The 122,331-nt window shown below is 56.9% G+C and overlaps 4 protein-coding genes and 1 non-coding gene across 11 annotated transcripts in view; 1 reads left to right on the plus strand and 4 right to left on the minus strand.

The window, feature by feature from the left end:
• Window positions 1-9,454, minus strand: part of PKN3 (protein kinase N3) — a 10,302-nt gene extending 848 nt beyond the window's left edge. For 2 of the 5 annotated variants that reach the window (XM_062207433.1, XM_062207430.1), the window contains exons 1-20: window positions 9,396-9,446; window positions 6,991-7,231; window positions 6,727-6,872; window positions 6,052-6,163; window positions 5,853-5,980; window positions 5,465-5,648; window positions 4,493-4,636; window positions 4,301-4,410; window positions 4,044-4,187; window positions 3,767-3,842; window positions 3,512-3,680; window positions 3,289-3,391; window positions 3,114-3,181; window positions 2,775-2,838; window positions 2,588-2,679; window positions 1,734-1,910; window positions 891-953; window positions 658-734; window positions 176-318; window positions 1-93 (exon numbers count right to left, since the gene is read on the minus strand). The exon at window positions 1-93 is cut by the window's left edge and continues 15 nt beyond it. In XM_062207433.1, the coding sequence (XP_062063417.1) occupies window positions 1-93; window positions 176-318; window positions 658-734; window positions 891-953; window positions 1,734-1,910; window positions 2,588-2,679; window positions 2,775-2,838; window positions 3,114-3,181; window positions 3,289-3,391; window positions 3,512-3,680; window positions 3,767-3,842; window positions 4,044-4,187; window positions 4,301-4,410; window positions 4,493-4,636; window positions 5,465-5,648; window positions 5,853-5,980; window positions 6,052-6,163; window positions 6,727-6,872; window positions 6,991-7,231; window positions 9,396-9,419 (2,358 nt within the window). In that variant the 5' untranslated portion in view covers window positions 9,420-9,446. Of the gene's footprint in view, window positions 94-175; window positions 319-657; window positions 735-890; window positions 954-1,733; window positions 1,911-2,587; window positions 2,680-2,774; window positions 2,839-3,113; window positions 3,182-3,288; window positions 3,392-3,511; window positions 3,681-3,766; window positions 3,843-4,043; window positions 4,188-4,300; window positions 4,411-4,492; window positions 4,637-5,464; window positions 5,649-5,852; window positions 5,981-6,051; window positions 6,164-6,726; window positions 6,873-6,990; window positions 7,235-8,492; window positions 8,850-9,395 lie in introns of those variants that run through there. The other 3 variants (XM_062207429.1, XM_062207432.1, XM_062207431.1) reach the window with 3 other exon arrangements.
• Window positions 9,455-13,884: 4,430 nt separating this feature from the next.
• SET (SET nuclear proto-oncogene) lies at window positions 13,885-20,250 on the minus strand. The gene is made up of 8 exons (XM_062207436.1): window positions 20,115-20,250; window positions 18,646-18,703; window positions 17,897-18,039; window positions 17,475-17,578; window positions 17,260-17,373; window positions 16,299-16,469; window positions 16,077-16,223; window positions 13,885-15,506 (listed from the first exon to the last, which is right to left on the minus strand). The coding sequence occupies exons 1-8, from the start codon at window positions 20,185-20,187 to the stop codon at window positions 15,483-15,485; spliced, it is 834 nt and encodes a 277-aa protein (XP_062063420.1). The 5' UTR covers window positions 20,188-20,250; the 3' UTR covers window positions 13,885-15,482.
• Window positions 20,251-41,026: 20,776 nt separating this feature from the next.
• Window positions 41,027-57,092, plus strand: DYNC2I2 (dynein 2 intermediate chain 2). The gene is made up of 9 exons (XM_062207441.1): window positions 41,027-41,212; window positions 48,083-48,331; window positions 54,496-54,605; window positions 54,907-55,064; window positions 55,430-55,539; window positions 55,718-55,885; window positions 55,994-56,226; window positions 56,404-56,561; window positions 56,801-57,092. The coding sequence occupies exons 1-9, from the start codon at window positions 41,027-41,029 to the stop codon at window positions 57,037-57,039; spliced, it is 1,611 nt and encodes a 536-aa protein (XP_062063425.1). The 3' UTR covers window positions 57,040-57,092.
• Window positions 57,074-121,683, minus strand: SPTAN1 (spectrin alpha, non-erythrocytic 1). 3 transcript variants are annotated; one of them, XM_062207438.1, is made up of 56 exons: window positions 121,599-121,683; window positions 109,423-109,662; window positions 109,062-109,187; window positions 105,834-105,974; window positions 105,361-105,507; window positions 102,303-102,436; window positions 102,005-102,149; window positions 101,773-101,927; window positions 100,726-100,861; window positions 98,480-98,581; window positions 97,416-97,553; window positions 96,791-96,901; window positions 95,924-96,001; window positions 95,628-95,783; window positions 95,217-95,421; window positions 94,588-94,769; window positions 94,010-94,253; window positions 93,685-93,807; window positions 92,701-92,918; window positions 91,951-92,043; window positions 90,591-90,725; window positions 89,077-89,225; window positions 87,937-87,996; window positions 86,639-86,837; window positions 83,103-83,207; window positions 82,666-82,689; window positions 81,796-81,831; window positions 79,093-79,140; window positions 78,380-78,471; window positions 77,957-78,101; window positions 77,698-77,879; window positions 76,755-76,854; window positions 76,424-76,621; window positions 76,202-76,348; window positions 75,399-75,502; window positions 75,103-75,265; window positions 72,790-72,921; window positions 72,413-72,550; window positions 71,501-71,605; window positions 68,614-68,822; window positions 67,648-67,768; window positions 67,332-67,453; window positions 67,001-67,133; window positions 66,026-66,124; window positions 63,401-63,560; window positions 62,430-62,506; window positions 61,868-62,077; window positions 61,272-61,568; window positions 61,029-61,141; window positions 60,688-60,705; window positions 58,689-58,743; window positions 58,214-58,410; window positions 58,077-58,130; window positions 57,843-57,989; window positions 57,607-57,754; window positions 57,074-57,484 (listed from the first exon to the last, which is right to left on the minus strand). In XM_062207438.1, exons 2-56 carry the CDS (start codon window positions 109,657-109,659, stop codon window positions 57,359-57,361), a joined length of 7,419 nt encoding a protein of 2,472 aa, XP_062063422.1. In that variant the 5' UTR covers window positions 109,660-109,662; window positions 121,599-121,683; the 3' UTR covers window positions 57,074-57,358. The 3 variants fall into 3 exon arrangements, with proteins under 3 accessions (XP_062063422.1, XP_062063424.1, XP_062063423.1); XM_062207440.1 differs by lacking the exons at window positions 87,937-87,996; window positions 121,599-121,683; XM_062207439.1 differs by lacking the exons at window positions 60,688-60,705; window positions 121,599-121,683.
• On the minus strand, window positions 111,069-111,172 carry LOC133772154 (U6 spliceosomal RNA). Its single transcript, XR_009867754.1, has one exon. It is a non-coding gene; the product is annotated as a U6 spliceosomal RNA (small nuclear RNA).
• Window positions 121,684-122,331: the final 648 nt, after the last annotated feature.

Genomic DNA, 122,331 nt, shown 5'->3' on the forward strand with positions numbered 1-122,331 from the left:
CAGGCTTTGGGTTGAAAGAAAGTGGGGGTACGGGGCATCCGCGTTGACGATGCAGTCAAACACCTCCTCCTCCGTGTCCCCCGGGAACGGGCACTGTGGACACGGGGCTCAGCAGGGTGCCTGGGCCACCCCAACCACAGGCCCCGGCAGGCCACCCCCACCCCCCGGCACTCACCTCCCCCACCAGCATCTCGTAGAGCAGCACGCCCAGCCCCCACCAGTCCACAGCCCGCGTGTAGGCCTCTCGGGTCAGCACCTCCGGGGCCAGGAACTCCGGGGTGCCACAGAAGGTGCTAGTCCGGTCCCCAAAGCCGATGCCTGCAAGCAATACCCCACCAAAGGCTGCCTGGTCCCAGAACCCTCTGCGCCAAGCCCGGCCACGTCCACTAGGAAGTGGAACCGTCTATGAGGAAGCTGTCTCAGCCACGCTTGTGTGCCAAGGTCACACGGAGGGCGGAACGGAGTGCCCTCTCCCAGCCCTGTCTGCGGGCTCTCGCTCTGGCCAAGGGTGCAGTGCAGGCTAGGAAGAAGAGCTGATGGGCCAGCTGCCCGCTCCAGGGAAGGCCAAGGCGGGGAAGCAGGGCTCGGGGTGGGGTGGGGGTGGGGGACGCCGGTCGGCCTGGGCTGGGCGGACACGGCGGAGGACGCGGCCCCCACCTTCCTTGCACAGCCCAAAGTCTGCAATCTTCAGGAAGCCCTGGGCATCCAGCAGGAGGTTATCCAACTTCAGATCCCTGAGGGCAAGGAAGGGGCAGATCACCGGGGGGGGGGGGGGGGGGGGGGGGCGCTGGGAGGGGCTGCAGCCTGGGAGGAGCACCTGCCGCAGGGCAGCCCCCCCTCCACTCCCACCACCCCACCCCACCCCCGGCTCCCTGGGACAACTGGTATACCTGTAAATGATCTTCTTTTCATGCAAGAACTGCAGCCCCAGGACCACACAGGCCAAGTAGAAGCTGAAGGAGTGGGCAAGCTCAGGCCCAGGTCAGGCCCCAGGGAGGACCCAGGATGTCCTGAGCAGAGTCAGGTGCGGGCGAGAGACTGGGACACGCATCAGGCCTGGGTCTGGGGGGCCTCTCCAGACAGTGGTCCCAAGGTTGGGTGCACACAGAGCCCACCCTCCCCTGGGCTCAACTGTGCCAAGCATTCTGCACACCTTACTCTCCCAGCATCCCCTGGCACCCAACTCATCCTGCCTGTGGTTCTAGTGAGGATCTGAGAGCCCGGGTAAGGGGGCTACCCAGGGTCACCTGGCTCATGGCAGAGCCGCTGTGCCAACCAGGACTTCGGAGCTGCAGAGGGCGAACAATGACTCTAGCTGCAGCCCCTGTGCTAACCCCTCACTCCTCTCCTCTCCGCCACGATCCAGTGAAAGCTACCACAAGCCCAATTACCAGCTCCATAAACTGAGGTCCAGGATCACAAAACCTGTGAGTGGGGCCCAGCACTGTGGTGCAGCTGGTTAAGCCACCTAGGACCCCGGCATCCCACATGAACGCCAGTTCAAGTCCCGGCAGCTCCACTTCGGATCCAGCTCCCGGCTAATACACCTCTCTCTAACTCTTTCAAATAAGTAAATGCTTGAAAAAAACAAATGCTACCAGAGTTGGTGCCAGGGTTTGAACCAAGGCCTGTCTTTGCCGCTGGGGACCCTGGAGGAAGCAGGATGGGGGCTGCCAGCGAGAGGGGACCAGGGGAGGTGGCTGCGAGACGCAGTGGCAGGGGCGGGAACGCACCGGGCCTGGGGCTCCGGGAAGACGTCCTCGTGGATCTGCATCATGAGGTCACCCCCGGGCACAAACTCCGTCACAAAGCAGGCGTGGCTGGAGGTCTGGAAGCAGGCGAGGAGGGAGAGCAGGAAGGGGTGCCCTGAGCGGCCCACGGCTTCCAGGATCCGCTTCTCGCAGTACAGGCTGGCGGGGAAGGCAGCGGCTCAGAGGAGAGAGACCTCGGCGGTGCCCCGCCGCTCACACAGCAGCCCTGGCTCCCTGGGGCTTCAGCAGGCCGTGAGAGCTCTCCATAACCTGGAGCTCACAGGGGTCACTGGGCCTGCACCCCACTTTACAGAAGAGCGAGCTGAGGTTCAGAGAATGGGGGCCCTGCCCAAGGGCACCCCGTTCACGGCTGCAGGCGCTGAGAACGGGACCCAGGCGCAGGTGCGCAGCCTACCGGTCAGCACACCGAGTCGCGTGCCCACGCCCCGTCGTGCAGCACCTGGGTTCATCCCTGGCCCCTGGCTCCCGACTCCAGTTTCCAGCTCAGGCAGAACCCAAAGGCAGTGGTGACAGTTCAGAAAATTGGGTTCTTGTCACTCAGGCGGGGCACTTGGATTGAGGTCCCAGCTTCCTGCTTTGACCTCATAGCCCAGCCCCGGCCTTGGTGAGCATTTGGGGAATGAACCCGCAGGTGGGAGTGTGAACTCTCTCACACACACACACACACACACGCACACAGGCACACACAGAAGACAGAAACAAGTCCTGGGCTGAGCGCGCAGGATCACCATTGCACAGCCCCAGGAGCCTGGGTGCCAGCGACCCTGGGTCCCCCCAAGGCCAGGGTCCCGGGAGCCTGCAGCCCCACTGCACACCTCTCCATCTCGTCTCGGCTGAGAACCTCCTGCTTCTTCAGCGCTTTGATGGCGTAGTACTTCCCCGTGCCCTTGAACTGCACCAGGAGGACCTGAGGGCCACAGAGGGGTGGGCTGCAGGTGGGCAGTGTGGAGAGCCTTCCCTTTGCCTCTCTACCCCAGGGGTCCTCCCACCCGCACCCCTCACCTTCCCAAAGTGTCCCCGGCCCAGCACAGCCAAGCAGCGGAAGTCCTGAAGCCGGGGGGTCTTCCTGCAAGATTGAACACAGGAAGCCCCCACCCCAGGTCAAAGTCTGGGCCTCCACCCAGGGCCACTCCAAACCTTCCATGCCCAGCCCTGGGAGGCCCTGCGCATCAAGGGGCTCACGGCAGAGCCCTGCAGGGTGCAGGCTTCTGGACAGGAATTCCCAGGAGTCTGGCATACAGCTGGCGCTCAATAATGTCAGTTTGGCAAGTAAGAGCTGGAGAGCGAGCCAGCGTAGGCACTCACCAGGGAGTGGTGGTGAACAGACACACTCGCTTATACCTGGTGGGGAAGGCCGGCTGGGCGGCCGCGAGTCCAGGCCTGGGCTCCATGTGCGGGCGTTTGGTGCACTGCAAGGCAGAGGGGGGTCAGGCAGGGCAGGGCTGAGCTGTGTTCCTGCCCTCCCGCCAGGCTTGCCACCCCCCCACAGAGCCCCCCAGGCCTGCCCGCCCCTCACCGGAGTCTCCTCGGGGGTCCGCTCCTGGGGCAGGTAGAGCCGAGGGGGCTTGGGCGGGGGCCGCATCTCTTCTCCCAAGGGGATCTTCTTGGGCAGGAAGTTACTGCGAGGAGGAAGCAGCAGGCACAGCAGGAGGGGGTGGGGGGTGGACAGCCGGTCACACAGACGGAGCCGGGGATGGAGAGACAGCCCCCGGCTGGCCCTGGGGAGAGGCGGCGCCTACCTGGGTGACACAGGCTCCGAGGGGCCCCGTGGTGTTGTCGGGGTCTGGGGCCCCCCTTTTGGGGGGCTGATGGTGCTGGGCGAGCTGCAGGGGGGCAGCAGGCTCATGACCAGGCGTCCCCAGGCCGCCATGCTGAGGTTCATCTGGGACGCCCTCAGGAAGTCCTGCCCTGGGGGGAGAGGGCGGCTCAGTGCCAGGGCCCCCCCCATGCCCCAGCCCCACCCATCCACGCACAGCCCTGGCCCCCCCCCCCACCTCTCCGTTTGGAGAAAATGCATTTCTGTCTCTGTAGCCGGGGCCTCCTCTCCACGACTGGGTCACAGAACGTCACCTGCAGGGACAGGGACAGGACTGGAGACGCCCGCCCTTCCCGCCGGCCACAGCGCCTCCCCGCCCTCCGACCCCAGCCCCGATGCGGGAGCCCCATTCTCATGAGTCCCGCGGGGAAACCCAGGCCCCGGGGCGGGGAGCCCTCCCCCGGCCAGCCCTCGGTCTCCAGTTTCCCTGATACACTTGGGGGCTCTCAGGGCACCTGGGCGAAGAGCCGCCCCTGCGGCACCAGGCTGAGGGTCAGCTGGTGACAGGCGTTGTCCAGGAAGTCCTCGAGCCGCAGGAAGACCACACCACACAGCTGCCGCCAGTCCCGCCAGTGCACACCGATCTCCAGCTCGCGGGCCTGCGTCGGGGAGGCCAGGCTGAAGGGGGCGGGGTGGGGCGGGGCAGGTGGCCCCGGAGGGCCTTCCAGCCCGTGGCCCACCATTACCCAGACTGCACCACGGCCAGCCTTACGCGCTCCAGGGCGGTGACAAAAGTCTGGTCCCAGGACTGCTTGGCCACCTGTCCCCAGCCCGTCTGGCCCACCACGCGGTTGTCCACCTTCAGCACCGCCAGCACCTCGCCTGCAGGGCAGGGCCGGGGACTCAGGACGGGCTCAAGACGGCTCCCCCCACTGCTGCCCCTCACAGCTCCTCCCCGACTCACTAGTCAGGCTGCCTCCGCCACGCTGCTTGGCCCTGGCCCGAAGCCAGCTCTCCGAGGGGCTGCCAGCCAGCGCGGCCGCTGGAGATCGCCCAGGCACGGTGGTCAGCAGCTGTTCACAGCCCAGGAGGCGCACGTGCAGGGTCCCTGTGCAGAATCCGTGGACGGCTTGTCAGGTGCCTTCTTCCCACTGCCCCCACGGTGCCCTGGACGCCAGGGATGTGGCTGCCCAAGGCCCTAGGTCCCCACAGCAGGCTCTGGCAGCCACTGGGCATCCTCGAGACAGCCCAACAGCCCTCCTTCCTACACCAGGGGGCGGGGTCACAGGCAGAGGAGCTGGGCCCAGGCCGGGGCCAGGCTGCTGGGAGCCACAGGTGCACCGAGCTTCTGCACCAGGGCATGAGATCTTGGGTGCCGAGGAGGAAGCCTGCCTCCATCCCACTTAGCCCTGGCCTCAGATTCCAATCTGAACAGTGAGGGTAAACCCAGCTCTTCCCCCACCCTCGTGGGTACAAACTGTGCTCGCTAACGCACAGCTTGGGAGGCAGCAGGTGATGGGTGGCTAAGTAACTGGGTCCCTGCCACCCACAGGGGAGACCCGGATTGAGTTCCTGGCTCCTGGCTTTGGCATGGCCCAGTCCTGGTTATTGTAGGCTTCTGGGGAGCGAACCAAGGGTTGAAGACTCCTCTATCTCTCTCTGCCTTTTAAGTAAGTACAACCAAATAATTAAATAATTTTGAAAGTAATAACAGCTACCGTGTCCGAGTACTGACTACATCACCCCTAAGAGGCAGGGGCTCTCAGCACCACCATTCCACAGATGGACAAACAGGCCCAGAGAAGGGCTGCCGCTTGCCCAGGATCCTACACCCAGTGGGTGCTGGGGCCAGGATTGGAACCCTCCCCCGCAGCTCCTTCCTGCCATAGCCCCCAAAGAGAAGGGGAGCTCCGTAGCGGGAGGGACCCCCGGCTACCTGTCAGGGCGGTGGGCTTCCCAAGTGTCCCTGAAGGCTGGGGGTTCCCAAGCAGCGCAGCCTGCAGCTCCCGGGCCACCTGGCTGCGCAGAGGGTGGGCGGGGGGCAGGCCCTCCAGCAGCCGCTCCAAGGCCAGCCGCAGGAGGTCCAGTTTCTGGGAGGACTCCTGCAGCTGGTCCTGGGCCTGCAAAGGAGACACGGGCAGGGGCAGGCCATGGGGCACGGGGTGGGGAGCACTGGCCCGCGCCACCCGGAGCCACCCCGCCTGAGCTCTCCACCAAATGTGCCCCTTGTTTCCTCTGCCAGCCTGCATGGCCCGTCCAGCGGTGACTCCCGCCGCTGCACATGGAGACAGGCAGACCCCCGGGGGGAGGGGACACGGCCTGACCTCAGCCAGCGCCTTGCGGTCCTGCGTCCTCCGGCCGTCGAGCAACTTGACCACGTTCTTGGCGCCCTCAGCCACAGCAGCCTCGATGCGCAGTCGATGCTGCAGCTCCTCGGCCAGCAGCTCAGGGCCTGGCGGGGGAGGGCGGTCAGCAGCCCCGCCCCACCCCGCCCAGCTCCCGTCCCCGCCTCCCCAGCCTCACCTGGCTCAGGGGCCCCGTTGGCCTCCAGGCTGCTGATCTTCATGCGCAGCAGGGCCACCTTCAGCTGGCTGTCCCGCAGCATCTGCTGGGCAGCGGCCAGAAGCTTCCTCTCCTACGGGGACGTGACCCGTGCCCATGAGACCGCCCCCATCCTACCAGAGTCAAAGCCATGTCCCTAACCACCACCTATAGGGAGAACAGACACTGGAGCCAAGCCTCCCTTCTCAGACCACATAGCGGGCGGAGCTTCCTCCATCAGACCTGCAAGGGCTAAGATCAAGCCTCCTCCCTCACATCAGGACCAGGGCTAGCTTCTTCCATCAGACCAGGGCCAGGGTCAAGCTTGTTTCCATTAGATCAGAGCCAAGGAAGGCTAAGCCTCCCCTATCAGATCAGACAGGGGTCAAGCCCCTCCCCCATCAGATCCTTCCTGTCAGAGGAGCACTGGGCCAGGTTCCCTCCATCAAGCTGGGAGTCAAGGCTGGGACCAGCTGGGACACCACAGGACCAGTGTTGGGGTCTTCTCTGATGGACCAGGCGTGAGGGCCACGCCTTCCCACCCGACTGGGACCTGAGGGTGCATGTCCCCATGCGTCCCTGTTCCGGGGTCAGTGGCTGGGATGCACCTCCCCTGACATCCGCGGCCAAGCCTCTCCCCTCCCCCCGGGGCCTTACCTTGGGGGTGCCGCTGGCACACGTGTGGGTCATGTTCTCGGCCCCCTGTTTCACCTTAAGCTCCACCTGCAGCTGCCTCCGCAGAGCCTCCAGGTGCCGGGCTCGTGGCTGCTCTGCCCGTGGCCAGGGGCCCGGGGCCACAGGCTCTGTGTGCAGGGAGGGTGAGGCACACGGACCCGTCACCCAGAGCCTGGCCCTCTCCTCCCTCCCTCCCCTCCTGGGCCAATCAGCAGGGGCTACGGGAGAAGGCGACCCCCCACTCACCGGCTGGGGCCGGGCTGGGCCCTGGCAACAGGACGCAGGCGTGGAGCTCCCGCAGCTCGCCATGCAGCTGCTCCAGGCGGCGGTTGGAGGCCCGCAGCAGCCGCTGCACATGGCCCAGGTGGCGGCGGTCCGTGGCCACGCGCCGCAGGTTCTCCACGCCCTCCTTGATTTTCAGCTCCTTCTGGATGGCCCGGCGGATGGCCTCCTTCTCCTCCTCCAGGGGCCGCTGACCGGACCCAGGCTGCTGTGGGCAGAGAAGGGTGAGGCCTGGTGGTCCTCCACGGGCGCAGGGCAAGGAGCAGTCGGCGCCCAGGACCCACAGCGGGGGCTTGGGGCAGACAGCGCCCAGGACACACACGGGGGACGAGAAGCAGTCGGCGCCCAGGACCCACAGCGGGGGCTTGGGGCAGACAGCGCCCAGGACACACACGGGGGACGAGAAGCAGATGGCACCAGGACCAACATGGGGGGCTTGGGACACATCTCTGCCTCTGGCACTCAGCACCCAGACAAAACATTTATCTCAGGGGCCGGTGCTGTGGCGTAGCGGTAAAGCCTCCACCTGCAGTGCCGGCATCCCATATGGGCACTGGTTCAAGTCCCCACTGCTCCTCTTCTGATCCAGCTCCCTGCTATGGCCTGGGAGAGCAGCAGCAGGTGGCCCAAGTGCTGGGAGCCTTGCATGTATGAGGCAGACCTGGAGGAAGCTCCAGGCCCCTGGCTTTGAATTGGCCCAGCTCCGGCCATTGTGGCCATCTAGGGAGTGAACCAGCAGACGGAAGACCTCCCCGCCCTGCCTTGCTGTAACTCTGCCTTTCAAATAAATAAATAAATCTTTTTAAAAAAAAAAAAATTAATCTGAGAGACAGGGAGCTCCCATCTCCTGGTTCACTCCCCAAGTGCTGCCAAGGCAGGAGCTGGGAACTCCATCCAGGTCTCTCCACGGGTGGGCACGAGCAGGAAGCTGGAACCCTGGAACCGGGAGCTGCAGGCGGGCGTGGACCCTGGGCCGTGGGGTGGGGGTGCCCCCACCAGTGTCTTAACTGCCGGCCCAGAACACACTCTTGCTAAGAACTCTCTGAAGACACGGGGCAGCCGTTCACCGCTCTCACAGCCCGGCGTGCTGGGTCTGTAGATGCGGGAACAGATACAGAGAAGCTAAGAACCGGGCCCACACCCCCAACACAGAGAGGAGGCCGCGGTCTTGGCCCGCCAGCCACACTGCGGCCTCCAAGTCTGGAATCAAAGCAGAACCTGGACTCTGGGAGCCAGAAGACGCCACACGGAGAAGGCAGCCGGGGCCTTCCAACACCCCAAGGCCACAGGCGGCGGGACAGCAGCGCTGAGGGGGGCCCCGGAGATGTCCGGGGGGAAGCAAAAAGCTCCTTCGCCCCAGGATGGAGCCACGGAGAGGAAAACCTCCCCAGGCCTACGCTCAAGCCAACTGGTGCCAAAGCCCGCGGTGGCCACAGTAGCCACCGCCCCCCACCACCACCACTTACCTCTCTGCCGGCCATCGCCGGAGCCCAGTGTTGGGGCTGCCCTGCCCTGCCTCGGGGACCCCCACCCCAGGCCTCCTCAGGGCCCACTGGCCAGGCCGTCAGCGGGCAGGGCGAGGCTCAGGAAATCCTTTTGACCGCCCCAGGCAGAAGGGCCGGAGCCAAAGCCCTGAGTAAACAAAGAGCCCTTGGAGCTGGGGGCCCGGCCGCCGGGGTCCTGAGTCACCGGGCCGCGGCAGGGCGGAGGCTGGGAGGAAATCGGAAAATGTGTACACGCCGCGCCTGGAACGGCAGAGGCTCCCCGGCGCAGTGGGTGGAAGGGGCCGGCCACCTGCAGGCTGCCGGGGTGGGCGCGGTGGAGGCACCAGGCAGCCCCCGGGCTGGAGTCCTCCTCCCCGCGCTACCCCGCCCCACGCGCTCCAGGCTGGGACACCCCCGTCCCTCCTCCACGACCACGCAGCGCCCGCGCCAGCTCGCCCCGGGGCGCTCTGTGTTTCCGAAGGTTCCCGCCCTGGCCCAGAGCTAGGCCCTCCCGGTGGTGCCCCTGGGCCCTGGGAGGCGCCGCCTGGGGCACACACCGGCCTCTGCTGCCCTGCGCCAGCCTGCACCGGCCGTGCGCTCCCAGCGAATTCCCACTGGCCTTAGGGTCCCGCCTGCAGGAGCTGCCTCCAGGCAAGTCAGGGGCGCACTGACCCGCCTGGGGCTTTGCGTCACCCACCCTGGGGACGTTCCCAGCGCTCGGGTCTGCCCAGCCTAGGAGTCGCGGGAGCCGGGGCGGAGGGTCGGGCCGCCGGTGTAGAGCCGGGGGCTGGAGACGCGCCGGCGACTGGGGCGCCCGGGGCGGTGAGCGAGGCAGCCCCGCACCCCCGTCCGCGCGCGCAGCCCAGCTTCCCGCGCGCCATTCACCTGCCGCGGCGCCCCCTCCTCCATGGCGCCGCTCCGAACGCTGGGCCCCTCCTCCCCGCCACTCCGGTGCCGGAAGCCCCAGCCCCTCCGCCAGGACTTTCAAACTTGAAACTTCCCGGGAAGCGGCGCCGGAGATGCGGGATCGGGCGCCCCCTCCCGAGACCGGCTGGGCCGCCCGGCGCCTGGGGACCCGCGCCGCCCCTCGGCCGCACCGGACTCGCGCCCCGCATCCCGTGCCTTCATGAGGTTCGAGGCCCCAGCTCTGAAATTCCGCGGGGCTCTGGACCCCGCGCCCCCGGGCTGCAGGCCGCGCTCCGTGTGACACAGACCCCGCGCCCCGGGGCCGGACCCAGGCTCTCCAGCTTCGCCCCGGGCCGAGAGGCGCCCCCTGGCGGCTGCTCAGCGGCGTAGCGCGTGCGCTCGGGGCTGCGACCGCCACTGGGCGCCCCCCACCCCCGCTAAGGCTCCAGGCCAGTTCTGTCTGGGATGTCCTTGGTGTGAAATGGGCTAACCCCAAAGCAGTCACCCCATGGAGTGGTTGGCTCTGTCTAGACATCAGCCACTACAAGAACACGGACGTCTTAGGAAGCAGAGCTCCCCTGGAATGATGGCAATGGCAGCTGAATGAACCCAGCGTCCCTCAGGCCCCCACCTACCTGAGCTCGCAGGTGCAGTCGCTGGGCTTTGTCCCCAAGCCCGTCTCTCCGGGAGACACGCTGGTGCAACTCCCACCGTCTCAGGAAAGTAGCCCTAACGAGGGACCCTGGGTCTTTCTCCGTGAAAGGGCCGGCTGTTTGGTCACTTCCCGGCACTCCAGCTTCCCTGGATTGTGCCATGACCTCACTGGACGGCGCCTCGTTCAAGGGGTCAGAAGTGAGGGCACGCCGGCGCCGCGGCTCACTAGGCTAATCCTCCGCCTTGCGGCGCTGGCACACCGGGTTCTAGTCCCGGTCGGGGCACCGATCCTGTCCCGGTTGCCCCTCTTCCAGGCCAGCTCTCTGCTGTGGCCAGGGAGTGCAGTGGAGGATGGCCCAGGTACTTGGGCCCTGCACCCCATGGGAGACCAGGAGAAGCCCCTGGCTCCTGCCATCGGATCAGCGTGGTGCGCCGGCCGCAGCGCGCTACCGCGGTGGCCATTGGAGGGTGAACCAACGGCAAAAGGAAGACCTTTCTCTCTCTCTCTCTCACTGTCCACTCTGCCTGTCAAAAAAAAAAAAGTGAGGGCAGCTCAAACACCGTCGCTGATCTCCCGACTGGCCGCCTGACCGCTGTGCCATGCCAGCCCCCCAGTTTTTGAGGGCTGGACATCTAACACAAGCACTTGGCACATACTAGGTTTTTGTTTTTTTTTTTTTTTTTAAAGATTTTACTTGAAAGGCAGAGGCAAGAAACAGAGGTCTTCCATGCACTGGTGCACTCCCCCTAACGGCCAGGGCTGCGCCGATCCGAAGCCAGGAGCCAGCTTCCTCCAGGTCTCCCACGTGGGTGCAGGGGCCCACGGACTTGGGCCATCCCCTACTGCTTTCCCATGCCATAGCAGAGAGCTGGATCAGCAGCAGAGCAGCCGGAACTCGAACCAGCGCCCAGATGCCAGTGCCACAGGGGGCAGCTTTACCTGCTACGCCACAGCGTCGACCCCTTAAATGGGGTCATCAGCTGTCGTGAGCTGTGTTACCCACCATTTAAAAGTTAAAAAAAAAAAAAAAAAAGCCAGCAGTTTTTCAGTGTAAAGTTCATCAGAAACACATGAATCTAACCAGCAAGACCCTCCCGCTTGGAGTCCGCAGTGGCGCAGAGAGCCAGCCTTGCCAAGCAGCACTTCAATGTCGGCTGGCGGTGCGGCACACAGCCTAAGGTCATGCCTGCGACGAGGACATCCCCTATGGGTGCTGGCTCAAGTCCTGGTTGCCTCGATCCCAGTCCAGCTCCCTACCCCCAAGTGCTTGGGTCCCTGCACCTGTCTGGGAGACCTGGAGTTCCCGGCTCCTGGCTTTGGTGAGTCCAGCCCAGGAGGTTTTGTAGCTGTTTTGGGTGTGAACCAGCAGATGGAAGCTCTCTCCCTGTCACTCTTCCTTCAAATATATCTCCATATTTGAACTGACGGGTGAAGGCTAGGTCCCAATGAGTCATCGGAAATCACTTTCCTGGGAAGGCCTCCCTTCATCTCCCCGCAGCCAGAGCTGAATTCACTGTCCAAGTCTGCTGAGGTGTTTCACCACCCCACACCAGCAGGGGCAGGAATGTCTGCCCTGCCAAGGCAACTGCAGGCAGGAGAGGTCGAGGAAGGAAGGTATCTTCCATCTGCTGGCCTAGTGCTTGAATGGCTGCAGTCACTGGGCCGAACCAGGCAGGAGCCAGTCTCCCACACGGGCCATCCTCCCCAGCCTTGCCCGGGCTGTTAGCAGGGAGTATCTGGGATTCACACCAGCACCCACATGGGATGCCAGTGTTGCAGGCGGCAGCTTTTCCCACTATTCCACAACAGCTGGTAATTTTGTATGGCCTGGGAATATAAATATCCAAATGACCCTTGGCAGAAAAAAGGGCTCAGAGTTAGCAGAACCCACCTAGCGCCTGGACTGGGAGAGCAAGCCCTGGGCTGCTGAAGTCTGAGCAGCCTGCCACGGTGTCTGTTGGGACCATCGGGAGATGGGCCTCTCCTGAGCTCAGGTTCGCGTCCAACACCCACTGAGTCATGAACAGTGCAGGCCCACTCTCCAGCTAACTGCCATCACTGGATGTCAGGCTAGAGGAAGCCAGAACTCCCTGTCAGGCTGTATTAAGGAAACACCTCCCCCTCCCCGCACACCTACCTTTTCTTCACAGTATTTGTCCTTTTTTCCTTGTATATATGTACATATACACATACATACACACCCGCTTTGTGGGGACCACTTCCAATCCATCTTCCTGCTTGGTGGAAGATGGCCCAAGTCCCGAGGGCCCTGCAGCAACGTGGGAGACTGGGAATAAACTCCTGGCTTCAGCCTGGCCCAGCTCCGGTCATTGCGGCCATTTGGGGAGTGAACCAGCAGATGGCAGACCTCTAGTTCTGCCTTTCAAATAAAGAATAAACTTACCCTCTTTACACAACTGGAATAGCTGTTCACAGACCTCAAAGAACTTCTCCCCAGGAAACCCCAAGTTTTCAGCCTTCACAGCAGAACTGTTTTTGTAATACTCAGACCCCTAAGCAAAATCTACCACCACAGAAAGGCAGAAGCCCATTTCCTGGACTGAAAACAGCAGTGACTGTCAAGCCCAGAACCCCCCAAAAATCCAAGAACCAAAACTCCATTTGTGTCAGAGCCAAGCAGCTAACACCAGATGTGACGCACACTTGCCAGCCAATCAAGCTCACTCCAACTGTCCCACCAGCCAGCTGAAGGCTCCAGGGCCCGCTGGGAGGCGACTGTGGGGCTGGGGGCTGGTGGGTTAAGGCTGCCGCCATTTTGCTTGCTCACTTTGCTAACTTAAAAGGCAGACTGACAGAGATCTTCCATTGCCAGGTTCACTCCAAGGCCAAACAGCCAGGTCTGGGCCAGACTAAAAGCCAGGAACTGGGAACTCCAACCAGGTCTCCTAGGTGGGTACAGGGGCTGCTTCCCCCAGTGCCACTGGCAGAGCTGGCAAACCCGACGTCCCAAGAAGTGGCTCCACTAAGCCACACTGTGGGTCCTGGAAGCACCTGGACATTACTGGCCTGGGGTCCAGACTACATCTTCCTGCTGAAGCACACCCCAGCCAGCAGTTGTAAAGGCTCAAGTAGCTTCCTACCTCTCACAGGAGACCGAGTTAGCTCCAGGATTCCAGCTTTGGTCAGGCCCAGGCCTGGGCCCAGCCAGAGCCATCACGGGCAAGTGGCTCGCAGTTACGTTTCTCAACTGAAACTCCAAAATCAGTGACCTAGACCTAAAACCCAACAGCATGAGGATCTCACCAGCACCCAAGACACCACCAGACGTGACCCCCCCCCCAAAAAAAAAAAATCATTGCAGGCTTACCTATTGAGGAACTTTTTCCTTAATTCCAATTAAAATCTTACATTCCAATTAAAATGAATTTCATACTGCCCAGCTTATACCGTTTTTTCTTAAACAGGCATAGTTAGACAGTGAGACAGAGAAAGGTCTTCCTTCTGTTGGTTCACCCACCAAAAGGCTGCTACGGCCGGCACTGCGCCAATCCGAAGCCAGGAGTCAGGTTCTCCTGGTCTCCCATGCAGGTGCAGTGCCCAAGGACCCAGGCCACAGCAGAGAGCTGGACTGGAAGAGGGGCAACTGGGACAGAATCCAGCGCCCCGACTGGGACTAGAACCCGGGGTGCCGGTTCCGCAGGCGGATGATTAGCCTAGTGAGCCATGGCGCCAGCCCCAGCTTATACCTTTTTCTACAGGTTATCTGCACTGTAATTTGCACAATTGGTTTTCCCTTTCTCTAGTCTCTGAAACCAAAGACAAAACAATGAGAATGACCCATCCACAAAAATCTTGATGTTCCTTTATTGGAGCACAGTGAGGGATTCCCTCCAGACCTGGGCACAACGCACACTCCCCATCCCGACGAGTCTCACACTTCGCCTACTGATACATCCAAAGCTTTGGATTTGCCCAGGGTACTCAATAATTCATCTGTGAAAAAAGTGGCATTTAACTTCAGCCCACTCACAGCCTTCAAAAGCTTATCCACTTGGGGAGCTTCTCAAAGACGCTCTGTACAAGGGCAGTGGGCATCCTCCCACCAGGACAGAGGCAATACCCCAGCCTCAACGGGGACCGTTCTGCTGACAGGCTCTGCCCTGGGCCATACTGAAGCGCCAGTGAAGACCCGACAGCGACTGTCTCATGTCTCCCTTGGCGTCAAGAGCACCAGGTCTGTGGTGGCAGCCGCTAATATATTCAAGTAAATAAAAGTCCATTTTAAAAAAACTGCCAATTTGGTAGAAGTCAACAGTACAACATACTCAGAACTCAGCTGAGCAAGATGCTCTCCAGACGACGTGATGTTAAGAAACCAAAGGCAAGTTGTGCCCATGGTTCCCAGGTATGGGGAGACAGTAATACATCAATTCAAACCCCTGTACTGAATCCACATAGCCCTGAGGTCATCCCGCAAAGTGCATATCAAAAAATACGCAATTAGGGTGATAAAAGTTTGACAGTAACATTACTTACAAGTCAAACTCAGCTCGTCTGCTCTGAGAGAAAACCATCAAACCCTCTGTGTACACATTTAGTTTTATTGTAACAAAGCAACTTGTACACTTTCAACGTTTAAAACTGAGCATCTTTCTTTTCCAGTGAAACAAAAAGAAAATTTAAAAATAAACAGGAACAAAATTACAATAGAGAATGTCAATTCCAAATAAGATCCTACAGGTTCTGCTGATTCTCCCATCGAGTGGCAGGGCTCAAGTCATCATTAGGAGAGAATTTTATTTAAAAGTGTCATCTTCACTGCAGGGATGTCCGTTCAACATCACAAGTAAACATGCCAAAGGAGAAGCCATGTTGTCAAATGCCCACCTAACCCACCCAAACATCTCAAACCCACCCTTTGCTGACCTTCTATAACCCCATTTTTTTAAGGTTTTTTTTTTCTTTTTTTTAAACAAGAGAAAGTAGACAGATACATGTTGGTAAATGCTAACTGTCCGTATTCACATAGAGACACAGTGTAATCTCTGAGCCCAATATACAGAGAAAGGAGGAGAAAAGCTAGAGTTCTATGCACTACTACACAGGGGCCTGGCACCCTCCAGCTTCCAGCAGAGCCAGGAGCAGGAGGGTTTCTTTTTCCCGCAGAGCACGGTGGTGTTGATTCCATACAGTTTTTGTCGAGACAAGAGGGATAAAATGAATTTGGAACAGAAAGGGGTAGAGATTCTTTTCCCATTGTATTTTGCTTCAGGTATTTTCCCCACAATAAGGTGAGAACCATGGTGTAGAGAAAAGAGACCTCAAAAACAGGGAGACTGAGCACAAGAGGGAAAAAATAAAAAGACGGCAATTTGCTCCCAGGGACTGGAGAAAAATTTAAAAAAAACAAACAAAAAAAAAGTAAAGTTGGAATCCATCAGTGTTTTCTATTAGTCATCTTCTCCTTCATCCTCCTGAAAGAAAAAGTGGGAGTTAATCTTCAGGGTTAATTCTAAGGTCCCCTGCTAGCTTTGACAGGAAAAACAACAGACCCCCCAGAATGCAATGACCACGTGCCATGAGAACCCATTTTCTCCATCTCTGTCACCCACCTACACTGACTCCAGACAGAAGAGACCAGTGGAGCTGCTTTACATAAACCACTCCCTGCCCTAAGCAAATTACTGGACCCATTTCTGACCAAATAACCCCAAACAAAGCCTATCTCTTCTAATTCGACTTTTTAACAAATCCTGCCCAAAACGTGCAAAGCTCTCGTATTTGAGTGATGGTTTACAATTCAGATGCTATACGCACTGTCACTTCAAAAACTGGCTAGGGAAAGACAAGGAGACAATGCTAGTGCAATCATTAGTACAGTGAGCTTATCAAGCACTTCCTGGATTCCCAGACAACTGTCTTTGAAGTCGTGTTCACAAATCCCCAGTATCAGTTCTGGGACAGTTTCATACTAAATACATAATGCACAAAATAGCGAATTCTTTGAAGATTATCTTTCGGGATTTAGTCAAAATTTTTTTTACCTCCCCTTCTTCCCCTTCATCATCATCTTCGTCTTCCTCCCCTTCATCCTCGTCGCCTTCCTCATCAATGTCTTCCAAGCCTTCTTCTTCTTCATCATCATCATCATCTTCTTCTCCTTCCCCTTCTTCATCATCCATATCAGGAACCTGACAAACAGAGTTACCGTAAGTCCTCCCTTTGAGACACGCACAGCCCTGACTAAGTGGACAGCCCCAACTCACCAAGTAGTACTGCAATGGATTCGGCCAGATATCGTCCTTGATCACCTCTCCTAACTCGTCCGCACCTGCGTCAGAGTGGTCAGTAAACCAGGTGAAGAAGCTCTCTGGCTCCTCGTGCTGCCTCTTCCTGCTGGCTTTGTTCTGCGTTTGACTTGAACGTTTCGTCAAATCCTAAATTAAAATGGAAGGAACTTTTAATAAGCTCTTCACATCTAAACTTCTCTATAATTAAAAAAAATATTTTAACCCAAAACAGAACAGTCATCAGTACAGTAACAGCTGCATTATTGATAAGAACAATCACAAACACACAGCAATTATCACACACAAGCTGACAGTGCTGTTGCGATGCTTTTCCCAAAGGGAAGCTACCAGCCAAGTTTATCTAAAATTAGTTCCGCCTTAACAACCACTAAGCATGTTTTACGTATCTTACTCCTTAAATGCGCACATAAAGATTTTGCAAAGTATCAAGACATTCGGTAAGCTCCACCACCAATGTAGAAACCCAAAGAGCTTGTAGTTCAAATCTTAAGGCCGTAGTGTAATTCTAACGAGAGCTCTAAGCCATTGTATTTGGATTTGATATACTAGAGCATCTTCTATTTTCTTTTTTTTTTTAACTTTTATTTAATGAATATAAATTTCCAGTGTACAGCTTATGGATTACAATGGCTTCCCCCTCCCATAACTTCCCTCCCACCCGCAACCCTCCCCTCTCCAGCTCCCTCTCCCCTTCCATTTGCATCAAGATTCATTTTCAATTCTCTTTATATACAGAAGATCAACATAGAAACACAAAGTGAAACATACTGTTTGAGAACTAGTTATAGCATTAAATCACAATGTATTTTCAGCTTCTGTGTGTACTAGACCACCAAAGCACCAGGTACTGGTAAGTGGTTCAACTAAACCAATGCACAAACGTGATCATTTTTGTCCGACAGTTCCTCGAGCATACCTTTCCAGATTTCCATTTGATTTCGGTGGACTTTGAAGATGGATCACCACTCTCATTCAGATGAAATTCTTTGGAGAGAACTTTATTTTCAAAGTAAGGATTTTCATCAAAATACTAAAACAAATGATTAGAAGAACAGAAATGAACACAAACGGCTCTTCTAGCCAAAGTTCAAGTTAATTTCCATACTGTTAAGCAGGATTCTTGATACTTACAAAATCTATTCTGTAACCTGATTTAATATCTTCAAATTCTGTCACTTCCACTCTGGTCAGATAATGCAGCGCCTCTTCATCCTCCTCCCCAAGCAGTGCAGACACTAAACCAGCAATTTACACACCAGCGTAAGTTCACAAACTTAACAACCTCAGTGACCCCCTTTCTAATTTTTCTAAACTAAAGAAAGTCAAAGTACTCGGTGTGGGAGCTGTCACCATTTTTATCAAGCAGTTAAACTGAATTCCTAGTTAGAATGGAGCATCTCCGAACTACACAGCACCTGCACCCTCTCGTCCCCTCTCAGGAAGTCACCAGAGTCCACCCAGCAAGTTGGGCCAAGTCCTCGGCAGGGCCTCGCCACGCTAACAACCCCCACCCTACATCCTCTGACGGTGCTCTGCCCACAGCACAAACATACCTTGCGGATGGTTGACAAATGTTGTTACCCAAAAATTTGGGATTTTGGCGATCAGTTCTGACCTCTTCTGAAAAAATGGTTGGCGGAGTTTGTTATATTTCTGTTCTACTTTCAAAATCTCCTCACTGGCTTGTTCATTAAGTCTGAAGCAAATGGAAAAGACATGTTGACAATGACAGTATTTAACAAACACAAGATTTGGTCAAGACTACAGAACCGAAGGTTTATTAGCCTTAGGACTGTACAGAGCACCTACTTACACAGCCAATTCAACTGGTTTATAGCTGAAGCCAGCACTCAACAGGGCAGTTCTGACAGCACCCAAACTGAGCATCCTGGTAACACTGTATAAATTCACTTCACCTTCTCCACCTTATTTCCAGGCAAACTTCAACTGTGTCCCTCAAGTAGTTTCTCAACAAAGTCACTTAGTAAGTAACAAAATTCTAAGACTAGTTAGAGCAACACTGATGCCATTAACACTAGCCTACTAGACATCCTACACTAACTCGATTTGTAGCCTTTAATAATCTAGCAAACCCATCTTTGCAGGGCAAATGGAATTTCACTGAAAACTCTGTCACTGTACAAATATTTCACAGGAAAAATAACACTGGATCTGGATAGTATTTGTAACCAACACAGAGTTAGCTCCCTTTAGCCAGTGGATACACATTTATTTTACCAATGATTACCAGGCCATTAGATTCCTCAGAAAACTTCTCCAATGCAACCCATGGAAATATTACCTGTCTATTTCATTCTGTACTTCATCAATATGTTCAATTGCTTCTTGTTGTTCTTTTTCTGCAAGAAAAAGAAGCGTAAGACTCAACACTAATTGACAGATAAGTTTAACAAGCACTGGTTTTGATATTAACACCGATGTGACGTTTCAATAGATATTTTTAAAAAAGTGCCTACTACAAGGCACGCTCTCCACGTGTTCACGCATGTAGCTGACACATAACTTTCACTAAAACACCATTCACCAATCATGCTACTCGCTGGCTACACCCAACAACGTTACTGTTCCATCCCCTCAGAAAGTTCAGGTACGGAAATCAGGGACCAACGCTGAAGTTTCCACTACGGAGGCGGAGAGGAAGCCTTTATTCAAAGCCCGTGTTTACTATGCCCACACTGCACAGAGCAGCTGCCGGAGAGCGTGGAGAGGAAGCGGGCCAGCACCACGCGCCAGGCCGCCGCCACCACCTCCCAAGCACCCCACAGCCCCTGCCTGAAGTCGGAGGTCCAGCGGGACACCAGCTACAAAGTACACGAGCTACGCCCCCCGGCCAGGGAGGGCACGCGGCAGCCCCTCGCCACCGGGAACATTCCACTCGGCCTCGCCTTCCTCTTCGAACAAGAACCACGAGACTCGAACCTGACCTTCCCAGTCCTCCACCCCAATTCAGGCGGGCTGACCTCAGCTCGGCCCCACGCGACGTCGGCGCGCGATCGCTACGGGGCCAGGAAACTCGGAGGAGCAAGGGGGGAAGGGGGTGTGCTCCGGCTCGGCTGCCCTTTTGTCCGGGGAGCTCCGCAGACCCCACAAAGAGAGGTGGGCGTGAAGGGGCCCGAGCGCGCGGGCCACTTCCGGTGGCCCTGCCGAGAGCGCCTCTCCCGGAGCAGCCCGGGCTCCTGGGCGGCCGCTTCCGAGCCCCGCGGCGCGGCGGCGGCCGGCCCACGTGGGGAGCGCGCCCGGGCCGGCCCGGGCATCCTCCCGGCCGGCCCAGGCCCCGGCCGCGTGCTCCCGGCGCCCCCACCCCGCCCCCGCCGCGAGGCGCAGGCCCCCGCCGGGCCCGGCCTCCGGGCGGGGGGCGCCGGGGGCGCCGCCGCGGGCCGGGCGGGAAGGCGGGCGGCGCGGGGAGGCCGGGCGCGGGGCCGCGTCCGGCCGCACCATGTGGCGGCGGCGGCTGATGGGAGCGAGGCATCATGGCGGAGCACAATAAAGAGCGGCTTCTCGGGAGGGAGGGAGGGGGAGGAGAGCGAGGGAGGGGGGAGAGGGAGGGGGGGTCTCCTCCGCCCGCGCCGAGCAGGCCGCAGCGCCCCCGCCGCCGCGGCGCCACCCAGGCCCCCGGCCCCGCCGCGCGCAAGAAAGGGCGCCGGGCCCGCGCGCCCCCGCCGGCGCCCCCCGCGCCCAGCCGGCGGCCTGCGGGCCGGGGCGGGCGCCGAAGATGGCGGCGCGGCCGGCCCCCGCCTCGCCGCTCCTCACCTGAGGTCTCGTCGGCCCCGTCGTGGTTGGAGTTGAGCTCCTTCTTGCTGACTTTGGCCGCCGGCGCCGACATGGTGCTGCTCCGCGGTCGGGGGGCGGGGGGCGCGGAGGGAAGGCGCGGGGGGCGGGCGGGCGGCTTCCCCTCACGCCACACGCGCGGGCGCTCGTCGCTCCGGCCGCCTCCTCCCGGCGCGGCTCGCTCGCCCTCCCCCTCGCTCGCTCGCGCTGCCCTCGCGGCCTGCCGACGCGGGAGGGGCTGGGGCGGCGCGCCGGGCCCCGGCCGGGGCTCCTGCTCGCGGAGGGGAGGCGGCGGCGGCGGCGGGCGACTCGGCTCCCTCACTCGCGCTCCGCGCTCCAGCTCGCTGCTCGCTCTCCCCGAGCCGCCTCCTCCTCCACCTCCTCCTCACGGCGAGGGGCGGGCGCCAGGGCGCAGGCGCGCCAGGCCCCGCGCGCACGCCCCGCCCCCGGCCGGAGAGGCTCGCGCCGCCTCGCCATTGGCCGGCGCGCCGGGGCGAGGGGGCGGAGCCGCCGCGGGGAGACACAGGGCCTCGGCGAAGAGGCGGGAGGAAGGAACGCGGCGACGTCCGGGCCGGCCCCCAGCGCCGCGCTCCCCTCCCCCCGCCTTTCCCCTTCCCAGGCCCGACCCGGGACATTGGCGCGCGGCGGGCGCGCGGCGGCCCGAGGGGCGGGGCCTCGCGCGGCGGCGCGTCACGTGGTGGCGGAGCGGCTTCCCTTCTCCGCGGGCTGCGCGCTCGCGGGCCCCCGGCGGCGCAGGCCTCGCCGGAGCCGGGGCTGCAGCCCGGGACGTGCGCCAGCCCGGGGGCCGCTCTTGGCGGGAGTCTGCGCGCGGCGGCGCCCTCGTCCGGGCCTCCCGACGGGAAAGCCGGCGTGTGGGGGGCGCCCGCGCCCCTCTCCGGCCGGGCCGGCTTTTCTGAGGAAGTGACAGCCCGGTCCGCCGTGACGCTGGTGGGTCCGCGGGGGGCGGGCGGCGACCCCCGCGCGGGCGCCGCGGACCGGGCTGCCCGGTGCGTGTGGAGCCGGAGCGCGGGGGCCGGCTGGCCCCCTCCCCGCACCCCCAAGGGCCTGCGGCTCCGGAAGCTCGGGTGGCGTCCGTGTCACGAGTGGCCGAGGAAACGCGCTGGGGGGAAGCACAGACGACTCGCTGGAACTTTCCCGAACTCGGCGGTTCAGGAAGCGCCCCGTGCCTCTCTCGCCGTGGACGCCTTTCTGAAGGAAGTCATTGGCATCTGGGATAAACTGCTCATGTCTGACAGCCAGCTCCCGAGGAAAAAGAGAGGGAAACGCAAAACCCTGGTGCGCAGCACTGGCCGACGTTGGCGACGCGAAAGCCGGGCCGGCTCGCGGCCACCTCCGTGGTGGCACTGAGCGGAGTCGCAGAGAAACGGGACGGATGGCCCTGCCACGCCACGGCGTCGCCCTCGCTGACTCCCCCCCAGTACCAGCAGCCTGTGCCCTCGTCACGCCCGCGAAGGCCGGAGGACCTGCCACGCCACGGCGTCGCCCTCGCTGACTCCCCCCCAGTACCAGCAGCCTGTGCCCTCGTCACGCCCGCGAAGGCCGGAGGACCTGCCACGCCACGGCGTCGCCCTCGCTGACTCTCCCCCAGTACCAGCAGCCTGTGCCCTCGTCACGCCCGCGAAGGCCGGCGGATGGCCTTGCCCTGCAGGAATCTTTCCACTTTGTCAACGCGAGCGGCACAAACCCACGCACAAAACCACGCGCGCCCTTACGGAGGGGATGGGACTCCGACTTTGTTGTTTTTTTTAAGTCGCAGTTGGTTCATGGCCGCACCGTGCTCAGGGATGCGCACAAAGCCTGCGCCCCACGACGGCACTGGGGACCCCCGGCCCCTGCAGCGCTCGGATTAGCCAGCGGGCTGCCCACCCTCCCAGCAGCCTGTAGCGCTGTCCTGTCCCTCAGCCCTCGGGGACGCACATCAGGGAGAGAAACAGAAAGCAAGGGGGCGAGAGTTTCAGGAAACGGGGGCGGCCCGGGCACCCCGAGAGAGCACCTGCCTGCTCCAAGTACTGGGGTCTCCCCCGCGGGCTCCCACCAGCAGCTGCCGCTGGCTCCTGACCCTCTCCCCTCCCCAGCCTCCTTCGAAGAGGGATGAACGAGGGGAACCCAGAGAGGAGCCTGGGAAATCCCAGCGGCCCGGCCTTGACCATGCGCCCCATGCCTCTGCGCCTCCTTTTTCCCCTCTGATAAGTGGGGTACCCGCTGCTAGCCGCTGTCGGCGACCAGCTGCACGGGCAGGTGCTAGGGTACAGGAGGGCTCAGGCTGCACCTCAGCCCTTCGGCTCTGCCAGTGAGTGCTCCCAGGGAGCTGCATGGGAGGAGACGAGCCACGTGTGCCGCTCTGTGTTTCCCAGCACAGAGTATGCACCACTGGCCAGCTTCAGGGCTCTGCTGAGACTGGAGCCCCACGGCAGGCCTGAGAGAGAGCTCTGTTAAACCCTGGCAGGGAAGAGGACTTGCGCGACAAGACCGGTCTCAGCCCCTGCCCCTGCCCACGCTGGGAGGTCTCTACGTCCCATACGGTGAGAGGCTGAGACTCCGCAGGAGGCCGGAGACGAGCCCAGTGCTCCTGCCCCACTCCGCGAGTGGGGCTGGCCCGCCACCCACTCGGTGGCTCCTGCCTGCTCTCCTGCCCTGCCTACCCAAACCCCCGCCATCTCCCCACCCTACCAGAGAGACCCCAGGCACCACCACAGTCAACTTTGTGTCCTGTTCCGAGCTCTTTGTCAGCAAAATACAGTCCTCAGCTCCAAGTTTACTGGTCTAGTGGGGGCGGGGGTGAGATGACTCGACGCCAGTGGGGCATTAGGGGACCTGTGATGGCCTGGAGCAGAAGCTCAAAGGACAAGACCTCAAGAGACCTTGGAGAGGGGGCTCCCCGGGGGCAGGGTAGGCACAGGGAGTTAGAGGGAAATAGTCCCGGCCTGGAGCAAGCAGGCATCCGGGCCCAAGATGAGAGGACAGAGCAGGAGCTGAGAAGTGGTTCAGGGTGTGAGGGAAGCCTCCAGGTGCCTGTCCAGAACCTGGAGAGGTCGGAGGTACCAGGTGCGCGAGACCCGGAAGTCCAGTCCCTACCTGGACCTGGGAGTGAGTCACGTGACTGGCTTGGCTTGGATAGATGGGAGGAGGAGGAGGTGGCAGTTCAGGTCAGAGCTGTGGGTCACTGGCGTTAGCGAGAGACACAGGTGAGCAGGTCGGAGCGGTTAAGATAGAGCCACTGGGACCCGGGATTTGGCCGGATTTGCACGAGGAAGAGCCCTCGAGCTGCCTGCTGCTGCCCCTTGCCCAGCCACGGAGCCCGAGGAGGGAGCTCGCGGCGGGGATGCGCGCCCATGTGCTCTGGGTCCCTCACTTCCGCCCCTCTGGCTCTCCCTTCCCATAAGCCAAATCCACTCAACTCCACGTGTGAAACCCGACAGGGAGCTTGGGGTCCCATCTCAAGAATGGTTGGTTGGGAGAGAAAAACACGGAGCCAATCCTCGTAAATAAAAAAAAAAAAAGTTGCCGCATGGACATACCTGCCGTCAACAAACCCCGAGAGGCCAATGTGTCCGCCGGCCTCGGGCCAGGAGCTGCTCTTGGCTTCTTCGTTTGAGGAAGGAGCGCAGACGGGCGTTTGGGGGCCATGCTTCCAGGAAACGCTGACCCCAGCGCAGGGAGGAGGAAGCCGTGAGGACTGCGACTTCCCCAGTTCCCGGGAATTTAAATCTGCCCGGGAGCGGCCTGGAGGGGATATTTACATGACAATGGGACACACACCCCTCGCCCCCTCCCCCAGGCTCTTCCCTTCCCACCCCCCTCCAACCAGCAGTCACTTTTTCTTGCTTTCTGCATCTCTCCTGTCGCACTGTCGGCGTTGGGGGGGGGGGCAGGTTTCCCTAACCTGCTCAGTGTTTTCAGAATCCTGGTCTCCAGAGGTGCCCGCAGCCCATCCCCCATGGGTCCCAAATCCTTTAGGCAGCCCTGCCCTCATCAGACATGGGTCTTCTTTACTTCCCCCAGCATCCAGATTGCAGTAAGAACTGTTGCTTACCCTCAGCCTAGAACATTCTTCAGTCACCCCACCCCCCTCGCACGTCTGGCCAACTCCTTCCCCACCTCCAGGTCTCAGGGCTCCCAAAAGGCAGGGGAGTGTTGAAAAGGATGCCCAGTGGAGAATGACAGAGGAGGAGGGGAAAGCAGGTAGCCTTTTGAGAGCCTTTGGCTTCCCATTTGTTTCAGAAAGGATGGAGGTTATGAGTTAGAAGAACCTTCCAAAGGTGCCTTGTCCAGGGTTCACAAAACCCAGTGCCTCTCGGGACCTGCCAGTCATAAGCAGAGTCTTTTTTTTTTTCCTTTTTGACAGGCAGAGTGGATAGTGAGAGAGAGAGAGAGAGAGAAAGGTCTTCCTTTTTGCCATTGGTTCACCCTCCAATGGCCGCTGCGCCCAGCGCATCTCGCTGATCCGAAGCCAGGAGCCAGGTGCTTCTCCTGGTCTCCCATGCGGGTGCAGGGCCCAAGGACTTGGGCCATCCTCCACTGCCTTCCCAGGCCATAGCAGAAAGCTGGCCTGGAAGAGGGGCAACCGGGATAGAATCCGGTGCCCCAACCGGGACTAGAACCCGGTGTGCCGGCGCAGCAAGGTGGAGGATTAGCCTGTTAAGCCACGGCGCTGGCCGGGACCTGCCAATCATAACAAGGAGTAGGGCACCCGGTGAGTTCACCACAACTCCTGGGAGGTTGATCGGTACAACCAGCGCGGAAAACTGTGCCGGGCAAGGCACGGGCCCACTCGGCTCCCCGGGGATTTGATTCCTGGCCGTGTCACCAGCAGCACTGCTACGGCCAGGTGCAGGTGAGAGTGTCACGCGCAGCGAGGTCCATCACAGCCAACACCTGGAAACACTGTCCCAGCAGGCGGCGCGCTGTGGGAGCTGGATGAGGGCACGTTATGACGCAGTGACGGTACGTGGACAGCAGCTGCGGAGTGCTGTGGACGGAGCCCACAAGCACGGTGTTCAGGCACAGAATGGCAGACGTTCTGTGATGGCAGTTTCATCGTGTGAAGTACGAGAGCAGGCAGAACTGCTGTCTGCTGTTAGATTTCCAGAGGGGCGACCTTTGCCTTGGGTGTGGCAGGGTTGTCACTGGAAGGGGACACTGGGGCCCCTGGGGTCCTGGTGATGGCCCAGGGCTTGCTACGCGAGCATATTTGATGTGGGAACCCTGTGGTTGCCAGGCCTTTGGTTTTTCTTCTTTCTTCTGTAAAGATTTGTATGTATTTACATGAAAGACAGACAGAAAGGGAGAGAAATGGGAGAGAGATCTGCTGGTTCACTCCCCAGATAGCCCAGGTGGGTGGCAGGAACTCGAGTACTGAAGCCGTCAGCTGCTGTTGCTTCTCAGGTGATGTGGAGGTGGATTAGAATCAGAGGAGAAGGCCGGCGCCGTGGCTCAACAGGCTAATCCTCTGCCTTGTGGCGCCGGCACACCGGGTTCTAGTCCCGATCGGGGCGCTGGATTCTGTCCCGGTTGCCCCTCTTCCAGGCCAGCCCTCTGCTGTGGCCAGGGAGTGCAGTGGAGGATGGCCCTGCACCCCATGGGAGACCAGGATAAGCACCTGGCTCCTGCCATCGGATCAGCGCGGTGCGCCGGCCCAGCGCGCCTACCGCGGCGGCCATTGGAGGGTGAACCAAGGGCAAAAGGAAGACCTGTCTCTCACTGTCCACTCTGCCTGTCAAGAAAAAAAAAAGTATTTTTCCTGTTTAACTGACACATAATGCTTGTACATTCTTATGGGATACAGTGTGACACTTTGATACGCCTATACATTGTAAGGGTCAGATCAGGGTCATTGGCAAAACCATCACCTGGATCACCTGGAACGTGTATAATTATATTCTTTGTGATGGGAATATTCACCATCTCCTCTGCTCCTTATTTTGAAATTTACAATTAAATGTTCCTACCTGTAGTTACCCTCCAGTGCTGTAGAACACCAGACGCCAGTTCCCTTCTCCACCCGCAACGCTGTGCCATTAACCATCTTCCTTTGTACCCTGCCTCCCCCACCCCAGCTTTGATTTTTCTAACAGTAAAATAGAGATACAATTTTTATATGAAACCTCTGGGTGTTTAGAAGTTGGCAACTCATTCAACTTTTCAAAAATACACTTGATAGATCACACAAAACGTATCATCCTCCCACTGTCACCCAGGGGCGTGGCTTTGCAGCCTCTGAGACAGTCCCTGTCTTCATATTATGCACCATTAGTCACCTTTTAGTGAGATTAATCTGAGGCATAAATCAATGACGTCATGCTGATAAAAGCCGAGGTCTCCCAGGTGAATAAAAGGCAGAGGCCCCCCACCGTCCCCTCCAGCCCGCGCGTTCCTGGGGCGCTCCTGAGGGCCCCTGCTCACTCAAGGCATTTGACAGTCATGAGTGTCTTGGTTTTAGGCTGTGCCCCAGGTGGTGGGGGAGAACAACTGAGTGTTGATGAAGTCACCTCATCACGAGGAGGCGCGCCTGGCGTGAAGCCCAAGTGTCGGGAGTTACATCTGTAAGACGGGTAATAATTCGAGGGTACCCCATAAACTTGGTGGGAGGGATGGAAGTCTGGTGTGCGGCAGCAGTTAACGTGCTGCTGGGGACCCCGCCATCCGGTATCAGAGCGCCTGGGTCTGCTTCCCCTCCCAGCTTCCTGCCAGAACAGGACGTTTCTGAAAAGGAAAGGCTAACCGGGAAGTGCTCAGAGGAGCTGTGTCAGACAAATGCACACCACACCGGGGCACTCCAGACGCCACCTTCCCTGCGCCCTGGCTTGCGTGCCTGCACCCGAGTGGGAAGAGGCACCCTCTTTGCTGGTGGCGGCTTCAGTGGATGCGGCTCCTCTGGTCAGCAGTTTAGCCATCCGAGCAGCTATTAAAAGAACAAAAGCACACAGGGACGACTCAGAAGTTCCCCTTCAAGGAATTTACCCTCGGCAGTGGCCACACAGCTGTCAGATGACACGTGAACAAGGCCTCTCTCAGGACAACTCGGTTTGTAAAAGCGAAAGGAAACAACCTAATGACTTCTCTAGGCTGCTGGGGAACAAAGGCTACATCCATACCTTGGAATGCTCTGCAGTCATAAAAACCCAGGGGACTAGAGCTAGGGGAAGCGGGAAAAGCAAAGTCCAGAGCCCCTGGTTAGTCTGTTACCCTTGGTGTGAAAGGGGAGCAGATAGGGGCTTGCGCCATGGCATAGTAGGTTAATCCTCCGCCTGCGGCACCGGCATTCCATATGGTCGCAGGTTCTAGTCCTGGCTCTCTGCTATATCCTGGGAAAGCAGTAGAAGATGGCCCAAGTCCTTGGGCCCCTGCACCCACCTGGGAGACCCAGAAGAAACTCCTGGATCCTGGCTTCGGATCAGCTCAGCTCTGGCCATTGCAGTCATTTGGGGAGTGAACCAGCGGACGGAAGACCTCTCTCTCTGTCTCTCCTTCTCACTCTCTGTAACTCTACCTCTCAAATAAATAAGTAAATAAAATCTTTAACAACAACAAAAAGATACACATTCACTGATTTGTGTGTGTGTGTGTGTGCGCGCACGTGTTAAGGAAACAGATCTCAGGGTTCTCTCTGGAGGGGGACTGAGCTGCCAGAGGACTGGCTGGGAGGGAGATCTGATTTTTTTTTCTCTCAACCATGTTATACATTTTGAATTGTTTAAACACATTTTTATTTATCCATTTTCATTTTACTTGAAGGACAGAGACACAGAGATCTTGCTGGTTCTCTCTCCATTTGCTCACAACAGATATGGCTGGGCCAGACTGAAGCCAGGAGTCCAGAGCCCGTCCTAGGTCTCCCACGTGGGTAGCCCCAACCCAAGTAGCTGAGCCATCATTTGCTGCCTCCCAGGGTGTACATCAGCAGGACACAGGATGGGAAGAGGAGCCAGGGTTCAAACCATGCACTCGGATACAGGGTGCAGCTGTCCTTGGTGGCTTCTTAGCTGCTGTGCCAAATACCCTCCCCCATGTCTTGAATTAAGAACTTTGTGACTATATCGACATTAAAAGACAAAAGGGGCAGGGGAGGTCATTCTATCACCCTGTGCTTCCTGTGCCTGGGAAGGCAGCAAAAGATGGCCCAACTGGTCCCTGCCACCCACCTGACAGACCCGGATGGAGTTCCTGACTCCTGGCTCCTGGCTTCGGTCTTGCCCAGCCCTGGCTGTTGCAACTGTTTGGGGAGTGAACCAGAAGATGGAAAATTCTCTCTCTCTGTCTTTCTGCCATTCAAATAAATAAATCTTTTTTTTTTTTTTTTTACAGGCTGAGTTAGTGAGAGAGAGAGAGACAGAGAGAAAGGTCTTCCTTCCATTGGTTCACCCCACAAATGGCCGCTACAGCCGGCGCGCTGCGCTGATCCGAAGCCAGGAGCCAGGTGCTTCCTCCTGGTCTCCCATGTGGGTGCAGGGCCCAAGCACTTGGGCCATCCTCCACTACCTTCCCGGGCCACAGCAGAGAGCTGGACTGGAAGAGGAGCAACCAGGACAGAACTGGCGCTCCAACCAGGACTAGAACCTGGGGTGCTTGCACTACAGGCGGATGATTAGCCTAGTGAGCCGCGGTGCCGGCCTCAAATAAATAAATCTTAAGGGAAAAAAAAAAAAAAGAGAGAGAGAAAAGGGGTGGGGCACTTGGCACAGTACAGCAATGCTGTGTGGGCCCCCTGCATCCTGTGTGGGAATGCCTGGGTCCCAGTCAGGGCTCCACTTCAGATTCCAGCTCCCTGCCTGTGGGGACCCCGGGAGGCAGTAGTGATGGCTGAAGAACTTGTCCTTGTCACCCAGGTGGGAGAGCCACATGGAGTGCTCAGCTGCAGGCATCTGGGCAGTGACTTAGCAGATGGAAGAGATCTTTCTCCTTCCCTTTCTGCTTTTCAAATAAAATAAAAATAAGTGATAAACTAAAAATGTGTAACCAGCAAGATCACCATTATTTAAAACAAAAAAGACCCAAGAATGGGCGTTGGAACGCCCTCACTCCTCATCAGAGCGCCTGGGTCAGGTCACAGCTCCGGCTCCTGACTGCTGCTTTTTTGCTAATGCAGACCCTGGGAGGAAGCAGACGATGGTTCCAGGAGCTGCGTTCCTGCCATCTGTGTGGGAGGCCTGGGTTGAGTTCTAAGGCTCCAAGCTTCAGTCCGGCCCAGCCTCTGCTGTTGAGGACATTAGGAGAATGGACCAGCAGATGGGTGCTCTGTTTCTCTCTCCTCTTTCCCTCTCCCTCTCCTATAAGGAATTGAAATACTTTTACATCTTAAAACAGACACACACACAAAGACTACCTGAGCTCCAGGGCTCAGAATGGCTGCCACCCAGCACAGCACGGGCTCGGCACATGTCAGCTTCAGTTCCAGTGTGCGAGACGGCCCCTCGCCTTTCCTCTCCAGCTTCCTAAACGTTGGCTTCCTGGATTCCTAGGGTGTTACTAGGCAACTGTAGCAACTCCACCTAGGTGCTCTGATCCCAAACAGGCTGCAAGGGGCGGGGCAAAGAGATTGGCCTCCTCAGCCCCACCTAAAGCTTGGCAGGCACGGAGATGGCCAGATGTTCCGTAACCCTAGGGCCCAGCTCCCTCTGGGAACAAGAACTTTCCAAAACATAGTATTGTGTAGCTGTGTGCACATGAGACTTTACCAATTCCTGAGCACTTCACATAGCTTTAGCCTCTGTAGCCTGATCGTTTTGAACTCTTTTCCAAAATCGTAGTATCTTCTTTATCTACAGGCAAGAGGACCAACACCAAATGAAGCATCGATGCTCAGAGGTCACTTGCCCTGGCACCAGAGGGCCAGAATAGCAGAGTCGGGACTTGAACCGCGGCCTCCTTGATTTCACTCTGCTAACCTGACACACACTGGCTGCTCAGGCAGGCTGACAGCTAACCCAGCCCCGAGTCTCCCAGACCCTGTTCCCTTTTTTATTTTATTGTATTTATTTGAAAGACAGAGTGAGAGAGAGAAAAGAAAAGATAGATACAGAGAAAGAGAGAAAGATATATATATATATATATATATATATATATATATATATATAATATCTCTTCCATCTGCTGGTTCACTCCCCAAATGGCTGCAATGGCTGGAGCTGAGCTGGTCCTAAGCCAGGAGCTGGGAACTTCTTCCAGGTCTCCCATGTGGATGCAGGGGCCCAAACACTTGGGTCATCCTCTACTGCCTTCCCGGGCCATTAGCAGGGAGCTGGATGGGAGGAAGAACAGCCTGGACTTGAACCAGCACCCATATGGGTACAGGCAACGGCTTTACCTCCTATACCATAGGGCCAACCATTCAGCCTCTGCTTTCTCACATGCGTTAGCAGGGATCTGGACCAGAAGTGGAGCAGCCAGGACTTGAACTGGCACTCTGATAACAGGATGATGGCACTGGAGGCCACAACTTAACCCTCTGGGCCACAATACTGGCCTGCAAAGCTCATCCTGAGATCCCTGGTCCAGAAGGCGAGCTCTGGCAGGGCGCTGGGCAAGCCAGAGATCACTGTTTTATTGCACACAAGGTGCTCTGGCTCCTTAAAAATATGTATGGTTAGGGCCAGCGCTGTGGTGTAGCGGGTAAAGCTGCCACCCGCAGTGCCGGCATCCCATATGGACAACAGTTTGAGTCCCGGCTGCTCCACTTCTGATCCAGGCTGTCTGCTAATGGCCTGGGAAAGCAGTAGAAGATGACCCAATCCTTGGGCCCCTGCACCGGCGTGGGAGACCTGGAGGAAGCTCTTGGCTCCTGGCTTTGTCTGGCCCAGCCCTGGCTGTTGCTGATAGGGAGTGAACCAGTGGATGGAAGATCTCTCTTTCTGGAAGAGGCTCCTGGCTCCTGGCTTTGGGTCGGCACAGCTCAGGCCGTTGTGCCCATCTGGGGAGTGAACCAGTGGATAGAAGATTTCTCTCTCTGTCTCTGCCTCTGCCTCTCTGTAACTCTGCCTTTCAAATAAAATAAATACATTATGGTAACGGGGTGGTGTTTGGTCTCATCTTTGAGACCCTAGTTTGTGTGTAGAGGTTTATAGGCTCAATGATCATCTCCAACTTATTAATATTATTAAAGATTTATTCATTTATTTGAAAGGAAGAAAGAGAGAGCGCGAGCGAGCGAGCGAGCCTCTGGTGCCCATATGGGATGGTAGCACTTAGGTGGCAGCCTTACCTGCTACGTCACAGCACCAACCCCATGAAGAAAGTATTCTAAACTTGACTGTGGTTACAGTTCATGATTCTTGGACAGTCTAAAAATCATAGAATTGTACACTTTAAATGGGTGAATTACATAGTATATGAAGTGTATCTCAATAAAGCTATGGGAGTAAAAAGGAAAGGAGACGAGGACTGCACGTTGGCCTTGTGGTTAGGATGCCCATCCCAGCTGGCATGCCAGGGTTTGAGCGGGGCATTGTGCTGCCATGGGTCAAGCAACAATGTGGGTGGTGGTTCAAGGCCCAGCTGCTCCACTTCTGATCCAGGCTGTCTGCTAATGGCCTGGGAGAGCAGCAGAAGGTGGCCCAAGACAGAGGAGAGAGGTCGATCTTCCACCCACTGATTCACTCCCCCAGTGACCACAACTGCCAGGGCTGGGCCAAGTGCAGCCAGGAGCCAGGAGCTCCATCTGGGTCTCCCATGTGGGTGCAGGGGCCCAAGCATTTGGGCCATCTTCTGCTGCTTTCCCAGACCATAGCAGAGAGCTGGATCGGAAGTGGAGCAGCTGGGACTAGAACTGGTGCCCATATGGGATGCCGGCACTGCAGGCCAAGGCTTTAACCCATTTTGCCACAGTCCTGGCCCCACATAAATATTTAAAAAAAAATTTTTTTTTAAAGATTTAATTATTTTACTTGAAAGTCAGAGTTGCAGAGAGAGAGTCTTCCATCTGCTGGTTCACTCCACAAATGACCACAACGGCCGGAGCTGCGCCGATCTGACGCCAGGAGCCAGGAGCTTCCTCCGGGTCTCCCACGTGTGTGTAGGGGCCCAAGGACTTGGGCCATCTTCTGCTGCTTTCCCAGGCCACAGCAAAGAGCTGGATCAGAAGTAGAGCAGCTGGGTCTCGAACCAGCGCCCATACGGGATGCCAGTACTGCTGGCCAAGGTGTTAACCCGCTGCACCGCAGCGCTGGGCCCCCCTTTTTTAAAAATTAACTCAAGGGGGCCCGACGCTGTGGCTCACTTGGTTAATCCTCCGCCTGTGGCGCCGGCATCCCATATGGGCGCCGGGTTCTGGTCCTGGTTGCTCCTCTTCCAGTCCAGCTCTCTGCTGTCGCCTGGGAAGGCAGTGGAGGGTGGCCCAGGAGCTTGGGCCTCTGCATCCGCATGGGAGACCAGGAGGAAGTGCCTGGCTCCTGGCTTCGGATCAGCGTGGCTCTGGCCATGACGGCCATTTGTGGGGTGAACCAACGGAGGGAAGATCTTTCTCTGTCTCTCTCTCTCTCACTGTCTAGCTCTGTCAAATAAATAAATAAATAATAATAATAATAATTAACTGGAACATAAATCATGGCCGCAACCCATTTTGTAGATATATATATATATATGTATAGTAATAATTTATTTTGTCTCTGCATAAAAATGTTTTAAGGTTTTATTTATTTGAGAGGCAGAGTTACAGAGCGAGGGGGAGACAGAGAGAGGTCTTCTATCCACTGGCTCACTCCAAAATGGCCGCAATGGCCAAAGCTAAGCTAATCAGAAGCCAGGAGCCAGGAGCTTCCTCAGGGTCTCCCACGTGGGTGCAGGGGCCCAAGGACCTGGGCCATCTTCCACTGCTTTCCCAGGCCACAGCAGAGAGCTGGATTGGAAGAGGAGCAGCTGGGACTTGAACAGTGCCCATATGGGATGCCGGTGCCACAGGGAGTCTTAGTCTACTAAGTCACAGTGCTGGCCCCTACAAAAATTATTTTTTAAAAGATTTATTTATTTATCAAAAGGCAGAGCAACACAGAGAGAGAGAGAGAGAGGAAGAGAGAGAGATCTTCCATCGACTGGTTCACTCTGCAAATATTCACAACAGCTAAAACTGAAGCTACAAGTCAGAAACGTCTTCCACGTCTCCCAAACTAGCTGAGTTACTATCAGATGGAATTGAACCATAGCCTCAGAATAAATACATCATAACTTTTTTTTTTTTTAGCTGCGGCGCCGGCCCTTTTTTTTTTTTTTTTTTTTTTGACAGGCAGAGTGGATAGTGAGAGAGAGAGAGACAGAAAGGTCTTCCTGGCCGGCGCCGTGGCTCAACAGGCTAATCCTCCGCCTTGCGGCGCCGGCACACCGGGTTCTAGTCCCGGTCGGGGCACCGATCCTGTCCCGGTTGCCCCTCTTCCAGGCCAGCTCTCTGCTGTGGCCAGGGAGTGCAGTGGAGGATGGCCCAAGTGTTTGGGCCCTGCACCCCATGGGAGACCAGGATAAGCACCTGGCTCCTGCCATCGGAACAGCGCGGTGCGCCGGCCGCAGCGCGCTACCGCGGCGGCCATTAGAGGGTGAACCAACGGCAAAGGAAGACCTTTCTCTCTGTCTCTCTCTCTCTCACTGTCCACTCTGCCTGTCAAAAAAAAAAAAAAAAAAAAAAAAAAAAAGAAAGGTCTTCCTTTTTGCCGCTGGTTCACCCCCCAATGGCCGCTGCGGCCAGCGCTCCTAGCTGATCTGTAGCCAGGAGCCAGGTGCTTTTCCTGGTCTCCCATGCAGGTGCAGGGCCCAAGCACTTGGGCCACAGCAGAGAGCTGGACTGGAAGAGGAGCAACCGGGACAGAATCTGGCGCCCTGACCGGGACTAGAACCTGGTGTGCCGGCGCCGCAGGCGGAGGATTAGCCTAGTGAACCGTGGCGCCGGCCACTTCATAACTTTATAATGGGACTGTAGCACCTGGGGCTTGGGACCAAGAATGTCTGGTAGTTTTACCTCCATTAACCATTTGTGGGGGCTTACCAAGCCCCCAGCACAAAGAGCATACACAAAATGGTCACCTCGGTAGCCAGGCCCAGCCCTAGTTGTAGCTGCTGGGGCGTGAACCAGCAGATGGAAGATGTCTCTTTCTGGATCTGTATCTCCCTCTCTGTAACTCTTTCAAAGAAATAAATCTTTTAAAACACTTTTAAAAGAAGATAGAAGATAATTTTGCATCTCAGTTAGAAATAAACAGGAGCCAGTGCCCAGCAGAGCTGGAAGACAAAGAATCCAGCAGAGTAGGGTGCAGCTCAGAGCGGGGACAGGGAGGATGTGCGATCACACAGCAGACCGCACAGAAAAGCCAGACTTCAAATATACAATTTATTTACTTGAACGGCCGGAATGACAGAGAGAGATTCATTCCCCAGATACCAGCAACAGCTCAAACAGGAGCCTGGAATTCTGTGTCTCCGCAGGGTGGTGGGGCCGCCTCCCACTGCCTCCCAGGTGCGTAGTAGGAACCGGACTGGAAGCAGGGAGGGACGTTGCAAGCAGCTGCTTTAACTTGCCGGCCACAGCACCTGCCCCTCCCATCCATGATCCTACTAACCCTTCATTAACGGCGCTGGCATGGAGCTCGGGCGGCAGATCCCAAAAGCCTGCCCTGGCTTGGTGCCGGGAGGGTGGGCAGTTGCTGGGGCTGGGGCTCCTCCTGCAGTCACCTCCAGAGCCCAGCGGAATCTTTGCCCCTGGGCCCCAGCTGGGAGAGCTTCAGCCATTGTCCCTCCCTTCCTGGCTGCCCCCACAGAGCGGTTTAATGAGTTTATTGAGGCTCCTTTTGTCTTCGGTCCACCTTTGACTGGGGCCTTTCCGGAGGGGGTGGACTGGGGCCTCAGGGGAGGGCTTGGATGGGGAGGGAAGGGAGACAGAGAGGAATCTTGGCCCTGGAGGGGTGGAGTTGACTTCTCAAATGTTGCCCCTTCCGAGGGTCCTTCCTTGGCTGCACAGTTCCCAGATGCCCCCCCCACCTGTTCTCCGGTTCCATTTCCTCTGTAGGAGTCACTCACCCCCCACCTCCCACCCTACCCCGCCCTCCACCCCCAGGGCGGTGAACACCACCTGGCAGCAGCTACTTCCTGGGAGCACTTTTCCCTCTGTAGTTACTGATCTGTTTAGCACAACGTCAGGTGTCTGGGTGGGGGTGGGGCGGCATTTGGGGCGATGACTGAGATACCGCTAGGGTACCTGCATCCCATATTAGAGTTCCTGGGTTCCAGGCCCAGCGCCACTTCTGACTCCAATTTCTGCTAAAGCCCAGGCTGGGAGGCAGCAGGTGATGGTCCAAGTAAGGTCACCCCTGGGGAACCTGGAATGAGTTCCACGCTCCTGGCTTTAGCCTGGCTCAGCCGTGGCTGTGGAGAGCATTTGGGGAGCGAACCAGTGAATGGAAGATCTCTCTCTGTGTCTTTTTGCTTTCCCAATAAATGAAAGTAAATAAATAATTTTAGAAATTCTCTGTTCAGAGCAGGCCGGCGCTGGCGTTTCACGGGGGAACGCGTGTTTGAGTCCTGGATGCCTCTGTCCAGATGCATTAGCGGGAAGCTGGACTGCTGGGCCCGAAGTAGAGCATCTGGGACTCGAACCAGCGGACGTGGGATGTGGGCGTCACAAGTGGTGGGTTAACCTGCTGTACCACAATACTCACCTCCTTCCATACACTTTAAATCCGTTCTAAATTACTTTTTATTTTAAAAATATTTTATTTATTTATTTGAAAGGCAGAGAGAGGGGGAGAGACAAAAAGAGAAAGAGCTTCCATCCTCTGCTTCATTCCCTAAATGGCCAAAATGGTCAGGGCCAGACCAGTGAAAGCCGGGAGCCAGGAACTCCATCCTGGGCTCCCACGTGTGTGCAGGAGCCCAGGTCCGTGGGCGATGACAGGGCCTCTACTGCTTTCCTGCTGGAGCCGGCATTCATATGTGATGCTGGCATCCCAGGCAGCTGCTTAACTTGCTGTGCCTCAACACTGGCTACACAGGTCACTGTAAGAAGAAATTATTTACTGGGGCTTCTAGCATTGTGGAGTAGCAGGCAAAGCCTGCACTTGTCATGCCGGCATCCCACATGGACACTGGCTTGAGTGTCAGTTGCTCCACTTCCAATCGAGCTCCCTGCTAATGCACCTGGGAAAGCAACAGAGGATGGCCCAAGTGCTGGGACACCTGCACCCAGGTAGGAGACCAGAAGGAGCTCCCGGCTCCAGGCTTTGGTCTGGCCAGCCCAGGCCATTATGGCCATTTGGGGAGTGAACCAGCAGATGAAAGATCTCTCTCTCTCTCTCTCTCTCTCTCTCTCTTTTTGTCTCTCACTCTTTATCTCTGCTCTTGAAACAAATAAAATGAATTTTAAAAAGTATTTACTTGAGAGGCGGAGAGATAAGAGATGGGCGTTGAGGGTGTGGAGGAGATGGAGCTGACATTCACTGGTTCACTCCCGGATGCTCCCAGGGCTGGGGTTGAGGTTGCCATGGGAACTCAATCCAGGTCTACAGCTGCTGTCTCCCGGGTCTTCCTCAGCAGGAAACTGCAGTCAGAGTGGCACCAGGAGTCAAACCCAGACACTCCAACGTGGAGCACGAGCATTTTTTTTTTTAAGATTTATTTATTTGAAAGATATCTTCCATCTACTGGTTCACTCCTCAAATGGCTGAATGCTTGCTGGCAGGCCCAGGCCTGGGGTGAAGCCAGGAGCTAGGAATTCCATTCAGCGGGAGCCCAAGCATGGGGGCTGTCGTCTGCTGCTCTCCCAGGCCTGTGAGCAGGCAGCTGGTTCAGAAGTGGAGCAGCTGGGACCAGACCTGGTGCTCAGACATAGTGGCTTAACCTGCTCTGCCACATGCCGGCCCCTAAATTATTATTATTTTATTTAAAATATTTATTTATTTATTTATTCAAAAGTTAGAGTTACACACAGAGAGAGAAGGAAAGGCAGAGAGAGAGAGGTTTTCCATCCACCCGCTGGTTCACTCCCCAATTGACTGCAACAGCCGGAGCTGTGCTGATCTGAAGCCAGGAGCCAGGAGCCAGGAGCTTCTTCCTGGTCTCCCATGCGGGTGCAGGGGCCCAAGCACTTGGGCCATCTTCTATTGCTTTCCCAGGCCACAGCAGAGAGCTGGATTGGGAGTGGAGCAGCTGGGACTCGAACCAGTGCCCGTATGGGATGCTGGCACCGCAGACGGTGGGTTCATCCACTATGCCACATCTCTGGTTCCCCCCAGATTATTTACAACACCTAATGGAATGTAAGTGCTCTGTAAGTAAGTGTTCTACTGTATTGCTTAGGGAATAATGACTGAAAGACTACATGCTTAGTAATTATTATCACTAGTACTTATTACCATTATTTTTTTATTTTTATTTTTATTTTTTTATTTTTGACAGGCAGAGTGGACAGTGAGAGAGAGACAGAGAGAAAGGTCTTCCTTTGCCGTTGGTTCACCCTCTAATGGCCGCCGCGGTAGCGCGCTGCGGCCGGCGCACCGCGCTGTTCCGATGGCAGGAGCCAGGTGCTTATCCTGGTCTCCCATGGGGTGCAGAGCCCAAACACTTGGGCCATCCTCCACTGCACTCCCTGGCCACAGCAGAGAGCTGGCCTGGAAGAGGGGCAACCGGGACAGGATCGGTGCCCCGACCGGGACTAGAACCCGGTGTGCCGGCGCCGCAAGGCGGAGGATTAGCCTGTTGAGCCACGGCGCCGGCCATTATTACCATTATTTTAAAATATTTATTTATTTATTTAAAATGAAGAGTGGGGGCCAGCATTGTGGTGCCCACTCATTTAAGACCCGGCTGCTCCACTTCTGATCCAACTCCCTGCTAATGCCCAGGATTCAAACAAGACTCTACAATAGGGAAGGCAAATGTCCCAAATGGGAATTCAACCCATTGCACCAACTGCCTATCCCCTAAACCTAAAACTTTTTGATACCACAAGTGCAAAATTCAAACCCTCAGAGTCCAAACACAGGTGCACTAAAAATATTGCATAAAGGGGGCAGGTGCTATGGTGCAGTTGGAGTCCCAGCTACTTTGCTTCCTTTGCTTTTTTTTTTTTTTTAAGATTTATTTATTTATTTGAAAGGATGACAGAGAAATAGAGACAGAAACACAGAGAGAAAAGGATCTCCATCCACTGGTTCACAACCCAAATGGTTGCAACAGCTGAGGCTGGGTCAGGTGGAAGCCAGGAGCCAGGAGCTCTTCCTGGGTCTCTTAGCACATTAGCAGGGCGCTGGATCAGAACCAGAGCAGCTGGGATTCAAAGAGGAACTCAGGCGATGCTGGTGTTAAAAGGGTGGTGCCACAACACTGGCCTCAGCACTCCGCTTTTGATCCAACTTCTGCTAAGGCACTTGGGAAGGCAGGGAATGATGGCCCAAGTACCTTGGGTCCTTGTCATGCACATGGGAGGCACAGATTGGGTTCCTGGCTCCTGGCTCCAGTGTGGCCCAGCCCTGGCTATTGCAGCCATTTGGTATTTTGAATAAATACTCTAAAAAACGTGTGTAAGTTCACCCTCAGGCTATGTGTATAAGGTGTTTAGGAAGCAGACATGAATTTCGTGTTCATGTCCAGACTTGGCTCCCCTCGTCAGAATGTCTCATTAGGGACATGCAAATATTCCAAAACCTGAAAAAAAAGTGTCAACTCTGAAGCACTTTTGGTTTCAAGGATGGGAAACTAGGGAAGCTCCACCTGTGGTCCCAGTCTCAGCCCCAAGCCCAAGAACGGCTTCAGATCCTATAGCTTTGAGCTTCCTTTTCAGTGTTGTTTAGGAATCCTTAGTGAGGCCTGCAAGTTCTCCCAGTGTTTAAGACAGCCTCACAAGGAGAACCTTGTCTAATTCCGGTACATAGTTCAGCGTGAGCAGTGGGGTGGGGCTACGAAACCCTCACCCAGCGGGAGGGACCAGAGACATTGCTACAGGTCCCACCCAAGACTTAGGGGTTTACCTCGTGGTTAAAGCGTCCTGGTAAAATGGTAGCTCGGCTTTGGAGTCACAGCATGGAGAACCCAAAGGTATGCAACTCCCAGATGTCAATCACAAATGCCAATATGGGCCGGTGCTGTGGCATTGCGAGTTAAGCCACCGCCTGCAGTGCTGGCATCCCATATGAGTGCTTGGTTCGAGTCCCGGCTGCTCCACTTCTGATCCGGCTCTCTGCTGTGGCCTGGGAAAGCAGTGGAAGATGGCCCAGGTCCTTGGGCCCCTGCATCTGTGTGGGAGACTCAGAAGAAGTTCCTGGCTCCTGGCTTCGGATCAGCACAGCTCCAGCCATTGAGGCCATTTGGGGAGTGAACCACCATATAAAAGACCTGTCTCTCTGCCTCTCCTTCTCACTCTAACTCTGCCTTTCAAATAAATAAATAAATAAATCTTTAAAAAAAAAAAATCATGAGCATCCCAGAGACATCATCGGCCAACACCCTTCATCCTTAAGACATAAAAAGCCGATCCCAGAATAAAGGTTGCCACGTGCTCTCTCCACTGGCCCACTCCGTTTTTGTGAAGTATTTTTAAGTATTTATACACTTTTGCTTTGCTACCCCTACTTTTGTGTCTCTCCACTATAATCCATGAACTCCCTTGGCGAAAGGGAGCTGAGGCAAGCCGGCCGAAGCGGTGACAGCTCCTTTCCAGGCAGTCATTCCTGTTGCACTCACGTTTCCCAGCGTTGTTAATCGAATTGGTCCTGGTGGCCTTGGCAGGAAGGGGTTGTAAGGCGGACTCTGTAAGCGGGTGGCCCGGACGGCACCCAGGCTGCAGCCATTTCTGAGCCAAGAGGAACCTCTGGCCCGTGCATTCCTGCCGAGAGCCTCAGGACCTGGCTTTGGGGTCTCAGTGGCCTGGGTCAGTTACGCCCCCTCCTCCACCCTCATGGACATACAATAAAAACAGCTGCTTCCTCGGGGGAGGATTTCATACGATAAACACGTCTGGCAGGCACTCATTAATTGGTAGCTGCTTGTGTCCGCAGTTTTATTTATTTAATTTATTTTTTGTTTGACAGGTAGAGTTACAGACAGTGAGAGACTGCTCTTCCTTCCGTTGGTTCACCCCCCAAACGGCCGCCACGCCGCGGCCAATCCAAAGCCAGGAGCCAGGTGCTTCCTCCTGGTCTCCCATGCAGGTGCAGGCCCCAAGGACTTGGGCCATCCTCCACTGCCCTCCCGGCCACAGCAGAGAGCTGGACTGGAAGAGGGGCAGCCGGGACTAGAACCGGCGCCCATATGGAATGCCGGGGCTGCAGGCGGAGGATTAGCCAAGTGAGCCACGGCGCCGGCGCCCTCAGTTTTGATTTAAAAAGCACTTTTCTGTATCCGCCTCCGCGGGGCCTCGCGATTCTTCAACCTGTGGTGCGCATGCCACGTTTGTCCTCACCATTGTGTTGAGGCAGAAACTAGGATCGGAGGGGCACACCGGACTCCGAGCTGCCTGCCAACTCCAGGGCGCCCTAAGGCTCTGACGAGAGCACCCAACCCTCAGAAGCCTTTGCGCCCGAAGCCCCAGGACTTGGCCGCCCACCGCGGCCTCAGCTCCCGGCCCGCGCCTCTGCGTGCGGCTGCTCGGCGCCATCTTTGAGCCTGGCACCCGTGCTGCCCTTCCGCCCTTCCTGTCGGTCAGGAGTAACCACGCCTAACCCGAGTATGCACTTTCTGGGTAGGGGTGAGGTGTAAAGGGACTACCTAAAACTGGTCACGCTTTTCGCCCTCGTCGAAAAGCATCATTCTTTTTCTCTTGGCTCTTAGACGAGGCGCTGTGACCCATTCAAAAATGGCGCCGTCAGGCTCAAATCCCAGGCTTCAGCTCGCGGAGACCCGCGCGAGGCGGGGGAGGTGAAGGTCGCGCCGGAGTGCGCCGGCGCGAGGGGGGGGGCGGAGCCGTCTCTATGGCAACCCGCGCGCTGCCCGGGCCGCTGTGGCGGGCGGGAGGTGAGGGTGTCGCGGCGCTGGCTACCGGCGGGGCTCCGAGCGCCGAGAGGCCCGGGCGGTCGGGGCCGCTTAAGGATGAGACCTTGGGCGTGGCGTCCGTGCCCTCGCAGTGGAGGGGCGTCCAGGGCATCCGCGGGGAGACGGTGAGGGTGCGGGCCCCGGGCGGGCGGGGTTCTGAGGCCAGGCCGTTGTGTTTTTGCACTTTATTATTTATTTATTTATCTGAGAGAAAGAGAGAGGGAGAGGTCTTCTGTCCGCTCGTTCGCCCCCCGAATGGCCGCAGCGGGGGCCAGGCCGAAGCCAGGAGCCGGGGGCTTCCTCCGCGTCTCCTGGGGCCATCACCCCTGCCCTCCCGGCCACAGCAGAGCCGGACGGGAAGAGGGGCAGCCGGGACCAGAACCCGCGCCCATTGCGGGCCTAGTGAGCCGCGGCGCGGCCCCTTACCTGTGCAGAGAGACCAAGATCTCCCGCCCCTCAGGGGCCCGCTACCGCTGGGGCCGGGCGGGGCTCCCTCGGGGTCTCCCGCGGGGTGACAGGCCCCCAGATGCTGGAGCCGCACCTGCTGCCCCCCCCCACCGGTGTTCACAGAAATTGGAGTTGGAAGCCAAGGCTGGACCTGCACCCGGCGCTGCCCGTGTGGGGAGTGGGCTCCCACCTGGCCTCCTGGGCCGGGCCCCCGCGAGCCCGTTTGCACCTGGGGGTTCTGGGCCCGGACCCTGAGGGCTGGGGGGTGGGGGCGCTTCCCCTGCCCGCTCGCCCTGGCTCACTGGGCCAGTGTAGTCGCAGTGTGGCGAGGGCCCCAGGACCGCGCGAAGTTGCTTTCTCCCAGTGAACTTTTTTTCTCTTCGTAACTGATTTATGTCTGAAGTTTAGAAAAATCTAGACGAGCAAAAGGGTAATAGAAGTCCCCGCAGGAGTGGGGATTTGGCCTGACGGTTAGGACTCCGGCGTCCTCCGCCCGGGGCTGAGCCGTGGCTTCGTGGCTCGGCTCCGTTCTCCGCCACTGTGCACCTGCGGCAGCGGTGGTGGCTCGGGTGGGTGGACCTCCGCCGCCCGCTGGGAGACCTGGTTGAGCGCAGGCTGTGCCCGCCTGGGGGAGCACGAGTGTGCGTCTCCCCTCAGATGAAAATTACTGAGCCTTGGCTGGTGGTTTTGTCCTTGCGGCTGGGCCGGCCTGGGCTCCTTCCTCCCCAGCTTTTATTTATTTATTTTTTTAAAAGAGACAGACGGAGGCGGGCTGGGGCAGGCAGAGCTCTTCCATCCGCTGGTTCACTCCCCAAATGGCCGCAGTGGCCAGGGCTGGGCCAGGCCGAAGCCAGAAGCTTCCTCTGGGTCTACCACACTGGTGCAGGGGCCCAAGCACTTGGGCCATCTTCTGCTGCTTTCCCAGGCCACAGCAGAGAGCTGGATCAGAAGTGGAGCAGCCGGGACTAGAACTGGTGCCCACACGGGATGACAGAGCTGCAGGCGGCGGCTTTACCCTCTGTGCCACAGCGCCGGCCCCATCTGGAGAAATTCTGATTACGGTGCAGCTCACAGCCTGTCTCTGTGGACATTCTGAAGCCTGCTGCTCTGGCCTTTGACTTGGTGAATGCCCGTTCTTCACGAGCCTCAGATGTTCATCTGGGTCCTGTCCTCATAGAGGGCTTCCATCCGCTGGTTCACTCCCCAGACGGCAGCAACGGCCGGAGCTGGGCTGATCTGGAGCCTGGAGCCAGGAGCCAGGAGCTTCTTCTGCATCTATCTTGGCTATCTTGGCCCATCTTCCGCTGCTTCCCCAGGTGCCTTAGCAGGGAGCTGGATCGGAAATAGAGTAGCCGGGACCTGTTTTCTATTAGACCTGCTGCCTGCCCCGGGCCAGGTGCACCTTCAGCAGGTTCTGTGCCTGTGGCACCCCCTGCTGGCGTGCGTGCGTCTGGCCTCTCAGAGCTCTTCAAGAATGCAAGCTCTGCTCTCGGGCGGGGTGGGCAGAGGCGGCCTGCTGGCCGTGGGCGGTAGCCAGGTCAGCCCTCTGTGCTTGGCTGACTCTGGCCTTGGAGGAGCTGTTTCCTGCCCTGGTTTACTGCACAGGCAACCTGGAGTAAACAGGAGACGGCCTGCTGCTGGCTCACTGTTCCCCGTGCCCCTGGAGGCCTCACGGGACCCGCGCGGTGGACGCTGTGTGTGGCCATGCCGCCCCCTGGCCCCTGCACTTGGGCAGCAGCACGGGCCTCATACCTGAGTGCGGTTCCGAGGCTCCGTGCTGGCGAAGGGACGCTGCCTGGGGCTGGGGTCTCTGCGCCGGTCAGGCCGACTCCTCTCGCTCCCCAGGTGTGCACGAGGGACTCCTGGGAAAGGAGAGGGAGGGGAGGGCTGGGGTGCAGGGGGCCCGAGGAGAGGAGAGATTCTGGGGGGAGGAGCAGGCGACTTCTGAGCCACAGGTCTTTGGGGGCGCTCCTCACGCAGCGTTGCTCCCAGTGAGCAGGGGTGATGCCGGGAGCAGCTGGCTGGAGAGGAATGGGCAGGCTTTTTTTTTTTTTTTTTAATTTTTGACAGGCAGAGTGGACAGTAGAGGGAGACAGAGAGAAAGGTCTTCCTTTTTGCCATTGGTTCACCCTCCAATGGCCGCCGCGGTAGGCGTGCTGCGGCCGGCGCACCGCGCTGTTCCGAAGCCAGGAGGTAGGTGCTTCTCCTGGTCTCCCATGGGGTGCAGGGCCCAAGCACTTGGGCCATCCTCCACTGCACTCCCTGGCCACAGCAGAGAGCTGGCCTGGAAGAGGGGCAACCGGGACAGGATCGGTGCCCCGACCGGGACTAGAACCCGGTGTGCCGGCGCCGCAAGGCGGAGGATTAGCCTGTTAAGCCACGGCGCCGGCCTTTTTTTTTTTCTTTTTAAAGATTTATTTGAAAGAGTTACAAAGAGAGGTAGAGAGAGAGAGAGGTCTTCCATCCGCTGGTTCACTCCCCAGATGGCCGCAGCGGCTGGAGCTGGGCCAATCTGAAGCCAGGAGCGTCCTCCAGGTCTCCCACCTGGGTGCAGGGGCCCAAGGACTTGGACCATCTTCCACTGCTTTCCCAGGCCCGTTTGCAGGGAGCTGGATGGGAAGTGGAGCCGGCAGAATGGGCACTGCATGCCGGAGCTTTAACCTGCTGTGCCACAGCGCCAGCCCCCGGGCAGGCTTTTAACATTTTAAAAAACTGAGGTCGGCCAGCGCCGAGGCTCACTAGGCTAATCCTCCGCCTTGTGGCGCCGGCATACTGGGTTCTAGTCCCGGTCGGGGCACCGATCCTGTCCCGGTTGCCTCTCTTCCAGGCCAGCTCTCTGCTGTGGCCAGGGAGTGCAGTGGAGGATGGCCCAAGTGCTTGGGCCCTGCACCCCATGGGAGACCAGGAGAAGCACCTGGCTCCTGCCATTGGATCGGCGCGGTGCGCCGGCTGCAGTGCGCCTACTGCGGCGGCCATTGGAGGGTGAACCAATGGCAAAAGGAAGACCTTTCTCTCTGTCTCTCTCTCACTGTCCACTCTGCCTGTCAAAAAAAAAAAAAAAAAAAAAAAAACTGAGGTCATGGCTGGCGCTGCGGCTCAATAGGCTAATCCTCCGCCTGCGGCACTGGCACATCGGGTTCTAGTCCCGGTCGGGGTGCCGGATTCTGTCCTGGTTGCCCCTCTTCCAGGCCAGCTATCTGCTGTGGCCCGGGAAGGCAGTGGAGGATGGCCCAAGTGCTTGGGCCCTGCACCCCATGGGAGACCAGGAGAAGCACCTGGCTCCTGGCGTCGGATCAGCGCGGTGCCAGTGGAGGGTGAAACAACAGAAAAGGAAGACCTTTCTCTCTCTCTCTCTCACTGCCCACTCTGCCTGTCAACAACAACAACGAAAAAAAAGCTCAGGTCAGTGTCGTGGGACCAAGTAGTTGGGCCCCTGCTGCTCACACGAGAGACACTGATGGAATTCCAGGCTTCAGCTTGGCCCAGCTCTGGCCATTGCAGCCATCTGGGGAGTGAACCGGAGGATGGAAGACCTCTCTCTCTGCCTCTCCCTCCCTCTCCCTCTCTCTGTCACTCTGTTTTGTTTCATTTGAAAAGCGGAGTGATACGGAGTGAGGGAAGATCCTCCATCTGCTGGTTCATTCCCCAGATGCCGGAACAGCAGGGGCTGGACCAGGCCAAAGCCAGGAGCTTCAGCTGGGTCTCTCACGTGGGAGGCAGGGGCCAGGTACATGGGCCATCTTCTCCCAGGCACATTAGCAGGAAGCTGGATTGGTAGAGGAGCAGTCGGGACCCGAACTGGCTCCCACGTGGGATGGTGGCGCCACAACTCCGGCCCCAGTTTTATTTATTGGCGAGCGGAGTGGCAGAGAGGGAGAGACTGAGCTCCTCCATCCTCTGGTTCACTCCTCAGATGCCTGCACAGCTGAGGCTGGGAGTGCGGAACCCCACGCGTGTGTCCCACATGTGTGCCCCACGTGTGTGCCCCACGTGTGTGCCCCACGTGGGTGGCAGGGACCCCAGCGATGGGGCCATTGTGTGCTGACTCCTTAGGTGCAGCAGCTGGTACTGAAACTGACCCTCTGATGCGGCTCGCGGGTGTCCTGGGGGTGGCCCGGCCTGCCGTGCCACAACACCTGGCCCTGACCGTAAGTTTGTTCAGTGTGTTCAGTGCACCTGCGTTCTGACTGTAACCTGTCACATGTGGTGTCACGGCCGTGCTAGGAAGCTGAGGGTTTGTGACTTCGGGTTAGGTTGTTCCACCTGTAATGAGGAGGCCACCTCCTAGGATGTCAGAGTTCTCGGGGGTGGTGAGGTTAAAGCCGTGGAAGCAGTGCCTGGTGGTTACCCTGAGTGGTTGACGCGGTTGGGGCGGCTGTTGAAGCCTAGCTGGTTAAGCCGCCACCGCCCAGGACGACCATACCCCACGTTAGAGCACCAGTTTGAATCCCGGCTGTTCCGCTTCTGATCCAGCTTCCTCATAACGCTCCTGGGAGGCAGCAGGCAGTGGCCCATGTGCCTGGACCTGGGAGAAGCTCCTGGCTTCAGCCTGGCCCAGCCTGGCGGTTGCTGGAATCTGGGGAGTGAACCAGCAGGTGGAAGATGTGTTTCTCCCACTTTCTCTGTAACTCTGCCTTTCAGATACATAGATTAATTAAAAATTAATCTGTATTTATCTCTTTTTTGTAATGAGTCTTTAAAACAGCAGGTGCGCTGGGGTGGTGCTGTGTTCGGCCCCAGCAGCTCACGTGGGTTCCGCTTCCAGTCCCAGCAGCTGCTCCACTTGTGACAAATTCTTCTGAGTCAACTATTTTTTTTTTTTTTAAGATTTATTTTGAGAGGCAGAGAGATCCTCTGCCCTTTGGTTCCCTCCCCAAATGGCCACAGTGGCCGGAGCTGGGCCCATCTGTGGCCACAGCAGAGAGCTGGAAGTGGAGCAGCTGGGTCTGGAACCAGCGTCCTCATGGGATGTAGGCGGTGGCTTTACCGGCTGTGCCACAGCACTGGCCCCCAAGCGGCTCCACTTCTAGTCAGTCCCCTGCTGATGCACCTGGGAAGGTAGCAAAGGAGGCCCAAGTGCTGGGGCCCCGGCACCCACGTGGGAGACCTGGAAGAAGCTCCTGGCTTCAGCCTGGCCCAGCCCTGGCCGTTGTGGCCATCTGGGGAGTGAACCAGCAGATGGAAGACCTCTCTTCTCTGTCTCTAACTCTGCCTTTTAAATAAATAAATATCTTTAAAAAAATCATTGCACTGTTGCCATCGTGGCTTCCAGGGAGTTTGTGGTGCACGCACGGCCTCTGAAGGTCCTGGGCCACCGGTAGATGCCCCGTGGCCCTGTCCTGCTCTCCTGTGTGCGGCCAGGGCGGTGGCCTTCTCTGGGCCGTGGCTCCCAGTCACCCTTCTGTTCCCGGATTCTTCCCAGAGCCCAGCGACTGGGGAGTCTTGGATGCCTCCATGAGTGAGCGCGGGAGGTGTCCAGGTCTGGGCCAGGCCCTGCAGGGCTGCCAGGTGCCCGCTCCTCCCGCACCTGCCCTCCACTGGGGATGTACTGGCTGGGTCTCGAGGCAGACCCCTGGCCTCGGTGGGCTTCCTTCCTCCCACGACGGCCCTCTGTCCCTGTCCCACCCTCCCACACTCCCCTCCTGATGACCTGGGGCTGTCTGGCTTCAGGTGTCTGCCTGCCTCCCCCTTTCTCTGAGCGAGGTCTGCTGCTCTCTCCCGCCCTCCCTACCCTGCGGCTCCTCGTCCTGCACTGCTGTCCCCCTCCCCCCGTGGCCTGTGGGCGTGCCTGTGGTGGCGGCTTTGTCCTGGCTTCTCCCTCATCTGTCCCATGTGAGCACCGGGGGCACAGGAGCCTCGATCTGTCCTGAGTGCCCTGGCAAGCCAGCGTCTAGGGTACCTTTCATACAGAGGCTGGTCGGCTGCATACCGGCTGCCATGCACAGGGCCCGGGGTACGGCCAGAGACAGCCAGGGCTGAAGCTGGAGGGGCTCAGCATCCCGGGAGACAAGCCGAGAGGACGGGGCTTGTCTTCCCCTGGGCTCGGCCTCCTGAGCCTGGACGGGTCCAGGGCCTTGTTCTTGTCCTGGGAGAGGCCACGTGAGCAGAGCCTCTCGCGGGCGGCAGTGTCCACACGGTGGCCGCCTCCCAGAGAGCCCTTGGTTGGTAAAGACTGGACTTCTCCCTGCGGAGGGCAGCTGGTGTTTCCTCCCACAGTCTGTCGTCCATGCCTGTACCCCGCGATCAGGGGACAAACGCTGGGGCTGGGGGGACCCTGAGCGCCCTCCTGAGCCCTGGAGCAGGCGCTCTGGCTTTCTGGAGTCACACGGCCGCCCCCGAAGCAGTCCCTGGCTCTCTGGTGGCCAGATGGAGCTGCCGCCCCCCTCAGCGGCACAGAGGCTGCCGAGTCCTCTCCAGCTGAAACCACCCGGACCCCTCCTCTGGGGCAGACAAAGTGACCACACACTCTCTCACCGGGACTCACGGCAGGGGAACGTGTGGGTCACCGGAGGCGGGGAGGTGACCCTTGTTTTGATCCCCACCCCCAGAAAAGCTGCCAGACGGCCAGCATCGCCACCGCGGAGGCCTCTGCCCAGGCCCGGCAGCATGTGGACGCCCAGGTGCAGACGGAGGCCCCCGAGCCGCCCAGCGTGCAGCCGCTGTCGAGCCGAGACGCCCCCCGGCTTGCAGCCTTTCTTCGCAGAGTGGAGGCCACGGTCATCCGGGAGCTGAACAAGAACTGGCAGAGCCACGCCTTCGATGGCTTCGAGGTGAACTGGACCGAGCAGCAGCAGACGGTAGGTGCAGGCCGGCGGTCCTGGGGCGCCGCCCACTCTGCTCTGTCCCCAGTAGCAGTCGTCCTGGTCTGGACAGCACGCCCCGCGCTGTGCCTCCTGTCCCGGGAGGAGGTCGCCTCGTTCTGTGCACTCTGCAGTTGCAGGAGTGGACCCCGGGTGGCAGCAGAGGCGGGATTCGAGGCTGGGAGCCACAGCGCCGGCCCCGGGCCTCTTTTCATTTAAACATTTATTTTACTTATTTGAAAGGTAGTTAGAGGGAGAGGCAGAAAGAGAGATCGATCTTCCATCCACTGGTTCACTCCCCAAATGGCTGCTATGGGTAGGGCTAGGACTGGCCCAAGCCAGGAGCCACAGACTCCGTGGGGCGGGGTGGTGGTGTGGCACAGCAGGTAGAGCCACTGCCTGCAGCTCCGGCACCGCACATGGGCACTGGTTCAAGTCCTGGCTTCTCTGCTTCCGCTGACGCCCCTGGGAAAGCAGTGGAAGATGGCCCACGCGTTAGCAGGGAGCTGGATTGGAAGTGGAGCTGGCTCACAGGATGCGGGCAGCGTGTTCTTCCCTTTGCCGAGCTGGGATCGTCAGGTGACCGGAGCCCTTAGCCCTTCTCCCAGCCTCCACTCCTCTCGTGCCGTCCTCCCGTTTCCTAGGAAACAGGGCAGAGGTTCGAGTCCTGGCTGCTCCACTTCCAATCCAGCCCCCGCTAATGGCCTGGGAAAGCAGCAGAGGATGTGAAGATGGCCCACGTGCTTGGACCTAAGTCTCTCTCTCCCTGTAACTCTGCCTTTCAAATAAACAGGTAAATAAGTCTTCAGAGGAAGAGAACAGGGGAAAAACGCGACCTAAGGAGTCTGTGTGCGGCCCCCTCCTCTCGGGAGGTAAAGTGTTGGCTCCTGACCGTCAGGGTTCCCCCGTTCCCGTGGGAGCCTTTGGTCCATGTGTGTATCCCTGCTTCCTTTCTTTGTTTATTTTTGTAAAGATTTCTTGACTGGGACGGGGACTGTGGTGCCGGCATCCCATATGGGCGCCCAAGTCCTTGGGCCCCTGCTTCCTCACAGGAGACCCGGAGGGAGCTCCTGGCTTCAGATCAGCCCAGCTCCAGCCATTGTGGCCATTTGGGGAGTGAACCAGTGGATGGAAGACCTTTCTTTCTGTCTCTCCCTCTCTCTCTCTCTGTAACTCTACCTCTCAAGTGAATAAATAAATCTTAAAAATTTACTGTTTATTTTGAAAGTCAGAGAGGGAGAGATAAATAGAGATCTTCCATCAGCTGGTTCACTTCCCAGATGGCTACAACAACCAGGAGCCAGGAGCTTCTTCCGGTTCTCCCACGCAGGTGCAGGGGCCCAAGGACTTGGGCCATCTCCCACTGCTTTCCCAGGCTGTTGGCAGGGAGCTGGATTGGAAGTGGAGCAGCCGGGACATGAGCCAGCGCCCACATGGGATGCTGGCACTGCAGGTGGTGGCTTACCTGCTATACCACAGCTCCGGCCCCCACTATGCCTTTCTGTCTCAGATTCAAAAAAATCAGTTTTTCCTTCTAAAAATGGCTTTGCTTAATACAGAAAAGGAGTTGTTTAGCTTGTGATCATGGAGGTGCAAGGGAGCTGAGCCAGCACTGGCTTGGCTGTGGTGAGAGCCTCATTGGATGGCATCGCGGTGTGGGAGCAGGTGTGAGATGGAGAGGCCATGTGGTCTCTTTGGTCAGGCCAGCACATCTGTGTGGCCAGACGGTGTCAGGGTGTCTGGGGAGGCATTGAGCTCACTCTTTTATAGCAACCCTTTTGCAAGAACTAACCAGGGCCCTGTGAGAAAAAGATCTCATTTTAGAGTCTACACATTTACTTTAGATATCTAATATTTTAAAATATTTAAAGGCAGGCCGGCGCTGCGGCTCAATAGGCTAATCCTCCGCCTGTGGCGCCGGCACACCAGGTTCTAGTCCCGGTTGAGGCACTGGATTCTGTCCCGGTTGCCCCTCTTCCAGGACAGCTCTCTGCTGTGGCCCGGGAGTGCAGTGGAGGATGGCCCAAGTGCTTGGGCCCCTGCACCCACGTGTGAGACCTGGAGGAGTTCCTGGCTTTGGATCGGCACAGCTCCGGCCGTTGCAGCCATTTGGGGAGTGACCCAGCAGATGAAAGACCTCTCTCTCTCTCTCTCTCTCTCTCTCTCTCTCTCTCTCTGCCTCTCCTCTCTCTGTGTAACTCTGACTTTCAAATAAATAAATAAATTTTTAAAAAATTAATCTATTTTGGGCTGGCGCCGTGGCTTAACAGGCTAATCCTCCACCTTGCGGCGCTGGCACACCGGGTTCTAGTCCCAGTCGGGGCGCTGGATTCTATCCCGGTTGCCCCTCTTCCAGGCCAGCTCTCTGCTATGGCCCGGGAAGGCAGTAGAGGATGGCCCAAGTCTTTGGGCCCTGCACCCGCATGGGAGACCAGGAGAAGCACCTGGCTCCTGGCTTCTGATCAGCGTGGGTGCAGCGTGGTGCTTTCCCAGGTGCATTAGCAGGAAGCTGGATTGGAAGCGGAGCAGCTGGGGCTTGAACCGGCGCCCATATGGGATGCCGGCACTGCTGGCACGGCAGGCAGTGGCTTTACCTGCTACGCCACAGCGCCGGCCCCTGTAGTTTTCTTGTTAAAGTTGTGTTTGAAAGGCAGAGTGAACGAGAGAGGGTTGGATGGGTGGATGGCTATTATGTGGGTGCAGATGTCAGAGATCTTCTAGCTGGTGTTTTCTCAAATGCCAGACCAAAGTCAGGAGCCTGTCATGGGTGGCAGGGACCCACGTCACCGGTCTCCAGGGCACTGGATTGGTAAGAAGCTGGATTAGAGGTGGGGAAGGCAGGACTTGAACCTGGCACTCTGGCTAGGGAGGCAGCTGTACCACTGGCCCAGATGCCTGCCCCTCACCTCTTCACCAGCCTTAGAGCTGTGGGCTTTTCATTCTTTTTAGAATTGTCTGTTTATTTATTTGAAAGGCAGAGTAACACATAGGGAAGAGACAGAGATCTGTCTGCTCGTTCACTCCCCGGGTGCCCACAACGGCCGGGCCGGGGCCAGGCTGACGCCGGGAGCCTGACGCCCCCCCTGTCTCCCGTGTGGGTTGTGGGTTCCCAGTACTTGGGCCATCTTCTGCCTCCCTGACACGTTAGCAGGAATCCGAATTGGAAGCCGCGACAGGTCTGGATCCTAGTCACGCAGCTGCGGGACGCAGGCGTCCCCAGGGTTGGCTTTGCTGCTGCACCAGTGCCCACGCCTTGCTCAGCGTTGAAACACGCCTGTGTGCAGGCTGCACGTGTCGGAGGCTGCACTGGGGTGCAGGGCGCGAACCAGCTGCTCTTTCTGATCGAACTTCCTGCCAGTGCGCCGGGGGGGGGGGGGGGGGCAGAGTGCCTGGGCCCCTGCCACCTCCATCGGAGATCAGGGTGGAGCTCCTGGGTGGAGGTCTGTCTTTCCTTTTCTCTCTGATGCTCTACCTTTCAAATAAATGAATCTTAAAAAACAATCCACCTGCCATTCACCCTCACGCCCTGTCAGCACAGCTCACGGGGCGTTGTAGTCAGTCTAAACAGCGGTGCGGTCCCCACCATCAGTTTGTCCTTCTGTTTGACAGGGAGATGGATGGCGGCCTCCTGTCTGCTGGGTCACCTCCTAAATGCCCACCGCAGCCAGCAGCCGGGAACTCAGACCAGGTCTCCCCCATGGGTGCCAGACCCCAGCCACTCAGCTGTCTGCTGTCTCCCAGGGGCCAGTCCACGCGAGCAGGAAGTGGAACCGGGAGTGGAGCTGGGATCCAGACCCAGCTGCGGCTCCATGTCCTGCTGGTGTCCCAAGATGCTCCTTCCTGTTTTTTTTTTTTTAAATATTATTGGGGCTGGCGCCGTGGTGCAGTGGGTTAAAGCCCTGGCCAGCCGCACCAGCATCCTGTATGGGCGCCGGTTTGAGTCCCGGCTGCTGCACTTCCCATCCAGCTCTCTGCTGTGGCCTGGGAAAGCAGTGGAGGATGGCCCAAGTGCTTGGGCCCTGCACCCATGTGGGAGACCTGGAAGAAGCCCCTGGCTCCTGGCTTCGGATCAGCGCCGCTCTGGCCATTGCAGCCATCTGGGGAGTGAACCAGCGGATGGAAGACCCCTCTCTTTCTCTCTCCGCCTCTCTCTCTCTCTCTGCCTCTCCTCTCTCTGCATAACTCGGACTTTCAAAGTAAATAAATAAATCTTTTAAAAGATAATAATAAAAAAAGAAGCCTGTGTGTCGCCGCCAGCCAGCTCCCTCGCTTCCCCCAGCCTCTGGCAGCTGCTCCGAGGTACCGCCTCGACAGGTGGGCGTCTTCTGGGCATCTGCGTGGTTTGGCATGACGGCGTGTGACCCTGGTTCCAGGCCCCGTCCCCGACTCGGGGCTGCTCTGCCGAGGTTCCCGTGGCCCTTCGCTTTCCCGGCCTTGAGTGCTTCTGCTGCTCCTCTGGTGTCGGGTGTTTGGGCCGCGCCCGCTTCCTCGCGTCCGTGGGCCACGCGGCTGTGAACTCGGCGCACGTGTCTGCGGCTCTCGGGGCACGTGTCTCTGTGCGGCTCTCGCGTGTCTCTGTGTGGCTCCCGGTGCACGTGTCTCTGCGGCTCTGGGCGCACGTGTTTGCGGCTCCCGGCGCACGTGTCTCTGTGCGGCTCTCGGGGCACATGTCTCTGTGCGGCTCTCGCGTGTCTCTGTGCGGCTCTCGGGGCACGTGTCTCTGCGGCTCTGGGCACACGTGTCTGTGGCTCCCGGCGCACGTGTCTCTGTGCGGCTCTCGGGGCACATGTCTCTGTGCGGCTCTCGCGTGTCTCTGTGTGGCTCCCGGTGCACGTGTTTGCGGCTCCCGGCGCACGTGTCTCTGTGCGGCTCTCGGGGCACGTGTCTCTGTGCGGCTCTCGCGTGTCTCTGTGTGGCTCCCGGCGCACGTGTTTGCGGCTCCCGGCGCACGTGTCTCTGTGCGGCTCTCGGGGCACGTGTCTCTGTGCGGCTCTCGCGTGTCTCTGTGCGGCTCTCGGGGCACGTGTCTCTGTGCGGCTCTGGGCGCACGTGTCTCTCTGCGGCTCTCGGGGCCCTCAGCGAGCAGCTGCCTGCCACCCTCTGCTCCAGCGGCTCTGCCCCGTGCCCGTGGGCTGCTGGGTGGCTTCTCTGGGGTTTTGGCCGCTTGTCGCTGGGCCGTGGGGCCCACAGGTGTGACCGTGGTCGAGACCTGGTGATCTCGGATGCCTGTCCCTCGTGCTGGCACCGTGGCCAGCTCTTTTTTTGTTTTTAAATATTTATTTTGTTTGAAAGGGAGAGTTAGAGACAGAGACAGAGGTCTTCCATCTGCTGGTTCAGTCCCCAAATGTCTGCCCTGGCCAGAGCTGCGCCGATCGAAGCCAGGAGCTTCTTCCAGATCTCCCACGCGGGTGCAGGGGCCCAGATACTTGAGGCATCTTCCGCTGCTTTCCTAGCTGCATTAGCTGGGAGCTGGATAGGAAGTGGAGCAGCCGGGACTCGAACTGGCGTCCCTGGGATGCTGGCGCTGCAGGTGGGGTTTTGTTCCTGTGTGCCTGCCTGTGCTGACACCAAGACCACGCTTTGCGGGAAACGCTCTGCATGCTACCAGCCACGTGACGTTAGACACTGCAGCTCTTCTCATTTGTAAAGGTTGATTTATTTGAAAGGCAGAGTGAGTGAGAGAGAGAGAGAGAGAGAGAGAGAAAGGACTTCCATCCACTGGTTCACTCCGCAAATGGGCCGGGCCGAAGCCGGGGCCGGGAACTCCGTCCTGGTCTCCCACACACTGGCAGGGCCCAGACACTTGGGCCTCCCTCCGCTGCTTCCCCAGGGGCAGAGCGGCCGGGACTGGGTTGTTGCTGGGATGCAGGACGCTGGAGTCGCCAGCAGGGCCTCACGGCCGCACCGCCGTGTCCAGCGTCGTGGCGAGGACAGTCGCGGCCTGAGCGGTCATCCCCACCTCCCAGCTCCGTGCTGAATGCCTCAACTTTGGCCGCTGGGAATACCCCAGGCCGTTCCGATCCCCATGCGGCCCGCGTCTCAGGCCCTGCCCTCCAGGGACACGGGGTGAGCTCCAGGTGTTCTCACGGGGCTGTGCGTGGGCCCGAGCAGACCCCGCGTCTCAGGCCACCACTGCGCTCAGGTGGGGGCGTTGTCTGCAGGTGTCCTGTCTACACACCCTGGGCTACCCCCCCGCCCAAGGCCAGGGGCTGCACGTGACCAGCGTCTCCTGGAACAGCACCGGCTCCGTGCTGGCCTGTGCCTATGGCCGGTGAGTGGGGGCGCGGCGTGCGGGGCGGCTGTCCTGGGAGTCTGCCTGCCCAGGGTTGCCGGGCAGGGCTGGCGCCAGGTTGGCAGAAGAGAGCAGGGGCAGTGGGCGTCAGGCTGTGGGGCACGGGCCCACCTTGGGCCACAAGCTGTGGTCCCGCCGTCCCTCGCCCTCAGCCGTTCGCTGGTGCCTGTTCCCTGTCACACCGGCTTCCCACCTGCCATTGCGTGCCCCTCGGACACCTGGAGTGTCTGGGAGCGCGAGGCGGGGGTGGCAGGAGCCGCTCAGGCCTGTCCCTGTGCAGGCTGGACGATGGGGACTGGAGCACACTCAGGTCCTACGTGTGTACCTGGAACCTGGACCGGCGAGGCCTGCACCCGCAGCAGCCGTCGGCAGTGGTGGAGGTGCCCAGCGCCGTCATGTGCCTGGCCTTCCACCCCACGCAGCCGGCCCACGTCGCAGGTGAGCGCCACCGCTCGCCGCCTCGCCCGCCGTGACTGCTGTCCAGCCTCCTGCCTGTGGGCCTGGCCTCGGCCACTTGCTGGGAGGACGCGGCAGATGCCTGGACCTGGCAGCCTGGGGCCGCAGGGCAGGGAGCTCGGAGGGACCAGTGGGTGTGGAGCGGCAGGAAGGGGCGGGCTGAGAGGCCCCGGGAGAGGCCCCAGGAGGCGGGCGGCCTGCAGGGAGCAGCCAGGAGCTGGGCAGTGGCGTTGGCATGGCTGTGGCAAGGCTGCCTCGGGGGTACGGGGGGTGGGGGCTGGGACGTCCCCTCTGGAGGGCTCCGTGTGCTGCTCCATGGGGGTGGGCATGGCGTCTGGTCCCTGCAGGAGGCCTGTACAGTGGTGAGGTGCTGGTGTGGGACATGAGCCGGCCCGAGGACCCGCTGCTGTGCCGCACAGGCCTCACCGACGACACCCACACGGACCCCGTGTACCAGGTCAGCCTTGGGGGCTGCGCACCTCGCCCTCCCCGTGTGGTTCCTGAGCTGGGACCGGGCAGCTGCCCTGCCTGGGTGAGGCTGGCTCCGGGCCTTCCCAGCCTTCCCTGGGTCTCCCCGCTGGGGGGGGCTTGGCAGGGTGTGGCCCCTTCCTCCATTCTGCGCCCGCTTCCCCCAGGTGGTTTGGCTGCCCGAGCCCCGCCACGGCCACCGCTTCCAGGTGCTGAGCGTGGCCCCCGACGGCAAGGTGCTGCTCTGGCAGGCGGTTGGGGCCGGCCGTCTGCAGCTCGCCGAGGGCTTTGCCCTGGTCACGCAGCAGCTGCCACGCAGCACCAAGCTGAAGAAGGTAGGGGGTCTGGGCCCCGGGTTCCGGGTGCTTCCTGGGGTGACCTGGGCCCCGCTCTGTGGCTGCCGCAGGCCTTGGCGCTGACCCGGCTGCTGCCTTTGTCCACAGCCCTCCCGGGGGGAGACGGAGGTGGGCGCCACGGCGGTGAGCTTCTCCAGCTTTGACCCCAGCCTCTTCGTCCTGGGCACGGAAGGCGGCTTCCCCCTCAAGTGTTCTCGGGGGGCCGAAGAGGCGGCCCTCACGCGCATGCCCAGCTCGGTGCCCCTGCGCGCCCCGGCACAGTTCACCTTCTCACCCCACGGCGGCCCCGTCTACTCTGTGAGCTGCTCCCCCTTCCACAGGTAGAGACGGCTGGGCCTGGGGTGCCTCCAGCAGACGCAGGGTGGGCCAGGGCGCCCACCAGCCATGACATAGCCGCCTCAGAACCTGCTGGCCCCCCACGGGCCTGGGTCTTTGAGGGCTGAGCCCGGGGCGCCTCCCACGGACGCTCGCTCCCCCTCTGCCCACACCCTGTCTAGGAACCTCTTCCTGAGCGCGGGCACCGATGGCCACGTGCACTTGTACTCCATGCTGCAGGCGCAGCCCCTCGCCTCGCTGCAGCTGTCGCACAAGTACCTGTTCGCTGTGCGCTGGTCCCCAGTGCGCCCCCTGGTCTTTGCAGCTGCTTCTGGGGAAGGTAGGAGCCGGGGCCCTAGTGGGGTGGGTTTGTCCTGGAGGCTGGTCGTGGGGTTAGGCCGGCTCCCCTCCAGACAGCCCACTAAGCACTCTGGCCACGGGCGGGAACTGAACTCACCCTGCACCTGCGCGTGGACGCGCGCTTCCCTGGCCAAGTGCACGGGGGCCCGGAGGCGGCTGCCCCGGCCTGCCCCGGCCTCTCCCCGCCCCGCCTCTCCCCGCCACTCTCCCTGCCTGCAGGGGAGGTGCTGCTGTTCGACCTCCACAGGAGCTCCCAGAAGCCCACAGTCTCCATCAAGCAGACCCAGGACGGGAGCCCCGTCTACTGCCTGGAATTCAACCACCAGCAGACGCAGCTCTTGGCTGCTGGTGACGCCAAGGGCACCGTGAAGGTGTGGCAGCTGAGCACAGAGTTCACCGTGCAGGGACCCCGGGAAACGGAGGACTTGGACCAGCTGGCTGCGGAAGTGGCCACCTGAGGGCGCCGGGGGCGGGGCATGTGTTTCTGAGCTGAATGAAGGAGCAAAGCTTTTAGGGGTGTGTCACATCCTTTATTTTCTCGTGAGAACAGGGTCTGGGGGCAGGAGAGCGGGGCCAGGCCGCTGCCGAGGTTGGGTCGGAATGAGGGCAGCGGCTCGGGGTCCCCACGGCAGCAGGGGCTGGCACTGGGCCGGGAGCGGTTTAGTGAAGCCCCGTCTACGTCTACTGAGCCTCATCCCAAGCTAAGCAGGCGCACGGTTACGGGGAAGCAGCAGCGGGGGGGCGGGCATGCAGCGGGGGCGGGCCCAGGGCGGGGCCTCAGTTCACGAAGAGCGAGCGGGTGAACTCGATGTAGTCGAAGGCGGTGGGCAGCTCGCGGCCCTTGCCGTCCACGTAGGGCTTCATGTGGGACACGCAGTAGTCGGCTTGTTCCCGGGTCAGGTTCTGTGGGGAGAAGCCCAGGTCCGCTCAGCGGCCGCGCCCTCCTGCCCCTTCCTGAGCAGACCCCGGGGTTCCATTTCCAAGTGGGGACGGCCACCCTCGACGGCCCAGGGCCCCGGCCGCACCTGGTAGAGCTCCTCCTTGGTCACGTAGGGCTTGCCCTCGGAGCTGAGGGCCCGGAAGGCGCTCTCGATCTCCTCGCTGGACTTGACGTTCTCGGTCTCGCGGCTGATCATGAAAGCCATGTACTCCTGCAGGGAGACGTGGCCGTCCCTGGGGCAGAGGGGCAGGGTGGCGCCGTGAGCCGGGCGGTGGGCAGGAGGCCAGAGCCGCTGCCGCTCCTGCCCCTGCAGGCTTTCACCTGTTGGGATCCACGGTGTCCAGGATCGCCTCGAACTCAGGGTCTGGCTCCCCTTCCTCCACCATGGGCAGGTCGTAGCCCAGGGAGCGCAGGCAGGATTTGAACTCCTGGTGGTTCAGTCTGCCGGACTTGTCCTTGTCGAAGTGTCTGCGGCACAGGGCCGAGGGCTGCTGAGCACCTGGGCCTGCCGACCGCTCCCACGTGAGGGGCGGCAGCAGGGGCGGCTGTACTCACTTGAACATCATGCTGAATTCTTTGAGGGCCTCCTCAGTCACACCTGTTGTGTTCCTGGAAACGGGCACAGAGTCAGGAACGGCCCCCCACCGCGAGTGACCGTGACCGCGACCCCACCGGCGCCCTGGGCGCGGCACCTGGCCTGGATCTGCTGCTCCAGGTTGTGCTGCATGCGCATGCCCAGCTGGTCCAGCTGGTCCCACTGCTGGGCCAGGCCCACGGTGCTGTGCTCCGTGTACTTGTTGTCCAGGATGAGGGCCTCTTCCATGGCCGCCCCCAGGTCCTCGATCTTCTTCAGCTGGCTCCTCATGGCCCGGATTTCCTGGTGCTTGCGCTGGGGGAGGTTTGGGGAGGCACACGCGTGTGGGACCGGGGCCCTCCTGGGTGCTGTGCTCCACCTGAGGCTGAAGAGGCCCAAGCCACCACAGCCAGGGCAGTCCTGCTGTCCCCCGACCTGAGACCAAAGGGGTCTCTGTCTTTCCAAGAAGGATCAGGCGGAAGCCGCCAAGGCCTTCAAAGTGACCAGCCCAGGCCGCTGTGAGCTACAGGGAGAAGGGGTCACAAACCAGCCAGTAGTGCCCGCACGCTGGCTTCCTGGCTGATGCTACTCACTTTGGTGGCTTCGAGCTGGGATTCGAGGGTTCCTGACTCTTCCACCATGCAGGACCTGAACAGAGAAGCGCAGTGAGGAGGGGCCGATCAAGAGCTCAGGTTCCCCGGCTGAAGCCCTGCCTGGCAGCCTCCAAGTCCTAAGGATGCGGAGCCACCTGCTATCGTCTGGGAGCCCGGGAGGGGAGGTGACGTCTCCGCTGGCCACCCTGCGGGCCAGGGCAGCCCCTCCGCCTGCTCCCAACCTGGGACCCTGGTTCGTGTGGCTCCTCCGCCCCAGTGAAGCGAGGCCCTGGAGGGCCACCAGGGAACCAGCAGGTGGCCCTGGCAGCACCCTCTTTGGCCTCAGTGGAAGCGTCAGGAGGCGGGGCCGAGCAGCGGTCAGCACCCCAGAACCTCCTGCAGGCTCCCAAGGAGGGGCCGCGTTCTAGGGTGAGAGTGCACAGGCCCTCAGGTGAGGCAGCGAGCCGGGGGCCAAGGCCTGGGGCCAGACGTGGCTCTCGTCTGCCCAGGGAGGGAGGGGCTGAGTGAGCCCACACCTGGGCTCCACACGCACACGGCCAGGGCCAGGGCCTGAAGAGCAGGTGGGAGTGGGGAGCTGCCTCCCTCCCAGCAAACAGTGCAAGTCACAGGCGGGCACCAGTGAACAGACGAGAGCCGGGTCACGTGCAGGCACGAGTTCACACAGTGCACACAGCCTTGGGGGTTTCAGCCCAGCCTCCCTGTACCCACTGTCCCAACCTACCCTTCTACACCCCGAGGGCCGGGCTGAGCTCTGAGCGTCCCCCAAGTTCAAAGTGCTCTAGCAAAGCAAGGCGCCCGCTTCCTCCTACCCCAGCAGGTCAGACTCAGTCACGCCCCGGCCCCCAGGGACAAGCACATCCCCAGGCCCTGGGTGCCGGCGTGGGCGAGGGGGACAGACCCTCCTTCCCAAGCAGCCGGGGGCGGTGGGTTAGTCAGAAAGCGGAGCCGCCTGGGGAGTCAAGAGTGCATTGGTAAAACCACAGTGAGGTAAGAAAAGAAAAAGAGGAGAAAAACCTTCCAGACAGATCATCCCCAACTTCATACTGATAGACACGGATGACCCGGCGATATGCTATGCTAGTCAGAGAAGAGAAACCAAATGAATACGCAGGAGGAGGAGCGGGGGCACGCAGGGGTGGTGCCGCGGGCCGCGGCCAGGCGAGCTGAGCCAGGCGGGCGCCTGGGCACCAGGTGGGCTGCCCTGCAGCAGCTCGCATGGCCTGGGCCACACGGGAGGGGAGCACAGCACCTCGGGAAGAGGGCGAGAGTAGCAGACGGGGGGGGGGGGGGGGGGGGAGCGGGGAGGAGAGCCAGGCAGCCAGGCTGGGTCCCAGGGCTCAAGCCAGACACCACCACAGGCATAGGTTGGCGGGGCCCTCGCCGGATTCCTGTCTGCAGAGCCTCAACGGTGGCCGTGTGAGCGGCTGCAGCCTGGGTGAGCCTGGCGGGGGTGCTGCTCCTCTCCGGGGCGGCCCCTTCCCCAGGCAGTGCTGGGCACGCCTGCTCTCTGTAGGGCACAGCTCTGGTGTCCCTCCCTCCTTGCCTCAGCCCCGGGGGCGTCACCACACAGCCCACCCCCCGGCTGTGCACCGACTGCATCAGCCTGAGCCTGCCAGCTCCCTGTGGCTTCACACCCGCTGGCCACCTGTGCTGAACTTGGCCCCTTTGGGCAGACAGGGAAATGGGCACGAGGGAAGTCTGATGTGGCCCCCACGGCTGCACAGGCACCAGGCTCCGGGGAGGCTCTGGCGTCCTCGCCTGGGCACCTTTCCTCCCCGGACGGAACCCCTGGAGTCTGGACAGAAAGGTGGGAGGGGCTCCGGCAGGGGCAGGGGCGTGGGGGCAGGGGCCGCACAGCCTGCCCGGGCACCAAGGCCCATCCTGGATCCTCTGCGAGCCAGGCCACGGGGACGGGGGCAGACGGACAAGCACACGAGACAGCACACGCGAGCCCGGGAAAGAAGAAGACGATATTAACCCATCGAGGAGATACGTTCTGTGGAGCGGGGATCCAAGCAGCCAGACAGGTGGTGTCCACACGGCAGCGGCAGTCGGGGTGGGGACAGAGAAGACACAGAAAGAAGAAAAACAAAACCAGGAACGTCAGAGCCCCACACTGTGCGAGCCTGTGCCACCATCGCGGCCGAGCTGCTGCGGGCTGACTGCGGGCCACGCGCACTCGCACCCAGGCCAGGACATCCAGTGACTTCCTCTGCGGCAGGGCAGGGCCCACCTCGCGGCTCCAGGCTCGAGCAGGCCGGGCCGGCCCTTCTGTGAGCCACCCCCCAACCCCGGGCAAGGCGCGGGGCCAGCCGGCACCTGGTCTCCTGGATCCACTGGTGGAAGGCGTTGGCGTGCTGCGCGAACTCCTGGCGCAGCTTGTCATTCTCCTCCTGCCGCCGCTGCTCCTTCTGCAGCTCCAGCTCCCGCTCCTGCGGACACAGCGGCCAGGCGCTCGTCCCCCTGTGGCTGGGGCCGAGCACGCAGGAACGTGGCCCCCCGCGGCACTGACCGCTTCTGCGACAGCCCGGGCTGGCCCTTGGGGCAGGGGCGGGGGCGCACCTTGATGATCTTCTGCAGGTTCCTCCAGGTCTCCTCCAGCGCCTCCATGGTGAACCAGGTGTAGGGGTTGGAGGCCACGCGGAAGCTCTTGATCTGCCGGTCCAGCTCGGCCAGCTGGTTGAAGTCGGCCTGGGCGGAGCTGAGGGAGGAGCGGAAGGCGTCGTGGGCCTCGCGCAAGGCCTTGATCTCCTCCAGGGAGTTGCAGCGCACCGGGTCCGTCAGGTCTTCCTCTGCGTTTTCAAACCAGCTGTTGAAGGCCGAAGCCTTTTTGGCGAAGGTCAGGAAGAGGTCCTCCACCTGGAGCAGTGGAGATGGATTAGGGGGCCGGCCAGGCCGAGGCGCCGTCCTGGGTGGGGGGTTAGGTTTGGAGCAGGAAAGGTGGGGGCAGCTCGGCCCTGCTGCACGTCTCCCACACCTGCCCCCTTGGCCCTGGTGCGTGCCTGGGTCTGTCCTGTGCCGTGGAGCGGCAGCCTCACCCAGGCAAAGGTCTGGCTTGCTGTGGCCTCTGCCAACGCCACCTCTGTGCTGCCATCACAGCCCGCCCCTGGCCCCACGGCACCCCCGGCCCGCCGCCGCGCCTCGCCCGGCCCTCTCACCTTGCGGAAGTGACTCTGAGCCTCTAGCAGCTTCTTCTTGCGGGCGGCCGAGTTGGCCAGCAGCTGGCTCCACCTCTTCATGAGGGAGGCGTGCCGGGCCTCGATGGCCTTCGACTGCACGTGTTTGGCGGCCACCAGCTGGTCTTTGAGGGCGGTGATGTTGGCGATGCCCTCCTGCTGGAAGGCCTGCAGGCCAGCATCGAAGGTCTCCTGGAACGGGGAGTGGCAGGTCGATGAGCAGTGCCCACTGCAGTGACGCGAGAGCTGCCCCCGGGGCGCCAGGCCACACTGCCGGCCGGGTCCCTGCCCTTTCAGGCTGCAGCCGTGGCCCCTCGCCCTCCTCCCAGCGCCCCTTCCCTTCTCCCTTCCCGACAGCCCGGGCAGGCTGAGGATCGAGAGGCGCCCAGAGAGGCAGCCCCTGCATCTCAGGTCCATGGGGCCCTGCGCTGTGCACGTGCCGGGGCTCAGGGCTGCTCCCCAGGGAGCGCCCCGGTCGTGAGCACCGCCACACCGCAGGCCTCCCAGTGACAATCCAGGACTGGCCAGCGGCCGCCGCACCCACCTGCTTGGTGAGCAGGGTCTGCACGGAAGACAGGTCGCGGCCGTAGTCGTCCGTCTTCAAGCTGTTCTCCTTCTCACCTACCAGAAACCGAGCGTGGAGAACCCTCCCTGCTCCCCAGCGCCGCGCATGACTCGGGGCGATGAGCCCGAGCCACACCACCGCGTGCTTTCCGAGGTCGCTGACAGCGGTCTCTAAACCCGCCCAAGCCGCCGCTCCCTGCCTGCACCTCAGCGTCCAGCCTGGCCCGGACGTGGGGCAGGAGCGCTGCTGTCACAGTGACCACCAAGGGCACGGGGTCTCAAGGTCAGAACCCAGGAGCTCCTCAGCCAAGAGGAGCTCTGACCAGGGCGCAGGGCAGGCCCGGGGCCGTCAGTCCCCTCCCGTGTGCCAGTGACAAAACCAATGAGAGAGGGTGGGTATGTGAGCGCTCTCCCACCGGCTGGTTCACTCCCCACACGCCGGCACTGCATTTGCCTTGGGCTGGGCCAGGAACTCAACCCGGGAGCCGATCCCTTGAGCTGTGACTGCTGACCCGCAGGATCTGCGTTAGCAGAACTCGAGTCCAGACTGGGAGACGGGAGCTGGACCGGGCAGCCACTGTGGGGTGCAGCCTCGCCTGCCCCAGCGCCCCTCAGCTGTGCTGTGGCAGCACCGCGGATGTGGGGGTCGCAAGCCCTGGAGCTGTTAACCCTGGGGTCAGCCCAGCCCTTGGCGGCGGGACAGTGGGTCCCTGGCTGGGTCGGTGGTCTGCCCGGGGGCGGGACAGTCGGTCCCTGGCTGGGTCGGTGGTCTGCCCGGGGGCGGGACAGTCGGTCCCTGGCTGGGTCGGTGGTCTGCCCGGGGGCGGGACAGTCGGTCCCTGGCTGGGTCGGTGGTCTGCCCGGGGCGGGACAGTGGGTCCCTGCCTGGGTCCTGGTCTGCCCGGGGCGGTTCTGGCTCGCCCACGTTGCTGCGGGCGGGCGGCGGCTCACCGATCCAGGACTCCACTACATCCGCCTTCCAGTTGAACTGCAGGAAGGCCGAGTTCTCGTCCAGCTTGGCCTTGCGCTGCGCCGCGGCGCCCTCCAGGTCCGACACCTTCCCGCTCAGGCCCTGCATCTTCACCGAGATGCTCTCCTCATGGTGATTGCTCTGGCCAACAGGAGACAAGGCGGTGAGGCCCTCCCGCCGCAGCACCGCCTCCGTGCCCCCGGGAGGCCCTGGGCTGCTCCCGCTCCTGCCCGCTGTGGCGGGAGGGGAGGCTAAGGCTTCCCCAAAGCAAGGCAGAGTGAGGGTTCCAGACGAACGCTCTTCCTGGCAGTTCTATTCCCTTCCTTCCTTCCTTTCGGCGTCATTGATTTATTTGAAGGGCAGAGTTAGACACACACAGGGAAAGATCTCTCATCTGCTGGTTCACTCCCCAGATGGCTGCAATGGCAGGGGCCGGGCCAGGCTGAGCCAGGAGCCTGGAGCTCCATCTGGCCTTCCGTGTGGGTGGCAGCGCCCAAGCCTTGGGCCGTCTGCTGCTGCTTTCCCAGACACGCTAGCAGGGAGGGAGCTGGATCGGGAGTGGAGCAGCCGGAACTTGAACGGATGCCCACATGAGACCCTGGTGTCGCAAGAGGTGGCTTATCCCGCTGCGCCACAGCGCCAGCCCAGGCAAATCCAAGAAATCGTGAAGAATGTGCCGACATTTTAACTTACATGGTGCAGTCGTCAGCAGTTGTGAGAATAAAGAACTGGAAAAGCCTAAATGATTACCCCTGGAACAGGGGCTCCCTAAGAATGGCTGCTAGGCAGCACCAGCAGCTCAGGAGCGTGCTTTGACACTACGTACACTGAAAACTGTTCACCTCTAATTACTCTAATGCAGTCTTGGTGAAATAAACACAAGTCAGCATACAACTTAAGAAGAGACTGAGGGGCTGGTGCTGTGGCGCCGCGGGTTAACGCCTGGCCTGAAGCGCCGGCATTCCCTATGGGCGTGGTTCTAGTCCCAGCTGCTCCCCTTCCCATCCAGCTCTCTGCTGTGGCCTGGGAAAGCAGTACAAGATGGCCCAAGTGTCTGGGCTCCTGCACCCACTGGGGAGACTTCAAAGAAGCTCCTGGATCCTGGCTTCGGATTGGCGTTTCGGCCATCTGGGGAGTGAACCAGCAGATGGAAGACCTCTCTCTCTCTCTCTCTCTCTGCCTCTCCTCTCTCTGTGTAACTATTTCAAGTAAATAAATCTTAAAAAAAAAAAAAAAAAGGCCGGCGCCGCAGCTCACTAGGCTAATCCTCCGCCTTGCGGTGCCGGCACACCGGGTTCTAGTCCCGGTCGGGGCACCGATCCTGTCCCGGTTGCCCCTCTTCCAGGCCAGCTCTCTGCTGTGGCTAGGGAGTGCAGTGGAGGATGGCCCAAGTCCTTGGGCCCTGCACCCCATGGGAGACCAGGAGAAGCACCTGGCTCCTGCCATCGGATCAGCGCGGTGCGCCGGCCGCAGCGCGCTACCGCCGCGGCCATTGGAGGGTGAACCAACGGCAAAGGAAGACCTTTCTCTCTCTCTCACTATCCACTCTGCCTGTCAAAAAAAAAAAAAAAAAAAAAGAAGAAGAAGAAGAAGAAGAAGTTCCGGGAGAAGACAGGCCCTGCAGAGTGAAGCAGGGGCTCTCCACCAGCACGGGCAGTGAGCGGCCTCCCAGCGTCAGGGAGCAGAGAGCAGCACGTGGGGTGAGCGCGGCTGGGTCTGCCCTGATTCCCTCACACTGGTTATCCGCTGCTCAGGGCGAGGCAAGCTCTCCGGGCAACACCGACTGTACTGTTTCCTGTTGAGTCAGCACCCTGACTCGTGTCCATGGCAGCAGACAGCCCCCATGACACCACCACGCCTGAGTGGCTCTGCCGGAGACGTGGGACCCTGGCCCAGCGGTGCTGGGAGAGGCAGCAGGAGCCTGTAGGAGGGCTGCTGAGGGACACAGGTCCACACCAGAGCATCCTGGGGAGTGGCCAGGCTCCGGGTAAGCTGGCAGCAGCCGCCGCTTTGCCCGACGTGGCTCTGCACAGGTGGCGAGGATGGGCGACCTGAGCTCCACACTCTGCTGTTCGTGGTTTCTACCGTGGCAGTAAACGTCTATGCAGAAGTGAGCTGAGGGCAGAGCAGTGGGGCAGCCTCGCAGAAGGACCAGCAGTGGCACTTCCCCTTGCTTAATTATGGCAGAGTATTGTGGCAGCAGGTGCAGGGCGGTCACCCTCTTCTCTGGGCACACGACATGGGAATGGGGGCTCTACGCGGCCTGTGTGGGTCCCTGGGAGCAGGGGGCTCTACGCGGCCTGTGTGTGGGTCCCTGGGAACGGGGGCTCTACGCGGCCTCTGTGTGGGTCCCTGGGAACGGGGGCTCTACGCGGCCTGTGTGTGGGTCCCTGGGAGCGGGGGCTCTACGCGGCCTGTGTGTGGGTCCCTGGGAGCAGGGGGCTCTACGCGGCCTGTGTGTGGGTCCCTGGGAGCAGGGGGCTCTACGCGGCCCGTGTGTGAACGCCCGGGAGCAGGAGCGACCGTCTCATCACAGGACCAGGCTCAGCTCCCTTATGAATTTTTAGATTTGGGGGCGGGACGCGAGCGAGCGGCGTCGGGCTCACCTTCTTGATGAGGTCCTGCCCGTTGGTGCAGACGTCGTTCACGCGGTCCTTGTGCACGGTGAAGTCCGTCTCGAAAGCTTCGTGCTTCTTCAGTAAGCCCTGCGGAAGAAGCGGCCAGGCCGGCTCCTCAGAGCCTGGGGACAGGTGCACTGTGGGGTGAACACCGGACACCGCCCACCTGCCTGCCCCATGCCGCAGCCTAGGTGGGGGTGAGCTGCTGGCGAGCTCCTGCCTGCCCCACGCCGCAGCCTAGGTGGGGGTGAGCTGCTGGCGAGCTCCTGGGGAGGAGGCCGTCACACGGAGCAGAAGCAGGTGGCAGCAAGGGCGACCCCAGGGAGAGGGGCCGAGGCGGTGTGGCCAGGGAAGCTTCTCGGAAGGGGTGCCCCTCATTCCTTCCGGCAGGCCCCAGGAGCGAACACGAAGTGGACTTAGACAACTGGGTTTCACCCGGCTGCAGGTCCCTGTTCCTTTCCTTGGTGTGGGTAAGCGGGGACAACACCCTCCCAGGCTCCTGCAACTCAAGCACGCGGTTCCACTGCCCCTCCTGAGCGGCCGGACGCCAGCCGGTGTGACCGCGTCCTTGTGGGATGAGGGACACCTGGGCAGGCAGGGGACTGCCGGGTGGGACCAGACGCAGAGGGAGAGGGCAGAAAGCAGCAGGCCGAGATGGGGGCTGTGCTGCTGCCAGCGCAGTGGCCGGGAACCTGGCTGCGAGCAGAGGCTCACAGGGAGGATCCCCGCCAGGGGCTTTGGAGAGGGTGCTGCCCTGCCCACACCCTCCCGTCAGGCCGCCTCCCGGGGTGGAAGACAGATGCTGCACTGTGTGTGGCCGCGGGAAGCTGAGAGCGACCTAGCAGCCAGGACGAGGGCATGGGTGCCACCGGGCAGGCAGTGCGGTTCACAGAGGGCCACACCCACGCAGCCCTCGCGGCCGGCTCTGTTCACCCAACCAGTGGCAGCCCGAGCGCGTCTGACCTGGATAGCAGCAAGAGTGTCCCCATAGTCCTCGCTGGCCACCAGGGTCATTTTCTCGTTGATCCAGGCCTCCTCCTCCTCCACATTGGCTACAAACTGCTGGTATTCCAGGGACTCTTCCAGCCGCTGACCCCTGAGCACAGAGAAAAGACACAAATGGGCACGAGCTCCCCTGGGGTTCTGACAGCACCCGTGTCCTTGGCAGTATTCCCGGAGGGGGCACGTAACAGCTCAGTCAAGCCCTCTGCGTGCCACCAAGCCCTGGAACCACACTCGCGGGCTGACTCGTGCCAGGGACCGAGTCAGCAGGGCCTCCGAGCCGAGCGCTCACCGGGCGGCCGCCAGCTGCTTCAGCTCCTGCCAGTGCTCCACGAACTGGGCCCTGCGCTGCTGGATCTCCTCCTGGCCGATGGTGTTGTCGTCAGCCAGCTTCTTCCCGGTGTCCAGCACACCCTGGGGCAGGAACGGTCAGGTGAACGGGGGTGCCGTGCGTCTGCTTCTAGAAGCTTCTGCTCATGCTTCCAGGGAAAGGCCTCGCACCAATCCAGAGCACCTTGCCGGTTTGGGCTGAGGGGTCTCAAGTGCTGCCATGACCTCGGGGCAGTGACAGGGTAGGGTGGCTCTGTGACCCCGGCCGCGGGCCCCACCTGGATGGCCGGCTCGTGCGCGGCCAGCTCCGCCTCCAGCCGCTTGTGCTTCTTCCTCAGGTTCTGCACGCCCGTGAGGTCCCGGCCGTAGTCCTCGGAGCTCACCAACAGCTTCTTCTCCCTGGGGGACAGCGGCACAGTCGGCCTCTGCACGCCTGCGTTCTCTTGGGGAGAGGTCAGCTCAGCTACGGACCCAGGATGACCCCACCTACGTCTACCCATCTCCAGGAAAAGAGCCCCCGGCCAATTTCCCAGAAAACCAAGTCCACCTCCCCCGTGAACGTGCCCGAGGCGGCGCCGTCCTGCGCGGGCCTGCGAGCCCTGCTCACCGTGCCGGCCTCCACAGAGGATGGGCCGTGCGTGATGACGGCAGACACCAGCGCCGCCCTCAGGAGCCCAACTCAATCACGCGGCCATGGAAAGTGGGTGTTACGAAGAAGCCATGGGTGGATTTCTAAATATTTTTACACCACAATAAACATCCTTTAATCCTGTTTTCCCACAAACGTTGCTGCACGCTTGTGTGTGAGCACACAGAGGCGTCTACGCCCGTGCTAGTAACTCAGTAACTGGAGTGAGGGGTGGGGGAGGCAGTCCTGGGTGGTCTGTCACACACCACACCAACTGCAGAAGGGAGACAGATCCGGCAGCCTGGGAGAGGACAGCAGAAACACCCCGACTCTCCCTCCGTGAGCATGTGGCCTTCCCCCGGCCACACAGCAACTCCCCGATACGCCCAGGATCCATGGGGCCCAGGCCGGGGCAGTGTGACCACCGTGGGCCATCGCTGACTGCCACGCACCTGGGCAGAGGGGCACAAGGCACGCCAGGTGAGTGTGGCAGAGCGGGGACACAGGTAGCAGGGTTCCCAAGCCTGTGCCCTCCCTGTCTCCCCACCACGGTCCCGGGGAGCCTGCCCCCCGGCCAGTCCAAGCAGAGCCCGCTTGCCGCCCCGGCAGCACATACTTGATCCAGGACTCCTCGTCATCCATGTCCCGGAAGAACTGGTGCAGGCGGTGGGACTCGTTCAGCTTGGCTCGCCGGGAGGCCGCCATGCCCTTGATCTTCTGGAAGCGGCTGTTGATGGTGTCGCGCTTATCCTTCACCTGGGATGTGTCGAAGGCACTGCTGGTCATCAGGCTGTCGGCCTGGCTGTTCAGGTCCTTGAGGCGGTCCTGGCGTGGAGACAGGAGGGGGTCAGAAGTCTGGGACCCCGCGAACTCTGCTGGAGGATGAGCTGGGATTCCTTACTGGGAGGTTGCACATATATATATATATATATATTTTTTTTTTTTGACAGGCAGAGTGGACAGTGAGAGAGAGAGAGACAGAGAGAAAGGTCTTCCTTTTGCTGTTGGTTCACCCTCCAATGGCCACCGCAGCTGGCGTGCTGCGGCCAGCGCACTGCGCTGATCTGATGGCAGGAGCCAGGTGCTTCTCCTGGTCTCCCATGGGGTGCAGGCCTGGAAGAGGGGCAACCAGGACAGAATCCGGCACCTTGACCGGAACTAGAACCCAGGGTGCTGGCGCCGTAAGGCAGAGGATTAGCCTGTTGAGCCACAGTGCTGGCCCATTTTTTTTTAAAGATTTATTTATTTGTGAGGCAGAGTTACAGAGAGACAGAGAAAGGTTTTCCCTCCGCTGGTTCACTCCCCAAATGGCCTCAATGGCTGGAGCTGCACTGATCCGAACCCAGGAGCCTGGAGCTTCTTCTGGGTCTCCCATGTGGGTGCAGGGGCCCAAGGACTTGGGCCATCTTGTGTTGCTTTCCCAGGCCATGGCAGAGATCGGAAGTGGAGCAGCCGGGACTTGAACCAGCACCCATATGCGATGCCAGGTGGGACCAGACACTGCAAGCAGCGGCTTTACCCGTTGTGCCACAGTGCCGGCCCCCACAACTATTTTCATAACAAAACTGGGACATGATGTGCCTTCCTTGCTATCTGCACCAAGGTGTGACAGTGGCGGGGGTTTGGCTGGAACGCACGCGTGGCATATGGCACCAGCAGAACCTACCTCTTCACTGCTACCTTGCAACAAAAAATGCCATTTCACTGAAAATGTCCTCAAAAAGGCAGCAAGTTAGTTTTATTCAATATCCATCTTTCTATCTGAAAGAACAGTCTGTGGTCATTTGGATTTGAGTATCTGACAGATACGCTGCTCAGAATGAATGAAGTGGGCCTGTCACTTCCAAGACAACTGGCAGTCTGTAGCTAATCTAAACATAAGCTGTGGTGTGGAAGTAACACTGCTGCCTGCAGCGCCGGCCTCCCACGTGGGCGCCATGGTTCCAGTCCTGGCTGCTCCAATCCAATCCACCTCCCTGCTGCTGCGCCTGGGGAAGCAGAGAGGAAGGCCCAAGTCCTTGGGCCCCTGCAACTGGGTGGGAGACCTGGAAGCAGCTCCTGGCTCCTGGTGTCAGACTGGCTCAGCCCCAGCCATTGAGGCCATTTGGGAGTGAACGAGTGGACAGAAGGCCTCTCTCCCTCTCTCTAACTCTGCCTTTCAAGTAAATAAAATAAATCTTTATTTATTTATTTGACAGGTAGAGTCACAGACAGCGAGACAGAGAGAAAGGTCCTCCATCCAATGGTTCACCCAAATGGCCACAATGGCCACAGCTGTGCTGATCCAAGCCAGAAGCCAGGTACCTCCCCCCGGTCTCCCGTGTGGGTGCAGGGGCCCAAGCATCCAGGCCATCCTCCACTGCCCTCCTGGGCCACTGCAGAGAGCTGGAGTGGAAGAGGAGCAACCGGGATGCCGGCACCACAGGAGGAGGACTAACCTAGTGTGCCACGGCGCCGGCCCCTAAAATATAGCCTGGAAAAAAAAAAGGCATCCCTTTCTTTTCTAACTGCCTATGTAATGCTGTATTGTAAAAGAAAAAAAATTTGCTTACTTATTTATATGAAAGGCAGAGCAACAGAGAGGGGGCAAGGAGGGGGGGGGAGAGAGAGAGAGAAAGAGGGAGAGACTGAGATCTACTAGATCCACTAGATCACTCCCCAGATGGCGGCCACACACAGCCTGCAGCCAGGCTGGGACAGGCAGCCAACAGGAGCCAGGAGCTCCATCCTGGTTTCTCACATGGGTGGCAGGGGCCGTCTTCTGCTGCCTTCACAGCACGTTAGCAGGCAGCCGAGACTAGAGCCAGCACTCTGACATGGGACGCCAGTGTTCCAAGTGGCAGCTTGGTCTACTGCCCTGCAAGCCCAGCCCCAATGCCGTACTTTTCCACACACGTGACACGCTGCAACGAATGAATCAGCAGCAGCCATGGGAGGCCAGACGGCTCCCTGGTGGCCCCTGGGGTCCGCAGTCTTCTCCTGCCCCCAACCCTTCAGCCTGTGACGCCCTTCTCAGGCCCACCAGCCTGCTCCTCAGAGCACTACAGGAATGCAACCAAGCAGGCCTCTGAAACCGGGCTTTGAAAATTCACCTAAGAATGCACGTTCAATGGTGGCTGCTGAAACCCAGAATTTGCACATGTAGTCCAGGACGCGGTGATGGGCAGCTGTGACTGGCTTCCCACACAGGAGTCCGGATCTGCTCCTGATCCTGCTTCCTAATGTCCCCGGGAGCCACTCACGTGGGAGACCCAGACAGAACTCCTGGTTCCTGGCTGCAGCTGGGCCAGCCCCAGCTATGCAGCATCTGGGGAGTCAACCGGCACATGGAAGCTCTGTCTTTCCCTCTGCCTTTCAAATAAATAGCATAATCTCAAAAAGCAAAGCAAAACACACACACAACAAACCTACACTTCCAGAATTTCCACAGGCCCCAGTAACTGTTAAGCCAGAGCAGCGCCGCCTTCAGCGCCACGCCCCGTGCTCCCGCAAGCCCCGCCCACCTCGTGCGCGGAGATGTCCGCCTCCAGCAGCTGATGTTTCTTCAGCAGGTTGTTGACGGAAGCCAGGTCTTTGCCGTAATCTTCAGACGCCAGAAGGGCCTCCACCTGGCAGGGGGACACCAGGGGAACGGCCGGTGAGTGTTCTGGGGAATCCCGGAGGCCCGCCTGTCCCTCGGGTCCTTGCTGGGACAGCTGGACACCTCTCCACCAAGAGTTGTCACTTGGCTTGGGTCGCCTGCCCCGCCCGCCATGCTCCTCTGTCAAACGTAGATGCAGGGCCGGTGTCTGTCACTACTACAGCTGGGGCAAAAGCTGTCACGGGCACGGGGGCAGAATACACAGCAGTCCTACGTCTGGGGAACTCCCTAGTGCAGGCAAAGGCTGACAAAGATGATGGTTCCAACAAAATCTCTACCCCCGAGCTGGAGCGCCCTGGGCAGCCAACACCATGGAATGGTTAACTGTGGTAGAGCCCTGCAGGGCACGTGTGCAGTCACGTGTCAGGGAGAACTGTTAGGGACGTGGGAGCACATGCCCACGACACAGCAATGAGAAATTACACGGTGAGCTGGACCACAGGTAAAAGCCAAGTGAAGAACGGAAAGAAACACTCTACAACATCAACAGCGCAGGTCTCTACACGCCCCTATTCCTTCATTTGCTCTGCTTTTTCCGAATTTCCTCCAAGGAACGGATCCGGCTGCCGGCCCCCAGGCCCCTGACCTCGCCCTCTCACACCCGTGGCGCGCAGTGAGCCACGGTGATTCCCGCAGCAAACCCCTCCGTGGTGCGCGCTCTATCCCAAGGGCTGTGTGGCGAGCCCCTGGCGCTCGCGGCTCTGGCCTTGCTCACAGAGCGAGTGCCCCAGCGAGGAGAACTGCTCTGCTGGCAAAGGGCACAGTGTCCGAGTACCTCGGAGAGCCAGAAGTCGAAGTCCTTGATCCCCGTGTTGAAGTTCTGCTGCTTGTTGGCCTCTTTCAGTTTCTGGCTCTTCTCGGCTGACTTCTGCACCAGGAACTGCCACTGGTCAGCTAAGGCAGCCAGGCGGGCCTGGAAGAGAGGATACCATGAGATGGCGAGACTCACAAAGAACCCTGTCTCCCGAGGCCGGATCTGGGACCATCGTGAGAAGGCAGGCGTTCCTGGGGCCACTTCCACAGGCACGCCCCACGTGCAATGCAGCCAAGTCTCAACCCACTGATTTTCTTGAGACTGTATTTCCAAGTCAGGACCGACGCGAGGGTCGCACACAGGGCATTGGGGCCGGGCGGGCGGCTGCGGGACGGTACCTTGACGGCGTCTTCACTGCCAGCACAGGCCCCGCGCTCAATGAGGGAGTTGCCCATGTCGATGACGCCGCGGATCCGGTCGGCATTGGCGTGCAGCTCAGCCTCGAAGGCCTGGTGCTTCTGGTGCTTGCTCTAAAACACCAAAAACCACCTCTCAAAACCAGCTCCTGTCGGACACCACCTCGGGGGGCGGAGCAGTGGTCAGCGTGAGGAGCTGGGGCGCCTGCACTCAGGATCTGTGGGAAGTGTCACGGGGCTCTGAGGGATGAGGGGCCCCACGGAGGGACGCAGTGCGCCAGCTGCTAGGAGCGACGTCCTGTTCACACTGAGGGCGGCACTGGCCAATTTCAGCTCTGCTCCACCTGTCCATCAGTGTGCGCCCCGCTGGCTTGTGACCACAGCGGCACTACGACGCCATCGAAGGCTGCAGCTTTCTCCCTGGGGACAGCGGCTGCGGACCCCACCCATCAGCGGGTAGTCACTAGGAATCCAATCACTGGGTGCTGTCAAAACCCATCTGACTGCGGGCAGGGTTTATCCTCACTAGGGAGAGGGGCCCGGGGCAGCTGGAGCCAGGCCTGAGGCGTCGGACGGATTCGTAACGAAACAGAAGGTGCTGAATGGCTACAAGAGACTACGGCACGGACACAGCTGCGGCACAGTTCCAGGAAAAACACTGGGCAGGGAGAGAAACGCAGGGTCTTGGGAACAGTGTTACTCGGGAAGAAACACTGGAAGGAAATGAAGCAGTACAGCCGGGGAAGAATTCTGCAGCGAATGTTTCATTTTCAGGGGCAGCAACTGTCCAAGGGTGGAGCCACTCCTGAACAAGGTGGCACTAATGCGAAGTGTCCCTGTCCGTGCTCCAAGCGCACAACCACAGACCCTCACAGGAGCCCAGGGCCCACTTCTGCTGCTGGTTCTAACCTCTCTGGTTCTAAATCCCATTTCTTTTTTTCTACAAGGAGTCTTCCAAATGTTCATGACAAATGTGCATTAAGAGAAACCTATGCAGGGCCGGCGCTGTGGCATAGATTAAGCCACCGTGGCAGTGCCGGTATCTCATACAGGCGGCTGGTTCAAGTCCGAGCTGCTCCACTTCCAATCCAGCTCCTTGCTAATGTGCCTAGGAAATCAGTGGAAGATGGCCCAAGTCTTTGGGTCTCTACACCCACGTGGGAGACTGAGAAGAAGTTCCTGGCTCCTGGGTTTGGATTGGTCCAGCTCTGGCCATTGTGGCTATTTGGGGAACGAACCAGTGGCTGGAAGATCTCTGTCTGTCTCTCCCTATCGCTGAAATTGTACCTTTCAAGTACATAATAATAACAAAAAATAAAAAACCTATGCATGGAAACTGAAAATTTATTGGCACCAAAAGAAATAAATTTATATTTTAGTTCCATTTTAAACAAACTTTTTGAAACCCACTTGTATATTCATTTCTTCCCAATCTGAGCTACATTCTGAGACCTTACTGAGCAAGGTCTGCTCCGACCTTGACCTCTTCCTGGCTGGGCCGCTCAGATCTGGACACAGCCCCTCTGCCTCTCCACAGCCTTCTCACTGCTCCTGTCTCTGGGTGGCAGACTGGGTACGCAGAGAACTCGCACCCCTGGCTAGACTCCCTGGGCTGGGCCACCAGACTCGACCAGAATCAATACAGAAGACGCCTACTCCAACAGGCACCCCTGAAGGAAAGCAGTCAGCTACTGCCCCCCAAATCAAACACTGTACAGAACTTGGCTAAGGGATAAGCTGGGGGAGCAGGAGTAGGGCTTGCAGCTAATTATGACAGAGAAAGCCATATCCCACAGGGACACTGGGATGGAGGGCGACGGGAGATTAGGAATGACAGGGTGGATGAGAAGACACCGGCAGACCGTGTGGCCACACAACAGTGATGTATGGAGAGGAGCACAGGTACCAGGACTCATTTAACTACAACTCTTAGAGAATCAAACACTTACCAGCAGCTTGGAAAGCTACAAAAACAGATGGAAAGAACACAGTTCAGTACGCTGGTGTGAACGCACGCAGCAGCTATTATACACGCATCCTGCCGTCACACTTCTGGGAAGCTCCGCGTGCGGCCAGTGCCCAGAGGGCTCTAGACTTCCGAGCACACGCAGGTGAGGAAGGCAGTTCCTGGATGGCTCTGCATCCGTGTGTCTGCCCCCAGCTCAGGTTATTAAAGCATTTCTCACTGGCTGCCCCACTGCTGTGTAGGGACTTCCCCATCTAAAGACCCCTTAGTTAGCAAAATCTACTCAAGAACACGGGGCTACTTGCAGAGCCCTGCTCAGCCCAGCTCACCTGGATGTTGGTGGGGTCCTTGTACGACTCATCGCTCGCTGTCTGCAGTTTCTCACTGATCCAAGCCTCAATCTCATCCACGTCCCGGCTGAACTGCTGCAGGGTCTGAGATTCTCCCAGCTTTGACCTCTTCTCAATCATCTGGGCCTTCAGACGTCGCCACCTGAGAAACCAGGAGACCAAAGTGAGCCCAGCTGCCGTGGAGGAGGGAGCCGGACGCCGGAGCAGACCACAGCTCCCACAGGAGGGGACAGATCCTCACAGAGCTGTGTCGATGTAGCACCGGGAACACCCACCTGTCCAAGACCTCATTGCGCCGGTTTGCAATGTCTCCTTTGGCATAGTGGCCAGCAGCGATGAGCTGGTCGGCGAAGGCCTGCAGGGCAGCAATCTTCTCCTCCTGTCGGCAAACAAAGGCGTGAGGTCAGTGAGCGGCGACCGGGCCTTTCCAGACGGCCGGTCTTGAGAAGAAAGCGCTGTTTTGGGTGACTGGGAACTAGCCAGTGACAGGATCAGAATACAATGACACTTTAGAAGCGGGAGAGTAAAAGCCAGAAGCCAGCTTGATTTTAATCATTACTGGGGAGAGTTGCACTCGGGAAGGCTCCAGGTGGCACAGGGGCTAGAACACTGACACCACACAGAAGGCAGGCCTCACCACAGGACAAGGCGGGCAGGTTCTCAACAAAACATTTCTAAATCAAAGACTCGTGTGTCCTGGTTTATAGCCACGTACTCCCTAGCCCACCTCCATGTCTGCTGGTTCCCTCCTGGAATCATAAAATAATTTTCCACTGGCATCTCCATGATGGAAACCTCGGGGTATCATTCTGCATGTAAAGGGGTTCTGTTTCGTCACGCCCAGAGCGTTCTGCCCAGAGGACACAACCACGGTGTGGAGAGGTGACAGCACACTGTACTTGTTTTCTGGAGTTGAGACCAAGTGTCTTACTTTAGAGAAGCGCCAAAGCCTCAGCTGAGAAAACTGAGTCGACAGCCATCTTTTATTCTAATCACTGAGAGGAGAAAGGGAACAGGCCGACAGAGAGGATCCCAATCGGGAGAACTCCAGCTCCAGACTCCAGGGCGGAGGCCTCACCTGGACGTTGATCGCTCTGTCGAAGTCCTCGTGCTTTTTGATCAGCGCCTCCACACTGTCCAGCGAGTCCCCCTTGTCCTCCGTGCTCAGGAAGGCCTCCCGGGCAGCCATCCAGTTCTCGGCTTGCTCGCAGTCCCGGTGGAAGAGCTGAAGAAGGGGAGAGGCAGGTGAGGAGGTGCGGCCTCGGCAGGAAGAGCCCTGCCCGGAAGCAGGGCCACGCACCTGCAGCTCCAGGCACTGATCCAGCATCATCCTGCGCTGAGCCCACGCCTTCTCCAGATCTGCGCGCTCCTGATCCAGGATGTCAAGTTTCTCCTTGATCTCGGGGCTGGCATAGTGACCTCGAGCCAACAGCTGCTGCCCAAACTGCTCAAATGCCTGGAAAGTGCCAGCCCTGGCGTCAATTTCTGTCCGGTGTTCCTGCCAAGAGAAGGGGCAGGATGAGGTAACTGGCAGTGGGTGCCCAGCAGTGTCCCCACCAATCACAACACAGGGGCGGGGCGCAGCCCCAGGGCGGCCTCGTGTCTGCCGCTTGGCGGGCAGGTCGGCCCACCTGGTGCCGCTCCAGCAAAGCTTCGGCTCCAGTGACATCCTTGGCGAGCTCGTCTGAGGACACCAAGCCCCGTATTCCATTGATCCAAGACATGAGGTCCCTGGAAACCAGATCCACAGAGTAGCAGCTGTTACATTAACTGGCAGGCAGGCCTTCTGCCCAGGAAACAGAGAAGCACCTAGTTCTTGCCTCGAAAGGTTCTCTTGGGCTGATGTAGTTAAATCTATCAAATGGGGCTAGTTTGTGAGCAAAGGGTTAAATGCCTCCTCTTCTTGGTGGATGTTTATAATAATAATAAAAAAGCCAGGTTCCTCAGAGTTAAAATAAACAGGTTTGTGATGAAGATCCTTCCACCCTGTGAAGTGACAGCTGAGGGAGAAGCTTCTCATGAGGATAAAGCCAGCGTGCAGGGGTCAGGAAAGACAGAGGGCAGGGCAGAGGGACACGGTTCCAGGGAGAGGGGCCACGGCACAGGCCCAGCAAGTGCAGTGGAGGTCCTCAGCTGGACCCTTGATCAGAAGGTGGGCCCTGGTTATAACGTGTGAGGCCAGAGGAAACACGCGAGTGTGACATGTGGAAACGTGACCGCACAGGAGGTCCTCTCTTGCGAGGGACAGGCTACAGTGCTCACGGAGAGGGCCAGCACATGGGTGGCCAGCGCTAACCGGGAGTGCAGACGAAGGCGCACAGACACTTGCACTATGTTCGTCTTTCAACTTCTGTGTGGCCCTAAAACTGCCGAGGCAGAGAAAGAGGTGTGTCTATGGAACGCGGAAACCGCACTGCCGGTGGGGGATTGGGCGGCTGCGTGCGTGGGTCCACAGCGGAGACCTCCTGGCACTCGGCAGTCTGAATGTGCCGCCCTGCGTGCTCTCAGAAGGACACCAGGACTGCAGAGCAGGCTCCGTGCGCCAGGGCTCTGGACAACCGCCTGCCTTCTCACCGGAAATCGCTGAGGAAGCGCTGCAAGTCGTGCGAGTCACCAAGCTTGGCCTTGCGCTGGTCGGCACGCTTCCCCAGGCTGCTCCACGCCTGGTTCAGCTCCGTGCACTTTTCCTGCAGGTCTTCAGCTGACTCTGGGTGGGACTGGATCAGGCGCTCAGCTGTTTCCCCAAGAGAATTTACCTGCAGGAAGATAGTGATGAGAAGGCAGAAGGAAAGGAGTCTGTCCTGAGACTCTGTCCACCCTGGCCAGCTCTTACCTTGTCACCAAGAGCTGCAAGGTCCCTCTCGAAGCCCTCATGCTTGCGCTGCAGGGCCTGGACACTGGCCAGATCATGGCCATAGTTGTCTGTGTTTAGCGCCTGATTCTTCTCTTCAATCCATTCTTTGGTTTCGTCAGCATCCCTACGGGGAAGACGCACACACGCACGTTAAAACTGCTGAGCACCGCTCCTTGGCTACAGGACACACGAACAACGTCTGTCGGTGGCTGCCCAAGGCCTCCGGCAAGCAGAAGGGCACCCGTGCATCTGCTCGGCAGTGTGCCCCGGCTGCCCTCGGGTCAGGTCCAGGCCTGGTACAGCAGGCGCAGCTGTTCTGTAGCAATCTCAGTCAGCGAGGGTGGGGCCGGCAATGAGAGAGCCATGCACGTCTCCCTCCCTGGCCCAGCAGCGGGCCCTCACCTGTGGAACCTCTGCACCTCGTGGGCACTACCCAGGAGCTGGCTCCGCTCCTCAGCCAGCTGCTGCAGGGACCGCCAGCGCTCGTTCAGCTCCTGTTAACGACAGCCAGCGTCAGCTCCACTGCAACCCTCCCATCACACCCACAGCCAGGTCTTGGGAAGACAGCTGCCCGCTTCCCCCGCCTCACCGGTTAGTACACAACAGCAAAGCTAGATTCGGAACCAAGTTCAACGTCTTGAACACTAGCAAGAACTGGACCTAGGAATCCCCTGAGAAGCAGCAAGGGACACAGCTCACGTGTTCTCCCTCCCACTCCTAGCCTGGGGCCTGACATGGAGCACTTGCTGCAAACACACTGCGAGTGGGCAAATCCCACCAAAGCTGCTCTCTCCCAGCCTTGCCCTGGGCCACAGCGCCCCAGGAAGAGCCCCAGCTGCACCCAGGGCCTCACAGAAGGCGTGGAATGGGCATCCTTTGCTTTGCCGACAGCAGACTCCTTACGGCTTCCACCCTGCCGGTGGCTGAAGGCAAAACTTACTCTACTGAAAAAGTGGCGATCTCTTGACCAGGAAAGGCAACCACGCCTCCCTGCGGCCATGAGGACCGCTGTGCCCAGGACACACCAGGACACAGAGACCGAGAAACGTCACAGCTGACGGACGAGGCCCAGAGCGCCACCGGACAGGAAGGAGGCCGTGAAGAAAACCACCTACCTTGATGGAGTTAAAGGTGGCCACGGTGTGCACCATCAGACGCGCAGACTGCACAGGGAGGAAAGCAGAAGGAAGAGGCATCAAAGGTCTGCCAGCCAGGCAGTGACCCGAGCGGCAGGTGCACCCGCCAGGTCCCCAGGGTCAGCCAGCATCACCCCAAAGGGATGCCACCAACACCCTGACCAGGGGCGTCTACAAGTCTCCCCCTGCAAAGTCATGAGGAACCCAGCGGCACAATCAGACTACTCAGTGATGACAAGTGGAAAGCCAGGACTACAACAGCTCAAAGAGAACTGAGAAAAATAAAGGAGTGGGGGGGCTGGTGCTGTGGCTAAGTGGGTTAAAGCCCCAGCCTGCAGCATTGGCATCCACACAGGCACCAGTTCTAGTCCCAGCTGTTCCACTTCTGATCCAGCTCCCTGCTAATGTGCCTGGGAAAGCAGTGGAAGATGGACCAAGTGCTTGGGCCCCTGCACCCATGTGGGAGACCCAGCAGCAGCTCCTGGCTCTGGATTAGCTCAGGTCTGGACCTTGCGGACATTTGGGGAGTGAACCAACAGATGGAACACCTCTCTCTGTCTCTACTCGAGTGCCTGGGCCCCTGCACCCATGTGGGACACGCGGATGGGGTTCTGGGCTCCTGGCTTCAGTCTGGCCCAGCCCTGGCTGTTGAGGCCATTTCAGAAGTGAACCAATGAATGGAAGAGCTCTTTTCTCTCTGTCTCTTCCTCTGTTACCCTTTCAAATAAATAAAATAAATCTTAAAAAAAAAAAAAAGTTATGGGGCCAGCATTGTGGCTTAGGGGGTTAGGTCACCTCTTACAGTACCAGCATCCCGTAAGGGGGCACTGGTTCGAGTACCAGCTGTTCCACTTCTGATCCAGTTCCCTGATAATACACATGGGAAAGTAACGAAGACAGCCCAAGTGCTTGGGTGCCTGCACTCATGCGGGAGACCCAGATGAATCTCCTGGCTCTGGTCTGGTCCAGTGCTGGCTGTTGTGGCCATCTGGGGAGTGAACCAGTGGATGTAAGCCTTCTCTCTCTCTGCTTCTGCCTCTCCCCCTATAACTCCGTCTTTTAAATAAATAATCTTTTTTAAAAAGTTATGTTTATGCTAAACGGCAGTTTATTGTCTAATAGCCCTATATCTTTAAAAAAGTATGCACGCCTTCATTAAGAACACTTAACTGCTTAAAAAAAAAAGGAAAACAAACCTGTTATCTGACCTCTCAGAAAACAGATGCCGATAGACTCACCTGATACACGGTGGCCCAAAACCTTCAATTTGTAAAAAGTCTCCGTGAGGGATGCCCACAGAGTGTGGGGGCCTCCTGTCTAGGTTTTCATGTCTTTGCATTTCAAGAAGACATACTCGGTTGATCAAGTAGAGATCCGCTCTCTAACCTGCCTAGAACTCAACTGACAGATCCCTGAAGAGCTGGGTCAGGAGCGAGGAGCGAAGGTGCCGGAAGCAGACACTGGCATGTCAGCTGTGGAAACGCGCACACACACACACACACACACGTCCCTGCACTCCCGGCCACAGCTGTGGAAATGCACACACACACACACACGTCCCTGCACTCCCGGCCACAGCTGTGGAAACGCACACACACACACACGTGCCTGCACTCCCGGCCACAGCTGTGGAAACGCACACACACACACACACACGTGCCTGCACTCCCGGCCACAGCTGTGGAAATGCACACACACACACACACGTGCCTGCACTCCCGGCCACAGCTGTGGAAATGCACACACACACACACGTGCCTGCACTCCCGGCCACAGCTGTGGAAACGGCACACACACACACACACACGTGCCTGCACTCCCGGCCACAGCTGTAGAAACGGCACACACACACACACACACGTGCCTGCACTCCCGGCCACAGCTGTGGAAACGGCACACACACACACACACACGTGCCTGCACTCCCGGCCACAGCTGTGGAAACGCACACACACACACACACGTCCCTGCACTCCCGGCCACAGCTGTGGAAACGCACACACACACACACACACGTCCCTGCACTCCCGGCCACAGCTGTGGAAACGGCACACACACACACACACACGTGCCTGCACTCCCGGCCACAGCTGTGGAAACGGCACACACACACACACACACGTGCCTGCACTCCCGGCCACAGCTGTGGAAACGGCACACACACACACACACACACACGTCCCTGCACTCCCGGCCACAGTGGCGCCCACGCTGGTTGAGCACCACACCTGTATTTGTCTGCAGAAATGTCTACACAGCTGGAAGGCATCTCCTGTCTGCCTCTGTGACTCTCCCCTGGATTTGGAACCTTCTGCAAAGCTCTTCTTAGGCCATGGGCAAGGAGTCAGGCAGACAAATGGAAAGTTCATCCTCCCTTGTGTGCTCGCTCACTTCTGTGCCAACTGCAACCCTACCAGCTCTGACGCAGTGCCCACTTACAGAGGGACGGAAACATAACCCAGCCCACTGAGCACTCCATGTGAACACGCGGCTTCCTTCTCTACATCAAATCTCAAGACGTGATAGTGTCAAAGAGCGGAATGCCAAGGTGAGAAAGAAGCCAGCCCAAACAAGTCCCGAAATGGCCACAGGCTCGAGACAAGCTCAGTCCTTGGGAAAAAGCATATCAGAAAGGGAGTGCTCCTGCGACCCCTGGGCAGCCACTGGCCAAGGCACTCTTACCTTCCACGGGGAGGCCGTCTTGGAATCCGCTTCATCCTGTCCACAGGAGAAAGAGGTTAGCAGCCATGCAACACGCACCCAACACGGCGCTCAGCCTTTCCTGTGCATGCCTCTAGTACAGCCTCGGGCAGTGCACACTTACATGAAGTGAGAGAGCATTTCCCCACCATACATCAGAGCTTATCACTGGCAGGGAACTTGTGGGAAGGCTGGTAGAGATAAATTAAGCAAACAGGAGAGAAAAATTCTAATTCTTTTTATCCAGTAGAAGAAACGGGGAAAATGAGGAAATTCACTAAGAAAGCAACCAGCTTTTCTTTAGGGCACACTCCTAGGATTAATTCTGAAAAGGGGTCGTAGGCAAATTTAAATGATAGCTGGGTGAAAAGTTAGAAAACTGAAGGCGGGCAGTGCTGGTGCAGCACCCAGAGACAGCGCTGGGACACCGGCACCTCCTAGCAGGTGCTGGGGTGCAGCTCCTGGCTCTGCTTCAACTCCAGCTTCCACTACTGCGCCCCGGGAGGCAGCAGGTGATGGCTCATGTATGTGGGGCCCTGCCTGCCACGTGGGACCCAGGCTGAGCTCCAGGCTCCTGGCTGTGGCCTGGCTCAGCCTCAGCTGTGGTGGGCATTTGGAGAGGGAACTGGCAGAGGGCAGATTTGTCTCTGTATGTCTCTCTGCCTTTCATGTAAAAACAATAAAACACACAAAGCCACTAGAGATACAGGATGTTTCTGGTCTGCTGGGGAATGGCGAACAGCCCTCAGTTCCTAGCATTTCTTCCCCACGGATTCCTCTGCACTCGGTGCCACCTCCTCCCAGGGTCTGCATCTTTCTCATGTCAGGTCCACACAGGGCCCCTGGACTTACCCTGGGCATCGCGCCATACACCTCCTACGAGAAGAGGGGAGACCAGCGTCATTATGAGGAAACACCCCCCTCAGGAATGCTCCCAGCTGTCAGATCAAACGCCAGCCCAACTGGCCAGCAGAACTTCAAACCCCGTATTTACATATAAAATCTCACTCATTAAGGAACTCATAAAATGACCATTAACTGGGGGCTATCCAAACACTGAACCATGACATTCAATGGGTACATGCAGAAGACAGGAGTCCCCGCAGTATGAAGGGGGATACTGGCCTAAAGGAGTTAAAATGGCTTAGGTCACCCAGAGGCCCTCAACAACCTGTGGCCGAGCCACAGTTCTCCACCAGGAAATGCTGTTGCTGGGCCGAGAAGGCAAAGGAGGGAACCAAGGTGCTTCCTTGAGGCAGCGAAGCCCCCTCGGCAATGCAGACACCCACCTGCTGCTGCACAGCCTGCACCTCCTCGGCCATCAGCCCTTCCGACTCCAGGTCTTCAGCCACCTTGTTAATGTCCTTCAGCCGGGACTCATTGGCCTTCAGATCCTTTAAAGCAAAAGCCATACAAACATAAGAAAATCCACAAGTCAAAGCAGAAAATACCAACAGGCAGTCAGACACGGGCTTGAACCTATAAAGACCCATTCCACAGGGAACTTCAGATCAGTTTTTCTACCCTCAACTGTGGTCTAGATCAGGAGGTCCTGACAGCCAGGTCTCACTGATGACTGAGGCAGCAAGCCAACAGGAGAGTCCAGCAAACGGTCCCATGCTTACTTTGCTATACACAATGAATTCCTTATTCTGGTCAAATACAGACTTTTAGAAATTTTTTTGGGGAAAGAAATAATGGCACTGTGGAGCAGGTAAAGCTGCCACCTGCAGTGCTGGAATCCCATATGGGCGCCGGTTCGAGTCCTGGCTACTCTACTTCTGATGCAGCTCCCTACTAATGTGCCTGGTAAAATGGTGGAAGGTGGTCTGGGTCCTGGGCCCCTGCACCCACACGGAAGACCTAGAGGAAACTCCTGGTTCCTGGCTTTGAATCAGCCTAGCTCCAGCAGTTGAGGCCATTTGGGGAGAGAGCCAGAGAATGGAGAATCTCTCTGCCTCTGCCTCTCTGTAACTCTGTCTTTCAAATAAACAAATATATCTTTTAAAAAAATAAAAAGAGGGCTGGCGCCGTGGCTTAACAGGCTAATCCTCTGCCTTGCGGCGCCGGCACACCGGGTTCTAGTCCCGGTTGGGGCACCAGATTCTATCCCGGTTGGGGCACCAGATTCTATCCCGGTTGCCCCTCTTCCAGGCCAGCTCTCTGCTATGGCCCAGGAAGGCAGTGGAGGATGGCCCAAGTCCTTGGGCCCTGCACCCGCATGGGAGACCAGGAGAAGCACCTGGCTCCTGGCTTCAGATCAGTGAGATGCGCTGGCCGTTGGAGGGTGAACCAACGGCAAAAGGAAGACCTTTCTCTCTGTCTCTCTCTCTCTCACTATCCACTCTGCCTGTCAAAATAAATAAATTAATTAATTAAAAAATAAAAAAATAAAAAGAAATCATGATTTTAAAATGTGATGAACTTTTTTCGAAAGATTTATTTATTTGAAGGGCAGAGTTAGAGAGAGAGAAAGGAGAGGGAGATGGAGGAAGGGGAGAGGGGGAGACAGATGTCTTCCATCTGTTGGTTCACCCCCTACCCCCCTACCCCCGCAAATGGCCACAACAGCCAGGGCTGGGGCAGGCAGAAGCTGGGTCTCCCATATGGATACAAGGGCCCAGGACTTGGGGCATCTTCTGCTGCCTTCCTAGGTACATCAGCAGGGAGCTGGATCAGAAGTGGAGCAGCCGGGACACGAACTGGCAACCACATGGGATGCAGGTGTCTCAGGTGGCGGCTCAACCCGCTATACCACAATGCCAGCCCCAATGTGATGAAATTTTAATGCACGGCCATAGGATGATGTCCCCCCACCCCCGCCGCCACCATTTTAATTGGTTGCAAGTAGAGCTGGCATTGTGGCCTAGCCAGTAAAACTGCCACCGGCGAAGCCAGCATCCCAAATAGGTGCTGGTTAAGTCCTTCTTCTCCACTTCCAATCCAGCTCCCTGCTAATGGCCAGGGAAAAAGCAGCAGAAGATGGTCCAAGTGCTTGGGCCCCTGCCATCCAGTGACAGTGGGACATGTGGGAGACCTAGAGGAGGATGCTCCTGGCTCCTGGCTTTAGACCTGCCTAGCTCCAGCCATTGCTACCATTTGGGGAGTGAGTCAGCAAATGGAAGACCTCTCTGTCTCTCTTTATAATTTCAAATAAAGAAATAAACCTTTGAAATAATAGTAATTATAACAAGATGCCGGGTAAAGACCCCTGCACCCCCTGCTGGAGTGCCTGGGCTTGCTACGTGGCTCCAGCTTCCTGTCGAGGCGAACCCTGGGAGGCAGCTGTGATGACTCAAGTGCTGGGTTCTGCCACCATGTGGGAGACCCGGGTTGAGTTCTCAACTCCTGGCAAAGAGCCCTGGCCCAGCCCCAGAGATCTGGGGAGTAAATGGGAGCTTTTGCTCAAAAAAAGGAAAAATGGAATTGTCTTAAGATAAGTTTCTGGGGGTCCTCAAAAAGTCCACAGAAAAATGTGTCCTATGAAAAAAATGCATTAACTTGTTGACGATCCCTCCTATAAACATATTTCAAAATTGTCTGTAGCAGAATAAAACTTATCTTTTAATTTGATTTTTCTACAAACTTTTTGAAGTCTCCTCATATTACTCAGCAATACAAAAGAATGCAATACTCGGGGCTGGCATTGTGGCACAGCGGGTAAAACCACCACCCGCAGTGCAGGCATCCCATATGGGCACCGGTTTGAGTCCTGGCCTCTCCTCTTCCGATCCAGGTCTCTGCTGTGGCCTGGGAAAGCAGTAGAAGAGGGCCCACACGCTTGGGCCCCTGCACCCACGTGGGAGACTCGGAAGAAGCTCCTGGCTCTGGATCGGCACAGTTCCGGCAGTTGTGGCTAATTGGGGAGTGAACCAGCGGATGGAAGACCTCTCTCTCTCTCTCCCCCTCTCACTGTCTGTAACTCTACCTCTGAAGTAAATAAATAAAATATTCACACAAAAAAAAAAAAAAAAAAGAAAGAAAGAAAGAAAATGTATTGCATTATTTCAAATAGGTCAGTCACATGTGATTCCATTTATATCAAAGTCCAGAAGAGCTCCCCCAGACACAGGAGCAGATTAGCTGCTGCCTGGGGCTTGGAGTCATGGGTGATGGCAATGCTTCAGCACCGCACGACCGGGGGACGGCTGCATTCCAGCACTGCCGGGCACACTGGGCTTGCCGGCGTGCTATGTAGAGCATACCCAGTTCAAAAGGAATCCTTTTACACCTTTTTGTATCTTGGGTTTGGGGAAGTTCTTGGGGCTGGTGCTGTGGCGCAGTGGGTTAACGCCCTGGCCTGAAGCGCCAGCATCCCATATGGGCGCCGGTTCCAAGTCCCAGCTGCTCCACTTCCAATCCAACTCTGCTGTGGCCTGGGAAAGTAGTGGAAAATGGCCCAAGTCCTTGGGCCCCTGCACCCACACGGGAGACCCAGAAGAAGCTCCTGGCTCCTGGCTTCAGGTTGGCACAGCTCCAGCCGTTGTGGCCACCTGGGGAGTGAACCATCAGAAGGAAGACCTCTCTCTCTCTCTCTCTCTGCCTCTCCTCTCTCCGTGTAACTCTGACTTTCAAATAAGTAAACAAATCTTTAAAAAGAAAGAAAAGTTCTTAAAACATGTAGGAAAAACAGCATTTCTTTCCTTGAAACTAAACTCATCCAAGAACATTTCAACTGCAGTCCACTGAAGCGAACAGCAGCCGAGGCCACCCACACGGCTGGTGGGAAATAACCCACGTAATTTTCATTCCAGTATCCTACAGGCAAAAAACAAGAGAACCAAATCGAAACAAGTTTTCAGCACAGCCATGAGGCTTCCTGTACCTTCTGGAAGTCGTCAAACTTCTTCTGCAGCACCTCGACCTGCTCCAGGTCCGCGCCGACCTCCTCGCTGGTCAGAGCAGCTTCCTTCTCGTTGATCCACTGCTGAAGCTCGTTGGCTTCACGGAACAACATGAACTTCTTGCAGCTCTTCTCCAACATGCCTTTGCGCTTCTCTCCCAGTTCCAACAGAGAGTGATACCTGACGCATGTCAAGAGGGTGACAAGAGGGCAAGGAAGGCAGTTAGCTTCCTACAGACACTAACAGAAAGGCAAACCACTAGGTGTCTCTGCGGTGTGGATCCAAGGTATGAGTGCGCAATGATGATGCCCTAGTGACGGAGGGCCAGGACACACATGAAGATGACGATCCTAGGGACCCACACTACAGCGTCAGGGACAGCACGTGCCACGTCGCTCGCAGCTGGCTGTGCCAGCCAGGTACACTCATCCCCAGGCCAAGTTTGTGCTCACAGCATCACAACCACAAATGGCGGCAACCAAGCGTTCAGCATGGCGACACAGGGTTCATGCGACTACAGCTGAGAGATGTGATGAACTCGCTGGGCACAATGCACGCACAGCATTTTTTCCCTCCTTTTGCTCATTCTCTGAGCAGCCCCCAGGTATGTGTGACGGGGGACAGGTACACGGAGGGTTAAAACAGTCTGATACAGGATGTCTGTATCTCCGGATTGGTAGGTCACTTACAAAGTAAAACCCTTCTCAGGAAGTTTTGTCAAGTTCAGAAGGAAAATCAGAGTACAGGATACCTGTACTACTTCATTTCTGGAAGATGTTTTAGGAAGAGTCGAAACAGTATAACTCTTGGGAAGTAAAATACAAAAAGTCGAACTCCTAATATATTTGGAGATATGACAACAATGAACTTGATCAGAATTAAAGTTAAAAGATTAAAAAGTCTAGAATAACCGCCAAACCTGAGCTTCCCAAACAGATAAGCCAGCAGTCGGTTACGCAGACAGAGCACGCTGAGAGGCCTTTCCTCTCCCAACAGGCTCTCAGGTGCACGCTGCAGCACTTCCCCACCACAACACCAACAGGAAGCAAACCAACGCCACTCTGAACACACGACTGTGCACAGAAGCAACCAAGGGAAAGCAGTCACTGACTGACAGCTGCACCAAAACCTCTTCCCTGTGAGCGGAAGCTGCCACACACGCGCGGCTCCTGCCACCACCTCACGTCTGGATGAGGAAGTGCCTTCAAGAAAGCAGCGAGGGAGCATGGACGGGGCAGCAGTGGACAGGGGTGCTCAGCAAGGCTCTCCGCCTACTCACAGTTCTTCCACCTGTTTCATACGCAGAGATACACTGCCGGCCTCCTTAGTAATGCGCGTCCTGCACAGAAGGGCACAGCAAAGGCAGGCACAAGTTAGTGGGATTAGTCCGCAGGGGTGAAGGCAGCAGCTCCAACTGGCGCTGCGATGGCGGATGCTTGAAGTAGGGAAATGAAGGGGTTGTTCAAAAGCTCTCAGAAGCAGTCCGGGCCTTGAATGAAGTCTCAATAAAGACATTAGAGGGTTAGTTCACCTTCATCTTCCTGCCAAGTCTGCCATATTTAGGGCAGGCTTTCCTGTACTGGAAACGCCGGCAATTTCCCAAAGCAAGGCCAGGGGACAAACGAACCTAGAAAGAAACTGCACGCTAACAGGTAATTCAGCCACACCGGCAGTCTACTGTTTCTGTGCTCAAAAAGTTCACAGAAAATGAGTACTGATTTCAGAATTTTTGCTCCAAGGTAAACGTATCTTTTAGCTCCATTTTCTTTTTAACTTTTTAAACTATCCTCACGTGTGACCCAGGCCACAGTAAGAAGCCACACTCAAACATGTGCTGTCTCAACAGAAACAAATAACCCTGCTCCCATCAGGGTCAGAAGAGCTCTGTTACTTTCGACCCCAATGGGAATGTCTTTTCTGGATATTTCCTAAACGTCCACAACTGTTGATTTCATTTTAAGTGCAGAAAGATGTGCCCTGAAGGAGGGACACAGGTACAAGGGCTTGGCATACAGAAGTGGACAGGGCCACTTTGTAACAGTAACTTCCATTTTCAGCACACAAAGCCACTGGGGACACAGCGTTCCCAGCGGAGCTGCAGGCACGTGGAACTTCTGCAGATCGGATGGCACCAAGCACCTGAGCACGAACAGAAAGGTTAAGATGCCAAGGTTCAGAACGATGCCATTAGGGGAGAGAAACTTACGAACTAGGGAAGAAAACAACACACAGGAAACAGGACCACCAGTCAGGGATTTGTGGCACAAACAGGGAGGTCTGTGAAATACAAGGGACGTGTGGACAGCAGGAAGAGTGTGGCCAGGCTCCAGAAGTCACAGGACACTGCCCACACTTCCGCCACGGACACAGACGGAGCCCCAGTGCCAGCCGGCCCTTGGCACGACCGCATGGTCCTTACTGATTGTCAATCTGCTCCTGCCGCAGCGCTATGCTGCCTTGCTCCTCCAGAAGGTTCTCCCGGGAGGCGGACTGCGCGGGGTCCAACTTCTTCACGTACGCAGCGGGCACAAAACCCTGACGGTCGTTCACTTCCACTTTCCACCAGTCCTGAGAAACAGTAGGAACAAAACTGAAAGCAAATTCCTTACCCAAGAGAGGCCTGCGTGCCTGTGTGCCTTACATACACCAAACAGACTGCTACTCCTGTCAAGAGGCCAGTGACAGTAACACTACCTGCGAGGAGCAGCTGCCGCGTGGAACCCTGTGTCCCGCATCCCGGGGCCTGGGTTCAAGTTCTGGCTCTGCTTCTGATCGCAGCTTCTTGCTGATGCACTCTGGGAGGCAGCAGGCAACGGTTCAAGTAGTTGGGTCCCTACCACTTGTAGGAGAGGCCTGGGCTGAGTTCCTGGCTCCTGGTTTCGGTCAGGCTTGATCAAGCTATGCAGGCATTGTGGAATGCCTTCATTGTGGAATGAACCATACTGATTGGGAGCTCTGTCTGCATGCCTGCCTCCCAAGTTAATAAATATACTTTTTTTTTTTAAGTCACATTGTACAAGGCCTGAAAACGTGGTCCCCTGCTGCCCAACCAGGCATGGAGAGGGCTGCAAAGGCAGCAGCAATGCTGTTTACCAGGCATGCCGGCCTTCTCTTTGCTGACCCCAACTGCTGTCCAGCACTGCAGCCACTGGTCACAGCGCTACCTGTCAGTGTGATGGAAGCAGATTCAATTAAGAACTCAGTTGCACTAGTCGTGTTTAAGTAACTATCACATATGGCTAGCAGCTGCCCAAGTGGCAGCACAGACACACTGTTTCCACCATCATACAAAGTTCTGCTGGACAACACTGCTCTTGTATGGACCAGGGTTACAGCAGAGGTTGGCACAGCTATAAGTCAGTCAACAAAAAGCTGGGAATCACTGGTTGTCTCAAGCTGTCTGATGAGGGAGAGTTCCTGGCAATGTCTTAAGACAGAAGAGGCAGGATCGCTCAGGGTTAGTCAGGTAGCACACGGAAGATGGTGGGCCTCTCCGCAAGGCCACTACCAAACCAGACTATGTCAAGGAAGAAAGGTGGTAAGATAAACCAGGCAGAACTTAGCCTGGGGAAGACAAAGCTTGCGGGCCTGTGGGGTGATGACACAGCCATACAGTACAGATTAACCGCCAAGACATATGAGTTAGAGAGAGGCAGACTGCGGCTCAAAGGGAGAGGGGTCCATCAACACCTGTCCAGTCGTGGGCAAGGTCGCCCTGGAGACCGTGCCACTCTGCCCTACTGGCCCAGCAGCAGCTCAGAGACAGCCACGTGAAGAACAGGTAACAGCATCTGAAGGGGAAGACCCACAGGGAGGCCCTCACTGCTTCCAGCTCCAGCCAGCCTCACTTCAGGGAGACAAGACCGCCTGCAGACACCCACTGAGCAAACACAGTGGTGCTGTGACGGGAACACAGCCAACTTCCACGCTTGCCTTGTTGGTGCTGTTGAGCAGAGTGAGAATATCCCCCTTCTTCATGGTGACTTCTCGAGGGCTCTTCTCCTGATAGTCATAGAGAGCCAGGACCAGCTCCTTGCCAGTCTCGTCATCCATGGGGGCGACTTGTTGCTGAAAAACCGAGACGAGCAAGTCGGGTTAGAGGCCGTCCATGGTGTGGCACAGGAACACCGACACTCAACTCTAACAGCGGCCCCAAACTAACCACGTACACACTGAAGACCATTCTTCACCCAAGCAGGAATTGTAGTGGTCTGGAATCTTTTAAAACTCTCATTTTAAACTGCCTGGAAGCCTGTGCCTCACAAGAGTTCACAGTGAAGTCACAAGAATGCTGCCTGTGGCGCCAGCCTTGTGGTGCAGCTGGTTAGGAAAGCTTTTCCCTGCAAAACTGGCCTCCTGTGCGGGCGCTGGTTCAAGTTCCAGCAACTCCTCTTCCTATCCAGCTCCTTGCTGATGTGCCTGGGAAAGCAGAAGATGGCCCAAGTACTTGGACCCTTGTCACCCACGTGGGAGACTGACATGGACTTCCAGGCTCCTGACTTTGGCCTGGCTCAGCCGTGGCCATTGTGGCCATTTTGGGAGTAAATAAAAAAATGGAAGATCTGTCTCTCCCTCTCTGTTACTCCTTCTTTCAAATAAATAATGATAAATAAATCTTGGGGCCGGTGCTGTGGTGTAGGTTAAGCTTCTGCCTGCAGTGCCGGCATCCCATATGGGTGCCGGTTAGAGACCCAGGCTGCTGCACTTCCCATCCAGCTCCTTGCTAATGATCCTGGGAAAGAAGTGGAGGATGTCCCAAGTCCTTGGAACCCTGCACCCATGTGGGAGACCTAAAAGAAGCTCCTGGTAGGATGGCCCAAGTGCTTGGGCCCTGCACCCCATGGGAGACCAGGAGAAGCACCTGGCTCCTGCCTTCGGACCAACGCGGTGTGCTGGCCGCAGCGCGCCAGCCGTGGCGGCCATTGGAGGGTGAACCAACGGCAAAAGGAAGACCTTTCTCTCTGTCTCTCTCACTGGCCACTCTGCCTGTCAAAAATAAATAAATAAATAAATAAATAAATAAATTAATTAATTAATTAAAAAAAGAAGCTCCTGGCTTTGGTCTGGCCCAATCCTGGGCTGTTGCAGCCATTTGGGGAATGAATCAGAAGATGGATGACTTCTCTAACTCTTTCAAAATAAATAGAATAATTCTAAAAAAAAAAAAAAAGAAAGAAAGAAAGAAAGAATGTTGCTAAGACCATAATATCTGCTGGCAGTGTCCGGTCTCATCTCTCCCTGCCCCCGTGTTGTCCACCCCTCCACAACTGACCTGAAACCCAAAGACACTTACCCGGCAAGACTGGGCCTGCTCCCGCAAAGCCTGGATGCTGCTGCCATAGGCGCTGAGGTCAGACATCAGAGCTTCGTGCTTCTTCAGTAGAGCCTGGAAGTGAAGCCACAGCTGCAGCAGCCGCCCGGCCATCTCCTGGCCTTGGCTGCCTCCCAGCATGCCCCTCCCTGGAGCCTGTCTTAGCTACACAACGATATCATCTCTCCCTTCGTTACACATCTGAAACACATAGGAACGTCGTGAAGCCGTGCGCCTCCAGCTTAAGAACCAGAGCATCAGCAGCTCAGTTGGAACCGGCTACCCAGACTGCCCTTCCCTTTCCTCATTCTGGGCTGGATCATTTCCCACCACCTCCCTCTTCAAAGGGTGTTCAGTTCTCCCAGGTTTGGGGAGAATCGTGTACAATTCATGTTAACATTCAGCTCACTCTGGTTTGTGAAGACCAGCAAGGAGAGAAGCAGGTCTGGAGACTAGACCCAGGCCTTTCTGAGTTATGGTCAAAGAAAGACAATTAGCAAACAAAGGTGTGAGTGTGTGCTCGCTGGGGTGTGTGTGTGCACGCTGGTATGTCTGTACTGCATGTATGTGTGTAGTGGAGAGAACAAAGAAACAGGAAAGGCCAATGCGGGTGGCAGGTAGTTGTCCCCCTCAGGTACAGAACAGATTTCCAAACGCCTCCAGACACCAGCACTGTGATGCCGACGTCACACACCACCCTCTCTCCTCGCCCATGCTCTGGGCTCACGGCACCTCAGCAGAGTCCTCATCCTTCCCGTAGTCAGTGCTGCCCACAATGGGCTCCTTCTCCCGCATCCAGGACTCGGCTTCGTTGGCGTCGGCGAAGTACTGCTGGGCCTGCAGCGAGTCCTCCAGGTCCTGCCGCCGCTGGGAGGCTTTGGCCTTCAGCGCCTCCCACTTCTGGTTCAGCTCGTTAAGCTTGGCCTTCACATCTTCTGCAGCAAAATGGCCTGCAAGACAAATGGGAATTTTTTTTTAACCATTTATTTATACCCAGGGTAGAATGACAGAGAGGGAAGGAGAGACAGATAGACAGACAGATCTTCCATTCACTGGTTCACCTCTCAAATGCCCAAAACAACTGCAATTAGGCTGAGCCAAAATCGGGATTGAGGAACACCATCCATAGGTGGCACGAACCCAAGTACTTGGGCCATCACCTGCTGCCTCCCAGGCGCATTAGCGGGGAGCTGGACTGGAGGTGAGGAGCAGCCAGGACTCAGCGTGCACAGTGGCCACCGCAGGCAGGGGAACTGGACAGTCACAGAGGGATCAGAAGCAGCCTCTGTGTGTTCTTGGCACGCTCACTGCTGTGACTGGCGGGCCAGGCCCTTTCCAACTCCTTTTGTAGATCTTCTTTTTGCCTCTGCAAACCACGACCCCTTTCTAGACTAAGCAGCAGACGCCACAGTAGGCATCCATGATACATCATAAAGAAAGAGTGAAAACGATGCCCCCACGGTTCAGTTACTACGACACGCACACAGGCCTCCATCAGCTTCTTTACCTACGTAGCTCATTTACTCCTCACAACGTCATCAGGAGGAGGTGTTGTAAATGAAGGAAATCCAGACTCAGAAAACGTGAGGCCTAGTCCAGGTGACACAGGTAAGAGAGAGATGGATCCCAACCCCTTAGCCCAGGAAGCCGTGCCTACATCCAAGGGAGGGGACACACAGAGCAAAACCAGCCGTGTCTGGGGACGACCCCACTCACCTTCCTCCACCATGGCGCTGCCCTTCTGTGTGACTGCTTTGATGCGGGGCTCGTGCCCGGCGATTTCTGCTTGTAGGGCCTGATGCTTCTTCAGCAGATTCTGGACTCCAATCAAATCCTTGCCTGGAAGCAGAAACCACTCCCTTGTTACGCAGCCACGAAGAGAAAGGTCAGCACCAACCTGTCACTCTTCACTGCCCCTACCCCTACGGTACCAGGGCAATAACTGAAACCTGATCCTGCTTACTCCGATGTGCATCCCCTCCATGCCAGTACCGCATGGCCCTTCCCCGGCTTGATCCCCACCTGGCGGAGGCAGACTGACCTCTGTTGGTGGACGCAGCAATGGGTTCCTTCTCTCGAATCCACGTCTCCTCATCCTCCACGTCACGGAAGAGCTGCTGCAAACGCAGGGAATCGGCCAGCTTCTGCTTTCGGGCAACCATGGGTTCCTTGAGAGCCTCATAGCGAGCCACGAGGGCTTCCTGCTTTTTCTTGATATTTTCAGCATCAAAATGGCCAGCATCCTGGAACTGGCGGGCCTGGATGGTGATGCCATCAATTCGATCCTGCCAACAGCACAGGACAAAGTCTTGAGTATGGACTGGTGTTGAGCCACTATGTTCTGGACGTTTCCAGGCAAACGTTGATCTTTTGGGTAAGGGGTTACGGTATCTCCAGAAAAGTTAACATGGGCCTGCTCCCACCCCAACAGGGGTCTGGCTGCCGTCTCCTTCCCTCATTTCAGGCTCCCAGGAGGCTATCGGGTGAGACTTCACTTACACTTAATGTGAGCGGAAGCACACGAGTCATCTAGGAAAGCCAACACACCACATCCCTCCCCAGACCTGCCTGGTCTTCAAAGGCCCGCCATTCCTGCGTCCAGCCCCAGGCGCAGGCTACCTGGTGCGCGGCCACGTCAGCTTCCAGCAGGGCGTGCTTCTTCTGGAGGTTCTGGACGTTAGTAAGATCTTTGCCGTAATCGTCGGACGCCAAGTGACCTTCCACTTCATACAGCCACAACTCGATATCCTCAACATTGCGATTGAACTGCTGCTGCTGGTTAGCTTCGCGAAGCTTTATTCCTGTCCAGGGAGGGAAGTTTCAGTTCCTGTTGGCTAACATGACGCTGCCACCAACAGCGCTCTGGTGAAGACGTTTTCGCTTCACTCGTATTAGAGATGATGAACATACTCTGCAACCTCTGTCCTACTTCCTAGAGGGCAAATCGGAAGCTGTCTGGGAAAGCCTTCCAGACGTCAGGAGACAAGGGCCGTGAGAATTACTCATGCCCTTGGCTCCCAGTGGAACTCTGATTTTCAGTGGAGCCCAACTTGTTCCCTTCTTAGGCTCCCCTGCCAACTTCTCGTGCTCAACCACACGGACCAAGCCAGCAAAGCGACAAGAACCCAGGCCAGCTCGTCCACAGCACGCAGTCCCCCCACACCTTGCCTGGCGGGGTGGGGTCTGTCCCTCAAACACTGCACGAGAAGGAAAAGTCCAGCACAATCCAGCATCACGCCGTCCCCCACCTTTCAGTTCGGTGGCCTCCAGCAGCTTCTTCCACAAACTGATGACCTCGTTCATGCGAGCTGCAACTTCAGCCCTGGCGTAGTGGTTGACGTCAATCAGCTTTTGCCCGGCTTTCTCCAGGGCATCAATGCGGCTCTGGTTTGCTGAGAGCTCGGCTTCAAAGGCCTGATGCTTCTGAACTTTGCCCTGCAGGTTGGATGGGTCCTGCCGATAAAGGAAAGAAGGGATCCGACCTTAAACCTGCGCTGCCGCGTTACCTTCATACTCCTCTTCACACGGAATGCACGTCGGCTGACGTTAGACTGGGTGCTTTTTCGGAACCACCTCTTTCCTTAGTCACAGTACTGTTCCGTGGGAGCTGCGCTTGGCTGGCTGACAAGTGCTGCACAGCAGTGCTAACAGTGCGTTACCTTGTACGCTTCATCCGTGGCTGTTTTCATCTTCTCGTTGACCCAGCTCTTGAGCTCATCAGAATCACGGAAGAACTGCTGCAGGTGGAAGGAATCGGCCAGCTGGGCGCGGCGGTACATGGCTCGCTCGTGAAGGGCATTGCGGCGGTTCAGCAGCTGGAAGACAAGGATTCCCGTGAGTCTCCAGTCCTCACGCCCAACAAGATGTCCAGCTCACGGGATTCAACTGCATTTTCTGTCTCAGAAGGGATATTCACGTGCAGACAGGGAGGCACACACAGAGCCTGGAAACTTACAGCATCGCGGCGAGTGGCCACGTCTTCCATTGCATAGTGGTTGTTCTGAATCAGCTTGGTTGCAAATTCATCTAAAGCCTAGAGAGGAAGACAGTTTCTCACTGGTGAGCACACAATTCCCTACCTTCGTCTCAAGGGAGAGGCCACGGCTGCTCAGGGACAGAACACAATGAAGTCAGCACAGGTCGAGGCGAGCGTCAAGGCTGGCGACGACACTGTCCCCTGTAACTTGTGCTTGGTGTTAGTAGCCAGATACAGCAAGACTGTGCTAGCTCCATGCAGAATGCACATAACAGCAGCAGCCTGGTGTCTGACAGGGGTCAGACGCAGAGCCTAACTCTGAATTACTCCTACTAACGGGTAATTCCTCAGCTGGGAGCTTGCCACCCAGCAGGTCTCCAACAAGACAGCGTATCATCACCTGCGATTTTAAGCCTGGGACACAGATCCTCCAGCAATCTGTTCAGAGATGCTTTAGAAAAAGAGACCTCTGGGGGCCGGTGCTGCGGCGCAGTGGGCAAAGCCACCACCTGTGGTGCCGGTGTCCCATATGGGTGCCGGTTTGTGTCCCAGGTGCTCCACTTCCAATCCAGATCTCTGCTATGGCCTGGGAAAGCAGCAAAGAATGGCCCAAGTCCTTGGGCCCCTGCAGCTGCGTGGGAGACCCAGAGCTCCTGGCTTCGGATTGGTACAGCTGCAGCCACTGTGGCCATCTGGGGAGTGAACCAGCGGATGGAAGACCTCTCTCTGCCTCTCCTGTCTAACTTTCTCAAATAAATAAATAAATCTTAAAAAAAAAAAAAAAAAAAAAAAAGAGGCCTCTGGCGTCCTCTAAGGATGGGCTGAGGCTCTGACAAGGGGCCTTACTGTAATCTTCTCCTCCTGGGCGCTGAGGGATTTCTCAAAGTCCTCGTGCTTCTTGAGAAGGGCCTCCACGCTATCCAGGGAGTCTCCCAAGTCTTCATTCAGCAGGAACGCCTTGCAAAAGGACACAGAGTGTTCACAACGATGCCCTAGCCCTGTGATCATCTAAGACTCGAAAGCAAAGGGTATTCTGGCCAACACACAAGAAGAAAGAGGTGATTAACTGCTGAGCTCTGCCGCCAAGTCTGAAGTCCTTGCAGAGTCACTGAACGTCAGTCTGACATCATCATGAGCTACCTGTTCCACTAAAGCTTTTTTCAAATAGCCTTTGTAGTTCCTACGAGAATTAGACTATCCGTAACACTAAATTCTAACACAAAAACTTTAGTGAAAAAAGGGAGGGAGGGAGGGAGGGAGGAAATGCCCATCACACCAATCTCAAATTCTGGGGCCCTTTAGGGCCCTGTTATCTGCACAGGGACAGAGGGTGGCCAAGTCCTCTCCTCACTCGATTCAGGACTGAAATGAGGCCAACTTCCTCAAACAAAACATCCTGACCACCTGAGACGTGGCCAGAGCTCGGGCTTCTCCCCTCAGTGCAGAGGCCGGGCTCCTGCTCGCAGCTCACCTCTTGTTTGCTCATCCAGTTGTCCACCTGCTCGGTGTCACGGTAGAAGAGCTGCAGGTCCATGCACTGCTCATACTGCTGCCTGCGCAGCTCCCACAGCTCCAGCAGGGCGGTTCTCTCCTCCGAGAGGACAGTCAGCTGGGAAGGAGGGGAGCCAGCGTTAGTCCTGAGGTCTTCGCTGGATGCAAAGGCTGCCCTATGATTTCTGATCCTAGCGCTAACCTCAGGCCTTTTTCTGATGTGTGAAAGGGGATGAGCTACATTCAGTAGTATGTGGAAATCACGTCACAAGAAATACATAAAACACCTTGCGTGTGCGCCAAACACAAGAAGGCAGGCCCTGTCCTACTGAACCAAGTGGTAGCTTGTTGGCACGTGATCACAACTGTTTTAGGTAAAAATGCTAAGTAAATGCATAGGTCAAAGAAAAGTGCATGGATGTGAAGTGAGTTAAACACAGCAGTTTAAACTCAATCAAGGGGGTGCTTCATGAAACACCTTAGACCACGAAGGCCCAGGACAGAGCTGAGGCTTGGAGCTACTGGTAACAATGTCTGTCTTCGCAACATCTCTTCTCCCGTTTACTAAAACAGAAATGTACACAGTAGCCTCCCTAAGCTGTAAGGACGTTTCATGATGCCTGGGACCACAGTACTGAACTCCATGGTTTTCTCTCCTTCACATGTATAAATTCAGCAAATTCAGCGTAGTAAGAGATTAACAACAATAATAAATAACAAGTTATAATGCACTGTAATAAAGGCTACTGAAAACTTATGAATTATTTCTAGAATTTTCCAACAATACTGTTAGACCGTGGTTGACTCCCGGTGACTGGAATCATGGAAGGCAAAACTGCAGGAAAGGGAGGGCTCTAGTGTATGTACCTAATGGTCCTCAGGAAGTTTTATACATATATTATCGCTTTATAAGGATCTGTTTCCTCTTTGTGCTATCTACTGCTGCAGGACAGCTCCACTACAGGTCCTCTACGGGACAGTAACAGCTGTCGGACGTGCGGTAAGACGCTCGTATCCTCCCTGGAGCTCCTGTTCTCCTCTTACCTTCTCCCTCACTTCATCCGAGGCGTAATGGCCAGCAGCAAGCAATGCCTGTCCGGACTCATCTGCAGATTTAAAGCTATCTTCGTGAGCATCGATCTCACCCTGCAGGGAGGCAAAGCTCGAGTTACAGCCGGCAGCTGCTCAGAGAGCAAGCGGTGGACTTTCCCAGTCACCGCAGTCAGACCATCACCTCCCAAACGAAGAGGCTGACAGGACTGGCCAGGCTTCCCCAGAGCAGTCCGGGTCATCAACGTGAGCCCCGCTTACAGAGAAGTCAACCACACGGGAGCTGTGTGCCACCTGTCACTCACCGAGTTTCCACCCACTCTCTTGGCCTGAGCTGGCTCATCTCTTCCACTGGTCTATTTGTCCCCTTGTGCCAGGTTAACTTTTTAATAGCACCTGACAGGGTGAGTCCCTCCCCAGGCTCCACTGAAATCTTCAACATTACCTCAGTTACTTTTGAACATTTTTCTTCCAAGTCAATTTTAGAATTCGCTTATCTACAAACACACACACACTGGACTTTTGACTGGCACTGAACATATGAGAATAATCCAAGAAGTTCATGGAAAAATAGAATTAAAAGATAAGTTTATCTTGGTGCAAAAAATTCTGAAAGCAAAGTAGTTTTCCCATGAACTTTTGGACGTGCCCTCACGGATATCCTGGGGAGAATTCATACAACAGAGCACCCCAGCTGCACACCAGCTCAGTCACTGTCTGTTTCCTGGAATGTCTTTCAACAGTTTTATCACTTTCTCCACAAATGTGAGTAACTTTTGTTACATTTATTCCCAAGTACCCTATATTTTCTTCTGTGATTGTAAACAGTATTTTCAAAACTTAGTTTCTGTTGCTAGCACAGGGACATATGTTTGACTTTTGTACATTGATTTGCTAACAGAACCTTAGACTCTCTCAGAGGGGTTCAGAGTAACAATTTTAAAGATGCTATTTAGGGGCTGGCACTGTGCCACAGCGGGTTAAAACCCTGGTCTGAAGCGCTGGCATCCCATATAGGCGCCAGTTCTAGTCTCAGCTGCTCCACTTCCCATCCAGCTCTCTGCTGTGGCCTGGGAAAGCAGTAGAAGATGGCCCAAGTCCTTGGGCCCCTGCACCTGCATGGGAGACCTGGAGGAAGCTCCTGGCTTCGGATCGGCGCAGTTCCAGCTGTTGTGACCATCTGGGGGAGTGAACCAGCTGATGGAAGACCTCTCTCTCTCTCTCTCTCTCTCTCTCTGTAACTCTTTCAAATAAATAAAATAAATCTTTAAAAAAAAAAAAAAAAAGATCCTATGTAGCAGTGCTTCCCAAGCTTGCTTAAAGAACTTCCATTCTGGGGCTGGCACTGTGGCTCTGTGGGTTAAAGCCTTGGCCTGCAGCACCAGCATGCCATATGGGTTGGTTTGGGTCTCAGCTACTCCACTTCCCATCCAGCTCCCTGCTAATGCGCCTGGGAAGGCAGCAGAGGATGGCTCAAGAGCTTGGGCCCCTGCACCCACGTAGGAGACTCAAATGAAGCTCCTGGTTTTGGCCTGGCCCAGCATGGGTTGATGTTGTCATTTGGGGAGTGAACCAGTGGATGGAAGATCTCTGTATCTCCTTTTCTCTCACCCCCTGTAACTCTCTCAATAAATAAATCTTAAAAAAAAAAGAACTTCCTTCGAGATTAATACCTATTACAGCTCATACAACTCGTTTCCCATGGAACATACTTCGGGGAAATACCAGAAAAACACTCTTAGACTTATTCAAACCAACCATGAAATTTGGCTTAACAAAGACATTTTTTCAGATGGCACAGGGGTATGTGAAGTTGTGCACCTGCACCCGACTAGAACCAGCCTGTGTGCTTCTGTAGGTCACAGGTAATCTGACAGTGGATCCACTCTGTAGGTCACAGGTAATCTGACAGTGGATCCACTCTGTAGGTCACAGGTAATCTGACAGTGGATCCACTCTGTAGGTCACAGGTAATCTGACAGTGGATCCATTCTGTAGGTCACAGGTAATCTGACAGTGGATCCACTCTGTAGGTCACAGGTGATCTGACAGTGGATCCAGTCAGCTCTCGATCAGAGCAGGTAGAGCAGGCCTCCCTCCAGAGGCAAACCCCACAACAATCCTCACGGCGAGAGCCACCTGTGGATGCCGTGCTGACAACTCCAACTTGGTCCTCACCACTCAGTGACACGCTCCCGTTTAGGCTAACGGCCTCACTTCTGGCAGGCCCTGGATACTACCTTGTGCTCCTGGTGCCTGTCCAGAAGGGCTTCGGCCCCGGCCACGTCGTTGGCAAGCTCGTCTGCGTTGATGAGGGCTTTCATCTCAGTCACCCAGCTGGTGAGGTCCCGGAAGTCGGCAAGGAAGCGCTGGAGCCTAGGGAGAAGCACAGGTAAACCCTTCGATGTCTCCAGTGGAGGTCCCAGGGCGGAAATGGCCTCCCCACGGCTCTTCTCTGTTCTCCAAATTCTAAAACACCATGCAAACTCTCGTCTGGGAAATACACAATCTATTCAGTGCAGACTGAAAAGGAGAGCAAGAGAAAGCTGAAGTCAATCCTCAGGACTTAGGTTCCAGCACTGGCATTATGGCACAGCAGGTTAAGCTGCCACCTGGGATGCCACCATTCCATACGGGTGCCGGTTCAAGTCCCAGCTGCTCCACTTCTAATGCAGCTCCCTGCTAATGACCTGGAAAGCAATGGAAGATGGTCCAAGTGCTTGGGCCCCTGACACCCACACAGGAGACCCAGAAGCAGGTCCTGCTTCCTGGCTTCAGCATGGCCCAGCCCTGGCCACTGTGGCCATCCAGGGAGTGAACCAGCAAGTGGAAGATCTCTCTCTACAACCTTGCCTTTCAAATAAGTAAATAAACCTTCAAAAAACTAAAAAATGTGAGTTCTTTCCCTCACTATAATGCCCCAATCTCATCCCATATCTCAACTTACTGATTCCTGGGTTCAACCCCTAGCTGGGAAGAAGCATGATTTTGCTCTCTAGTCCCTGGTTTACTCGCTACCAGGCTACTCCACAGGATGCCCAGAGAGCTGAAGGGACAGGTTTCCGTCTCTCGGGCATTCTGCAGTGATACAGGCTGAAGAAGCTATAGACTACATGCACATACATGATGCACTTTGAAGCTGCCGTCTCCAGCCTACTACAGTGAAGGAAAAGCGATGGCACTGTCTGGGCAGGTGGGCTCTACCTGGTGGGTACCCTCAGCCCCGCCCGCCCTGCTCTCTACAGAAGTCAGCGACAGCGGCCGGGAAGCACGGGCAGGGTCCCCACCTGTACGAGTCGTTGAGGCGCGCGTGTCTTTCTGCTGCCAGAGTGCGGATCTGCTCCCAGTTGGTGATCAGCTCTTCCCGCTTCACCTGGATCTGGGTGGCACTCAGAGGGTGGGACTGCTGCAGGCGGTCAGCCTCGGCACACAGGGCTTTGACCTGGAAACACACCCTGTCAGAACTCCTCTCCCGACTCTGGGGGACCGGCTGTAGGCTTAGCAGCCTTCAAAACCCACCTTGTCCTCTAGGGCAGCAAGATCTCTCTCCAGGCCCTCGTGCTTCCGAAGCAGGGCCTGAACACTTGCCAGATCTCGCCCAAAATCGTCAGAGGCCATTAACTGCTCCTTCTCCTTAATCCAGCTGATGGTCTCATCCACATCCCTACAGACAGGGGTGCCGTCAGCAGTCATGACCGTGCAGGAACAGGGACTACTCCACGGGCCAAGACCAGTCTGCCCTGGCATCCCATCATCCATGCCATCACACCGTTACCGAGCCCTGCCCGGCAGAAAGACGCCCGCTCGGGCTCAGTACCTGTTGAAGCGCTGGACCTCGGCTGCCCCGACCAGCTTCCCCTGTCTCTGAAGAGCCAGCCCCTTCAGCCGCTGCCAGGCCGCGTTCACCTCAGCCTGCTTGGTCTGGATCAGCTCCTCCTCAGGGTGCTGCTCCTAACAAGGCAGAGCAGGAGACAGGGTGGGTCTACAGCCTCAGGCTTCTCCCACTGGTACACTGGGGTTGGCTCCTCCGGGTATCCGAGCAAATCTTCATCAAGCCGAAGAAAATCCCAGCAGAAGAAATACTGGTCTTGTGTACGAAACTCAATGAATTGCAACTCGGAAGAGCTTCTACTTCTTACGTAGAAGAGGAGATCCACTGCCTGTCCCTCAGAGGAGGGTGCCAGTGTGGACAGTGGTTCTGTGCATCAGTAACAAACACCTTTATGTTAACAAACACTTGGGCTGCAACCCCGTGACTGCCTTACCCACCTGCTCAGGAACGGGCACTGCTGAGTTCAGGAGGCTTTCGGGGCTGACGGGTCGTTCCTGCTCTAGACTTGAAACATTTCTGAGTCTCCTGCTCCACGGTGGGTGTTTGGCACAGCAGTTGAGATGTCATTTGGGATGCTTGTAGCCAATATTGGGAGTGCCTGGCTAGAACCCGGCTCCTCTTTTTATTATTTATTTATTTATTTATTTGAAAGGTGGAGTTACAGAGAATCAGAGAGAAAGAGAGGTCTTCCATCCACTAGTTCACTCCCCAGATGGCCACCAATGGCCAGAGCTGGGCCAATCCAAAGCCTGCAGCCACGCGAGTGCAGAGGCTCAAGGACTTAAGCCATCTTCTACTGCTTTCCCAGGACATGGCAGAGAGCTGGACTGGAAGTGGAACAGCTGGGACTTGAACCAGAGCCCATATGGGATGCCGGCACTGCAGGTGGTGGCTTTACCTACTACACCACAGTGCCAGCCCCACTCCTCTGCTTCTGAACCAGTTTCCTGCCAGGCACACCCTGGGAGGCAGCACTGATAGGTGAAGTATCTGGGTCCTTGACGCCCACAAGAGACTTGGATATAGCACCATGCACCTAGCTTCAGCCTGGCCCAGGGTTAGCTGTTTGTGGGCATCTGGGAATGAACCAGTGGATAGAGGATCTAAAGATACATAGAATTCCATATAGATATACAGAACTGTGGCCAGCACCGCGGCTCAATAGGCTAATCCTCTGCCTACGGCGGCAGCACCCCGGGTTCTAGTCCCGGGGCGTCGGATTCTGTCCCGGTTGCTCCTCTTCCAGTCTAGCTCTCTGCTGTGGCCCGGAAAGGCAGTGGAGGATGGCCCAGGTCCTTGGGCCCTGCACCCGCATGGGAGACCAAGAGGAAGCACCTGGCTCCTGGCTTCAGATCGGCACAGTGCGCCAGCCGTAGCAGCCATTTAGGGGGTGAAACAACGGAAAAGGAAGACCTTTCTCTCTCTCTCTCTCTCTCACTGTCTAACTCTGCCTGTCAAAAAAAAAAAAAAAAGATATATAGAATTTTAAAATTTAAAAATAAAAATGTCCTTCCACATCAGCCACATTTTGGTATTTTTGGTTTGATTCCATTAAAAATAACAACTAGGGGGCTGGCGTTGTGGCACAGTGAGTTAAGCTGGTACCAGTTTGAGTCCTGGCTACTCCACTTCCAATCCAGCCCCTTGTTAATATGCATTGGAAAGCAGCAGAAGATGGCCCAAGTACTTGGGCCCCTGTACCTACATGGGAGACCTAGACAGAGTTTAAGGCACCTGGCTTCAGCTGGCCCTGCCCAAGCCATTCCAGACATGTGGGGAGTGAACCAGCAGATGGAAGACCTCTCTCTGTATCTCCCTCTCTCTGTAATCCTGCCTTTTAAATAAAATAAACTTAACACAACAACAAAAAACATAAAGGATAGCTGATGTTGTGGCACAGTGGGATGGGCTGTGCTGTGACACCAGCATCCTATACGGGAGCCCTGGTTCAAGCCCTGGCTGCTCTGCTTCCAATCGAGCTTTATGTTGATGTGTCTGGGAAAGCAGTGCATGATGGTCCAAGTGCTGGGGGCCCACCACCCACATGGAAGACCAATATGGAGCTCCAGGCTCCTGGCTTCCCTCTGGCCCAGCCCTGGCAACTGTAGCCATTTGGGGAGTGAACCCATGGATGGAAGATTTCTGTCTTTCCCTCTTTAACTCTGCGTTTCAAATAGATAAATAAATCTTTAAAAATACGTATGTAAGGTAAAGAGGTGATGAAATTCAAGGGTCCAGCACCATCTGTCTGTGAGCCCGGGGCTTGGCCTGACTGCTCCCCTCAAGCACAGCCCTGGAATGGCTCAGCATGTGCGGAGGCACACCCCTGTCACTGTGGAAGGCTGAGGTCTTCTGATGGACACTGGCTGTCCTTCCTTTTAATCACTCATCAGAGAAAGGGAACACTTACCAGGCCTGAAGCAGGTAGACAAATGTAAAACCCATACCTCCCGAGTCCAATCTCCCTAGAATTCCCATTTGTTGATGCGTCCGGAGCACCTTGAACTTTGCAGTGGAAGGGGAGGATAAAGGAGCAGCTCAGGGAACTGCACACACAGGTGTTGGGGAAGGGAGGTCGCTCCCCACCTAATGGGCTCCAGAGCTGCCAGTGCAAGAGCCCGTTGAATACAGGGTTCCCTGGGCTCCCAACAGAGTCCAAGGAAGCTTCAAATCAAAAGGGAAGGGAGGAGCAGTCTGGCCTCGGGTGTCTGCCAAAGCCACGCCAGCAGTTGCCACCACACCCTTGTCTGAGAAACCTGGAGACCCAGCTTCCACAGCCCAGTAAAAGCTTCCTCTGGCTCCACCCCAACGGGCGGAGGGAACAGATCAAATGAACTCTGCCCTTCCTGCCCAAGGCGGCAAGTTAAAAGCGTGCTCTAATTAGGAGCAATCACTACTGGCCTTCCTCAACAAGAATCTCAGGTGTGCTTAAAAAACGCGCTCTCTTAGAAATCAGGAAGCCAGCAATCAAAACTTCCTTCGGAATACACTGGAAAGTCAACATGATCGCGTTGGGAGCAGCACACAGCTCTTGGCTGTTTACCTGAATGAGTTTGGCAGCAAACTGGTTCACTTCATTGACTCTTTCTTCATGAGCAGCCATATCTGTTTGAAACTCTTCAAATTTCTTCTGTAACACTTCCACGTGCTCCAGGTCCTGGCCTAGCTCCTCAGAAGTCACAATCGCTTCCTATACAGGGGCCATAACAAAGTGTCAGCAACCAACCCTGGGGAGCAACGGCCCCAGAAACTTGCCAGGAAACACACAGACTGGGACTGGGGCCATGTTAGCGTCAATGGACGCGGTCGCGTGGGCTCCTCCCACAGGGAAGAGGTTGAGCTCGCGGCACCCCTGCCTCAGACTCTGGTTTCAGAGTCACGGAGCAGAACAGACCCAGCAGGTGACAGCAACTCCACGCCCCCACCCACTCGCCTGGCTGCCTCTCAGCTGCAGATCCGGAGGGGCCTCTCCCCTAGCTGGGAAGGGCGTGGCACACGCTCCCGCCCCAGGCGCACCTTGTCGTTGATCCAGTCCATCACGTCCTCGCACTCGCGCAGATACTGCACCAGCTTCTGGGCCTGCAGCAGCTTCACCCCCTTCTCCCGCATCTTCTCCAAAAGTAAGTCCCACTGGCGGTGCAGCTCCTGCAGACGCGTCTGCGGGTAAAAAGCAGACCTCCCGTCAGACTACACCCGGCGCTCTGGGATCTGGCTCCTCCACACGGTCTGACAGCTTACCTACCGCTTCACGGGGCTCTAAACCAAAATCTCTTCAGATGGTAATTCCTAAACTGAGAGGAAACTCCAGATTTCACGGAGTGGGGCGAAAGCGCACCCTTCAGTGGCCTGGTGGGTTTCCAACAACAACCGACCTTTCATAGGTAGGTTTATTCTACTTTACTTCAGGAAAACTATTAAATCATTGAAGTGGGATTCCTACGCTGGAGCTGGGGAAGGGAAATGAGGAATTAACACGGGAACTGAGCAGAAGTAACTGAAGGGCACACTCGAAGCCACAGAGGCGAGCAGAAACACGAAAGATGCCTCACAGACGTAACTGCAAAGATGACGAGGCACAACAGGAAAACCTCGGCATAGAAGTGGAAAGGACAGAAGTCCTGAAAGGTGATCAGATTCCAAAAGTTATTCTCGGCAGAAGTTCTGGGATTTTGATGGAAAAATGCAGCTCGTGGTATAACATATTTCATGAGGCTCATTTCAAACTTCACAAGTGGCAGCCACAAGGCCAAACATACTCAGCTCCCAGCATCTTCAGGTGCTCACAGCACAGGCACAGTAAGGACTTGTCAGGAAGTGGGGGGAATGACAGTCAATCCAGTGGCCAATCCAACCTCAATGCCTTGATGACACCCACCCGAGATCCTGGGAGCTTGTGTAAAACACTGAGACAGAAGAAAACCAACAGGAGAGCAGTCTGGGATCCACCCATCATTGACAGGCCACTCCCAGCAAGAGAAAAAACGTGGAGGCCAGGGAGCCAGTCAACACGGGTGGATTCCCTTGGAAACCAGGGTGCGTGTTTCGCTGGAAAGGTGAAAGCAGTAGGGGAACCAACGTCACACCCTTCACATGCGCGCTGGGACCAGCGCGAGCCTCCACGGAGGAGAAAGCGAGAGGCACTGCAAGCAAGGCGGAAAGGCAACCACAGCAAGTCGGTGCTCCACCTACTCGGATGTGGGACCCGATGTGGGTGGCCGTGACTATGGGGCGCCACGCTGTCCGGTACGGTGTGAAAGTCTAAACCAGTGACAGACAGGTTATAATGGACACAGACAAAGCCTCCCATCCCACCCACCTTCCTCTGTGCTATGGCTTCCTGCCAAACTCAAGTGCTGAGCTACGTGACCGACTAAACTCCTGAGACAGGATCACTGCAGGAACTGTGGGCATGAAAGTCAAGATTAAGTACGAGCTCCTGGCCACAGGAGACTCAAGAGAAACCTCGCACAAATTTCGTTTTCACACACTCAGGAGCTAGGGCAAGGCTGATTCCAGGACTGAACAACTTTCCCACTGGTGCTGTATCTGATCTTGCAGACTGCAGGTTAGGCAGAGTCCAGTTTCGCAGGCTTCCTAGGGTCTGAGAATGTGAGTGGGCGGGAGGCAGGTGTGTCACCAACACACCCAGTGCAGGCGGGCGGCGGACAGGAAAGCCTGGGTCTGACGGGAGCTTCCAGAGAAGCAGCTGTGGAAGAACTGAGGCAAGAAGATGGAAATGAGGACTAAGCCACTAAATGGGACTGGAGAGGAAGGAGCAGCCTGCCATCCCGGAGAGGAGTGACCTGCAAAGTTCCCCAGACAGCCTGTTTCTGCAGTGCTGTAATATGGAGGGCAGGGCCACCTTGCGAGCTTACTACAAACATTCGAGATCAGCAAACTCTCCAGAGCCAGACAGCGACTCAGCAAACAGTGCACAACACTTTCACTGTTGCTTTAATTAGCTCTCTAACAGGACAGAGGGCACTCCCACAGGAACAAGGTCAGCGGTGGGGTCCACCTCCTCCCAGATCACTCACTGGACCCAGCCCATGACCCAGTCCTCGGGTCACCATCTGGGACCTGCTTACACCACTAGGCAGCAACCCCATTGACTCTGGGAAAACAACTTCTATCAAGGAAAGAATAAGGCATACTGATTTCATTTACTGCAAGACACTCTACAAAATAATGGGAAAATGGGCAGATAAATATTTGTATTTAATTACAGAAATATATATTACATTGTCCAAATAAGCTGAATGTATAAAAAGCTGGTCATGTGGCATTCGGAATCCATTTTCTGACTGGCAATTATTAGCAGTCATAGTTAATAATTATTAGTCATAAGCCCAGAGCTAGTGGCAGGTCTTCACTATGAGACTACAGAATGCAGCAGGGCAAAAGTGAGGCAACCGATATTCACAGAGGGGATGGAGACTCCGAAGGCGATCTGGGAAGGGTCATCCCCACCCTTCCAGCTGAGGCTCAAGAACACAGCTTCCAGGACTGCTGTGACGTGACAAGGACTAGACAAGCCTGGGTCCTAGTACAGTGCGCCTTTAGATGACAAAGAAGCAAACCAAACACACAGCCAGACACAAGGTCTAGTAAAGAGAGAGTCCAGTCGTGAGAAACTCGTGTGCACACCTCGTCACAAGAGTGTTGCTCTCCCTCAGCACCTTGGGACTGGAAACGTGAAACAAAGCAAAGAGAGACCAACCGCTGCTCCACTCCAATGTACCGGCACCAACGTAAGCTGGGCCAGAGTGAGCGACTCCTGCCTCTCGCCACCACCATGGAACAGGGGCACCACGAGTGATTTCTCAGAGCCCAGCCTTGAACTGGCCGGCCGCCCAGACCGTGTCACTGGCACAGAGGGCAAGCCACCGAGACTCAGCCTCCGGCACTGAGACGACTTTCCATTCAGTGCTGCGACGGCTCCTACCTTTGTATCCCAACCCCAGAGTGCTCTAACAGGCTCTCCCATCTGAAGCCCATCTATGTGTATTTTATGGGATCTCATTCAGAGTACAATCTATAAAGAGAATACTGGTGTCCTCACTGACCACACAAACACTCGTTTATCTTCATGCTGAACCATATAACCGAGGCAAGATTTGGCAACTGCTTTAGGAAACTTCATAAATTGTCGGAAAATGCTGGCAAAGGCTATCTGTCAGCAATGGGAACTGCTACGTAAGCGTGCTCCACTTTCCCCAGCCGTCCGGCCCCGGCTCTACTCACCCGGATGGTTTCAGACGCAAAATGCCCTTCCGAGATCATCAGGTTCCCAGTTTCGTCCAGCTTTACGATGGCTCCGGAGTTGGCCTGCACTTCGGCCTCAAAGGCTTGATGCTTCTGAAGCTTCCCCTGAGGTGGACAAGGCAGTGAGCCACAGGTGGGGCCGCCCGGCACTCATCACTGGGCCCCACTCCCTCCAGTACGGAGCACCACTCTGCACCCGCTCCATTACGCAGATCCCCTGCCCTATGTCCCAGCTACACTCTTGTTGCCACACCATCTCCCAACACCATCATGGAACAGCTTTGGGTTTGGAGCCGGAATGTTCGGGCCCGATTCGGCAGGGTCCCGGGGCCGGGCGTACCTGCAGGTTGGTTGGGTCTTTGTAGTTCTCATCAGACGCAATCTGCAGCTTCTCCTGGATCCACTTCTCCAGCTCCTCAGCATCTCTCTGGAAGAACTGGAATCGGTAGGAGTCTTCCAGCTTCTGGCGCCTCAAGGTTGAGAGCTCCTTGAAGCGGTGGTACCGGTCCAGGACCTGCTGCCGCCTCTCCTGAATGTCCTCGGCTGTTTCCAGCACTTTGACCCCGCTTGGGTCCATTTTCTGGAAGACACAGTGCCTGACATCGTGACGGAATCACCGGGACCAGCCTCTCTGGAGGTTAGAGGGACGACCAGCAGCCTGGCAGACACACACTGAGAAGGGAGCCCCTTCTACGGTCTAACGATGAAGCCCAGATCCTGGCCGTTTAGCTAAAAATGACAAATCCCCCCACCCCACCCTACGTCAGAGGGCGCCTAACCAACACGCAACAAAGCCAAGTGAAAGACAGGGGTGGGAGGACGACGGCGTCTGCTGTCCGCTCCGCCAGGACTCTGGGGACTCAAGGAAACAGCCCCTTCTGCAAGTCCATCCCCGAGTCCTGCAGTGGGTCTCTGCGTGTCACTGCATGGAGATTAGAATGAGCGGACTCACATCTAGGCCAGCGTCCCTCTGCATCTTTCCAGACCTCGGCCTGTGAAGAGAACGACTGTAACACGTACCTGGGTCCTTAATGTCAACAACAACCGTTCACCTAGAGCAGCTCATGTCTCAGCTGCTCCTAAACGCCAACCCCACAAGTCCTCAGACTGCCCTAGAGCCCGAAAACGAACAGGCTTAGTTCATCAGAACGCACGCAAGCATAAAAGTCACCGTGTAGCTTGGAAGATTTACCCTGCTTCTGTTATTTGAAAAAGCAAACAGACGATGTAAGTTCAGCACCAACCTCAAACTCCCCCCCAGTGCAGGCCAATCAGGCAGGCAGCACTACCCTCAGCATTCAATCTGCCTCAACTTTCAGCTCTCAGATTTCTGGCACCTTCATCAAATTTTAATGTCAAAATGAGAACTTGGCCTATTTTTGTGAGAAGCCCAGAATATGCTCCTTGATCTAATCAAGAAAAAGCTGTTCTGTCCTCTAATCAGTCCAGGACTACAAAAGCAGACAGGCAGACTACTGGCAGAATGTTTCTGTAGCATGCCCTCGTAGGAAGGCCAGCTTCCCTCTCTGCTCCGGTGACCCGGAGTGTGGTGCATGGGGGCGGAAAACGCGTGCGTTGGGTACAGTGTGGCTCCTGCTGGCACCTCATGGGCAGTTCTGTGCCTCAGAGGGACGAGAACTGAGGCCCTCACAGGCAGGCCTCACTCTGGCCACAGCCACACAGGTGCTAAATAGGAAGCTAGAATTTGAAATGATGAGGTCTCACTTATCTGGATTAGCTAATTCACGGATGGTAGATTTCAGAGATCTTTTAAACAAAGGTATGAAAGTCAACTTAGCTACAATGCACAGAGCAAGAAGTTTTAAGCAAAGGGTTAAGAATTCACATGTGTAGAAGTATGGGTATGCTGAAAACTGGTGTTCTGTCATCCTCAGAACTCCAAGCGTGCAGCTCACCCTCTGGAAGGCACTGATGCCCATGGCACAGAAGACTCAACTTTTTTTTTTGATGGTGGCACCAGGGTTTAAAAATATGGAACGCTTCATGAATCTGCATGTCATCCTTGCGCAGGGGCCGTGCTAATCTCTGTATTGTTCCAATTTTAGTACATGTGTTGCCGAAGCAAGCACTAAACATCCAATTTTAGTATATGTGCTGCCGGAGCGAGCACTAAACATCTTTCAATGTTAATAAATTTCTGTCAAAAAAAAGAAAAACCCTAGTGTGACCCAAAATGGCAAGTGAAAATGGCATGGTCGTGGGGTACAGGGGATTCTGGGTTTGGTAAGGAAGCAAACCAGATAAGCTTTCTGCTCTTCCAGCTATTGTTCCAGAACTTATTGTTTACAAAAGGTATAAAAACTGTGCTACCCAGGAAACATCTGGAGGCTCCTCCCATCGTCCTGTCCCAGACCCAGCTGATGGAAAAGTTACGGCAAGCAGGAGACGGATCAGGAAGGGAAGCTGGTTAGGGAGCTCCGCCATGTTCAGCCAAGAGGTCAACTCCCATGGCTGGGAGCTCACATTCCAGCTCTTAGTGACCGCAGCAGCTCTAGCGGTGGTAAGGCTGCATCACATGCACCTGCTGGGCTCTGAGGACAGGGACAGCACGTGAGATGGCTTTAGCTGTATCACCATCCCTTCCACATTATTCCCCACACAGCAACCACAAACCAGTTCTTGGTGTTGTAGTCCTGTTTTCCCAGCCTTTTTTCACTACAAAAATAAATTCCACGCCACGCCACTCCCAGACCGTGGTGGCTCCCTTCTGCAGCAGGCCCTTCCCCGTTTGGCTCAACACACCTGCTGGAATCGTCTCGCCCATGGCCTTGTCCATCCGGCTCAACACACCTGCTGGAATCGTCTCGCCCATGGCCTTGTCCATCCGGCTCAACACACCTGCTGGAATCGTCTCGCCCATGGCCTTGTCCATCCGGCTCAACACACCTGCCTGGAATCCTCTCGCCCATGGCCTTGTCCTCTTGGCATATAAAATACGTGACTGCCTTGAAGACTCCAGGCCACGTGCATATGCTTCCTTTGTCTCCAACGTCCCATCTTGTCTCTGCCTGGGCAGCTCCTGTGTACATCTCGGCACCCAGCTGGACTGAGTACACTGCAGGCTTCGGCCTCCTTACAAAACTGCACACCACATTCCTCCCTCTCTCCTTCCTGATGTAATCACATTTTCCTGTAGATTAGCAAAGCACTAATGTCTACTTCCCACGGTAAGATCAGACTGAGTGACCTAATCCTTCTATCCATGGTTTCTAGCATGCAGAGCTCATTAAGAAATGTCTGTTGGGGCCAGCACTGTGGCATAGTGGGTAAGCGCTAGCATCCCATACGGGCACCAGTTCAAGTCCCAACTGTTCCACTTCTGATCCAGCTCCCTGCTAATGCTCCTGGGAATGCAGCAGAAGATGGCCCAAGTACTTGGGCCTCTGCACTCATGTGGGAGACCTGGATGAAGCTCCTGGCTCCTAACTTTGGGTTGGCCCAGCTCTTACTGTTGTGGCCATTTAGAGAGTGAACCAGCAGATGGAAAATCTCTGTCTCTGCCTCTCTCTCTCTCTCTCTGTAACGATGCCTTTCAAATAAATAGCTTAAAGAGAGAAGTCTGTTGAATAAATGACCCAGGCTATGCTAGCTGTTACAGCTGCCACACAGCAGCCCTGAAGCAGTGTGTAAGGGGTGCACGGGGGGCAGTTACCAACCTTTCACGCCCATATTGTAAATCGGGCACCCTAGCCAGGTAAACGCTAGGTCTGTGCCAAGAATGGCAACAAAGGATGTGTGATTACAGCTTTACAACCAGGTGTCCACACAAGGAGAAGGGCTGTGACTCCTGGACACAGCACTGACAAAGCAGCTGCTCTTTATGCTGCGACAGGGCGGAACCGCAGGGAACCAGCACAGTCTCAAACACACACTGAGGGTGATGGTGAAAACCAAGGGCCAGTTCCGGCCAGTTTCTGAAGTGATGCTCTGGCCCACACCGCGTCCTCAGTACATCAGCTTGGGGAAGGCTGCCTTCAGACAAGGGACTCGGCAGGGGACACTGCCACTGCCACCACAGTTACTGCAAGTTGAACGATGCCCCTCACACACCCTGCACTTGTCTCCAACAGCCGCACCCCACATTCCAGCCCTGGGCAGGCTTCGTCTCCCAGCACAGTGCCTTCGGCCAGGAATGTCCCCTTCTCCCAACTCCCAACTCTACCAACTGAAACCACGCAACTCTCCAAGTCAAGCAACAACCTGTTCCCTCCGCCGTCCTGCCTCAGCGCTCTCTACTTGCTGAGCTCTCATCTCAGCACTATCACATTCTGTCACCTCAGTTTTTCCTCCCGACTCTATTTTTTTTAATTATTTTTTTTAAGGATTTATCTTTATTTATTTGAAAAAAATTACAGAGAGGTCTTCTATTTGCTGGTTCACTCTCCAGATGACCACAACGGCCAGAGCTGAGCTGATCCAAAGCCAGGAGTGAGAAGCTTCTTCCTGGTCTCCCACACGGGTACAGGGGCCCAAGCACTTGGACCATCTTCCACTGCTTTCCCAGGCCATACCAGGGAGCTGGATGGGAAGTGAAGCAGCTGGGACTTGAACCGGTGCCCAACGGGATGCCGGCGCTTCAGGCCAAGGCTTTTGCCAGGCCTCTCCCTACCATATTTTAAAGTTCTTTAAGGAACATACCAAAGAGGAACTATAAAACATTTCATCTTAACCTTGCTGAGTATAAAATGCAAGGTGACGCAGGGTCCTTGGGTTCCCAGGCTTGCACACTGGAATCAGTGATTCCTAACATGACTGGAGCGGATGTATCTTTTATTGATAGCTTTTGGGTTATTTATTAATTCCTTTCTCTTTTCCGTCTCCTCACTTCAGAGGCAAAAAGGGGAGAAGGGCCTATATCAACCATTTGTTGTTTTTTAAAACTGGGTTTTCTTCGGTTGGTAAACAATCAGGGTTGGAGTCATTTATTTACCTGCTTCCTTTGTTCTCATCCCTCAACAAACAGTTAAGATGGGAAAACATCAGAATATTAAGTATCTAATTAGCTCGCTTACAAAATTTTCTCGCAGAGATTTTCCAAAGAAAAGGATAATCACACATGAAATAAAAACCACACAGCACAGGAGCACATGGGCTCCTGGAAGATGTCCAAGCCTGCAGGATTAAAGTGGCCGGCATGTGTCCTGCCTCCAACCGCCAGCCTCACTGCATTTCTGAAATCCTTTAGCTGCCACGGAGCTCTCTAAGAAATCACATTTGGGAGCGGCCTTTCCCAAAGGGAAAAGAATCTCCATCCCAGTGGGTTTGGCACTTTGGCACAGGGGGTTAAGCCTCTTCCTGCACTGCTGGCATCTCATACAGCTATCAGTTCAAATCCCGGCTGCTCCACTTCTGATGCAGCTCTCTGCTATGGCCTGGAGAAGCCGTGGAAGATGGCCCAAGTGCTTGGGCCCCTGCATCCACATCGGGGATGGGGGTGAAGCTCCTAGCCTTCAGCTTGGCCCATCCCCGGCCATAGCAGACATTTGGGTAGTGAACCAGCAGACGGAAGACTTCTCTCTGCCTTTCAACCACATAAATAAAAACAAAAACAAAAACTCCATCCTAACACAGCCAAGACTCCACCTGAGCAAGCCCCCTGTGTGGGCCAGGAGTGCTGATTCGACCCTACGAATCCAGGGAGGCTCGGTGAGGCCCTGCTGAAATCAACCAACCTAAAAGGCCCTCTTTGTGGCCCCGTGAAGTAGCACAAGTCAATTCTATACCAAGTACTTTGGTCAGGCAATAATGGACTGTTCTTTCCTGCAGTAGACCAGCTGCCGTCAGAAGGTGGGCGCTCTGCCAAGCTGCACTGGCTGGCGCAGGGAGCCGAGCATCTGCAAGTCACCAAGTCACCCCCACTGCGGTCAGCACTGAAATTTTCATTGTTTGTGATTATAAGAGGCAATAAAAAAGTTAGGGATTAGTAAGAGTTTCCTCTCTTTTTTTATTCATTCACCTGAGAGGCAGAGTTACGGACAGATGAAAGGTCTTCCATCCGCTGGTTCACTCCCCAAATGGCCGCAATGGCCTGAACTGGGCCAACCCAAAGCCAGCAGCCAGGAGCTTCTTCCCACGTGGTGCAGGGGCCCAAGGACTTGGGCCACCTCCGCTGTTTTCCCAGGCCACAGCAGAGAGCTGGATCAGAAGAGGAGCAGCCGGGACTAGAACCGGCACCCATATGGGACGCCGGTGCCTCAGGCGGAGGCTTAACCTACCATGCCACAGTGCAGGCCCCAAGTTTCCCCTCTCTTAATCTGATATGGAGCTGTCCCTGGTTTACCTACAAGAGTTCCAGTAGGGGATGGGCGTTCGGCCTGGTGCTGCTTAGGATGCCTGCATCCCGTATCAGGGTGCCTAAGTTCAAGCCCAAGTTTACCTCCGGATTCCAGCTTCCTACTAATGTGCACCCTGGGAGGCAGCAGGTGATGGCTCAAGTGCCACCAAACACCTGGGAAACCTGGGCTGAATCCCCAGCCCTCACTGTTGCAGGCATTTGGGGAGTGAGCCAATGGATGAGAGCTGGCTCTCTCTCTGGTCTTTTTTTTTTTTTTTTTTTAAGATTTATTTTATTTATCTGAAAGACAGAGTTGCAGAGACAGATAGAGAGGTCTTCCACTCCATGGTTCACTCCAAAATGGCTGCAACGGCCAGAGCTGGGCTTATCTGAAGCCAGGAGCCATCAGCTTCTTCTGGGTCTTCCACATGGGTGCAGGGGCCCAAGCCCTTGGGCTATCCTCTGATGCTTTTCCCAGGCCACAGGAGAGAACTGGACTGAAAGTGGAACAGTGGGAACACGAGGTGGTGCCTGCACGGGACGCCAGTGCTGCAGGCAGGGCCTTAATCCGCTGTGCCACAGCACTAGCCCCCCTCTGATCTCTCTACCTCTCAAGATAATAATAATAATAATAAATAATAAATAAATTCCGGTCTCTTTTTGTTCCTGAAAGGGTCATTTTCAGACCACATTAAACATGGGAAACTTTTCATGAATATCATCAAGAACTACTGCCACCCGAAGGTGTTACAAGCTCTAACCCAAAACCGTGACAAAGCTCCTTGGGATTTCTCAGACCCTGCTCTCAGGCAGCGTTGCTTCCTGCACTCAGAGCCGGCCCCTCCCCTGGCAATATGTGGCAGACTGATAAGACGCTCTGCACAGCGTGTTCCAGGCTGCTCCTAGTCTTTTGAGATTAACACCTTTAGAGAGTGCTAGAAAGGAAGAATCTGGAAAATGTACTAAAAAAAAAAAAAAATCAGCAATCTTAGCCTATCTACCCATTCCACTGACTGCCTAAAAACTGTAGCAGAGACCAGTTCTCAGAATGCAACCACTGACTGCTTATCTCAAAGTGGTGGAACTGATTTTGCCAATCGAGTTCCCGTACACAGAGAGTGAAGGAGGGGCAATGGGTGCTCAATGCACTCTCTGTATGTTTAAGGACAGCCTCCCATCGAGGCATGAAGGAGAAGGTCACATTTTTGCAAACGGTATTACAGAAGACTGAACAGGCAGGCTATTTATAAATGCTGCATTGCAGCAAACTGTTCACCACATCGTTCAACAAGTACTGCGAATTGATCTCAGGGAGATAAAATAAGACAACTATGTCCTCCATCGTAATAAATCAAAAGGGCTTGGGGAGGAAGAGCAGGGTCTAGACATGAACCTCGGCTAGAAAGTTCTGATTTAATCCAAGGACACGGCACGCCTGAGAATGACTTTTCATATCTCACAGACTTACCCAGGTTATCCGCTGAAAACCGATGTCCACAGAAGAGGCTGGACATGTCCGCCTGACGGACACAGGCCAAGAGGTAACCGTGCAAGGCAGTCCCAGGGAGGCGAGTTCAATGCCTTTACACAATCTACAGAAACTGTAGGAATATGCCCGCTGCACAAGGGGACGTGTCTATCTCTGAGGACCGAGGGAGAGGCGGTGGGTGGGAGTCACACTGTGTTCAGCAACACAAAAACTGCAGATGCAAACATTTTCAAACCAAAGGTCAAATGCCCTGGACTCTGCAAACTTGGCACCTGCAGTGAGTGGTTCTGGGCGCCCTCACACAGACCTCAGAGCGCAGGGACTCAGCACTCACTGTCTCTGTGGAAGCCATCAGGACTGCCATTCTCTCAGCACGCTAAGAAAGATCTGGAATGCTACAGAAAATGAATTCTGGTTTTCAGACCGGATACAAGACATACTGCTTCACTAGAAAGGGAATTTTAGGGACTGATGAGATGAACGGATCACGTGGCTCTATGGAAAAATTCATAAACTTCACCCAAAGCAAAGGTCACGGAAACGTTATTCATAGCTTTGCTTTGTTGCACAGAGCCCAGATGTGCAGAACTGACAACACCTTCTTCCCCGGCTTGGGGAGCCAGCCTATTACCAAACTTCAGATTTGCAAAGCAAGAGAACTTCCGTGGACGTGGAAGGGCTCTCCAGGGAACCAATCTCAAAGGATTGGTTAGCACCCACGAAACCGTACCAGCCGACTCAAACAACTGCACACCAGCCGAGCTCCGACTTTAGTGCAGATCTGACGGTGAGCACAGAGGTAATTCATAAAGTGAGGCTTTGACACCATGACTAAAAACTACAGGTATTTTTGATCAAACCACATTCCAGTCAGGATCGTGGATGTCCGTCAGCCTTCACACTGATTCATTTCAACGTCTCAGCGCAGAGCTGCGGAGGGGAGCGGGGCCTTCAGCTCTCAGAAAGCAGATTCATACTGCATTGCATCAAAACCCAGACACGCACAGTGATGCTGAGAGCTTGCTTCTGAATGCTTCCCAAGGGCTATCTGGCTGCTACTTACCTCTTAACCTGTAAATTCAGACGAGAGGTATTTAAGGAAACACACTGCTTCTACACCTCACAACAGGGAGATTATGACACCCGTTTTTATAAACCCCACAAATTAACTGATCTGATTTGTAAAAGGGCTTGCGTTATCACCCATAATCACCAGAAATTTCCAAAGTTTACAATTTCTCATGTTGGACTATCAAGATTCTGATTTTATGCATCTTTTTCTTCTTGAAAAAGGCCGAATTTAGCAAACATGCAAAAACTATACACAAATAAAACAGACAAAGGAAATTTTAAACAAGGAAAAGTAACAACAGCCCTTACATTATAGGACCCGCGGCAGAAGAAGTCACTCAATAGAAAGGAAAACAAACCCAAGGTCACAATATTTGTCAAATTTTTAAAATTTTATTTTTACTATCTTTTCAGATTATCTTTTCCAATTATCTAGGGTAATTTAAGTCCCTTGGTTCCCAAGAACCAAGTAGCCACCAGTTTAAAAAAACAAAACAGCAAACTACATGCAAATATCAGGATGGTGGTAAGAAATTAATATATTCATGCTTTAAAGAGAAAGAGAGGAAGGCAAACACCAGGAGGGCGCTGCAAATCTTTGAATAATGACTGCTGATCACGTAACGCCCAAAAGCTCCAACAAAGCCTGACCGATCTGCTGAACAGAAAGGTCACGCACACAGGGCTTTATCCCCTCGCGCCTGCACTCCACACGCGCCTGCACTGCAAGCCAAGCAAAACCGGGAAGGCAACACATCTCTGCATGCTGGTCAAATACCTGGACTCTGCGCTTACGAAAGGATGACAACATGACGGAGGAATGTGGAGTCTGAGGAGGGAGGGAGAGCAAGATCACAAGCTACCAAGCGCAAACTGAACGAGAGGATTTCAAACGAAGAAAACATCTGTAAACGACATGGGTACGGGTAAAAATCCAATTTCGGATCTCTTCCCAGCACTTTCCCTTTGACGGCCCATAGAGCATCCAAATCCCACTGGCATTTATAAACGTGGAACGGGAACCAAGGCTCCTAGGTCTCGGCACTTTATTTTCTATCTAAACGTGCCGGGGCCGGCTGTGGTGTAGCAGGTAAAGCTGCTGCCTGCAGTGCTGGCATCCCATATGGGCGCTGGTTCAAGTCCCACTTCTGATCCAGCTCTCTGCTATGTCCTGAGAAAGCAGCAGAAGATGGCCCAGGTCCTTGGACCCCTGCACCCACATGAGAAACCCGGAAGAAGCTCCTGGCTCCTGGCTCTGGATCGGCACAGCTCCAGCCGCTGCAGCCATTTGGGGAGTGAACCAGCAAATGGAAGACGACTTTCTCTCTGCCTCTAACTCTGCCTTTCAAATAAATAATAAATATCTAAAATAAATAAATAAATGTGTTACTGTAGCCAAGTCATTCCCTCTTTTGAGCCTGTTCTCTCACTTGTCAGAGTAATAATATTGAATATACTTTTTTAGAGGAAAGGTTTATTGTTGGGTGGAGGAAGCCCGACAGGCGTGGATTTATATATATATATTTTTTAATTCTTTTGTGAATAAACTTTTAAAACTAAACATGCCCTCCCCTTGATCCACATTCTGATAAATTAATTGAGAACCCCAGGACTGGATTCCTAAACCCCCTTCACTGATTTCATGAAATCATCAGAAACGAAGGACTCGAGCCACAGCGCTCTGCCTTGGGCCTAGGCTGGCACACGCCCTTGACAAAATACTATTTCCTGTTCAAAACTGGTACAGGAGGGATATGCAAAGCAGGTGGAAGGGAGGGGACGGTCCCGGCCCAGCTGCTCCAGTCAAGTGGCTCAAGGGATCAGCTATGCGGTCTGGGTCCTCCAACGCATTCCTGGAGTCAGCGTGGCCACCAGGGCGCCGCATTCTTCCACTGCTGGGCCACAGCTGACGGGCAGACGCAAACCCGGCTGCGTGACTGCTGGAGGCCTCCCAGGGCCACAGAGGACTGCAAAGGCAGACGCCCTGGGGCCCACTGCCCTACCTGCAGGTCCAGCGGCCACAGGACGGGGACTATTCCTGAGGACTTCTCCCTCGGGATCTGCAGCCAGCCCCACCCCTGGGACGAAGGCAAAGAAGGAAAAGTAGAGAGAATCCTAACCCAGGGAACCAAAGGATCCACTTCAGCCGCTCGCCCCACCTCCGCCTCCTCGTCGGATCGCAGCCTGCGACATATCAGATTCCTCCAAGTATTAGATTACAGGGAAACACACTGCCAAGACCAAAAGCATATCAGGGAGCGAGTTCCCAGGCCGCGCCTACCCCCAGGACTGCTCCCCCTTAGCCCACAGCAAACGCTGGAGTCCCTGGATAGCGGTTAACACACTTCCAGGGTCCCTCTGAGGAATTACCAGCCCAGTTACTAATCATGGCTTGCTGTTAATTTCCTATACAGAGGCCCTGGTGGCGGCATTTTTTTTTTTTCACCCTGCCCCACATCTTTGAAACTTTGACTTCAAGGTGAGTTTTCAACGTGGAAGACGTCAGCTGTCAGGAAAGGGAAATTAAGCCTGGTTCCAGGAGCTGGAAGCCTGGCTGGTGGGCCCCGCACAGCCCAGCGTTCGCTGCCATTCTTCAGATCCGCTCTCCCGGCTGCTGCGGCACCCCCTCTTCCGTCTTGGATGCGTTCTGTTTTACTTCAGTCCAATTGCTATGACGACGCAATTTCTCAACACATGGAAATACTTCAGATGGTCTCTCTCCTCTATTCCTCCCGACAGCCATGATGGCAAGTTTTTCTAAAATTCCATGATGAAGCCAGAACAAAGGGACTAAACATTTTGGGGTCTCTTATATAAGAGATCAGAGATCTGCAGCGGCGCACCCATCACCCCGCCCCAGCTCGCTGGGCTATGCCGGCTTCTCAGCAATAAAACAAAAACATATTCACCTCCCACCTTTAACAAGCCCCGTATTTAGAATACATCTTATTCCTGTACGTGAGGCTTCGAAACGCAATCTTCTTTGGGGGGGCGTCGTGGCGAATTCGCAGGATGGCTTTCAAACAAAAGACTGCTCTGTCATTCCGCACTAGTCTGGCCGCAGGAGTTTTAGCCAATTAATATTCTGCCCCCCACCCTTGAAAGATTCTCAGAAAAAAAAATGAAAGGGCAGGGGGCGGCCTGGAACCCATTCATAGCGATGTGATTTGGGTCTCAAACCAAGCCAGCGCAACATCTCCCCATTATCTGCGAGCGAACCACAACTGGGGAGGGACATGTCCGTCTCGGGGGAGGACAAGGGGCCGCCCGCCTCGCCCTCGCCCAGGTCCGGAACCGCAGGAAGGATAACGCCGAGGTCAGAGAGCCCGGGCTGCGGGCACCGCCGCCCTCAGGGGCTGGGCGGGGGTCTGCGCAGGCCGCGCCCCGGCCGGGAGAGCGGTCGGGGCGATGCGCTGGGCCGGCCGGGGTCCGGGCCGGGAGCCCCCAGCTGCCCGCCGCGGCCGGGGGGCGCGGGCGGGGAGGGGCCCGTGGCCGCGCGCCCCCTCCCCCCGGCCGTGGCGCCCCAGCTCGGCCCACGCGCGCCGCCCAGGCGGCGGCGGCCGGAGGAGCGGCGAGGCCGCCCGGCTCACCTGTCCGCGCGCCGGCCCGCCCGCCCGCCCGGGGCCCCGCGCCCGCCCCCGCGGCCCCGCGGCCTCCTCACCGGCTCCGGGTCGGCGGCGAGGCGCGCTGAAGGGTGCCGAGGCGCTGAGGGACCCGAGCGGCTCCGCGGCCTCCGCTCCGGTAGTGGCGACGACGCGCGTGCCCCGCCCCTTTTATAGGCGGAAACGCGCGCTCCCGCGGCGGGCGGGCGCGAGCGCGGGGAAGCGCCCCTGCGCGGCGCCAGGGGGCGGAGCTCCGGCCGGCGGAGAGGGCCGAGCGCGCCCGGAAGCGGCCGAAGCGGGGGAGACGGGGCGAGCGGGGGCGGGCCCCGGGGGGATGGGGAGCTGGGGCGCGCGCGGGGGGCGCCTGGAGCCGCTGCCTCCGCCCGGCGGGCCGCGCGCGCCCTCGCCGCAGCCCGCGTCCTCCAATCCCGCCCGGCGGAGCATCTGCACCGCGCCCGCGCCCCCGGGAGCCGTTGCGGGACTGCGGCGAAGGGCGGGGCGCGGGCGCTGCCGCAGTGAGGCCAGGGAGGCTGCAGGGGTGCGGTCGCCGAGCCCCGCTCCCTCCCGGCGCGCCCCCGCAGAGGGGGGCGTGGGTTGGGGGTCCCGGGGGCTTGAGGGGGTGGGCGGGGGCGGAGGCCAAGTCCAGACCGGGAAAAACGAGGCCGCTGATGTGGGTCCGGTGGCGCCTCCCGGCCGCGGCCGCCCGGCTTGCCGCTGCTTCCCCACCGCGAGTTGAGGTTTCCTGTGAGCTGGGCACCGGGCTGAGAATTCCGGCTTTATGGTGCTTTCCTA

Source organism: Lepus europaeus, chromosome 12, assembly GCF_033115175.1.
Source record: "Lepus europaeus isolate LE1 chromosome 12, mLepTim1.pri, whole genome shotgun sequence".
Classification (NCBI taxonomy): domain Eukaryota; kingdom Metazoa; phylum Chordata; class Mammalia; order Lagomorpha; family Leporidae; genus Lepus; species Lepus europaeus.

Coding starts and splice junctions, on each gene's coding strand:
- SPTAN1 (XM_062207438.1), bottom strand. CDS start 109,659: ATGGACCCAAGCGGGGTCAAAGTGCTGGAAACAGCCGAGGACATTCAG. Junction 102,437..105,360: donor TTGCTGCCAAACTCATTCAG/GTAAACAGCCAA, acceptor CTGCCTTGTTAG/GAGCAGCACCCTGAGGAGGA. Junction 58,411..58,688: donor CCCAGCTCGAAGCCACCAAA/GTGAGTAGCATC, acceptor AACCTCCCCCAG/CGCAAGCACCAGGAAATCCG.
- SET (XM_062207436.1), bottom strand. CDS start 20,187: ATGTCGGCGCCGGCGGCCAAAGTCAGCAAGAAGGAGCTCAACTCCAAC. Junction 16,224..16,298: donor ATCCATTGCAGTACTACTTG/GTGAGTTGGGGC, acceptor TCTGTTTGTCAG/GTTCCTGATATGGATGATGA. Junction 15,507..16,076: donor ATGAAGGGGAAGAAGGGGAG/GTAAAAAAAATT, acceptor TTTTTCTTTCAG/GAGGATGAAGGAGAAGATGA.
- DYNC2I2 (XM_062207441.1), top strand. CDS start 41,027: ATGGCAACCCGCGCGCTGCCCGGGCCGCTGTGGCGGGCGGGAGGTGAG. Junction 54,606..54,906: donor CTGGCCTGTGCCTATGGCCG/GTGAGTGGGGGC, acceptor GTCCCTGTGCAG/GCTGGACGATGGGGACTGGA. Junction 55,540..55,717: donor ACACGGACCCCGTGTACCAG/GTCAGCCTTGGG, acceptor CGCTTCCCCCAG/GTGGTTTGGCTGCCCGAGCC.